Here is a 122,747-nt window from a genome sequence, read left to right as displayed (position 1 = left end):
TCATGCATGACATGGCGCAAACATAGTGTAAGGTAGTCATTTAACGACCTCGCAAATTCATGGTCAAAAATTATGTCAACAACAATAAACGCGCAATTGAGATCGTTTTAACAAACAATGCGATCAAAACTACCATACGATAATTAGCAAAGGTTCAAGTAGCCTGCAGCGCACAGATAAGTACCAATTCTATACGATGTGCAAATGTTTGCGATTGCGAGATGTTTGTCTTGGGACACCGTAACAAAATCCAATGCGGAAGCTAATGAAGCGTAAATTAGGTGACGTAAAGTCCGGTCACACAGGCCCCGATAACGAGAACGAAAACGATAACGATAAAAATGCACGCTCACGATTGGTAGAATTGCTCTTAGCAGAAAACGACCACGTCATTCAACCATCGTTACAATGCGTGTGTGGCAGTCGCACGTGGTTTTGTTGCGCAGTCCTTGAAAATAATAACAACATTATTGACAGAAGTCATTAGAGCGTGCGTGCGTACCTGGGGAAGTTTAACAGAGGGCGCCCTACATCATTGTGAACACTTGTTCTCGACATAAAAAATAACAAAGCCCTTGAAGTTGTGTGCCGTTGTCATGACACATGTTATGTTTATTTCGCAAGTTTCTCAGAATTGTGTGTTTGTTTAGGTCAGAAAAAATGTTTGGCATCAATGATTTAGTGCATGATCCCATGTCAAAAAAGTCTTCTCAACTTAAACCTGCTCAGTATCAAAAGTAGAGCGCATTATAATAATTAGAGTCCCCAGCATCACACACCTGCAACCTACACATCAATCAATCAATCAATCAATCAACATTTATTTCGATACAAACACAATATACAAATACAAACAATAGGATGTTACAAGACTGAAAACTGTATGGAGGCATGGCCCATTAAAGCAAAGCTTGTAAGCTGGGATGTCTTTTACAAAACAAAGGAAGGTAATAAGATCATTTAAATTATAAAACAATGCGTATAGTAACAACAATAACATCAAAACGAGACGGATAAACAAACGCAAAAACAAAACACCCAACCAGACAAACAAACACCTCAAACTAACACCTCAAACAAAACCAAACAAACAAACAATACAAATACCACAAGACGGTAGAACTAAACCAAAATAATGGCAGAATCACAACTATGTTACATAATGGGAGACAATGTGTTTTTTGAAGGATGCTTTGAATACATCCCTACATTGGGAGATTCATTGCAGTATTGATCCAGATCCAGATCTAAACACTGAGGTGTGCATCCACCTGTTCTTACTAATTAAAACCTATCTACTTAAAGGGACACACCGGCCGAATTGGGCTATTTGGGCTACAAAATAGACTAAGAAATGTATTCAACGGGGTTCCAGGAATGAAGAAGAACAGTCCTTAAAAAAAAATCATCAAATTTGGCCGTTTTTGAGCATTTTAAAACAAAAACGAAGGTCGCGTGATTGTTCTAACCAAAAAGTGGCACAAACAATCACGTGACCTTCCGGGCTAGTTTTACTTCCAGCCGTCTAAAAGTAACTTACCAAACCAACTTTTTTGTTTTTCATGGCCGAATGGTTGAGAGCATCAGAGTGTGGGTTCGAACCCAGTCATGACACTTGTGTCCTTGGGTAATAACTGCTTCAGGGATATACATGGATAGGCCTATACCTGTGGTAGGTTTATATGGTGTATGAAAAAGCCACTAAAACACCACAGCAGCTCAGGGATGTATACTCCCAAGGGAGCTGAGAAAGATTTAAGGAATGTTATTGGCCCAATGACTAGGGCACTTAAATGTAAAGCACATTGAGACGTTATCGAGAAAGTCACTGTATAAGAACTAGTTAACATCGTTAACTAGTAATAACAACATTATTGACAGAAGTCATTAGAGCGTGCGTGCGTACCTGGGGAAGTTTAACAGAGGGCGCCCTACATCATCGGAACACTTGTTCTCGACATAAAAAAAAACAAAGCCCTTGAAGTTGTGTGCCGTTGTCATGACACATGTTATGCTTATTTCGCAAGTTTCTCAGAATTGTGTGTTTGTTTAGGTCAGAAAAAATGTTTGGCATCAATGATTTAGTGCATGATCCCATGTCAAAAAAGTCTTCTCAACTTAAACCTGCTCAGTATCAAAAGTAGAGCGCATTATAATAATTAGAGTCCCCAGCATCACACACCTGCAACCTACACATCAATCAATCAATCAACATTTATTTCGATACAAACACAATATACAAATACAAACAATAGGATGTTACAAGACTGAAAACTGTATGGAGGCATGGCCCATTAAAGCAAAGCTTGTAAGCTGGGATGTCTTTTACAAAACAAAGGAAGGTAATAAGATCATTTAAATTATAAAACAATGCGTATAGTAACAACAATAACATCAAAACGAGACGGATAAACAAACGCAAAAACAAAACACCCAACTAGACAAACAAACACCTCAAACTAACACCTCAAACAAAACCAAACAAACAAACAATACAAATACCACAAGACGGTAGAACTAAACCAAAATAATGACAGAATCACAACTATGTTACATAATGGGAGACAATGTGTTAATTGAAGGATGCTTTGAATACATCCCTACATTGGGAGATTCATTGCAGTATTGATCCAGATCCAGATCTAAACACTGAGGTGTGCATCCACCTGTTCTTACTAATTAAAACCTATCTACTTAAAGGGACACACCGGCCGAATTGGGCTATTTGGGCTACAAAATATACTAAGAAATGTATTCAACGGGGTTCCAGGAATGAAGAAGAACAGTCCTTAAAAAAAATCATCAAATTTGGCCGTTTTTGAGCATTTTAAAACAAAAACGAAGGTCGCGCGATTGTTCTAACCAAAAAGTGGCACAAACAATCACGTGACCTTCTGGGCTAGTTTTACTTCCAGCCGTCTAAAAGTAACTTACCAAACCAATTTTTTTTTTTTTTCATGGCCGAATGGTTGAGAGCATCAGAGTGTGGGTTCGAACCCAGTCATGACACTTGTGTCCTTGGGTAATAACTGCTTCAGGGATATACATGGATAGGCCTATACCTGTGGTAGGTTTATATGGTGTATGAAAAAGCCACTAAAACACCACAGCAGCTCAGGGATGTATACTCCCAAGGGAGCTGAGAAAGATTTAAGGAATGTTATTGGCCCAATGACTAGGGCACTTTAATGTAAAGCACATTGAGACGTTATCGAGAAAGTCACTGTATAAGAACTAGTTAACATCGTTAATATACAAATGATATAGACAAGGAAAAACAATACTGTGAAGTTTTTTTTTTAAAGTACTGCTGAAATTTATTTGTAAAAAAACACAAAAACAATTTAAAACATTTGATATAAAAATACTTCGTTAAGAAAGTACAATAACTCACAAGTTTATAATTTGGGAGAAAATACACAGCTATAGTACTGCTGGTCATAATTAACATCAATTAAGTACTTAAATAGAAATTTATAGTATATTTATCATGTAAAGATAAAAATTTACCATATTGGAAATTGATAAGTTTATGAAATTGTATTTTAAAAATTTAGAAGTCACATTATTATTTGGAAGACAGAAGAGCTGTTTTACCAAGGTTTAGGCTTGAAATTATTATTATTTTTCTGCTTACTCATCGACTTTTATGCAGGACAGCTGTAACAACTTGGAACAGATCCTGTTCAAGATCACAACATTTCAGTGTAACCCAGAAACCCTTCTAAATGGCCACTTTTGGGGCTAAGGTCGTCAATTATTTTTAAAAACATTTTTAAAATATGCACTTTCCATAATACTACTAATAATAATAATGAAAACTTAAAAAGCGCACAAATTCATCAAAGTGCTCAAGGCAATAAGTACAAACAAAAAATACACATATATAAAACAAAAAATACACATATATATAAACAATAACTAAAATTAAAGCGTAAGCCTAAGCTGAGAAAAAATTCTAGAACATGCGGTATAGAAATAATTATACTACAATTTGTGGCGGTTCATGCCTACTTGCAAATAGAAATGTGAATTAAAACTTGGATATTTAATGTAAGAAAATATAATAAAAATCATGATGAAAATGTTTACACAATTAGGTAAAAAAAGAAGACGTGCCACCGTACAATGTGTAATCATTGGGTGCATTCATTTAGCTTCCCTGGGACATCCCCGGTCTGCCCCGGTGCGTTCGAATAGCTTTTGACGTCATTCCAGGGGCTCACCCGGGTCAGCACCAAGTGCCCTGCTTGTGGAGTGGGTCACTCGGGGGCTGGCCCCAAGTGCATGACGTCACTACGAGAGCGGTGAGTGGTCGTTCGTTTAGCTCTTGTCAGGGGCTCACCCGAGCGAGCACCGTGGGGTAGACCCAGGGAAGCTAAACGAACGCACCCATAATAACATCTGTGATGGTGTCTTTCCAGGCTTAGTGCTTCAGACTATTTTACCTAAATAGATTAGGCGCAACATGAATGTATCATTATGTGGTGGAATGTTTGTCTGACATTGGGGTGTCGTGGCCGAGCGGATAAGAGCACCGAATTCAAGCTCTGATGCTTCTGTTCAGCAGAGTGTGGGTTCGAATCCCGGTCGTGACACTTGTGTCCCTGAGCAAGACACTTAACTATAGTTGCTTCTCTCCACCCAGGGGTAAATGGGTACCTGTGAGGGCAGAGATGGTTCTTGTGATTGATTTAGCCGATTAGCGCATATTAATGTTGCACAGGCTGCATACTCCCGACCAGGGAGCTGAGATGGTTTAAGGAGTGAATTAAGGCCCAGTGACCAGGGGTAATAATGTGAAGCGCTTTGGGACTCCCCCGGGTGTGAAAAGCGCTAAATAAAAACGGGTTATTATTATTATTATTACATTATGTGTATTTTGAGCAAAAATTGCACCATTAGTGTGGAGTGCTTTTGCCAGTTACGACCAGCAAATGCTTAACCGAACACTAGACCCAGTGACATGGGGCTCTTTACTCATTAAAAAAAAATGTGACGTTTTGCAAGTGTAAACATTAAAGGCAGTGGACACTATCAATAATTTTTAGCATAAAACCTTACTTGGTAACAAGTAATGGGGAGCTGTTGATAGTATAAAACATTATGAGAAACGGCTCCCTCTGAAGAAACCTGTTTTTGAGAAAGAAGTAATTTTCCACAAATTTGACGTAGAGACCTCAGAATTAGAATTCGAGGTCTCGAAATCAAGGGGTGTTTTTTCTTTCATTATTATCTCAAAACTTCGATGACCGTTTGAACTCAAACGTTCACAGGTTTGTTATTTTCATGTATGTTGAGATACACCAAGTGAGAAGACTGGTCTTTGACAATTACCAATAGTGTCCTGTGTCTTTAAGAAAAGAAAAAAGTTAGCACAGAGCCCCAGTTACTGGGTCTAACCTACATGTAATACAGTTTACAATCCCATCTCAATAAGCATAACACAATAAATGTAATAAAAAATAAAAAGATATAGTCTTGATGACTCGCATCAGTTTTGTACAGAGTGGATAAAACCGGCAGAGAGTATTTTTTTTTTTTAACTTGTCTTGTTTCACACAACATTAGGAATTTCAAATGCATAGAGATTAGAGTAAATATTTACATTGAGTTCAAAACTCACACACTGAGAACATATTTTACAAAACCGAATGACACTACAACTCTCGTTATTTTTTCCCGTTGATCAGGTTTTCACCGCCTCCTCTTTCCTCAGCTAAATGTCCCTACCCACATCTAATGTGGCTATGTGAATCATATTATGCAATTTTACTCACTTATAGGCACTGGACACTATTGGTAATTACTCAACATAATGTTAGCATAAAAACTCACTTGGGAACGAGCAGTGGAGAGATGTTGATAGCATAAAACATTGGGAGAAACGGCTCCCTCTGAAGTGACCTAGTCTATGAGAAAGAGGTAATTTCTCACTCACATATTATTATAAAAGACTTAACAGGCCTGAACCCTTTTTTATGAGGCATCTGAAAGCCCACAGCAACTTCAAAGACCAAATTAGACAAAATTTAGTCAAAATGTTGGGATACACCAAGTCTGGAATTCTTTTGACAATAACCAATGGTGTCCAGTTCCTTTAGAGCAAAATATATACAAGTAACTAAGAGTATTCGTCATTTAAAAACAAAAGTTTTTTTTTCTTTTTTGAATCCCAACCAAGGCATATGCCTGTGATTTTGTTCACAGGACTCTGGAAAGTATGGAGTATACAGTGCTATTACACACATCGGTGTATATGGATAAAAACCAAAAATGAATATTTTTTAAAAGCAACTTTTTAAAACTGCATAAAGTACAAAGTCTACGACATATAAAGTAAGTGAAAAAACACAATCATAAGTTGCCAAAAATATATACACATAAAAAAAAAAAAAATACACCACTGTAGCATTTTGTAACCATTACTGCCTTCTATCTTATATTATACATGTATATCACCCGAGCAGATCCTTGCCATTTGATTGGAGGATTGTCCGTCACAAGATGGCAAATAATCGTACTTTTGCGCGCTACGGCATTCACCGTAAATTTTTTGTTCCATTCACTGGCATCTTTGGACCATCCGATTTGTTCTATTGCACGGTGAGTACCACATCATAGCGTGATAATGCAGCAGTACAGACCGCAAGGCATGTACTACCTAACGACGTGTCTCAAAATACACAGCAGTTTTACAGAATGTACTTAGTCATTGAAACTCCTAACAAGCCAAACCAAAAGAAATGGGTGTAGCCAGCCTAATGTCACAGTTGATAATGTATGCTTGGTTTATTTTGAAAGTTGTATCCTCCAATCAGAATGACTAAGATCTACTTGGAAGATATATAAAACAAATATTGAATGTTTTTTAATCTCAATAGTGAGAATATTTTCATTCTAATACTCCATTCAACTCGGCTCCACCTCATTGAGCAAAACATTCCATCTCCCAAATTTTTATGAAAATATTTGCACCATTACACTCATAAACATTCATTATTTGTATACTAAAGCAACCACAGATGGAATGAGTTGCATCTACCTATTTAGATTTTCTGTCCCCTCCTGGTTGGTCTGCTGACCATTACAACCATCCGAATGACCATTCGCAGCCGTTTTATCTCCAGCCTGCATTCAAGAGAAAAAAACAAACAAAACAAAAAACAATTATGGAAAAGTTGGCACTGTCAAGTTGGGTGACTAGTCACACCTAAAATAGTCGCAAGATACATCGCGGGAAATTGCGACATATATGGATTGAAGCATTGAGTCACTGCTGATTATGCTTTCGTAAGTAAATTAAGTTGTCGTGAATAGTTGTGAGTGACACAATTGGTTCACCAAGCAGGTAGTCGGGACTATTTTTGTTGTCATAGTTGATAGTCGCCTAAGCAATCAATAGAACACACGTATGCAAGTTGTTTTCAGTCAGCTCTTTAAAGGCAGTGGACACTATTGGTAATTACTCAAAATAGTTATCATCATAGAACCTTTCTTGATCACGAGTAAAGGGAAGAAGTTGATAGTATACAAATATTGACTGCTTTTACTCATGCAATGGTTAAAACTATGACTCCCGAGGTGATCCCCGGAGCGTACTATTTTCCCGAGGCGAAGCCGAGGGAAAATGGAATGCTACGGGTGCTAACCATTGCACGAGTAAAAGCAGTCAATATTTGTTTTATGACACCCCAAACATTTCTAAATACTGTACTATTATTATTAAGTTACAGACCTGAATGCTACAATCAACGGATGACGCGAATACAGATTGCAAAAACTTTTACTGTGCTGCATGTTGTGTCGTGCAATCCGAAATGGTTACAGACTATTAATTTATAATCCTCGTATACGCAAAGGACGTCTGGGTACTGCACGAAAGGAGTAATTGAAAGGAGTAATTGAAAGGAGTAATTGAAAGGAGTAATTTTCCACGAATTTGATTTCGAGACCTCAGATTTAGGATTTGAGGTCTCGTAATCAAGCATCTGAATGAGCACAACTTTGTGTGACAAGGGTATTTTTTATTTTATTGAGCTCAAATTTTCACATGTTTGTTACTTTATGCATATGTTGAGCTACAATGAGAAGACTGGTCTTTGACAATTACCAATAGTGTCCAGTTTCTTTAAACCATCACTACAAAAAAATCTGTCTTATTTGTTTCATAAATGTGAAAGTTTACCTCAATGCTCAACAGAATTGAAAGAAACTCATTAGACTGATAGTCAACATTTTTCACAAAAATATGCATACGTTGAGATACACCAAGTGAGAAGAAGACAGGTCTTTGACAATTTCCATAAAGTGTCCATTGTCTTTAACAAAAATGGCCTCTCTGGGGGAATCGTTTGAGGGCGCACTGGTTTCCAAATTGCAAGCATTCAAGCCAGAGTTTCGAAACCCTGATTATGAGCCTACCTCTATCTCATGAATTAGTTCTTGTTGCTCCTTGTATAGCTTATTATCCAGGAATTGGGGTAATCCACGGTGGGTGAAGAGAGGCTTGGCGCTAGGCTGGATCGGCCGCGCCAGACCGACTGGCTTCAACAGCTCTCGTCGTAACATCTCTTTTCTCTCCTTCAACTTTTCCGCCTTGTCGATCTTCTCCAGTGCGACCTGTTTCAGAAGATAATAGTAATAGTAATAGTAATAGTAATAGTAATAGTAATAGTAATAGTAATTAGTAATAGTAATAGTAATAGTAATAGTAAAAGTAATAGTAATAGTAATAGTAATAGTAATAGTAATAGTAATTAGTTGTAGTAGTAATAGTAATTAGTAATTAGTTATAGTAGTAATAGTAATTAGTAATTAGTTATAGTAGTAATAGTAATAGTAATAGTAATAGTAATTAGTTATAGTAGTAATAGTAATAGTAATTAGTTATAGTAGTAATAGTAATAGTAATTAGTTATAGTAGTAACAGTAACAGTAACAGTAACAGTAGTAATAATAATAATAATAATAATAATAATAATAATAATAATAATAATAATAATAATAATAATAATAATAATAATAATAATAATAATAATAATAATAATAATAATAATAATAATAATAATAATAATAATAATAATAATAATAATAATAATAATAATAATAATAATAATAATAATAATAATAATAATAATAATAATAATAATAATAATAATAATAATAATAATAATAATAATAATAATAATAATAATAATAATAATAATAATAATAATAATAATAATAATAATAATAATAATAATAATAATAATAATAATAATAATAATAATAATAATAATAATAATAATAATAATAATAATAATAATAATAATAATAATAATAATAATAATAATAATAATAATAATAATAATAATAATAATAATAATAATAATAATAATAATAATAATAATAATAATAATAATAATAATAATAATAATAATAATAATAATAATAATAATAATAATAATAATAATAATAATAATAATAATAATAATAATAATAATAATAATAATAATAATAATAATAATAATAATAATAATAATAATAATAATAATAATAATAATAATAATAATAATAATAATAATAATAATAATAATAATAATAATAATAATAATAATAATAATAATAATAATAATAATAATAATAATAATAATAATAATAATAATAATAATAATAATAATAATAATAATAATAATAATAATAATAATAATAATAATAATAATAATAATAATAATAATAATAATAATAATAATAATAATAATAATAATAATAATAATAATAATAATAATAATAATAATAATAATAATAATAATAATAATAATAATAATAATAATAATAATAATAATAATAATAATAATAATAATAATAATAATAATAATAATAATAATAATAATAATAATAATAATAATAATAATAATAATAATAATAATAATAATAATAATAATAATAATAATAATAATAATAATAATAATAATAATAATAATAATAATAATAATAATAATAATAATAATAATAATAATAATAATAATAATAATAATAATAATAATAATAATAATAATAATAATAATAATAATAATAATAATAATAATAATAATAATAATAATAATAATAATAATAATAATAATAATAATAATAATAATAATAATAATAATAATAATAATAATAATAATAATAATAATAATAATAATAATAATAATAATAATAATAATAATAATAATAATAATAATAATAATAATAATAATAATAATAATAATAATAATAATAATAATAATAATAATAATAATAATAATAATAATAATAATAATAATAATAATAATAATAATAATAATAATAATAATAATAATAATAATAATAATAATAATAATAATAATAATAATAATAATAATAATAATAATAATAATAATAATAATAATAATAATAATAATAATAATAATAATAATAATAATAATAATAATAATAATAATAATAATAATAATAATAATAATAATAATAATAATAATAATAATAATAATAATAATAATAATAATAATAATAATAATAATAATAATAATAATAATAATAATAATAATAATAATAATAATAATAATAATAATAATAATAATAATAATAATAATAATAATAATAATAATAATAATAATAATAATAATAATAATAATAATAATAATAATAATAATAATAATAATAATAATAATAATAATAATAATAATAATAATAATAATAATAATAATAATAATAATAATAATAATAATAATAATAATAATAATAATAATAATAATAATAATAATAATAATAATAATAATAATAATAATAATAATAATAATAATAATAATAATAATAATAATAATAATAATAATAATAATAATAATAATAATAATAATAATAATAATAATAATAATAATAATAATAATAATAATAATAATAATAATAATAATAATAATAATAATAATAATAATAATAATAATAATAATAATAATAATAATAATAATAATAATAATAATAATAATAATAATAATAATAATAATAATAATAATAATAATAATAATAATAATAATAATAATAATAATAATAATAATAATAATAATAATAATAATAATAATAATAATAATAATAATAATAATAATAATAATAATAATAATAATAATAATAATAATAATAATAATAATAATAATAATAATAATAATAATAATAATAATAATAATAATAATAATAATAATAATAATAATAATAATAATAATAATAATAATAATAATAATAATAATAATAATAATAATAATAATAATAATAATAATAATAATAATAATAATAATAATAATAATAATAATAATAATAATAATAATAATAATAATAATAATAATAATAATAATAATAATAATAATAATAATAATAATAATAATAATAATAATAATAATAATAATAATAATAATAATAATAATAATAATTTATTTCTCACAATGTTTTATACTATCAATAGCTCCCCATTACTCGTTACAAAGTAAGACTTTGTGCTAATAATTGTTTTGTGTAATTACCAAAGGTTTCCACTGCCTTTAAGATAAAAATGAAGTTTGACTCGAGCTCTTGTGGGAGAAAAGTTTCAGGCAAAGTAAACCTTTTGGTTAAGACCAGGACTCGAACCTACCCTCTACTGATCAGATACAATAAAGCGACTGTTGCAGTAGTCCAGTCTAGATGGAACTAGTGTGTGCACAGCTAACTTTGTGGTCTTGACAGTCAGCAGCTTTCGCACTCTACCTATGTTGACCAGATGGAAGTTGGCAGACTTGACAATACTGAACTCACTCGGCCACGACACTTCCATCCCTAATAACATTCTTACATCCACTCACCTTAAGTTGTTGATCGGCTGCCATCCTCTCGTTCTCCAACTCCTTGAAGCGAGCTCTCTCAATCTCCAAGAGCGCCTCCTTCTCCTCTCGCTGCTTGCTCAACACCTCGCTCTTAAGCTCCAGATCTTCTCGTCTTTGCTGTTCTTCTCTGAAGATGCGGTCTTGTTTCTCTTTGAATCTCTCCCGCTCTAGAGCCTCCTGCTCCAAGAGTCTGTCGAATTTATAGTTTCAACTCAATTATTTTTTAAGTAGGATTTTAAAATTTGTATGGTGGAAGTATATAACTAAAAGAGGTTTGCTGTAACACCTTGTGAATATCTCCATTGCTTGTACCAAGTAAAATGTTCAATAATCGGGAGAACACCAATATCATGGCTCTACTACTGAAATCAGCGCTTACGATCACCATACTCCGCTTACGTGCAAGCACAGAATTTCTGCATTAGTTGTGTCTACGTAGAATGCCTAGTAATGTGGAGTATGCACGTGCATTGCTAATGGTAAGCAGAGCCATAAAAAATGCCATTTGCAGGTTAGATACGATCACCATACTCCGCTTACGTGCAAGCACAGAATTTCTGCATTAGTTGTGTCTACGTAGAATGCCTAGTAATGTGGAGTATGCACGTGCATTGCTAATGGTAAGCAGAGCCATAAAAAATGCCATTTGCAGGTTAGATTTTTAAATTGACAAGTACAATGCCGTGCTCGGTCGCAAGTTTCTGGAGTTGCAGACTCACATAATTAGGGGCAAGCTTTTGCTTAGTTACGTAAGAGACGGTGAACACCCATGCACCATTCTGAATGGCACAATGGTACCAGGGTTTGCTCCTCTGAAGGGTTGCTACGCAAAGGCTTGCCCAAAACAATTTGACATATAGAGCAACTGTCTCTATAGTCTGAGGAATTCAAATGTACGCGATACATTGTGACAAAACCAGTCAGTGTACCAGACATTATTCAAATGAAAATCGCAAATAGTTTATTGGGCCAAGTCCTGTAAGTCAGTGTACCAGACATTATTCAAATGAAAATCGCAAATAGTTTATTGGGCCAAGTCCTGTAAGCGCCTCTCACCTTTGATGTAGTGCCCTGGCCTCTTCAGCGTCTGTCCTGGCTTTCCTCTCTTCTTCTAAGGCAATCCTCATGTGCTCCATGAGGGCTTCAAGCTCAGCCTTACGTTTCTTCTCTGCCTCCTTCAGGGCCTCTTCAAGCTTAGCTTGTTTACTTGCATCAGCACAGGCCTGTTTAATAATAATAATGAATCTTATTTAGAACTATTCACTGCCCTAAACAACTTTTAATTGGCAAGCCTAGTCCGTGTTCCAAGCATCCTCAATGCAATCACCGACACCGCGTTTACACTAGATTAAGCAAGGTGGATTGAGATCCAACATTTTTTATGTATGACCGCAGATCAAGATACCGAATCGCATTTACACCAGTGCTTAATCCGGATTTGATCCCACTTTTAAATCGGATGTATATTGGCAGTGGCATCACCACTCCTCACAAAGAGCTCACGCAGATTACGTGGCAAAGATGACGGGTCACGATTCTGAGCGTGCCATATTTTCCTTGAGGTACATCAACAAACATAACAATGGAACGATCTGTTTGGTTATTGATATCATGATATTATTGGCGAAGAAGACAGGTTTAATGGATCTACATGGAGCGCTGAGTTAATCAGTCTGGTATCAACAATTAAAGCAATAGATCATACTATTTTTGTAAAGTTGTTGAGGGAACCCCCAAAACCTAGTTTTCTGATCCGTAAATTTTGCGTTTACAATGGTAAACAGAAAACAAGGAATAATAATAATACAAAATTCTTATGTAGTGCATTTCACAATAACCATATCAATGCGATTTACATGAGTACCCTGCTCATAGGGCAAACAAAAACATCCCTTTAATCTTTCTCAGCTCTCCATGCTCTCTAGGGAGTATACAGCCCTGAGCTGCTCTGGCACTCTAGTGGCTTTTTCATTCAAATTATCAACATCTAACCCTCGCAGGTACCAGTTTATACCCATGGGTAAAGAGAAGCAATTAAAGTGAAGTATCTTGCTCAAGAAAACAAGTGTCATGACTAGGATTTGAACCCTCACTCCAGTGACTTAGGTGCACAAGAACTTGAATTTGATGCTCTTAAAACTACTCGGCCATGACACCCTACAGGAAAGGTTAAGAAGGAAAGTGACTGACCATCCTGAGCTCCTCAAGTTGCTGCGCTTGTCTGGCTCTCTCTTCCTCCTCAAGAAGACGCCTCTTCTCCTCTTCCTCTTCCTTGGCTTTTCTCAGCTTGGCTTCTTCCTCTGCTTTCTTCTCTGCAGCCAGTCGAGCCTACAACCAAACACACAAACCATTGCACCGTGTAATTAAACGCTTTAAAGCATTAAGGGGTCAAGCTACAACCTACCTATCTGTGATTCTACAAACAAAAAAACCTGGACGCTCTGGTCTTCGCTCTTCTGACACTCATGAAAGGGTTTCTGAGACCAGATTGAGACGGTCGTGGGGAGACAGGTCATGCTGTGTAGCTGCTCTTCGAGTTTGGAACACTCTCCCAAAAGATCTGTGTAAATCGGTATCCCTTCAGTGCTTCAAGTCCGTTTTAAAGACATTTGTGAAAAACGTTCTTTCTAATTCAGTATCAAGTTTTCTGTTCAATGGTCCATTAATTTCCTCTTTGTGCGCGCCTTGGGTGTCTTTATTGATAGATATGTGCGCCGTATAAGTATACAATAATTATTATAACTACAAGAAGCGGAATCCAAACAGTAATTTTGTTGTTTCTCTGTACCAAAGTGAGATATGAAATCTATACTTGCCTTGCCTCAAATCCTTTGAATTTTTTTTTTTTTTACAAAGGCATACTTTTTTAACCACAATTATTTTAGCATGTATAACTGATTCACGCGATTTCCCTCAAAAAAACGTTGCTCTGTGATTTTTCACTTTTTTTTTCTTCAAAAAAAACTAATTTTTTTTTCAACTAATGAAACTGAAAACTTCTACAGGTAAATTATAATACATACATGTACATGTACACCTTTATTCATGGTGAGTAGGGATCCATGGCATGGCTACAAACTGGATCTACAAAAGGTATCACTGCTTTAAAGACACTGGATACTATTGAAAATTGTCAAAGACAGTCATCTCACTTGGTGTATCTCATCTTATGCATTAAATAACAAACCTGTGAAAATTTGAGCTTGATTGGTCGTCGGAGTTGCGAGATAACTATGAAGAAAAAAAAACCTTGTCACACAAAGTTGTGTGCTTTCAGATGCTTGATTTCAAGACCTCAAATTCTAAATCTGAGTTCTCGACATCAGATTTGTGGAAAATTTCTCCTTTTTCGACAACTACGCACTTCAGAGGGAGCCGTTTCTCACAATGTTTTATTCTATCAACCTCTCCCCATTACTCATACCAAGTGAAGTATTATTTTGAGAAACCAGTAGTGTTTACTGCCTTTTAAAGTAGCTTCATGAAACTGGGCTGATCCATCTGAAAAAAACCTGGTCGATCCGCATGCAAAGAAACAAAATTTGATAAATGATATCTGTTTTTGAATCATTTCCAATCAGCCTCCTTACCGCTTTGACTTCTTCCAGTTCCTTGGCTTGCTGCGCTCTCTCTTGGTAGTCCAAGCGTCTTCTCTCTTTCTCTTCCTTCTCCTTAAGCTTTCTCAATCTAGCCTCTTCATTGGCACGGTGAACTGCCTCAAGGCGGGCCTGAGTATGGGACCAAAAGTAACACAAATTGATATTGTTTTTTAATTGGTTGAACTAGGTGTATAACATCTGTTTCAGACAAGCGCGCCAGAGTCGCGTCAAACCAAATAGATTAGGAGCGACTCTAAGTTGACCCAAATAACTTTTTGGTTCAGACAGGCGAACTTAATATAACATGTACATTGGCTCGGCTTATGACACGTTCGAAGTCTGAAACCAAGGCGCTCCAGAGTCGTTCCAAACGACTGCAACAGTCAATCTTTAGACTTCTAGCATGTCCAGTCACTCCTAATTGACGTCCTTTCAGATGTTAAACTTTTCATGTACTAAATTCAGAATTTGGTTCGGCGCGACTCTGGAGCGCCTGTCTGAAACAGGGGTTAGAGCGAAATGTAGTTTTCAATTATGGTAGCTAACACTCGGCTGTGAGTGAAGGGATAAGAAGCAGATGAGAACGGTTGCGTTTTGGAGCTTATTTTCTGTGTCATTTCAAGAGATTTTTGAGTTGAACTTGGACATCGTTGATTTTACAGGCAATTTAAATGCAAGGGCAAACATGATTTTAACAATCGTTCCTACACGAAGTTTGGAAGCAATAAAATAATTCAATAAAACAACATGTGTTTTCGTCCCTACAGACCCTCTAATATTTTTTGGCCAGTGTAATAGGAAACACACATATTATTTTGTTTGGCCTAACAAACAAATACAAATCATTTCCTTCTATTTTAGTAAGATAATGCTACGTTCCCATAATACTTTTTAAAGCAAACGTCTAAAAAAAGGCAATAAACAAATACACGATTTGAACGGATAGTGTAACAATAATATAAAACTCTTGTTCTACCAAAGATGACAGTTAAAGCCATTGGACCCTTTTGGTAAACAGTGTTATCCAAATCCCACACTTTGTGTACCACAACTTGTATATCAAATAACAAACCTGTGAAAATTTAGGCTCAATCGGTCATCGGAGTCGGGAGAAAACAACGGAAACCCCACCCTTGTTTCCGCGTGTTTCGTCGTGTCATGACATGTGTTTACAATAAATCTGTAATTCTCGTTAACAAGAATTTATATTGTTTTGCTGTTTTCTCAAAAAGTAAAGCATTTTATGGAATAATATTTCAAGAGAATTCTTTCACCATTGCCTTCTGTAAACCCTGTAAGTTATTTGTAAATCTGTGAATTTTGTTTTTCTGAACCGAAAGGGTCCAATGGCTGTAAGTTCCCGCAGTACTTATCAATCACAAAGGTCTAAAAAGAGACAGATACAAAAATAAACTATTACCCCCTCCTTTTTATACGTTAAGCCTAAAGCACACTTCAGAGATTATTATTCTCTACAATAATATTCTTATGCAAGTCGCCAGACACACAAGGCCTGAAGGCCACTTCAAGGTGTGGGCTACAATGTGTTTTTGCCAGGGGCCGTTGCCACCTACTCCTAGGGCTGAAACAGCTGTAGGCTTGGGTATCATCCATCAGAAGCCTGGCAGGTAGGGCATAAAGAACTACCCCCCAAACTTTACGAAGCAATCGTGGTTAAGTGTCTTGCTTAAGGACACAAGTGTCATGATTGGGACTCGAACCCACACTCAAGTGATCAAACACCAGAGCTTGAATCCGGTGTTCTCAACCGCTAGGCCACGCCACAAAAAAGGTCAAGATGTTGAAGAATCAAAAAGCTGTTTTGACTTACAGCATTGACAGCCTCCAGTTCCTTTGTCTGTCGTTCTCTCTCCTGTAACTCTAACCATCTCCTCTTTTCCTCCTCCTCCTCCTTGGCTATCCTCCGTGCTGCCTCCTCTTCAGCTCTCCGCTCTGCCTCTAACTTGGCCTAAAAAAAAAAAAAAAGAACCCACAGTCCACCATAAGTCTTATCTTAGAAGAAACCTATCAAGCAATACATGTATATTCTTATTAAGCAGCTTCCCTGAAAGTGGGTTGTGATACTTCACACTAGCAAAGGAGGCAGTGGGAGACTTTTGATCTGCTTGCGTCAGCAAACATAACAGTCTTTTTTGTGGCGCCAACATGCTGAGTATTGCACGTGTAGGTTTGAGCATGAGCACTACTAGTGAGAATTCTATAAAAGAACCATCCCAAAGTCTCACATTGCCTAAGTACCAAGTTTGGGCCCTCTTAACCTCTTAATCTCACCACGCCATTTTTCCCCAGCATTGTAGCTCGATCATAACCCCTGGAAAGTGTTCATTAAATTGTGCTAAAATCTAGCACATTTAAATGAGCGCCTGTAATCAATCCTTTCTACGCACGCATGTATGTCTTTTGTCTTAAAGATTGTTCTTGTTTTTCTTTTAAAAAATCGTGTTGGTGCCACAAAAACGCGGGCGTTTTCAACATGCAAAAATCTTAAGACTACGCGCATGCGAATTTTACGTCTAATGCATAGCCAATTTCATGAGCCAATCAGCGTTGTTTCTCAGTACATCACTTCCAGGGGTTAGTGACGAGAGGAATCGATACAGCGCGCTGCGCATGGTAGCAAGGCTGGGGTCCTCTTATAACCTACCGCATTAATACTCTTCATCTTCCGTTCTGCTTGTTCTCTTTCTTCCTTCTCTAGGTTTGAGCATGAGCACTACTAGTGAGAATTCTATAAAAGAACCATCCCAAAGTCTCACATTGCCTAAGTACCAAGTTTGGGCCCTCTTAACCTCTTAATCTCACCACACCATTTTTCCCCAGCATTGTAGCTCGATCATAACCCCTGGAAAGTGTTCATTAAATTGTGCTAAAATCTAGCACATTTAAATGAGCGCCTGTAATCAATCCTTTCTACGCACGCATGTATGTCTTTTGTCTTAAAGATTGTTCTTGTTTTTCTTTTAAAAAATCGTGTTGGTGCCACAAAAACATGCAAAAATCTTAAGACTACGCGCATGCGAATTTTACGTCTAATGCATAGCCAATTTCATGAGCCAATCAGCGTTGTTTCTCAGTACATCACTTCCAGGGGTTAGTGACGAGAGGAATCGATACAGCGCGCTGCGCATGGTAGCAAGGCTGGGGTCCTCTTATAACCTACCGCATTAATACTCTTCATCTTCCGTTCTGCTTGTTCTCTTTCTTCCTTCTCTAGCTGTCGTTGTCTCCTCTCCCCCTCCTCATTGAGGAGTCTTAAGGCAAGCTCCTCGGCAGCCTTCTTCTGAGCTGCTTCTTGGGCCTTTCAAATAATAGTAAGATATTTTAAAAAAAAACCCAACTTATTGAAAGTATTTCCAGAGATGCCCATCCATGTCAATCATGCCTGGCTATGCACTCCAGATGTTAAGCCCGGTTAATATCTATGTTAAAGGAACATTACAGAATTGGTTTTGCAACAAAACAGTTGCTGGCAGTGTAAGCACTTCATGTAATCCACCATTTACATATACTGACAAACATGTAGAAGTTTGAGATCGATCGCCCATCTGGGTCACGAGAAAATAGTGAAAAACCGATAACACATTTTGCATGACATCGATAAAAAAAAAGAAAAAAAGATAAACTGCTCATTTAGCGATAAACTCAAAACAGGAAATTAGATTTTTATTTCTCATCAAATATGACTTTTCAGACAGAAGTATTGATTGAACAACCGATTACACATTTTGCATAACATTGATGCAAAAAAATAAAAAATGAATAAAACGCTCACTGAGCGATAAACTGCAAACGCAACGTTAAATTGTTTATTTCTCATCAAATATTGCATTTCAGGCAGAAATATTTCAAGGGATGTTTTCTACTATCATCATCATTAGATTTTGTAAGTTTGATGTAAATCTGTGATCTTCACGACTTTGTTTTCTTTCCAATTCTGTAACGTTCCTTTAAGCCCGGTTGTGGAAGTGTCATGGCCAAGCCGTCAAAGAGCATCAAATTCAAACTCTGGTGTTTCTGATCAGCAGAGTGTGGGTTCGAGTCCTAGTCATGACACTTGGGTCCTTAAGCAAGACACTTAACCATTGCTTTGTCCTGTGGATGGGACTTTAAGCCATGTTGGTCCCGTGTGTTGTGTAACGCATGTAAAAGAACCCAGTGCACTTAACTTAAAGAGAAGGGGTATTCCTGGCTGTGGCTGCTGAATGCGCCGTAGATAAATGGGTCTCAAAATTCATAACTTCAATTAACCTTTATTTCTGTAGTTGGTAGATACGTGCGCTATATAAGACTTTGATATTAAACTTCCAGCAAATGCAAATGCAAATCAAGTTTGATTATGAGAAATCGCTAGGCTGCAACCCTTTGAATTACAGTCAACTTGGAGGCAACCAACAGCAGTGCATGCTACAGGACCAATCAGGTAGCACCCAAGTCATTTTTCGAACACTGTCTGACGGTCCACAAAGAAAAGTAGATGACCATTGAAAAGTGGTCAGCCTTTTTTCTTGGTGATTGCCTGGAACTGGTTGCCTGTAAATTGCCTCGTGTGACATGACCTTGAGATGTCGATTCAGCAAGTACCTTTTGGAGGTCTTCAATCTCTCTCTCCTTACTCTTCTTCTCCAAGAATTCAGCTTCTCTCCATTTCCTCTCCTCTTCCAGCTTTATATTCTGCAGCCTCCTCTTCTCTCGTCTCTTCAGAAGCTCCCCGTATTGACCTTTTCCTTTTGTCTGCTCTCTCTGGACGATGGCCCTTACAGCTACAGAAGAAAGACGAACAATAAGCCATTTGCGCGTTAGATTTGAATATAAGCGAGGTTTAGCTGCGCATTACGCAAGCAAATACGTAAGCGTGAACATCAAAAAAGTTATGTTGTTTCTGGGTGACCTCGCCATTTTGGGCTTATTGCTTCCTCACATATGATGTCTGCGCGCACGTATGTACCTGATGTGAAAAATGGAAACTTTACGTATGCTAAAAACGTGAGATTTTAACGACACCTTTTATTGTACCAGACATTATTCAAGTCCAACTCGCAAATGGCTTATTTTAAGGCACTGGATGACTATTAATCATTACTCAAAATAGCTGTTAGCATAACAACTTACTTGGTAACTACAATGAAGAGCTGTTGATAGTATAAAACACTGTCAGAAACGGCTCTCTCTGAGATAACGCTCCATGGGACAGGACAACGGGACAGGGCAACGGGACAGGGCAACGGGAAAAGGCAATGGGTCAGGGCAATGCGACGGGCCACCTTGATGTTAACTGTCACTTTGAGGTCAGAGGTTATCTGCTCCTTACCTATTAGCCAGGCCTGTCTAGTGCGTGGATCAGGGGCACTCAACTCATATCTCGTCTTCTCTTGCTGTTTACATTCTTTGGTCCAAATGGCAAACACATTCTTGTAGCTCTTCTGGTCTGGAATATTCTTCAAGTGAGACAAACAAAATGAGTGGCGTGAGTTTCATAATAATGTTATTTTAATGTGGGGGGGCCATGTCTGCTAAGCAAGAACTTTCAGAGCTTAGCAATTTGTTGTGCTTTTAATACAGGCTTTATGAAATTAAACCCTGTTCTGTGGTGTTTGTTCCATAGTGTTTCAAGTCTCTTCGCTATAAATGTGGACCTTTTTGTCTCCCCACTTCCTATGTAATGCAGGAACAGGTTTCATACAATTACATGCAAGTCAATATCAGATAACATACATATGTACATAAAGGTTAGATGAATCCATGATAAATGAAATAATGTAAATAACAACAGCGAGGTGACAGAGCAAATATCTAAAGTTCAAATACACCAGATTGCATGAACGCTGGTAAAAGTTCACAACATGACACACAGATCTATGTGCATTCATCCCGTCATAAGACAAATAAAATAAAAAACAAGTTTAGCATCCTTTTTTCTTCTTCAAAATGGCTGCCCAACACATTCTTAAAGACAAACTGCTGGGCTATTTTTTCCAATTTTATTTTTTCGTCTGAGATCCTTCATTTCCTTTTTTTTTATTTAAACAATTTTGTTCATAAACAAAGGAAAAAGAAAGCAAGTGGCCTCTCTAAAGACGAAGTAGGCAGTGACGCCAAACATGTATTGTTTTTATTTGGCCTAAGTGTACTCTAGATCTGGCTACTCATGCAACAAACATACCAGCTTCCTACTTCCATGTTTACTCAGAACTGGCAGAATATTCTATCAGAGTGCAACTTCAACATGATTCCTGCTTCTATGAACAAACACTCACATTCTAAACACTGCCACATACACACATAATCCACCTCATAGTGGGTGCGTTTGATTAGCTTCCCCGTGTCGACCGAGCGATGCTCATTCGGGTGAGCCCCTGACATGAGCTAATCTAATAGTCACACTCACCCTCTCGTGGTGACGTCATGCACCTGGGGCCAGCCCCGATTGACCCGCTCCACAAGCAGGGCACTGGGGGCTGTCCCGGGTGAGCCCCTGGAATGACATCAAAGCTATTCAAATGTACCGGGGGCATACCGAGGTCGACCCGGGAAAGCTAATCGAATGCACCCTATGTACAAATACTCACATTCTAAGTACTGCCACATACAAACAAAAATCCACCTCATAAAATAAGAGATTTATTTCGGACTAATTTTATACAATCCTTTTTTACTTGACAGGGTGCTATGTGGGTGCACTTAATAGTGCCCAATTTCTGCATTTTTCATTTCGCCTGTGTTGCACTTTGATGTATTTAGCAGGGTGTCCAGAAAACAACTGACAGGGCCCAATATTATAGAGAGGATTTCTCAACTTCTGAATTCCAACTGAATGAAAACAGCGCCTATTTTTACGGCTCTGCTTACTGCCGAACTCTGCGCTTACGATCACCATTCGCACCAAATTTCTGCGATAGGTTTGTAAGCGGAGAATGTCTAGTAATGTGGAGTATGCACGTGCACAAGCCAAGATTTCTCTGTTAACCCATGAAATACACCTGAGGTAAATGCAAAATTCCCTGCTTCCGCAAGTGCCAATTCTCTGGGCCCTGATAGGTTCTCATGTCCCTTAACTCACTTGATAATAATACGCTTTAGCTTTTCGTTTTAGAAGTCAAGCCCCGTGACAAGCCTCTTTGCCCTGTGACAAGTCAATTTTTCTACATTGTTCCTGCTGTTGTGTTTTTTTTAATAACATGATACCATCAATATTTATTATCTTACTTCATCAAAAAGAAAACATCACAGAGAGAAGTTAATTTGTTTTATAAAATCTTTGTTCGAAAATGTATATAGGGTTGAAATTTTACACTCGACCGCAGCCCCCAGGTCAGTAGTTTTTAAAGCATCACCTGTCGATTTCACCAAACTCTTCCTTAATAAGGATTAATCTACGGACTTAGGACGGGTTTAGTTCCATATCAAATACGTAGGACGCATTGAACTCATCCTAAGTTAGGACGGGTTACTCGTCCTAACTCGAGTTAGGATTGATCCTAGCGTTTCGTGAAATCGGCTGCTGGCCAGTAAACTTGTGAGTACACAAGTCCGGCAGTCTTTTGTGTTTATGTTGTATAATAATACCTCACTGTGTAAAATCTTGAATGGAACCAAACTAAATGTGGACTTTAATCTAATAATTGTTCAATTACACTGAGTAATGAAGACTAATTTTTACCCCAAAAGAATAAAATCAAATAATCAAATAAAATAATAAAATCAAATAAATGCATGTTAAAGTGGACACTATTGGTAATTGTTAAAGACCAGTCTTCTCACTGTGTGTATCTCAAAATATGCATAAAATAAACCTGTGAAAATTTGAGCTCAATCGGTTGTAGAAGTTGCGAGATAATAATGAAAGAAAAAAACACCCTTGTAACACAAGGTTGTGTGCTTTCTGATGCTTGATTTCGAGACCTCAATTTCTAAACTTGAGGTTTTGTAATCAAATTTGTGGAAAATTACTTCTTTCTCAAAAACTATGGCACTTCAGAGGGAGCTGTTTCTCACAACGTTTTATACTATCAACCTCTCCCCATTACTGGTAATAAAGAAAGGTTTTGTGATGATAATTATTTTGAGTAATTACCAATAGTGTCCACTGCCTTTAATTTAAATGCGTGTTAAATTGTGGTAGTTTTTTTCACATTTGATTCTGGTCAGCGGGTCTGGTATAAATATTTCTGGCGACAGTAAACATTTTGAGATACAAGTCCTGTGGTCTTGTAAATTTTCCCTATAACTTTGAGCAATGGAACCATGTTTTAATAAGCTAAAAGCTGTAAGCTGAATGGCCCCCATGAAGCTGTTTTGCACAAAATAGTGCTTGACAAATTTCTTTGCTAAGCAAAAGTTGAGCGGGGACACCAGCCACAACAATGTACATTTACACTTAGCTGGTAACCTGTTTATGGTAAGCAGTACTTTTTTGTCCTTAGCAAGGTAATGAATCCAGGCCCAGAGGGCGATTCCATAAAGCCTGTCAGCACAAAAACTTGCTTAGCAAAAATAGGTTACCAGCCAAAACACCAAACAGATTTGTTAAGCAGTATTGTCTCTTGACGATGACTAGAGCAAGCTAGTCGAAACATTGAGGCAGATTTCAAGAGTTAACTCGCAGTTATTACGTTCCTATAAGCTAAAGTAGTACCCAGCCAATTTTCTATACATGTTTCGCCCCGGTAGTAGCTAAAAAGTAGGTAAGTTCTTTTCAGAACTGAGAAGCCTCCCGAACATCCAACAAATCGACTCAACGGTAGTAGAGTAAAGAAAGACAGTTCTCTACTGGCAAGTAGATACACACATGGTGTTACTGCAAAGCAGGTTATACAATATTTTCTGCTTCTAAAACAGCTTTATAAAATCAGGCCTTGATCATAAAGAAGAAACTTACTTCTGCCTCCCAGCAGGATGTGATGAAGACGTCTCCTTTCTTCTCCTTCTCGTTGCGGTTAGTGTAGTAGGACAAACAGCCAGGCTTCAAGACAAACCAACGCTCCTTCCAACTCTTAATCTTGTGACCCCTCTTAAAAAGTAGTCCCTTTAAATATCGAATTATGACAAAAACAAGAAGATTAATAATACAGATTGTTGTTCACAAGTTGGGACTGGTCCTACCTACATACGGGTATAAGATTCTCGAGTTGGGAGGGCACATGCAGACAGGGTCCAATTTCATAGTCACTGCTTACTGTAGCAGAAAAATTTGCTAAGACTGTAAGCGTATTTCACAGGTAAGCCAAGAAAATTAGGTGGCCATCTTGCGCATTGGATTTGCATTGTGACATACGTAATTACTCTTTGTGCAGTAAGCACTGGAAGGTAAGCATGCCTTTTTGTGTGTTTATGGTTAGTAGCTCTAATGGGAACTGACAGTAAGCACAACATTGGCCGCTAAGCAGAGCTATGAAATTGGATCCTGGTCATGCCTGTACATGCAGTCATACAATGCTACTGCATGTACAGTGCTAGTGTCTGGATTTCGCAGAATGCCAACAACGATATTGGACGCTACCAAAATATTTACCCCCCCCCCTCCTCCCCCCAAAAAGGAAAATATAGTTGATGGCCACTAAATATTTCTTGCATTATGTACACGTGTACATGTAGGTCCTTATTTGGTTGGTAAGCAGTTTGCAACAGAAAAATCTATTTTCTCAACAGCAAAAAACACCCAAAACGGTGAAATCCATTTCCAAATTTCCTTTAAGACACTGGACAGTAATTGTCAAAGACCAGTCTTCTCACTTGGTGTATCTCAACATATGCATAAAATAACAAGCCTGTGAAAATTTGAGCTCAATTGGTGGTCGAAGTTGCAAGATAATAAGGAAAGAAAAAAAACACTTGTCACACGAAGTTATGTGGTTTTAGATGGTTGATTTCGAGACCTAAAATTCTGAGGTCTCGAAATCAAATTCGTAGAAAGTTACTTCTGTGACAAAAACTATGTCACTTCAGAAGGAGCTGTTTCTCACGATTTTTTATACTATCAACCTCTCCCCATTACTCGTCACCAAGTAAGGTTTTATGCTAATTATTTTGAGTAATTACCAATAGTGTCCGTTGCCTTTAACATACATGTATCTCAAAAAAAGAGACCACCATGAAATTTTCACAGGTTTATATTATTAACCACATGTAATAGTTCTGACTAAAACAAATGAATGGTTCCAAAAACCAAAAATTCACTTTGAGAACTCTGAAATATTTTTAGTTAAATACCTTTTTCTCTACTTCTTCAATGATCTCATCATAGACTTCCAACACCGCCTCCGCAATGGACACCTTGTCCATCCCCTTAGCAAATGTCGACTCGTAACAACACAGCATCTTATTGAAGGTGAACGTCTTCAGGTCCTTGGTGACGTACTCAAAGTGGGTCATGTCCCACTTCATCCCGAGCGCCAGCACAAGCTTCTCCATCAAGAGGGCCATCTCCTCCCGGTCGATAGTGACGGGGTACGTCTCAGGCTCCGCTAAGAAGTTAAAGATCTGCCAGAGTTTCTTGAGTTCCGGATTCGCGACGATCTTGTTGTCCCGGGTCTCGTACTTCTTGAAGCTCAGCATCCAGCAGGTGTCTTCGAGCTTCTTGTTGTCGATGTTCTCATTCTGGAGGAAGTTCTGCTCCTTGAGGAAGTCTAGGTAAGATTGGAAGCAGATGGAACCCGTACTGTTGCACTTGAACTTCTCGCTTACTTTACCGGCAATGCTGCCTGTGTTGTGAGCACCTAGTGAGGCTCCAACGTGGGCCGTCAAAACCTGTTCACAAGAGAAAATGTGCACAAAGGCGTAACAAAAATGTGCCCACAGCATTCAGAAAAAGTTATGTTACTAAAATTTTGCAAAAAAATAGTTAATGGCCTGACGTTTTGAGTCTGTCTGGAAGGCTAAGTCAAGAAGGTTTTCGAGAAAGACTAATGCTAGGCCATTAACTTTTGTTTGCATAATATACACCACATGTCCTTTTGGTTGGTAAGCAGTTTGCAGCTACATCAATTTCCTCATTACTAAACTTTGATACATCAAGAAAACACTAGCTCAATGATCTAGTGGTGAGTCATCAAAAAATGTGAACACAGCATTCAGAAAAGTTGTTTTACTAAAATTGTGCACAAAATAAATGGCCTGACAAACTATAGTATGCTAAACCAGTAAACAATTTGATTAAATTGGGCACTGGCCATCCGTAACCCAGTCAGAGGAAAGGGCTCAAATGTTGTTACACTGGACCGCAGGCCCAAGGTACAAAAAGGCCTTGGTGTCTTTGCCCTTTTAAGAACGAAGTAGTGGTACAGACAATTGTTTTGGGTCACCATTGGTGACTAAGGAGCGCCATGAGGGTGCACCACCAGGCCGGGATTTTCATCTTTGAGAGGGCAAGACCATACATTTGCAAGGGGGCACTTCCATAAAAAAAATCTGATAGTTTATAGGAAACTTTTGAAGGGGCACCAAGGCCAAGACCAGGGGCAACAGAGGTCATGGCCTTCCCTGCCTCTGTGTAATTAACTATAATAATAATGATAATGATAATGATAATGATAATGATAATGATAATGATAATGATAATGATAATGATAATGATAATGATAATGATGATGATGATGATGATGATGATGATGATGATGATGATGATGATGATGATGATGATGATGATGATGATGATGATGATGATGATGATGATGATGATGATGATGATGATGATGATGATGATGATGATGATGATGATGATGATGATGATGATGATGATGATGATGATGATGATGATGATGATGATGATGATGATGATGATGATGATGATGATGATGATGATGATGATGATGATGATGATGATGATGATGATGATGATGATGATGATGATGATGATGATGATGATGATGATGATGATGATGATGATGATGATGATGATGATGATGATGATGATGATGATGATGATGATGATGATGATGATGATGATGATGATGATGATGATGATGATGATGATGATGATGATGATGATGATGATGATGATGATGATGATGATGATGATGATGATGATGATGATGATGATAATGATAATGATAATGATAATGATAATGATAATGATAATGATAATGATAATGATAATGATAATGATAATGATAATGATAATGATAATGATAATGATAATGATAATGATAATGATAATGACAATGACAATGACAATGACAATGATAATGATAATGATAATAATAATAATAATAACAATAATAATGTATGCGTTTATATAGCGCCTCACAAAGATCAGAGCGCTTTACAATTTACATACAAACAAACAATGCAATGACAAAGATACCAAAAACAGTACAAGCAAATACAAAATGGTCGGATTAAACAAATAAATGAGTTTTGAGTTTATTTTTGAACCGTTCCAGTGTGTTGGTTTCCCGGATGTTACGGGGAGGGAATTCCAGAGCCGGGGAGCAGCGGCTTGAATAGCATGATCTCCTTTGCGTAACTTAGTTTTGGTGATGTGAAGACGTGTTTTGTCGTACGATGAGCGGGTGGCATAAACGGATGCGTTGAGTGCACCCAGCACCCCACTAAATAAACTCCAATAGCATACAGTGTAAAAAGGTAAATACTCAAATTTTACATGTACGCTTAGAAGTCTCACAGCTTTTTCTCAGTAAACATGGTAAAGGGGAAATTATTCATTGACTCTTGAACTTTAAAGTCACCTGGAAGTGGTATTTTTTCAAAATAAAGCTTTTGTCACTAATATATGTGTTTTGATGAGTGGAATGTGAATAAACAGTTAACTAAGGTTTTAAACAACCAGTTCTTATGTTATTTACAAGTTTAAGAGTAGACCCCTACCCGAGAGGGCGCTGTTCGTGACATCAATCGAGGCAGACTTCGCCTGTAATGCATAGAGTAAACACAATAACAAAGTACATGTACGGACCAAGTCGTGAGTTTTTTTTTTCCGGTAATGCCGACCATGTGTATTGCTGCTGAATGCAAAAAAACACTTTTTGAAATGTACCAACTCACGACTTGGACGTACATGTACTTTGCACGTGTGTTTACTATACGCATTGCAGGCAAAGTCTGCCTCGATTGACGTCACAAAAAGGAGTCAGCCCCCCAAACAACTTTATATATTTTAAACATATAAATCGTGACAAACAATTACTAAAAAAATTGTTTTATTGTTCGTAAGCATATATACTCTTATGTTTGAAAGAAGAAAAAAAATCTATTTCCAGGTGACTTTAATCATCAGCTCAAGTTGATATGGGGAGTCCCAGGGATCCTTGAGTGTATTCCTTCTCCAAGTCAAAACCATCCCACCACCAGTGTAATTTTCCAAACATCTGAGCATCAATTTTGGCTATTATTACAATTTATTTCCGGCCCTATGTCATTGAAGTCAACAGCCCAAAGTCACAATTGTAATATTTTGAACACCAATCCCTTTTCTTGGGCTCTCAAATCTGTCTTGAATAGAATGTTTTGAGGCTCTGTTTTTCTCCCATTTAGTGGGGTGCACCCACGCCTCCACACACTAAAAAGGGAAATTCCCTTTTGCCTAAATCCCCTTAATTTATGCACAGGTCTAGTATACACGCCTCCATAGTGATCAAATACAGAAGTTTACTCCTTTCTGTCCATGGTGCACAAATATTTACACTCTGTTCACAAAGGTCAGGGTCCCAATTGTAATTTGCCTTTACAACAACCAGGGAAATACTTAAAAAGGCTTTTATTACACTGTGCTACGTACCATTCAGAATTGTGTTTGCGATCACATGATGAAAGAGGAAGTAAAATGGCACAAAACAATTCTGAATTCGCATGAATTAAATATACTCTGCAGACAGTCTTCTATTTAAAGACAGTCTTGTGACCTTCTTGATGTTGCAATTGTACACCAAACAGAGTAATTGTTAGGCATAGATGCTTTCAATTCTTACAAACCCTGCAATGAACAACTTTTCTTGGTATTTTTTTAACAAGTTTTGAAAACTACCAAAACGCATTATTTTAACTCTATTTTTGTAACAATCGAAAATTCATACCTCTTCATTGGAGTTGGATTGGGAAGGTAGTTGTCAAAGACCAGTATTCTCACTTGGAGTATCCCAACATGAATAAAATAACAAATCTGGAAAAATCAGTGGACTCAAAGGCCTGAAGTCGTTCTCTGATTCATATATTTTGATAAGAATTTACATCTTTTCTCAAAAACTACAATACTTCAGAGGGAGGGAGCCGTTTCTCACAATGTTTTATACTATCAACAGGTCTCCATTATTGCTTGTATACCAAGGAAATTTTTTATGCTAACAATTATTTTGAGTAATAACCAATAGTGTCCAGTGCCTTTAAGCTTTGTATATAAAGTATCCCATGGGATATGTGGCTAGTTGACTGTGCATTTTACTCGCCCAAGTGAATGCGATCAAAACCATTAATGGTCAAACGAAATACATTCACACACAAAATCAAAGATTTTAAAAACGATTTATTCACAACCGGAAAAATAAATGAAGAATTATGAGCATTTTTAAACAAGTACATTTATGAGAGTGGAAAAAGAAAATTTGTAGAGCCAACGTCCTGCAGGATACGGTGCAAGATTGATTGACATTTATGTTGCAAAGTTTTCAGTAGCCTATCTACAGGGTAAGTTGAGATTTTCCCATAGGAAGTTCAACATGTTCAAGGATAAGTCATCTTTCTGTGACTCAGCCTATGGGGTCCTTAGAAAGAGGAAGAGGATCAAGTTTAATTAAGGGAAGTAATTAAAGACAGTGGACACTATTGGTAATTACTCAAAATAATGATTAGCATTAAACCTTCCTTGGTGACGAGTAATGGGGAGAGGTTGATGGTATAAAACATTGTGAGAAACAGCTCCCTCTGAAGTGATGTAGTTTTCGAGAACGAAGTAATTTTCCATAAATTTGATTTCGAGACCTCAGATTTAGATCTTGAGGTCTCAAAATCAACCATCTAAACGCACACAACTGCGTGTGACAAGGGTGTTTTCTTCTTTCATTATTATCCCGCAACTTTGATGACCGATTGAGCTCAAATTTTCACAGGTTAGTTATTTTATGCAATGTTGAGATACACTAACTGTGAAGGCAAGTCTTTGACAATTACCAACAGTGTCCATTGCCTTTAAACAAACTTTCACAGACCACACAAGTCTCAATTTCAAAAGAAAGCAGAGGACACACAATGTGGTTAAAAACTTGCAAAATGATGTCCAGATTTAGAAGAGTGTGTTACTGTAATAACTACATGTAGCACCTTTTACTTTCACTATAGTAGCAGTGCTTGCCCTAACAACTAGCCTGGCTTTATACATTGTCTACAGGCTGATTGTCTAGTTAAAACTGCTACGAGCTAGTAAACACCACTTCTCAACTTGCCCTTTGGGCTAGTTAAAACTGCTCGTGCTAGTAAACACCACTTCTCAACTTGCCCTTTAGGCTAGTTAAAACTGCTACGAGCTAGTAAACACCACTTCTCAACTTGCCCTTTGGGCTAGTTAAACCTGCTATACAAGCTAGTAAACACCACTTCTCAACTTGCCCTTTGGGCTAGTTAAAACTGCTACGAGCTAGTAAACACCACTTCTCAACTTGCCCTTTGGGGTAGTTAAAACTGCTACGAGCTAATAAACACCACTTCTCAACTTGCCCTTTGGGCTATTTAAAACTGTACCGTATTAACAAAGTTCTTATTTTCAATACCCTTTAAAAATATGTTTATTTATTTTTGAGTGTGTGTATGTGAAGTCTTATTTGGGCCCTATTTGGATTAGATAATTCATTTGGGCAATTCCAAGCAAACAGGGAAATAGACCCAAAAAATCAAATTCATCCATGAACTTCATTTTTTGCTACTTGATGTAAGGATCAGGAACAAATTTTTTGGGTCAAATAGTTATTGTTTTCTATGAAATATGTCACATTTCTTCCTTGTTATGTTTGGCTTAAGAAATAAAATATTTATGTGCATTTTTTTCATTTTTTTGCATTTTCCCTATAAAAAAGCAGTTTTACAAAATTTTCATGCAATTTAGTAGTATGACCTTTATACCTTAAAAAAAAAAAAAAACAATCTGCCCATGACTTTTCTTTAAGATTTATAGGTGCACAGTTGTTGGGTGCAAAGAGAGGTATGAAATGCGAGTGACGAAAAGCTCCCTTTTTATTTTATTTTACAACTGGTTGTGATTGTATTGTTGGCAATTGAAAACTTGCTTCTCCCACCAATACCAAATATAAAAACACCAAGTATTAAAACAAAATACCAACCACATTATAATAGGAGGCCCTTGAAATTTGAAATGCGAGTGACGTGAAATGCGAGTGACGAAATGTAATGCGACTAACGGTACCATTTTCTATTTTAAGAATGTATACATAGATAGTTTTGAGGGAAGTAAGGTGTATAAAAGTATACGACATGTACTAGCATTACTTAAGCTAAGCTTGGGCGATATCGATTTATTTTATTCACGATATATCGCCGACAATATATCGCGATATTCGATATAATCGCGATTAATTAAATTTGACATCATCAGTCTTCAAAGTCCAAGTGAATGTTGTAGAAGAGACAGTCATAGCTTAAGAGAGGTGTTCTAATGACCTATTCTTCTGGTTTTACTCCAAACCTATGGGGTGCAAGATGTCTCAGCTAGCAAATACATAGCGATATATCGTGATTATCGCGATCGATATTTCGATTAAAACCAAATCCATCCGATATCGAAATCGTTTCCAAATTAATATCGCGATATTCGATAATACCGTGATATCGCCCAAGCTTAACTTAAGCCTATTGTTTTAGGCCTATAAAGGGCAGGCATAATTTGTGGTACCAAGGATGCATCCAATCTCCATAGGAACGTCATCTCAAAGCTGCATGTAGCACTAACTAGGACATGCACTTCTGCAGTCTACTGATCCTTGCGCTTTCTACAATTCTCCGCTATCCAGTCTGGTTAAGTATTGAAACAAAAGGTAATTTAAATTGATCATTAATATGTGTAGTATGTAGTAGCTTACTACCAAAGTAAACAAAAATAAATTATTTGTTGTAATTAAAAGATAATATTTGTTGTGTTCAGGGTTGTAACAATTTAAAACGAGGGGCCTTAAAACAGTTTCTCTGATTTATTACAACTATAATTTGATAATTTGGTATTTATGAGATGATTTACACAATTTAGTTGTTTTCTGCATTTATTGTATTAGGCCTAAATTATTGTACTTAATATAATCTTATTACGTCCATCCCATGTATTTCGAAATGGCGTTGACTGGCAAAGAGAGGCAGAAGCGTTACATTGAAGAAAAAAAAAAGCAGCAGGAAAGTATGATGATCACAAGAACACAGGGAAACTTCCAGTAAAAGCAAACAAAAATAATAGGCATTTTGTTTAAAACTAAGACTTGTAACGAAAAACGGTAACACAGTCAGGTAGAAATTAGAAACAACTATGTACAACACAACTTAAGCATTTCACAAAGTCCTGCAATTGAAGTCCGTGGTCTAAGGTTTTTTATCTGAAAATTTAGTACTCCATGCTACATGTATGCTATAATATAGCAAAGTTGAGTTGAGGCCAAAGTCAATAGGCTATGATTTACTTCAAAATATCTTAAATATTCATGAATCAAATATGTATATTTAGCTCACCCAAAGTGTGAGTGCCAACACAGCTCTTTGTTTTGTTTACAAAATGGCTGTACACCATGCTATAATGCAAAGTTGAGTTTAGGACAAGTATAAAGAGTCTACGATTTACTCCCAACCCAGAGGACGAGTTGATAAACCAGGAACAGGAAATGACAGAAACAGGAAGGCAGTTCCAGAAAACAGCATTTTAATCAGGATATCAAGTGTCAACAGATTTGTGTGACAAATGTATATACTGCACGTACCTACATCATACTACCGAGTAAAGAATACAGTTCTACAATATAATACTTTTTTTCCATTAAAAGGGAATCAATGTGTAGTGAAGAGGTTTTCAACTAGTGGTTTAGGCCTAATCCCAACGAGACCTGGTTCTTGATAATTTTACCGAGACGAGACGGGTTTAAACACTAGTTGAAAACCGATTCAACACACTTTGATTCCCATTCATATACCTTTTCGGTCAAAAACGTCATCACTTTTTGGTCAAAAAGTAAAATCAATTCAAAAATGTTAATTGTTAAATGATTTCTTTCAACACAACACCCCTCCAGCTATGAAATGGTAACGCCCTCCGCTGCCCTTGGGTAAACAACTCCTTATAAGGGAATGCTGTGCGCGTCGCGCGTTTCGCGTGATGTGGCACAACTGTTTCAGCCGTTGCTCTCGACCAATAGGAATGAAGAAACTGTGTTATAAGAACAGGTGCAAGGTCGCGTGTCACGCCCATGAATTAACACTTTTCACCAGTCATAAACAAAGGTTTATACACACCCACGTGACGCGCTCTCCACCAATAGGAATAGCGAAACTGTCTGAGGTATTTATGAATCTAGGTTTACAGGCAGTTAAGCAATTTTACCAAGGTAATGTATCTGTCCCCTGTCATTCTTCTTTGATCTTGAAACTCTGTATTGCAATTTAGGGTGACCATTTAATTCACTTAAAATGGGATCAAGTCAAAACACTGGAATTTTGTATACACGCACATTAGACGTATGATAGAGCATGTACTAAGCGCCCTGCAAGTGCCAAACAAGCACCCAAAAAGTTTTCTAGGCTGTGCGAATCAAAAGCAACCCTGTGGAGGTTTTATGCACATTTTGTTTACACTATGAGTGTACACTTAGCAAATTCTTTGGCAAGTATCAAACTGTAGGTACATGTTTTGTATGTAAAAACAAGTATCAAATTGTGTTTGTATGTAAATCAAACAACCTTCAAGCGCTAAAGTATAATTCAGCTTCAAGGAAAAGGAAAGCCACACCAGTATGAGGTCCCTCACTCATGTGGAAACTGCTGGAATCAATGACCTCTAACGAAGGTCACACCTCTAACCATGGAGGTAGAATTACACCTCTCTGTGAAATTTCATGCCCTCTAAGTTTTTCATCCATTGTTGTTGTCGTTCTTTATCGCCAAGTGGCCACTTTTTTTACACTTTGATTTCTTGTTGTCCCATTCGCCTGTGACGTTATCAACGTCCAGCCAAGCAGAATAACTGATTTTAAAGACAGGCCATACTTGTAACCTTCATGAGTAGGCCTATGTCACCATTCAAGACTCAACACCACACAAGACAACTTATTTCAAGGGAAAGAAAATTAGAAATTACCATGGACTATGACCCCTGTTGGTGTAGCAGAGACCAAGTCAAATATCATAAAGACAGTCAGTCAAGACAAGTCAAATGTTACAAACTTTGCTTTTCTGTCTGAAGAGTCATGATGGTTTCAATATCACTTTTTTATCTTAATAGAACCATGGAGTCTGATCAAACTATCACTGCCTGTCTGTTTATACTGGCCTCTATACCAGCAACAAAGAAACTTAAGATAGCTTGTTGTGAAACCAATGGGAAGTTATTAAAAACACCTCAAACTTTCAAATTGCCAAGCACATTCAATGTATGGGTATTTAATAACAATTTACAAAAGAATTTATATTAGAAAAGAAATTGAAGAAAAAACTCAATAAAGTGTTCAGCTTTTATTTGTTACTGTTTGTTTATTGTACGTTGTACAAGAAAATAAAACTTGAATAAATCAAAATTTGTTGCTGTATCAAAGTGCCATTTTTCCAATAATAAAAGACATCCTAAACTGTAGTACTACCACTACTTCTAGTTAGAATAAGAAGTAGATGTAATAATAACAGATAAATACTATTCCATATTTCGACATTTTTAGTCAAAAAAATGCATACGTTCAGTATCTTTTTCAAGGAATTTTGCAAAACAAAAGCAACTTAAATTTAAAAACTAGCCTTAGTAAGATTAGGCCACGGCCACATAAATGAATTGCATTCTACTTCTAGTAAATCCGTCACCGTGGTCAAGTGGTTAGACTGCAGGACTTGCAATCACAAGGTTGTGGGTTCGAATCCCCCAGCAAACCACTGATTTCACAACGACTAGAATAATTATTGTCGTCTAGTTACTGAATCACAATTTCTTGATTTGTGCAACTCATAATCTGATCATAGACGTTAAACCAATGTTTGTGAGAGCTCTTGGTTGTTGCCAGCTTAGTGTTTATATCCCCTTGTGGGAGTTTGCCGAGTTCCCTTGATGGGAAGATCATCTAAACAAACAAACAAACAAACAAACTTGGTACTTGGCATCCTTCGATCAGGATGTAAACGCCAAGGGTAGTTCTGTTTGTGGCTATCAGAGTCCATGGCCTCCGATGCCCATGGACTTGGACTTAGTGCCCCTCAAAAGTGTCCCATTGATTTTAAAACTTTACAATGGAAGTGCCCTCTAGTGCTCTTCAACAAGTGCCCCAAAACAAAAATGGCATTGCCCTTTCATTCAAAAGTGTACTTGCCATAACATTCCTCCATGCGATAACGTAACCCACCTCCCAAAGGGAGGAGGGTTACGTTGTACCCCGTTTCGTTGTACCCAGCCATGGATGCACAAGGGCTGGCTGTGCTTTATGCATGTACGTGTGTACTGTGATGGCTACTGGATAATGTGCTTTACAGGGTGCCCTAAGCAAAGGATACACCATGGTAACAATAGCCACTGTGTTTTGGTACCAAAGGGAGAAGGGTTACATTATCGCAACTATCAAAAGAGTGATATAGACTAGACTACAATTCAAAACAAACAACAAAGGCCTTCGAGTATACTGAGTGATACTGATAGTATAGGCTACCTCCATGGTGATAGTTATAACTTTTATAGCTTTTATTAACCTTTATAACTATCTATGATATCACTCAGCATGCTCAGGCCTTCGTGTCTTTCGGGACTAAAGGTTGGAAAACTCTAAGGTAATTTGGATCCGAGTCCGACTTTTAATTATATAAATAGGCTTGATTTTATTCATAATCAAGTCTATATATATAACTAAAGTCAGATCCAAATCACCTTTTCCAACCTTAAGACCCTAAAAAAGATTGAACAGTTCGGTTGAGTTTTTTTGAAGGACTTTTTTATTTCCTTACCTTGAGTTCAGTGGGGTCAATAGCGCCAGTGTTCCTGTCGATGCCGTGAAAAGCGTGCCACAACCACCTCTTAACTTTCTCCGTTTTGTCCATTGTTTATTCCACTGTATTTGCACACTTGACTGACGAATGAATGGTTGACTACAGAAACCTTTCCAATTTATATTCAGTTTTTCCTCCACTCTTCAGTTTATAGTAAAGGTTTGTGAGTATAACAATTGTGTGAGTTTCCGAAATTTCCGCAAACTTTTTATTGGAAAGTTCTCCAACAATTCATCTGTTGTAACTTTACGACACTGACAATGACCCAAAAGAAAAAGTAGAGCTGATTTAAGTTGGGTCATTCAACAAAGTTTGAAGGGGTGCATAAATGTTGTAAACAAGATAATAACTTACATATGTGAAGAATTGTAGCTAAGGAAGACATCAAACATAATTGAACATAATTTCATCAGAAATCTTGGAAAAAAAGTACAGTAATGACGCTGTTTTATTTCAATGCGTAATTTTTTTATTTGTTTACTAAACACTAGGGTTTTTACACACCCCTAACAAATAATGAAACAAACCTTAGAATCTAAAGTCTTTTTTAAGCATGTGTGTTTAGTTTGTGGTGAAGAAAGGCACCAGTCTACGAAATGACTTCCGGGTTTATGACAAGTTTAAAGCGCGCTACATAAATAAACATCAGATTCAGAAAGACAGCCGAGGAGCGAGTAGTCGAACTTTTGTAGTTTGTTTCAAATTCATGTTAAGCAATTTGAAAGTAATGTAAATTATCTTTCAATAAAGTTGGTGAATCATGACACACCATAGCCATCGCTACACTTCACTGATGGGTAAACTACTGCTGTACTTTCGGGGGAAAACAAATGGCGTACGGTGTCTTCACTCATCATGCAGCAGGCATGGCAGGAGGAAGAACATGGCAGTGGCACCCCAAAACAACAACTTAGTCGAGGATGTTTATCATGGGTTTCATGCCAACCAAATGTCATTTGTGTCAGCTTTAACATCTGTAAAATTTAGGTTGAACAGCCAACAACCAGTGTTCAAAGCGGGATGTTTACACAATCACAAACGAAACGGAAAGTCATTTGCGCAAATTCATTATGAAAAATGCAGTTCAGACTGGAGTAACATAAACATGATGAGACGAGGAATGTCAACGAGCTCAGGCTCAGCTGAGCAGTTTATCCTCGACAACAGCGAGATCAGCAGAGATCATCTGACTCCGGAGATTGCGCTGCATCTGATGTCACCCTCTTCAAGTGGTCTTTGGGATGCCTCCATCGAAGAAAGTTCTGCTGTCTTAATGGAAAACGGGATATCGGATCCATTCTGGGCTTTCTACTGGCCAGGAGGGCAGACCCTGACAAGGTGCACCAACAAGGGCTTGGCAGGGGACGGGGTACTCCACAAACTTTGAGGTTCATTCCGCTATCGTCTCCACGTTCATGGAGACGGAACGTAGCTACGATAGCGGAACGAACCTCACATCATAGTTCTAGGAGTAGGGCCGGATCAAGGGGTTGACCTAGTCTACTTTTAGAAATTATAAGGCTTCTCCTGTGAGGCTCACGGGGGAGCCTTATACATGTAGTTTAAGTAGACCTAGTTGCGATAACGCAACCCTCCTGCCGACGGCGGAGCCGGAGGGTTACGAGTCGCTTCAATCGAAAAACGGCGAAATGGTCAAACACGTACAATTTCAACAGCTAGTCAACAGATTTGCTCAATTTTTTCCCCTTTCGAAAATCATGACTTAAATTCTAAGAACACGACCTTAATCCTCAATATCTAATGAATAACATTCAACACACTATTGAGAAAGTATTTTGAACTAAAGTACAAAAACTTACCAGATCCCGGAGCGAAACAGTCCCAGGTTCTATTTTGAACCTGTCGCTTCGCCATTTTGTGACTTTCCGATGTTCATTGCTGTTAGACTAAACCATTCTGTAAAAGGGGTGTTATAAGGCAGCGCGGCAGTGCGTGTGCGTTGTCCGTTTACTATGCCCGCTGTTCACTCACTTAAAGCACTGCCGCACTGCAGCACCCCTTGTAACACCCCTTTTACAGAATGATTTAGTCAAACTCGGCTGCGGCTCGGTCGGCTGGTACTTGCGGTTGGGTTCAGCGCTTGGGGCTGCGCATGGTAACCAGCGACAGGTTCAACAATAGAACCTGGGAAATTTGTGACTGTTTCGCTCCCGGAATCTGGTAAGTTTTTGTCCTTTTTTTTCAAAATATTTTCTCAATTGTGTTTTTGAATCTTATTCATTAGACATTGAGGATTACGTTCGTGTTCATAGAATTTGTGTCATTATTTTTTAAAGTGGTAAAAAAATGAGCAAATCTGTTGACTAAAATATTTCGCCGTTTTTCGATTGAAGCGACTCGTAACCCTCCGGCTCCGCCGTCGGCAGGAGGGTTACGTTATCGCAACTAAAGTAGACCTAGCCCTGGTAGGATGTCATGTCAGTGTCTGTTGCACTGCACTGACACGTTGTATACAACAGAAGAGTCCAACCTGATCTCCTACTACATGCATAGAACTAGTTGTGATGATGATCCGATCATCGCCAACTAACCTAGAACTAGAGGTTCTCAATGAAATTCATAGTGAGGAGTAGGCTAGGATAGACCCAGTAACTGGGGAGCTGTACTCCTTTGATTTTTGATTGGACATCTTTGGTCGTTCTAGTACGACCAAAAGATGTAAAAAATTATTTTAATGAGTGCAGGGCCTAAGTTTCTGGGCTAGGCAAGGAGTTAGTTTAGACCCAGTAACTGGGGCTCTGTACTCATTTAAAAAAAAATGGACATTTGCATTTCGTACTAGAATGAAAATGCATACAGAGCTTCTAGGTCTAGGGGTAGTTTGAGTATGGTTTTTGTTCCCCTTCACATTGTCAATAACTGTTCAAGATGGAAATAAGTGGAACTGACTGTGGCATGTATAAACATGGAGCAATGAATAGAGGGTGGAAGCAACACTGGTTCCATCAACTGAATGAGAATTTGTTCTCTTCCTTCTTAATGTATGCAGGTATCTTCTTGACCATCCAGCTGTTGTTCAAGGCAAACGTATCTTAGATGTTGGTAGCGGGTGTGGTGCGAGTGCCATCGCTTCGGCCAAGTGTGGCGCCAAATCAGTCCTAGCCAATGACATTGATCCAGGTATAAAATGCAGTAGGGGAATGATGGTCTTAGTCAGAGTGACCAAGGGGATCAGGTTTGCTCAGTGGTTTCTTTCCCCACCTTTCACCTCTGTGGACCCCGGTTCAAATCCCACCTTGAACCGAAGCCTTGCATGTGGATTGGGTTTTCAATCAGTCCCTACCTGATTGCATGTGTTTTTCCTCTTGGGGTTTTTCTCTCACAAAACTGAACGTTTCTTGTTTCCTATCCGGGCGTCCTGTTATTCGCGCTAATTGTGCTGTTGGGTGTGTAATAAATAAATAAATAATTAGAAACAGGAAAACAAAATCGGGTGGCAAAAGAAAGATTTTGTGATCACTGGCTCTGACAAAACCCTAAACAAATTAATTTGTCACAAGTTAGCCAAAAATAGGTCTGGAATTTCAACCTTGAGAGGGCAAGGCCATTTTACACTTTTCAAAGGGCACTTTTATTCGATAATCTTTCAGTCTAAGGGGATTTTTTTAAAGGGCTTTTTTTTTGGGGGGGGGCACAAATTCGAACAAGTTTTTTACTGAAAGTCCTCATGAAGTATGTTTGATATATTTATTTCCAGTTGCAGTACAAGCTATCCAACTAAACGCCACTCTGAACAACGTCACCATAGCAACAACAACGAGTAACCTAATTGGCAGCTTGGACAACCAATGGGATGTCGTGTTCCTTGGGGACATGTTTTATGACCGAGAGTTCACCAACATTGTTGTTGATTGGTTGAAATATCTAGCAGCCAATGGTGCAGACGTTTTGATTGGTGATCCAGGCAGGTTGTACCTGCAGGAACATCCAATCACAAGGCTCCTTACAAATGTATATAAAGTGGATTTATCGGACAGCTGCAAGATGGAGAACAGTGGAATGACGCAGGGCTTTGTTTGGAAGTTATGTAATTCTAGGGTTAGGTGATAAAATTGTATCATGAACTGATTCTGAATATGTTACAACCATCAACTCATCGCAGTGCTTAAATCATGGTAACATTTGAAGAGAGCACAACACTGGACCCCTTTGGTAGTTGTAAAAGACCAGTCTTCTCACTTGGTGTATCTCAACATATGCACAAAATAACTAACCTGTGAAAATTTGAGCTCAATCGGTCGTTGAAGTTGCGAGATAATAATGAAAGAAAGAAAAAAACCTTGGTTACTTTTTGTCGAATATTTACATGTACATTAAACTTACACAGTTTGAAGATAAGATTGTGAAAGCTTCCCTGAAAATTTTACTTGCCGAGGTGCTGTATTTTTTGAGAAATGAGTAAAACCTCGGCAGCTACAATTTGAAGGTACGCTTTCTACTATCATTATCTTCAAACGGTGTAAGTTTAAAGAAAATATGTATACATTGTGTTTTTTAGTTACAAAAAGATTCCAGATCCTTTTTTATAATTAAAGGAACACGTTGCCTTGGATCGGACGAGTTGGTCAAAACAAAAGGGTTTGTAACTGTTTTTTATAAAATGCATATGGTTGGAAAGATGTTTTAAAAGTAGAATACAATGATCCACACAAGTTTGCCTCGAAATTGCGTGGTTTTCCTTCTACTGTGCGAACTAACATGGTCGGCCATTTATGGGGGTCAAAATTTTGACCCCCATAAATGGCCGACGTGTTAGTCGACGAGGTAAAAGGAAAACCACACAGTTTCGAGGCATGTTTGTGTGGATCATTGTATTCTACTTTTACAACATCTTTCCAACCATATGCATTTTATAAAAAACGGTTACAAACGCTTTTCAAAGACCAACTCGACCGATCCAAGGCAACGTGTTCCTTTAACAAAAAAGTCACTTCAATAAAAACGCCCTCTCGTGTTTGGGACAAACTACAAAAGGCCGTCCTTTTCCTTATTTTGTTGTGCAAAGAAAACGGATCCTACACGGACAAGTTTTTTTTTAAATGAATAACCTAGACCCACGATAATTACTTTAATAAACATGCTACTTAAAGACAGTGAACACTATTGGTAACTGTCAAAGACTAGCCTTCACAGTTAGTGTATCTCAACATATGCATAAAATAACAAACCTGTGAAAATTTGAGCTCAATCGGTCATCGAACTTGCGAGATAATGACAGAAAAAACACCCTTGTCACACGGAGTTGTGTGCATTTAGATCCCTCAAGTTCTAAACTTTAGGTCTCGAAATCAAATTCCTGGAAAATTACTTCATCCTCAAATAATATGGCACTTCACAGGGAGCCCATTACTCGTCACCAAGAAATGTTGTATGCTAATAAATGTTTTGAGTAATTACCAATAGTGTCCACTGCCTTTAAAGGAACACGTTGCCTTGGATCGGACGAGTTGGTCTATAAAATAGCGTTTGAAACCGTTTGTTATGTATAGTATATGGTTCGAAATTAACACGGTCGGCCATTTATGGGAGTCAACCTTTTGACTCCCATAAATGGCCGATCGTGTTAGTCGACGAGGTAAAACGAAAACCACGCAATTTTGAGGCATATTTGTGTAGATCATTGTATTCTACTTTTACAACATCTTTCTAAGACACTCGTTTGGCAATAACTTGGATCAGGGAAGAAAACGCAAACTATTGATCTACACACACAACCCAGTCCAAGCTCAACAAAATGAAGGACAGGACTGCGAAGTTATGTACGGAGTATTTGTCGTGTGTGGAGTGTTGCCGAACACATTCCACCTGGGGAGGGGCCTACAGTGGGTACCCACACCCACACATGATGCTCTTTTTAGTCTACGCTGTGGTGTTGAAATTGACACTCTGACCTTCCCTTCGACCGCTCCACGTGTCTTCAACTTCAAGAACTAACTACTCAGTGTGCTGAGTGTGTGGTCATATTGAAGAGAGAAACTCCGAGAACATTTCTTGCTACGATGTTTCAGTGGTATGTACCAATCGTTGTTGGCTCTGCCGCCGGCTATCGGTGTTTAAACTCGGCGTTGGATGTGCTACCGATACCCGCACCTCCCGGGAAGTATTCAGGGAAAGAACGGCACAGATGGAGGAATGCCATCACGTCGTTATTCAACTCTGCACTGATGTCTGTAATCGTATTGTACTGGTAGGTGAAATTCATGCAAGGGGCCTGTTCAGGGTATTTTGTGGCATTTTAGTTTCCTTACAAAGATTGGGGGGGGGGGGGGGGGGGTAGGTAGAAAGTTTAACTTACACACAACCTTTTCCCTATAATGTGTATATTTTTTTTCTAAATTCACATTATCTTATACTTTTACGTTGATTTCAATGCTGCCACAAATAACAGAATAATACAACATGTTATGTAATCAAAATTGACAGTGCATGTGTATGATGGAGGACGGAATACATCCATGGTGTAATAATAAACACGCTAAATCAATTGGTATCAAAGTGATCTTTACAAAAATGGTTTCATCTAGGTCCGGAATGAGCAACGGCCTTTTAAATTAGGTCCAAATTCACAGACCACCTACATTGGGATATAAAAATATAAAAAAAACATATTAATATATTTTTGTGTGTAAAATCATGGAGCGATAAACTAGATTTATTGCTCCATGGTAAAATATACTTTTCGCGGTTTTGCATGATCAGCCAGTCAATCGGTGCACAATGTACCGGCGCCAATACGCAATATAATGACCAGCCCTTTTATTCTGAATATTGTTATTGAAGTTTTATTCAACACGCTGTCTGCTGCAGTGTAACAAATGTTGTTAATTTTTGTCATCAAAAATAAATACTGGCTCCGAATTTGTTACGAAAACTGTAGTCTGTGACTTGTTGTAAGTGTGACTTTTCGAGGGCGTGACGAGATAATGAAGTCGAGATTATTTTGGTAACACTGGACAAAAAATTACAAACCTGTGAATATTTGAATTCAATTGTTCGTTGAAGTTGCGAAAACATAATGGAAGAAAAAACCCATTGTCACACGAGTTGTGTGCTATCGGATGCTTGAATTTTAGACCTCAGCTGAGGTCTCGAATTCAATTCAAATATTTTAGTGAGAAATTACTTCTTTCTCAAAAACTACGTTACTTCAGAGAGAGAGAGAGAGCCGTTTCTCACAATGTGTTATATCAAGAGCTCTCCAACTCGTTACAAAGTAAGTTTTTTGCTAACAATGATTTTGAGTCATTTACCCAAAGTATCCATTGCTTTTAGGATACAAAGTAACGTGAAAAGGCAATGTTGTATTTTTTTCCCCCAAACTTTTCTTGTGCTTACTAGTGGAATAGCGAAACTTAAATTAATGTTTTATCGACTGAAACTTATGCGAAAATGTTGACATAGATGTGTACAAACACCAATTTGCTTCGTATGATTCGTTGAGAATACCTTTCGAGAAAACAGTGACGCAATGCGTGTGGTGACGTAATCTGTGTTTATTTTCCTAAAATGCACAATGTGATTACACAATGGTTCATGGCACAACTAAAAAAAAAACACCCTTGTCACACGAAGTTGTGTGCTTTCAGATGCTTGATTTCGAGACCTTAAAATCTAATTCTGGAGGTCTCGAAATCAAATTCGTGGAAAATTACTTCTTTCTCGAAAACTACGTTACTTCAGATGGAGCCGTTTCTCACAATGTTTTATACTATACAAACATGTATATCAACAGTGTCCACAATAGTGTCCACTGCCTTAAAGGTACATATTAAAACTGTTTGTTATTGACTTGTTTGAGGCCTTTTGTCAATTGCAAACACAAAGTTTACTTAAATGCAACGGCTATGTATCGTGTACTCTGTGTGATGACTTAGGAAGCATAAACCAATCGATACTACTGTTCGATTTTGCTCCCAATATCCATAGGACAGACTCTATTGGACATGCTTGGTTTGCTCTTCGGAGAAGTTCTTTGTTCACAAAGTCAATAAAGTTCCCACATAGGTCTTTTTGTAGAACTTTGCATTGCAACAGGCGAAATGTCACATGCTGAAAATTATCCCCTCGCTGAGGTCAATGAACAGGGCCTAGTTTCATAGAGCTGCCCAAGCAGTTGACTACTGCTTATTAGCATTTAAGCGTAGCCGATCACAACAACATTATCCAAAGCACGTAACTGATATCCTGCTTATTGTTGCTCAGCATAATGTTAATATAATAATGTACAGTGGGCACTATTGGTAATTGTCAAAGACTAGTCTTCACAGTTGGCGTATCTCAACATATTATGCATAAAATAACATACCTGTGCAAATTTGAGCACAATCGGTCGTCGAATTTGAAAAATAATGAAAGAAAGAAACACCCTTGTCACACGAAGTTGTGTGCTTTCTGATGCTTTATTTCGAGACCTCAAATTCTAAACTTGAGGTCTCGAAACCAAATTTATGGACTTCTTTCTCGAAAACTATTCACTTCAGAGGGAGCCGTTTCTCACAATGTTTTATACCATCAACCTCTCCCCATTACTCGTTACCAATTAAGGTTTTACGCTAATAATTATTTTGAGTAATTACCAATAGTGTCCACTGCCTTTAAACGTAGGCGATCACAACAAAATTATTCAAAGCACAATCTGTAACTGGTACCCTAACTGTTGTTGCTCAGCATAAATGTTAATATAATAATGTCTAGTTAAGGAGCTCTATGAAATTGATCCCATGACTAAATTTTATAGAGCAGCTTAAAGGCACTGACTACTATTGGTAAAAAAAATAAAATAATTGTAAGCATACAAACTTAGTAACAAGCAACGGAGAGCTGTTCATAATATAAAACATTGTGAGGAACGGCTCTGAAGTAACTTAGTTTTCGAGAAAGAAGTAATTTTCAACTGGAATGTTTGAATTTGATTCCGAAATCAAGCCTCTGAAAGCACACAACTTCGTGTGACAAGGGTGACTTTTCTGTCTTTATTATCTCGCAACTTCGACGACCAATTGAGCTCAAATTTCCACAGGTTTGTTATTTTATGCATAATGTTGAGATACATCAAGTGAGAAGACTGGTGTTTGACAATTACCAATAGTGTCTAGTGTCTTTAAAAAGTAATAGAGCATAACAAAATTGTGCTTAGCAGAATAAGGTTACCAGCTAAAATACCATGTCACATGTACAATCTGTAACTGGTATCCTGCTTATTGTTGCTCAGCATATAAGTATATTATTGTCTACTTAAGGAGCTCTATCAAATTGGCCCCAGGGTTCAATTTTATAGAGTTGCTTAACGGCCGATTTGGTGCTTACTGTACGAGTACCATAACGCTGCTAACGTGAGTACATAACGAAAATGCACGAAAACGAATGACATCTCAATGCAAATCCATGGTGAACGCGCAAAATGGGTGCCTATTTTTCTTGCTATAACAATGTGAAATACGTTTACACCGCAGCAATGTCTTTCTGCCTGAGTAAGGACAAAATTTGCTTACCGTTAAGCAGCAATATGAAATTAGGCCCAGCTATCATTGACTGTTGAGAGTCGTGCGCAGAGCTAACACGCGTGCGCGTTTCCATTGTTTGATATAAAAATGGCGGCCGATCAAGGGCAATATTAAGTTTTCACTTTAGCCCAATATTACATCGTAACCACTATTTGACATGACACCCTTTTTTTCTTTTCTTTTTTCCCAGTTTGTTTAGCCATCCACAGATATGGACGGACCCAATCGGTTATTACTCGGTTGTTGCTGACGCTGGTTTTGCTGTAATGTCTGGTGAGTTTGCGCAACTTCGCAAAGCCGTGGGTAGGGCGTGGCTTCAAACTGGCGTTTACTTTCTCCAAGGAGACTGTTTAAAACTCGTGGCGAGCTATAGGGAGCCAACCTTTGCACTCAGCCGCCTATAGTTAAAGGCACTGGACACGTTTGGTTATTGTCAAAGACCAATTCTCACTAACTTTGAGTATCTCAACATCATGTGTAACATTTGAAAAAAACTGTGAAAATTTGAACTCCTGGTCGCCGAAGTTGCGAGAGAATAATGGAAAAAAGCTTTTCTGCACAAGTTGTGTGTTTGCAGATGCCTTGAATTTGATACCTCAGCTGAGGTCTCAAATTCAGTTCATATATCTTAGTGAGAAATACTACCTCTTTCTCGAAATCTACGTCACTTCAGAGGCGTTTCTCAAAATGTTGTGTACTATCAACAGCTCTCTATTGAACGTCAATAGCAAGTATGTTTTTCTGCTAAAAATTATTTGGAGTAGTTAAAAAACTGTGAAACAATTATCTTGTGATTTTGGTATTGAACATATAGTTATCTTTCACTGCACATGATGAACAAAGGACAATAAAGGCATCTGCACGATCGCGATAGGGGACTTTTGGGACGCTTGGTGGGAGCAGACTTACCAGATTGTTCTCGGTAATGTGCGCATGCTCAGAACTACATAAACAGTGGACATTTACCTGGTAAAAGTCTGCTGCCACCTAGCGTTCCAAAGTCTCCTATTGAAAGTTCTCAAACCGGGTACGGAGTGCAGTATCATTTTACCTAGTGTTTTTTTTAGGTTCGAGTGATATCGGCTCCTAGATTTTCATGCATGTACTGTGTTCTATTCCCCAGGGTATGTGTTGTACGATACCTACGACATTCTGATGTACACTGATCTATCCAAGGTGTTTGCAGTTATTACACATCACATTATTGTAAGTATGAAGGGAAGGTTTTTCTTAAAGGCAGTGGACACTATTGGTAATTTTCAAAGACTAGCCTTCACAGTTGGTGAACCTCAACATATGCATAAAATAACAAACCTGTGAAAATTTGAGCTCAATCGGTCGTCGAAGTTGCAAGATAATAATGAAAGAAAAATAAACTTGTCACACGAAGTTGTGTGCGTTTAGATGATTGATTTCGAGACCTCGAGTTTTAAATCTGAAGTCTCGAAACCAAATTCGTTGAAAATTACTTCTTTCTCGAAAACTATGGCACTTCAGAGGGAGCCGTTTCTCACAATGTTTCATACCATCAATCTCTCCTCATTACTCGTCACCAAGAAAGGTTTTATGCCAATAATTATTTTGAGTAATTACCAATAGTGTCCACTGCCTTAAAATTAAAGTAAGAAAAAATGGACACCCAGCAAATCGAGGTGACATGCATGTGTACCTTTCTTTCGTTGTAAAAAAACCGCCTTGAGTAGCATGGTCGTCCGAATGCTATAGTAAAACACTCAGTCGTATAACAGATGTTCTGCAAGCTTCATTCCAATGAAATAAAATATCTTTTCATAAATAGTTGTTTTGTTTTCAACAAAATCAACACAATTTTTGAATAATATTTGGTACTATTGTTACAGTAGCGAACGTTTTTTGATTTGCATTTATGGCTTTCCATATAGTTTTCCGATGGGTTGGCAAAAACTCGGGCTGTGACGTTGCAAAAGAAAAGCCTGTAGACCAACCAAAGTGGACGAACAACATCCCTTTAAAGAGAAACTGACCGTTAGTTTAAAATGTAAACCACAGTTAACGTGCAAGAATGCGTGTAAAATAATATTGCATAACATCCATTTAAAAAAATGTGGCTCTTCTGTGTGGATAAACTTAATGAGGCGTTTGTTTACTTTTGCAGTCGTTGTTGTCCCAAATGCTTAGAAGGAATATTTGTATTACTATAAGCTTTGAATGGATGAACTGATAAGGGACCCATCCTTTGGTAACTGTCAAAGACCAGTATTCTCACTTGATGTATCAATAGACAACTCGTCCATCGGACAACTCGACCGTCGGACAACTCTGTGGTTCGGACAACTCAACAGATGGCCAATACAAATCGACGGTTTGCCGTGGTACACCGGTGTGCAATTGACCGCCGCACCGTCGAGTCAGTACGCCGGACGAGTTGTCTAAACTTCTGTACTGTGAGTCCCTGGTCCTCACCGACTGAATTGAATGTAACATTCACAAATATTGCCTCTGTCTCTTGTTACAGATTGCTATTTCACTGTTTATGTTGAGCTACGAGACAATAGGTATTGGCGTTTTATACATCGGCCTCTTGACTGAAGTACACGCTATCTTCCTTCACTCACGTCAGCTCCTCATCATGTACGGTATCTCCAAAAGCTCCACTCTGTACAGCGTCCATAAATCCACAAACCTCGTCACGTTTGTGGTGTTACGTCTCGTGCCGTTACTCTTCGCTCTGTACTGTTCCTGTACGATGATAAGTCGTAACTTCTTCGCATTGTATTATATTCTACCATGTTTTACGGCGGTGATGTGTATGATTAACTTCGTGTTGCTGTGGAGGCTACTCCGCAGCGATTTCTTAGTTACGAACGGCAAAGACGGAAACATTCTTGAAGACTGAGGGTGATAAGCACGTACCGAACTTGGGTGTTTTTTTTTAACGAATGATCGTCCAGATAATGTAAACAGCTGTTTGGATTGACCATGGAGGAAAGAAATACATCGACCATCTCCATGAACAACACCGAGGGTTAACTGCATGTTAATTCCCTGTCTTACATTATGACAATTTTGTGTCTCCCTTTTTGGATTTGAATCCGAGTTTCGGCAACGCCAACAAACGTGTCTAAGCCTCAGTCATAATTGGTTATGCCCTGATTTGGTTCGGTTCTGCCGTACCTACTGTGGGAACGCTCTGACCGAAGTGTAACTTTGTTGACTCGTTTAGGTTTGGTGTCAATATGGTGTATTTTACAAACTAACGAAAGGTTTTCTCCTAAATTGTTTTAACTGCTTAAGTTGCATACAATCCAATAGTGGCAATAAAGTTATATTGTTTTGAAAATAAAATAAAAACTGTATATTTTGTGAGCATTTATTTCAGAAGATTTACCTCTAAGTCACATCGAGAACAGCACGATTGAAAGTTGGCTGACCTTGGGACCGATTTCACAAAGTGCTATAAGTTAACTGAGCATTAGTCGTTTGCAAAGTATGATGTCACAATCAATTTAAGATAACCTCAGCTTTTTCCGATTCTTAACACAGAACCTGGGAAACATTTGGTTTGAATTTATTCAGACAAACCCTGTACTTTTGTTACTGATGGTTCTAGAGAGCCACCTTTTTTCTCTCCAAAAATACCGTTCGAATTTTCTGGACAGCGTTCAATACCGGAAAAGAATTCCATGATTTAAGGATTTTTAAACTTAATAAACAAAGTGAACCGCAACATAGAGACTTTATGGTCGCGTTTTGAACTACATTTACACCATCGGAGAACCCTTGATAGTTTAAGCAAAACAAATCTGCTGTAGACCCAATTGGTAAAAACCGGAAGCTGATATAAAAAATATATAAATGAGCATAGTTTGGGGGCGAAAGGAAATTTTGACAAAACCTCTAAGTGTATATTAAAGACTCGAAACCGGAACAATGACTTCATGGTGGCGTTTTTGTTATTCCTTTGCAACAAAACCCACAAGACACCAGAAAGGTGTTTAAACACCCCCACGTGACGCGCTCTCCACCATTAGGAATAGCGAAACTATCTGAGGTATTTATGAATGTATTTCAAAAGTATAACATTATGAAAAATCACACAAATTACTGACAACGAAAAATCATATAGCGCCGCGTAGCGGCAACAATGCACAAATCGGATCACAACCTTTTGCACACAGGTGCTCCTTTGTTTGAGCAGCGGCGCGGCGGCGCTGTACTGCTCAAAAACATTGGGTACAAGGATGATCCTAACTGTTGAATGGGAAATGCTATTCCCCATGGGCGAATAGGTCTTTTTGATCGCCGGTGCGGATGGGAGTAATAGTGAATGTCACGTGAAGTAAGTTCCACCAATCAAATGACAAGGATCTGCATGTCAGTTCTATAAATTTTGTTTGACGGCGAGCGCACACTGCTTTATATACGGCTTGTTTGCTAATCGGGCGTGACTACACGACAACGGGATTTGAATGAAGTAGGATATGAAACTTGGACCTCTCCCACGTGTCTTCAAGAACAAACTGTAGTGTGTCAGTGTGTGTGGTATTGAAGAGAGAAACTTCAAGAACATTTCTTGCTACGATGTTTCAGTGGTATGTACCAATCGTTGTCTGCTCTGCCGCCGGATATCGGTGTTTCAACTCGGCGTTGGATGTGGTACCGATACCCGCACCTCCGGGGAAGTATTCGGGGAAAGAACGGCACAGATGGAGGAATGCCATCACATCAATATTCAACTCTGCATTGATGTCTGTAATCACACTGTACTGGTAGGTCAACTCAATCACGTTCACGTAAGGGGCCTGGGCCAATTTCATAGAGCTGCTTAAGCAAAAAATTTGCTTAAGCACGAAAATAGCTCCCTTGTTTTACACATGTTACTGGCCAAAATTTCATACCATATACATTGCTTGTGATTGGTATTTAGCTGTTGTTTACTTAACATAACAATTGAATGGAGTCTTGGCCGGTAATCTGATTTTACTAAGCAAGGATTTTTTGGCTTAAGCAAAATTTTGTGCTTAAGCAGCTCTATGAAATTGGGCCCTGTTTAGAATATTTTGTGGCACTTGAATTTCCATGCAAAGATGGGCGGGGTTGGATAGCAAGTCTACTCACACAATTTTATTTTGTTTTACTCTTTCCCTCCATAATATGTATATTCTATTCAGAATTTAGAAATTGAGGTCTCGAGATCATGCATCTGAAAGCACAAAACTTCGTGTGACAAATTTGTTTTTTCTTTCTTTATTAACTTCGACGACCAATTTAGCTAAAATTTTCACAGGTTTGTTATTTTATGCACATAAAAAGTTTTAAGCTTGTAAAGCTTTTTAATAACTAATGTCATATTTTTAATTATTGTAAATTATGCCGCAATTCAGCGGTATGCTGCGATGGCATTTTTAAATAAATAAACAAATTAACTATATATTGAGATACACCAAGTGAGAAGACTGGTCATAGACAATTACCAATAGTGTCCAGTGTCTTAGGCCTACTTCCAACTGAAATGCTGACATTTTAAAAGAAGTGCACGCCGCAATTCCCCGTTTCTTATTAAAATATAATAAAAATACTCAGTGTGTTCCATTCCTTGTATTTTCTCATATTTTTGTTAAAGCATGCAATTTTTGGTGCAATAATTTTGAATAAAATGGTTAAGAAAACCCTTTCTGGGACAATACTTTTTTTGGGGCAAACAGGTAGAAAACCTCCTTTATAAGGTTAATACAGGCTTCGTATAGCTGCACACCATTTTGGCAAAATGGTAGAAAACCTATAAAAGGCCAAAAATGGTTTTGGCCTTTTATAGATATTAAAGTAAATGCATGCAAGTTAAATAAATAAAAAAGGAGAAACGAAAAAAATTAATTACTAAACCGACTTGATGAAGAAATTACATGCAAGTTTGAACCTGATGGTACCGGCATTTTGAGAAACCGAATACTATTAATTTATTTTATTGTTGTGCTAAAATGTATACCTCCTTTATTTTTGGTTTAATTTATGTATTCATTTCTGCTGTACTTGTTTTTATGGATAACTACACTGTATTGTAATCATTTTTTTGTATTATCGCAAAGTAATTTTGTTTAAAGACAGTAGACATAATTGATAAATTTCAAAGACTAGGCTTCTCACTTGAATTGGAGCTCAATCGGTCGTCGAAATTGCAAGATAATAATGAAAGAAAAAAACATCCTTGTCACACGAAGTTGTGTGCTTTCAGATGCTTGATTTCGAGACCTCAAGTTCTAAATCTGAGGTTTCGAAATCAAATACGTGGAAAATTACTTCTTTCTCGAAAACTACATTACTTCAGAGGGAGTCGTTTCTCACGATGTTTTACACCATCAACCTCTCCCCATTACTCGTCACCAAGAAAGGTTTTATGATAATAATTATTTTGAGTAATTACCAATAGTGTCCGCTGCCTTTAAATTTCGTTTAAATTTATATGATATATTTAAATTGCCTTTAAATTTCGTTTAAATTTATATTATATATTTTTTGCATTTTTATTGTATTAATCAAAATTGACGACTTAAAATGATGGTTGAATTTTCGTCTGATAAAACACTGTTTTTCTGGCGCCACACCATTTGGCAAAAATGGTATAGACAACTTTTTTCTTGGCCAATACTGGTTTTGTAACGGCGCACCATTGGGCCGGCATTGAACCAATGTTGGTCACAATATGCAAATTCCAAGGCAGGGTGTCAAAGCTGTGCCACAAGGTGGCTTAAGATTGTGAAAGTGTTCTAAAAATTGACAAAGTTATGTGATTTGTTGTGATTTTTTTATTTGATGTTTTGCTAATGCACCCCTGTGAAACATCAAATGGGTCACTCTGGAATGCAGTAGTCAAATTGGAAGTCCGCGGTTGCCACCCACTTCCAACCTGAAGTGATGGCTCTGTGTGCAGCCTACGGCGACCTCTTTCGACCAAGCAACAGGTAGCCCGTCTCAAAACCAGACAACTACACCACTCACAATACAATGACCAGAATGTTAGAAGATATCGCTCGGCCTCTGACCAAACCAGAGGGCTCGTCTCAATGGTCTCAGCCAGCAAACCAGACGAGTCGTAAGAGTGAGTTCGGAGGAGGCTTTTTGCACAAAGAGAAGCTGAGCACAACAATTATGCTATTCAGAATAAGGTTATCAGCCAAATGCACAACATGTACAATATATAACTGGTACCCTGCTTATGAAATTGGGCCAGTGGCTAAATTTAATAGAGTTGCCTAATGGCCGGTTTGGTGCTTACTGTACGAGTACAATATTAACGCTGCTAATCGTGAGTACATAACGAAAGTGCATGCGAACCTTCCGGTGCTTTCTGCACGAAAACGAATGACGTCACAATGCAAATCCATGGTGACGTGCAAGATGGCTGGCCGTTTAATTGTCTTGCTATCATGTGAAATACTCTTATATCTTAGTATTTGTTCTGCTACAGTAAGCACGAAAATTCGCTTACCGTTAGGCAGCGTTATGGATTGGGCCGAGCTATCATTGACTGTTCAGAGTCGTGCGCGTTTTCCATTCTTTGATATCAAAGATGGCGGCCAATGTAAGGAGTATGAAGTTTTCACTTATAGCCCAATATTTGCATCGTAAGCGTTATTATTTGACATGTCAATATTTTTATTATATTTTTGTAGTTGGTTTAGCCATCCACAAATATGGACGGACCCAATTGGTTATAACTCGGTTGTTGCTGACGCTGGCTTGGCTGTAATGTCTGGTGAGTACGCACAGGTGTGGGCGGGGCTTCAAACTGCATTAAGTTTGACTTTCTCCAATTATAAGAAAACCAAATAAAGTTAAAAAGGGCACGTGAAATTTTTAAAGTACATTGTCTATATATGTAATATATGTAACCACAATATCTATATGTCTAACATTTTGTAAATACTTCGATTTGATTATAGCTTTTATGAAGCATTATCACGTATAGAATACATGAATAAAGGTAGCATATTATTCTATGCACACTCATCTGCCGTTCGTTACTAAACATCATTCAAATAATTGTGTCACAACTAACATCTAGTGATCTGGGCATTGAATGTATCTTTCACTGCACATGAGGAACACCAACAACAAGTTCTCAAAACCGGGTAAAGGTATCCCACCGCTGCCACCATGTTTAAAAGATCGGGCTTCTTCTTGGACCTAGATGGGGTTATGTCTAAAGTAGATACTCATAGCACAGAACTATTAATGGTGAAGCCATGTTTTAATCACACTGTTAACAGCGTTCTCTGTTGGCGAGTAAACACAGATATATTGTTACAGGGCACAACTTGTGCCTCCCAACCTTTCGACCTTCATAATAATTTATTTGTGATGTTTCGAGTCACATTCATTGACTCCTAGAGTTCAATGCATGTACTGTCTTCTATTCCCCAGGGTATGTGTTGTACGATACATACGACATTCTGATGTACACTGATCTATCCAAGGTGTTTGCAATTATTACACATCACGTTACTGTAAGTATGTAGGGAACTTAGGTTTTTCTAATAAGAAACAAATATATGGGACCCAACAGATCTCGCAGTGAATTATAATTAAATAAATAATATCGAAGTCTTATATAGCGCATGTATCTACCAAACAAGGTACCCAAGGCGCTGAGTATATACAAACTTTCAGAAAGATAGGTTATTGCAGTGAGGTGATGAATTTTGATACCCAATTATTTAGCACATTATAAGGGTTGACAATGTGCTATGGCGCATACAGCAGCCACAGCCAGGAACACCGGGGTGAACCCCTTCTTTTTTCGATAAGTGCACTGGGTTCATTTACATGCGTTACACAATACATGGGACCAACGGCTTTACGTCCCATCCGAATGACGAAGCAATGGTTGAGTGTCTTGCTTAAGGACACAAGTGTCACGGCTGGGGATTCGAACCCATTATGTGCTGATCAGAAAGACCAGAGTTTGAATTCGGCCAGGACACTTCCACAAGCGGCCAAACAACATCCCTTATATAACCGTTATTGTAGTTATTCAGAGACTCTCTCTTCAGTTAACGTGCAAGAATATTACGGTGTCAAATATTACGCGAGAATAGCCACTTCAAAAATGTCGCTCTTCTGTGTGTGATAAACTTAATGAAGCGTTTGTTTACTTTTAAGTTTTTAGTACTACGCAGTCATAGTTGTCCCAAATGCTAACATGGAATAATTGTATAAGCTTTATATATATATATATTATTATTATTTGTATAAGCTTTAAAGGCAGTGGACACTAGATTGGTAATTTACTCATAATAATTGTTAATATAAAAACTTACTTTGTAACAAGCAATGGAGAGCTGTTGATAGTTGAAAACATTGTGAGAAACGGCTCCCTCTGAAGTAACGTAGTTTTCGAGAAAGAAGTAATTTTCCACGAATTTGATTTCGAGACCTCATAATTGAGGGCCCGAAATCAAGCATCTGAAAAGCACACAATTTCGTGTAACAAGGGTGTTTGTTCTTCCATTATCATCTCGCCACTTCGACGACCAATTGAGTTCAAATTAATGTTTACACGTTTTTATTTTGTGCATAGTTGAGATACACCAAAGTGAGAATACTGGTCTTCAACAATTACCAATGGTGTTCAGTCAAAGACCAGTATTCTGACTTTGATGAATCAACATTGAATCTGTTTTACAATTTTGGCTCAATTGGTCATCAAAGTTGCAAGGAAATAATGAAAGAAAACAAACCTTGTTGCACGTAACTTGTGTGCTATACCTATCCTTAAAAAAAATCTTCGCCAGACATATAGGTTTTAAATATTTGGGACAGATTACCTCTTCTCAAGAACCACATAAGTGTTTATGCTAACAATTATTAATTGAGTAATTTATTGTAATAATTTCCTGTGCCTTAACGCAAAAGACATTGCTTAAAAAGCTTTGCTTAGCACTTACCAGTCACGAAATGTACATGTGACATGATAGTTTGGCTGGTAACCTTAATCCGGTAAGCATAATTTTGTTGTGCTTGAAATGGGCCCATTGTGTGGTAGTTGAAGAAAGGGCCTAGTACGGTTAGTCCCTGATCCTAAACACTGCAGAAAATATTGCTTAACATTTGTTTGCTTAGCACAAATGAGCAGGATACCAGTCACAAATTATACATATTATGACACGGTAGTTTGACTGGTAACCTTATTCTGGTAAGCAAAGTTTGGTTGTGCTTGAAACTGGGCCCTTTTTGTCTGGTGTCCCAGTGCAGACTGGTCCTTGTACGGTGAATGTCAGACAATTCGTCCATCGGACAACTCGACCGTCCCACAACTCGACGGTTGAGACAACTCGTCCGTCGGAAAACTCGATGGTTCGGACAACTCGACAGATGCCCAATACAAGTCGACGGATTGCCGTGGTACACCGGGTGTGCAATTGACCGCCGAACCGTCGAGTTGTCCGCCGGACGAGTTGTCTAAACTTCTGCACTGTGAGTCCCTGGTCCTCATCGACTAAATAGTAACATTCACAAATATTGTCTCTATCTCTTGTTTTAGGTTGCTGTTGCAACATTTATGGTGAGCTACGAAACAATAGGGATCGGCGTTTTATACATCGGCCTCTTGGCTGAAGTACACGCTATCTTCCTTCACTCACGTCAGCTCCTCATCATGTATGGTATCTCAAAGAGCTCCACTCTGTATAGCGTCCATAAATCCATAAACCTCGTCACGTTTGTGGTGTTACGTCTCGTGCCGTTTCTGTTCGCTTTGTACTGTTTTTGCACGATGATAAATCGCAACTTCTTCGCACTGTATTATATTCTACCGTGTTCTACGGCGGTGGTGTGTACGCTTAACTTCGTGTTGCTGTGGCGGCTACTCCGCAGCGATTTCTTAGTTACGAACGGCAAAGACGGAAACATTCTTGAAGACTGAGGTTTTTTTTAAGCCATTGGACACTTTCGGTAAACAGTATTGTCCAAGGCCCACACTTCGTGTATCACAGCTTATATATAAAATAACAAACCTGTGAAAATTTAGGCTCAATCGGTCATCGGAGTCGGGAGAAAATAACGGGAAAACCCACCCCTGTTTCCGCACGTTTCGCCGTGTTATGACATGTGTTTAAAATAAATCCGTAATTCTCGCTATCGAGAATTGATAATTGTTTAAATGTTTTCTCAAAAAGTAAAGCATTTCATGGAATAATATTTCAAGAGAAATCTTTCACCATTACCTTCTGTAAACCCTGTATGTTATTTGTAAATCTGTGAACTTTTATTTTTTTCTGTTCCGAAAGGGAGTGTATAATGGCTTTAACGGGTCTATGTAACTTTTGTAGGACAAAAACCACAATGTCCACAGATTTACACTTAACTTGCACAGTTTGAAGATAATGATAGTAGAAAGCTTCCCTAAAAATATTAAAGGAACACGTTGCCTTGGAACGGTCGAGTTGGTCTTTGAAAAGCGTTATGTAACCGTTTGTTGTAACATGTATCTGGTTAGAAAGATATTGTAAAAGTAGAATACAATGATCTACACAAATATGCCTTGAAATTGCGTGGTTTTCTTTTTACCCTGTCGACTAACACGGTCGGCCATTTATGGGAGTCAACATTTTGACTCCCATAAATGGCCGACCGTGATAGTTCGCGACGTAAAAGGAAAACCGCGCAATTTCGAGTGATACTTGTGTGGATCATTATAGTCTACTTTTAAAACATCTTTCTAACCATATGCATTTCATAACAGATTTCAAACGCTTTTAATAGACCAACTCGTCCGATCCAAGGCAACGTGTTCCTGTAAGTGCTTAGGTGCTGTAGTTTTTGGGAAATGAGTAAAACAATGTCATGAAAATAATTTTCGTCGTATGAGACGAAAATTATTTCAATCATTTACAAACGTATTTTCATGACATTGTTTTACTCATTTTTCAAAAGCTACAGCACCTCAGTAAGTAATATTTGAAGGGAAGCTTTCTACTATCATTATCTTCAAACCCTGTAAGTTTAATGTAAATCTATGGCATTTTGAAAAGGTACCCAAACCCTTTAACAATGGACCGATCCGGCCTGTCAATCAAACTGTGCGCGTTCACCCATTTGACCAATCACAGCAATGAATGTGGTCAGACAAACTCGGTCATGCGTGCGCGTATATTTGGCACGCGCGGCAGAATCGTGCAGAATGTCATTGGGAGTGCTTGTACACGTGTCTTGCTCATGTGCGCGGTGGGCGGAGCTTAGTGGAAAGCCGGAACGGTCCATTAATGGTCGTCCAGATAATGTGAACAGCTGATTGGATTGACCATGGAGGAAAGAAATCGACCAACTTCATGAACAATAACGAGGGTTAACTGCATGTTAATTCCCTGTCTTACATTATGACAATTTTGTGTCCCCCTTTTTGGATTTGAATCCGAGTTTCGGCAACGCCAACAAACGTGTCTGAGCCTCAGTCGTAATTGGTTATGCCCTAATTTGGTTCGGTTCTGCCGTACCCCTTGAACACCCAGCAGGGTGGATATGTGCGCATTACAAGTCTTATTATTATTAGGTGTTCGGGCAACAGCCCGAACAACTCTTTGTTATTGTTCGGTTTTTTTTAGGTGTTCGGTTGCGAAGCGTGCTGAAACTTCGCATGCAGGTAGACAATGATCAGTAGATGATACACAATTTGTTACGTCACGATGACGTCATCGGTTGTCGAGATACACCAACTCAAAGTTTATTATTTCAAAAAATCATATCTTTTGATCTACAGAAGGGATTTTTACAATAAATACATCATCAGACAGATCATTAAAAACTGCGTAAATGCTTCACAGACATGACCCCACTTTGACCTTGTCTTCCGGTTCAAATCAGAAGTTGAAAATAAAACAAATCAAATTTAAAGCATTACGCCAATCCCCCAATTGTTCGTGCACAAAGATTTAAACACGTAGAACACGTGTATAGTGTCACGCTCCGCATCTCTAGAGCGCCCTTGTATAGTCTGCGTTCAAGGCGTTTGAAAAATACATTTCCCCATTCGATTAGTAGTCTCTTCTACAGTCGTCAGTATTTCATAAGTTCATATTTCCTCAACCACATAAGCTATTTTGTCAATCTTTACATCATACGAAAGAGCTTTACGTACTTCATAAAAATGGAGATGTTGGTGACCTTCTCTTGACCTTTTGACTTGTCTTAAGCAAGGCTATGAAATGAATTTGCTAGGTGTGCCCAGTAAGCACACAATCGACCGTTAAGCTCTATGAAATCGGACCATGCTCTAGCAGCGGTAAGAGATCTGCTCCAGCAGTGCAAACCTTGTAGGTTCGAATCCCACCAATTTTATAAAACACATTGTGTTAGGATTAAAGGGGTTAAGTTTTGAGTTAAAAAATTAGATGTGTACACAGAACAAGTGTTTGTAAATATACAACCACTACATGTAAAGTTTTTCTTTATGAATCTTTTTCGAAAGAGCCATATACCTGAAGATACTCGTGAAGTGGTTAAGAAATTACAGTTTTAGATGTGGTAGGCAACCATTATAGAGGGAAACCCCAAACAATCACGTAGGGTCTCAACAATCAATCCACACGATTCAACCCTTCGTCCCTAGATTTTAACTGGGGTGCACTAAAAGTTCACATGCTAAAATTGTCACTTTAGTTTGTATTTGTGAATTATTCATGTTTGGAGCATTGTTAAGGTTCCAACAGCCGGTGTGGACGTTTTTTCAACACAGATCCTACAAGGCTGTCGGCCTGACGGCCTCCGCATGCGGATAGTGTACGGGGGCATCGTGTCGTGCGATGTTACGCACAGTGAATACGGGTGGGTTTTACGCACAGTGAATACGGGTGGGTTTTTATACAGCGGCGGTCTTTTTTCGGAGTGAATAATTCGACTGCCTTGAGCAAGGCTAGTGTATTAGCTGAGCGGGAGAGTCACGCTCCAGTGATCATCCATAGAGCGCGAAAAAGCTTCGTGTGGAATAGTCTTCGTTCAGGGCGTTTAACATTTTGACCTTGTCTTCTGGTTCAAATCGGATTTATTGTCTATTTACGACCGTACTGCGTTGATAACACCGGTTCCCGTCCGATCACTGAAGTTAAGCAAAATAGGGCTTGGTCAGTACTTGTATGGGAAACCAATTGGCGACCAAATTTTGTATAATTAATTTTTTCTTCTCTTATAAATAGCTTCGGTTTTAGTATATTTTCAAGGCGTTTTCAACCAACATTTCTTTTCCGGTTAGTTAGTCTTTTCTTCAGTCGTTATTATGCATAAGGCTCCAACCACAAAAGCTATTTTGACAATCTATACATCATATGAAAGGACTTTAAGTACGTTGCCTGTCTTCAAAGCGTTTTCAACAAACATTTCCCTTCCGGTTAGTTAGTCTCTTCTCCAGTCGTCATTGTTCATCAGTTCACATTTCCTCGACCACATCAGCTATTTTGAACAATCTATACATCATATGAAAGGGCCTCACGCACTTCGCAAAAATGGGTATGTTGGTGACCTTCTCTTGACCTTTTAAAACCGGAAGTGCCTGTAAAATGCTTTGAAAAGGCATTAAAGGAACACTTTGCCTTGGATCGGTCGAGTTGATCTTTAAAAAGCGTTTGTAACCGTTTGTCATAAAATGCACATGGTTGGAAAGAAGTTTTAAAAGTAGAATACAATGATCCACACAGACACGCCTCGAAATTGCAAGGTTTTCCTTTTACCTCGTCGGCCATTTATTGGAGTTTTATTTTTGACACGCAAAGTAAAATGAAAACCATGCAATTTCGAGGCAAATTTGTGTGGATCATTGTATTCTACTTTTAAAACATCTTTCCAACCATGTGTATTTTATAACAAACGGTTACAGACGCTATTGAAAGACTAACTCGTCCGATTCAAGACAACACATCTGTAAAAATGTTGGCTCAATGGTCAAAGTTGCAAGAGACGACAGAGAAAACCCCCTTGTTGTAATTTTTTAAATTTTATTTGTATGCTTTCAGAAAAAAACGACTTCAGACCCGAAGTATTATAAATTCACCTGGAAATATATATTTTTTTCTTCAAACATTTTGAACAATAAAATAATCTATTTTCTTTTAACGATTTATAATTATGTGAAAAAAAAAATAAAATAAAAACAAGTTGTGTGACTCCGCCCACCCCTTTTGTGACGTCAATCGAGGCAGACTTTGCCTCGATCGAACATCGAACACACGTACGTGCACGTACATTCAAGACCTAGTCGTGAGTTATGTACGTTTCGAAAAAGTTGTTTTCTTGCAATGTCGACCAGGTTTTGATGCAGCAAAACATGGGGTCCAGTCCGACGTCTTTTTCAGCTCTGTGCAGCAAACACTTGGAGCCGTCGTGCTTCGAGAATCTGGATACACTACACATTTTGACATGAAGAGAAAATTTCTTTTCTAAAACATGACGCCATCCCAACAATTTGTCCAGCTAGTGGGGAAGTCGAAGACGGTACCTGAAAGACGTAACGAACCTAAAGGAGCATCTGCCTAACGTGAAAAAAATCAGGTATTGTTTAACTTTGAGGGCATGTTTTTAACTTGTGCCAAGCGTCACTATCTTGTGTTGGCACTGCATGCGATTCATCACGCCTAGATTGACGTCACGAACAGCGCCCTCTTGGGACGGGCTTATTTTCAAATTTGTAAATAACATGGAAACTAATTTTTTTTAAACCTTAGTTAATTGTTTATTCATATTCCAATCATCAAAACACATATTTAGTGACTAAAGCTTTATTTTGACACAATACCACTTACAGGTGACTTTAATATTATTGAGTGATAATTACCTCTTCCTCAAAAACTACGTTACTTCAGAGGGAGCCGTTTCTCCACAAAGTTTTATACTATATCAACAGCTCTCCATTGTTCGTTACCAAGTAAGTTTTTATGCTAACAAAATATATTCTAAGTGCATAACCAATTGTGTCCAGTGCCTTTAAGTTTACCAAACTTTATTGGGTCAAACCAGCAAAACGTCTATAGTATTTCAGTAAAGGTAATTGATTGGTTGCGCCCGTTTATACCTCAAATAATTTTGAGTATTAATACCAAAAGTGTCCAGGGGTGTATTTCACAAAGAGTTAGGACTAGTCTTATCTCGAGTTGGGACGAGTTACTAGTCCTAACTTAGGACTAGCTGTACATTTTCGATATCTCTTAGGACTAGTCCTAAGTTACGACTAGTCCTAACTCTTTGTGAAATCGACCCCAGTACCTTTAAGTTACCAATCTTGAAGCAAACCAGCAAAGGTTGAAACTCTTAATGGGGTGCGCCTGTGTGCTGAACGTTCCACTTTAACTGTTGAAAACAAAACAACCCCTCGACCTCGAGTCTGGATGGCGCAACTCTCTGACCTGACTATGAATGAAGAACTGGCACATAATATACACACAATGCACACCACAGACACGTTACTATAGTATACATGTAGTTTGTTATGGAAGTCTAGTCGTTTGGCCTTCACGAGTGTGCTATTCCAGTACAATAATTTGTGATGAAATTGACACTGTGACCTCCATGCACATGTCATCCGGAACGACTCACACATAGACTCCCATAGATGGTAAATGCCTGCCGCCTAAATTGAATGTACATATCGAACACAACAATTTAACGTAACTGGTGCTACGTGTGTTATGTGTGGCTGGTTTGCTTTGGTGCTTCTATAGAGAAAGTTTGTGATTTGTATCTACGATGTTTCCGTGGTTCGTCCCGATCGCTATCGGCTCTGCCGCCGGTTTTCAGTGTTTCAACTCGGCGTTGGATGTGTTGCCAATCTCCCCACCCCCGGGGAAGTACTCGGGAAAAGATCGGCACCGGTGGAGAAATGCTGCGACGTCGTTCTTCAACTCACTGTTCATGTCTCCAATCGTCGTGTACTGGTAAGTAGGTCGAGTTTGACCCGAGTTAACTGCTTGGGGGCGTCCCGTGCAACACGTTTTGAGGTGTGGCCGGGTACGTGGATGTAACCATGGAGCAATTTTCCATGATGTAACTAAGAGCTGTGGGTTAGTAACCATGTACGAAGGAATTTCCTTCCTTCATGGTGTAACCAGTGAGAATTATGAGTTGCACTTGCAGTAATGTCCAATAAGTAAATACCAATACAGAAACGGCAAATAACACGTAACACACAGTGCACATTGCACAATACAATTTCACACCCATAGTTATTAAACAACTTGGGCCAAGAAAGAGGGTGTGCTGCGAAAATGGAAATGTATGTTGTTTGACTATCATATCCAGGGAGTATCTACATTGCCATCAACGTAATATATTCGTGTTGTGACTAGCATTTTTCGTATACTGATAGACCTATGTGTTCATTCGAAACCGACATAATTGTTTCACCAGAAGTCATAGAATAATAAGTAGGCCCCCTACATCAATGCATAACTATTTAGTACCTAATTTTTACAAGTATTTATTCAAAACATTATTATTATTATTACCATTACAATGTTTTTTTTCCTCGTTTTTTTTATTCGTTTGTTAATTTATTATTTATTGCATTTAGTTTGTTATTTTTTGTAATTTATTTATTGGGCACCGGTCGGGCGATATTTTGTTTATGTAGGTCTGCATCAAAATGCCACTGTCATCGTGCTTTTCAATGGGGAACTTATTTTCTCTAAATCGTTTTAAAAAAATGAAATCCTTAACACAAAAATCAATACAATTTTTGAGGATGGCAATTCTCTCTATAAATGTATAAAAGAGTGAAAAACAGCACTGTTTATATTTCGAGTTGTCCCACATATGGCTCTTTAAAAAGAGTGGTGGTTATTTTACTCTTTTAGAGGGGTTTCACTCCATGACAGAGTGAAAAAACACTCAAAAAGATGCAAACTTCAATCCAAAAGAGTTATAGAGTTGTCCCTCATATGGCCCTTCAAAGAGTGCTTTTCACTCGTTTGCATTTAGAGAGACAAAACAACAAAATGCGTTGTGGGCTTGGGCTCCCGATGACTTTGGGTCCTTTGTAAATTTCGGAACAGCAGTGTACATTTTTGCACGTGTTTCCAATAACATCAAACGGAGCCCGTAGCTAAAGACAAACCTCACAGTCTCATAGGGCCCAATTTCAATTTCATTGAGCTGCTTTGAGCACAAAATTTTGCTTAAGCAAAACAATCCTTGCTTAGTAAAATCAGATTACCGGCGAAGACACCACTCAATTGTTTATGTTACGTAAACAGCAGCTAAAATACCAGTCATATGCCATGTATATGGTATGACATTTTTGCCAGGGTAACAATGTGTCAAACAAGCAAGCTTTTTTCGTGCGTAAGCATTTTTTGCACACGTTTGGTAATAATTATTGTCAAAGCCCAGTCTTCTCTCTTGGTGTATCTCTTGGTGTATCTCAACATATGCATAAAATAAAAAAAACTGTGAGAATTTGAGCTCTTTTGGTCGTCGGAATTGCGAAATAATGATGCGAAAAAAAAAATTTGTTGGACGAATTTGTGTGCTCTGAGATCGGAATAAAAGACTTCTAGGTAGAAAATCTTTTATTATTTTAGTGAGAAATAACCTCTTTCTCGAAATCTATGCAACTGCAGAGAGACCCGTTTCTTACAATGTTTTATACTATCAACAACTCTCCAATGCTCGTTACCAAGTCAGTGTTTAAGTTAATATATGTTTAGGGTAATTACCAAACAGGTACCTTCCCTTTAAGCAGCTCCATGAAATAGGCCCACCAAGTAAGACCATAGCATAAAACGACCTTCCCCCATTGCATAAAAACGGATCATGCATACAAAACGGGAGTCCCAGATTCGTCATGCTTGGCTGGCTTTATTTCTAGGTCTTTTGTCTGCCATGTCAATATAAAAGAGAAAGTTCCCACACGGAGATGTTTGTTGTTAAGGCACTGGACACTATTGGTATGTACGCAGAATAATTTGAAGCTTAACAACATGTACTTGGTAACGATCGAGCAGCGGAGAGCTGTTGATAGTATACAAAATGTTGTGAGAAACGACGCCCTCTGAAGTAATGTAGTTTTCGAGAAAGAGTTAATTTCTCGCTCAAATATTAAAAGACTTCAGGCCTGAAGGCTTTGATTATGCATCTGAAAGCACGTGCACCAGAGGTGTTTTTGTCATTCATTATTCTGTTGCAACTTCGATGACCAATCTAGTCCAAATTTTCACAAATTGTTTATTTTGTGCATTTTGTTGAGATACACCAAGTGAGAAGACTGGTCTTTGACATTTACCAATAGTGTCCACTGCCTCTAAAAAAAAGCCACGCTGCAACAGAAAATCGGATTGGCTTGATGTGTATACACTACACGGTCCAGCAAACAATTAAGTATTATTCAGTCTCAACCTTACTCAATATTTGCATCATAATAATTATTCTTTGTCGGTTGAACACTTCTCTCTTTGCAGTTTGATCAACCATCCCAGAGTATGGACCGATCCGATTGGTTATTACTCGACGTTTGCTGACGCTGGCTTTGCTATTCTTGCTGGTGAGTTAAGCTTTCATGCACTGTAATATAATTAGCTGTTGCAAACTGCTAGGCAACAAATTGGCCCCACGGTATACAATTTAAAAAAAAAAAGAAAAAAAGAAAAAAAAAAGAACATTACAGATTTATTTTTTGGCTAACAAAGCTTGCAGTTAAGTGTAAATGTTAGCACATCAAAACACTGGTACGCTGGTTGTTAAAATGTCTTTCCCTCACATTAAGACTAAAAAAATCATAAAGGCATCAGCACAGTGAAAAGTTCCCTCGACCGAGTACGGAGTGCGAACTTTGTGCCCACAACACTTTTAAGACATACGACATAAGACATATACTAAACTTGATTATTTTTCAAAAAGAAGCAATTTCATTACTCGCCGAATTTAAAAGCACCACAAATATCAACACAAGTTAAAAAGGTATATTATACAAAGGGCAGATACAAATATTGCACGATAACAATTCACATGTTGACTCCACAAAATGGCCGACCGTGTTGGTTCGCGACTTTAAAGGAAAACCGTGCAATTTCGAGGCAAGTGTGTGTGTGCATTATATTCTTCTTTCAAATTATCTATCTAACCATTATGCATTTCATAACAAACGGTTTCAAACGCTTTTAAAAGACCAACTCGACCGATCCAAGGCAACGTGTTCCTTTTAAAATAAAATTCATGCTTACCCAGCCTGGCCATGTATACAACAAGATTAGTAATATTATGATAATTGTTATTATTTAAAGTATGCAAAGTATAAATGAAAATGCACTCATCTTGTACTTTACTACCAATGGTTGGTTTATTTTCTATTATAGGGACTTTTCGTTTTCGACGACGGATGGTTCTGCGACGGTTGTTCAGCTAAACGTTGTCGTTTTCAGCACAACGAAGATTCATCCCAAGTACTGTCGTAGACATTGAGGGACGACCGTCCTCAAAGCCGACGCATGCGCAGATGACGCCAAATGTCATCTTTACCGTCTCAGAACCATCCGTCGTCGAAAACGAAAAGTCCCTAGTATGGTTGCCGAAGACACCATGATTATCTGTATTTGTTGTTGTAAATAATAGTGTGATGTTTGTATTGACATGAACTTAATGTTCATCCATTTTGTTTTTCATTCCCCCAGGCTACATGGTGTACGATACATATGACATACTGGTGCATACTAATATCAATAAGGTGTATGGACTGATCACACACCATTTTATTGTAAGTATAGAAGGCTAGAGAGTGAAGGCAACACAGTTAAATAAAGGCACTGCAGCCGATTTCACGAAACTCAGGAGTAATCCTATCTCAAGTTAGGACGAGTATAATCGTTCTAACTTATGATGGGTTTAATGCGTCCTAACGTATATATGGATACAGAACTTAACTCACACAAAGTCATAAGATCATTCCTAAGTTAGGAAGAGTTTTGTGAAATCGACGGCTGGACACTTTTGATGTTAAAGACCAGTATTCTCACATGGTGTATCTCAACATCGAAATTTTCACAGATTTCTTATTATGATTTTTGGGGTTGAACAAAGAATATTGACTAGAGTGGGATTCAAACCAACGACCTCCGGATTAACGTGCCGGCGCTCTACCAACTGAGCTATCTAGCCCTGTATTGGCGGTGTCCCTATTTTGTCAATATCTTTGTTCGGGGGTGCCAGTCAGAAGCCATACAACCGTAAACTGCCGTGTAGCCAGGGATCACACCCAAATTACGATACAACCTGGGAAGCGGCAGCCAGGGGATCACCTGAAGGGGATGAGATTTCTTTTAATATGTACAACGTATATTATGTTGGGATACACCAAATGAGAATACTGGTCTATGACAATTTTTTTACCAAAGGTGTCCAGTCATTTTAACCTAGAAAACATTAGGCACAGTAGATATAAGAAACAATATAGGAGTACAATATGAGTTAACCACGCGTGTCAGGTCCGCATGTGCCAATTGTGGAAATCTGCCATTCAATGATATCCTCATTGTTTTCTTACACTACAGATTGGTTCTTCCATGTGTATACTGAGTTATGAGAAGCTAGCGATGGGTGTTATATACATCGGCCTCTTGACTGAAGTACACGCTATCTTCCTTCACTCACGTCAGCTCCTCATCATGTATGGTATCTCAAAGAGCTCCACTCTGTATAGCGTCCATAAATCCGTAAACCTCGTCACGTTTGTGACATTCCGGCTAGCACCATTACTGTTCTGTTGTTATGGTTCCTATACGATGATAAACAAATCCTTCGTCATTCTCTACTACGTCCTACCGTGTTTCACATCGGCGATCTTCTTCATTAATGTGGTGTTGCTGTGGCGGTTAGTTTGTAGTGACGTATTGGTAAAAGGCGGTAAAGAACAACACATTCTGGACGGCTGATGAGTGGCCAACAGCGGGACTGGCAGGTTTTTTTTCTTCTTGAGGTTATTGTGGAAATTTGTCTGAAATGACTTTTCCTTCCCGAATACATGTATTGTTTTTATACTGAGAGGTTACATCTGAAATTGAAGATGGAGTTATAAGTCCGCACGCTTCCCCTTAACTGTGACCCGAAGGTACACAACGCGCCGTGGTCGCGGTCTAAGGATTTTTGTACACATAAAATTGTTGGAACTACAAATGTTGCACCCTATGTTTGGCCCTATATATTCAGAGAAATGATTAAAGGAAAGAGGAGACGGAGAAATTTGACAAAGGAAAACAGAGATTGAAGTTTCAATTGACTCGTTTAAACAGGGTTATGACGCCGATGGCTGATCCCAAAAAAGACAAATATTTTAAGCGGGAGTTCTTCTTCAAACTGTCTTTTTCGTTGGATCTGATGAACAGTACGCGCTGTAGGAACCAAAACCCCGGATGTTTACTACAAAGTCAAGCTGTTTGGACTCAGTAAACATGACTTTTAATGCCCGGGCCTTATTATTCGCTTTATCAGCTGCCATGTTTTTGACAATTATTTTCTGTCTACGCATCGGCAATGATAGAACCACGTTACCCAATTTCAAAGAGCTGCTTAAGCGCAAAAAGTAGTCGAGCTGCCCAACAAAATAATCTTACCAGAATAAGGTTACCAGCCAAACTACCACGTCAAATTTACAACTTGTGACTGGTATCCTGCTCATGTCTGCTAAGCAGACAATTGTTAAGGACAATTATTGTTTGCTTAATAAAGTAGCTCTATGAACATGAAATTGAACCCTGACTAATGTGATTTGAGGCATTGCATGGAGGCATTGCATTTGGTTTGCGATAACACTAGTGCCCAATTTCATGGAGCATGTTTTAAAGCACACCAACTCGTTAAGCATAAAAAAAGTATTGCTTAACAGAAACAGGTCACACGCCAAGGATGGATTACGTTTTGTGAATGGTACCCCAATTTTTTTTTGCTCAGCAAAGACATTTGCCAAGCATTTTCTGCTTAAAGGAACACGTTGCCTTGGATCGGTCGAGTTGGTCTTTGAAAAGCGTTTGTAACCGTTTTTTATAAAATGCATATTGGTAGAAAGATGTTGTAAAAGTAGAATACAATGATCCACACAAACATGCCTCGAAATTGCGTGGTTTTCCTTTTACCTCGTCGACTAACACGTCGGCCATTTATGGGGGTCAAAATTTTGACTCCCATAAATGGCCGACCATGTTAGTTCGCACAGTAGAAGGAAAACCACGCAATTTCGAGGCAAACTTGTGTGGATCATTGTATTCTACTTTTAAAACATCATTCCAACCATATGCATTTTATAAAAAACGGTTACAAACGCTTTTGTTTTGACCAACTCGTCCGATCCAAGGCAACGTGTTCCTTTAAAGGCAGTGGACACTATTGGTAATTGTCAAAGACTAGCCTTCACAGTTGTTGTATCTCAACATATGCATAAAATAACAAACCTGTGAAAATTTGAGCTCAATCGGTCATGGAACTTGCGAGATAATAATGAAAGAAAAAATACCCTTGTCACACGAAGTTGTGTGCGTTTAGATAGTTGATTTCGAGACCTCAAGTTCTAAACTTGAGGTCTCGAAATCAAATTCGTGGAAAATTACTTCTTTCTCGAAAACTTTGGTACTTCAGAGGGAGCCATTTTTCACAATGTGTTATACCATCAACCTCTCCCCATTACTCGTCACCAAGAAAGGTTTTACGCTAATAATTATTTTGAGTAATTACCAATAGTGTCCACTGCCTTTAACAGCTTTATCAAATTAATTTGGTCCAGGTGTGAATCTGCTTGCCTGGTAGATTTTTATTTTTTTATGTTTTTATTTTAAGAGAACTGTCTTCTGCTGACGATGACTAGAGTAAGCTAGTTGAGTTGAAACGTTGAGACCAATTCAAGAACTGTCTCCGCGGTAGCAGTTAATTACGATCATAAAAGCTAAAGTAGTAGTCACAACCTATTTCTATACCCTCCGCCCAGGTAATAGTTAATAAGCAGGACAGTTCTTTGTTACCGCAAACCAATTGATACCTCACTATGAAATGCCTCAAATCCTATATATAAAGAACTGTATTGCTTTATATATTCTACTACCGCGGTATATAGATTTTCGGACTACTGCATATTTATTATTAATTAGTTAGAAACTGCTTTGAACCGGAATACAAGATACTGGTACCCTGAGCAGTATTGGAAAACAATAAATTATAATCGTCTATGGTAATTAAACCTTAGATCACCAGTGAACCGAATCCGGCTAATCCGGCATACCGCGTCAATCACACATGCAGGGCTCAACTTTTCATAAAACATGTAAAGCAGCCTTTTTTCCCCGTTTTTTAGCTTAAGGGATATTCCTTAGCAGAATTGCTATATTTTCATAAAGCTGTTTACGTAAGTGTAAACGCTAATTGCTAACCCGCGGTTAGCACACGAGTGACGTAAACAACGCAAATCCACGGTGAATGTGAAATATGGTGAAATATACGTTATGCTTACTCACATTTTTCCAGTTGACTTAGCAGTCTACAACACTGCAACCTACACATACCCGGAAGACGGTTATGATTCAAGGTGATAATACCGTGTGCGAAGCTTCGGCACTGCGTGTTAAACACATATTCCGGTCATTTAAATGGGTACTTTTTCAAAATGTCCACAGATTTACATTAAACTTACAGGGTTTGAAGATAATGATAGTGGAAAGCTTCCCTTCAAATATTACTAACTATGGTTGTGTAGTTTTTTAGTCACAAATAATTTTGGTCCCATGAGGCCAAAATTATTTTAGCATGTAAAATCCCCTTAACCAGTTATGATACTATACCAAAACCACAGCATAACTGGTTAATACGTTTTTACATGCTAAAACTGAGACGAAGATTATTACTTTTACTCATTTCTCAAAAACTACTGCACCTCAGTAAGTAAAATTTCAAGGGAAGCTTTCTACTATCATAATCTTCAAACTGTAAGTTTAATGTAAATCTGTGGCGGTGGGTTTTTTTGTTAGGAAAAAGTACATAGACCCTTCGGACCCGAAACGAGTGTTAGAGACTGACCCAAAGCATGGGTCAGTTATTTGTCTACATTGCAGTCGGATGCAGGAAAACAATTCTTGTGTATTTTAGATATTAATTTTGTCTTCTGATCCTTGAAGGTTTACCTTCTGTGTTAAAGCAATTTGTTCCATGCAATGTTTAAAACAGCTATTTTTCAATCTAGCAGTAGTGTAGGACACTCGGTGATTTTTAACTAACTTCTATTTTTTTTGACCAGTGTGCCGTCTTTTTAATACAGATTTGAGGGCGTTTTTTGACGAGTTCTGTCATTAAATGCCGATGAAAATTTGTTGTTTGAAACAGCACTCGCAAAAAATGCATTTTGATATTGCTGAGAAAATTTAATAATAATCATGTTAATTATAATAATAACAACCATGTTTGGGCATAATTATTCTGAAATTGATTGTATAATTAATTCACAACGTTTTGTTGTTTAAAAAAACTACACGCCAAAATGCATTTTGACATTGCTTAGAAAATGTAATAATCATGTTTATACTATGTTTGGGTATATTATTCTGAAATTGATTGTTTATTAAAAAATAAATTCATAGCAGTTAATTTTTTATTGCTCTATTTATACATCTATTTATTTTGGGTTTGGAGGTATTTTGTATCCTTTTTTTAAATTACTATATATCGCATGGCTGACAAGTTTGAACTTGTTTTGTTCGTTTAATAAAAATGCTTATTTTTGTTGTGCTTCTTTAATTCTTGAGGAGGTTGTTTTTCCTGATTACTGTATAAAGGCATTTAAAGCCATTGGACCCTTTCGGTAAACTGTGTTGTCCAAGGCCCACACTTTGTGTACCACAACTTCTATATCAAATAACAAACCTGTGAAAATTTAGGCTCAATCGGTCATCGGAGTCGGGAGAAAACAACGGAAAAACCCACCCTTGTTTCCGCGCGTTTCGCCGTGTCATGACATGTGTTTTAAAATAAATCCGTAATTCTCGTTAACGAGAATTTATATTGTTTTGCTGTTTTCTCAAAAAGTAAAGCATTTCATGGAATAATATTTCAAGAGAAGTCTTTCACCATTGCCTTCTGTAAACCCTGTAAGTTATTTGTAAATCTGTGAACTTTTTTTCTTCTTTTTCTGAACCGAAAGAGTCCAATGGCTTTAAGAGGCAGTGGACACTATTGGTTATTACTCAAAATAATTATTAGCATAAAACGGACTTGGTAACGAGCAATTGGGGGGGGGGGGGGGGTGGATATTATCAAACCATAGAGGAAGGACCAATCGTGAGAAACGGCTTCTTCTGGAGTAACGTACAGTTCTTGAGAAGAAGGTCATTTCGAATTCTTACTCAAGTATTTCAATCTGATACAAGACTTCAGGCCCGAAGCCCCTTTTATTCATCTGAAAGCACACGCAGAAACTTGTGCAACAATAATGTTTTTATATACTTTCATAAAAAATAACCCAAATTTTTTTCACAAAATTATTTGTTATTTTTTTACACGTTGGGTACACTAAATTGACAATACTGGTCTTTGACCTATTAAAAATTTGTCTATCAAGGCAGGATACAATTATTTCACCCATCCATTCTTCCGGGTAGGGTCTTAGATTGTTTTTTTTCTTTCGACGATTGTCAACGACTTGAAGACTGGACACTATTGGTAATTATTCAAAATATTTATTAGCATAAGACGTCACTTGGTATAACGAGTAATGGGGAGAGGTTGAAAGTATAAAACATTGTGAGAAACGGCTCCCTCTGAAGTGAAGTAGTTTTTGAGAAAGAAGTAATTTTCCACGAATTTGATTTCGAGACGATCAAATTTATTTTTTTCTTCCATTGTTATCTAATATCTTGCAACTTCAACGACCAAAAGCTCAATTTTCACAGGTTTGTTATTTTATGCGTATGTCGAGATACACCAAGTGAGAAGACTGGTCTTTGACAATTCCCAATAATGTGTCCAGTAATAGTTGCTTCTCATATAGCGCTCAAATCCGTTACCCAGCGACGCTCATTTCACTTCAGCATTCATATTCTGCAATGACGCGGAGCTACATGCACCATGTAGGCCATAAGAGTTTATCAAGGTGATCATAATATTCAGCCACTTAAACCAGGAGCACCGGGGCTAACCCCTAGTGGACTGTGTTTTTTACGTACATTACACAGCACACGGGATCTACGGCTTTATGTCCCATCCGAAGGGGGACGCGGCATCAATAATAATGATAAGGCCATCTTTTGGGAAGCCAATTTTGTCGGGTAGGGCATGCATTGCTTATAAGTGTAGTCAGGCAGGGGATACAATGTGTAATTTTTTTGAGGGGGTGGGGTGGGGGATGGAGGATGACCCTTTTGGAGATATGGCGAACACTATAGTGCTTAGTGATTTAACAAAGTCAATAACTGACATGTGCTGTATCCACCCTTATTATTGCTTACTGTTAGCGCATGCCCTCCTTCAGGTGCGGAACCAGAAATGTTACGGTCAAACGAGAAAAGAAAAATGTCGAGAGTTGCAGGGGACGATTCTAACTTTTATACGCAATATATCCCCATTAATCCGTTTACTTCACCTATTTTTTATATTTAATAACCCATTAAAATGCAAATTGGAAATGGCGGGCTCAACCGTCTGCTCATGCTAGTGTATCATGCTTTACGAATACACTCAAGTTATTGTGGATCATCAGGCTGTTTTTTTAACACAGACTGTAAACTTTGTAACAATGGAACAAAAACAATCATGTAGGGCCTACTTGAAAATCTCACCTATGCAAATACAGAATCAACAAGTTAACGCTCACAATGCATTTCCATCCCTGGTTTTCTCATCGGGTGGGGATGACTAATTACATATTCGGATTGGCAGAGTTTCAAATAGCCAAATTGGACGGATATTAAATTAATAGAAACGAGGACCAAATACGGTGTCTCCTATATACTAGTATAAAAGGTTGATGTGAAAGGGCAAACAAAACTTCAAGTGTAGACTATTATGTACAAGGATGAACCTTAGCACCAACAACTAGAAGTCGAAGCAGCTGCAGCCTCAGCGATAAAAATCAACACAATTACTCTCAGTTTCACATCACATTGGCGGTAATATAATGACTCCTGATATTTGCTTTTTTGTTTATTTAAATAGGGCCTAAAACTGCAGTGCTTATACGTGTTTGCTAGCGCCCGCATGTGAGCTACCTGCTACTTAAGACACTTCCAAGTCAAATAACGGCTGATTTGCGGCAACGCAATACAGAGGTCACCAAAGTTGACATGTCACTATTGAAACAAGACTAGCCTTGTTTGTGCGGTGTGTGCGGATATTGGACGAGGAAGTATTGACATTGTATTTTACATGTTAAACTAGTGTCCATGTTTCTCCATGATAGAGGAAGGGTTCTCTAATTCTCAAAGTGAACTCCAGAGTCTCTTTAGCCAACAAGGACACCCTTTCTTGCTCAGTCATCGGTGAGGAACAAGATGGCGTTGGTCATGGAGAAGGAGAGGTTGGCTGAATCGGACCAGCGGGTGAAGAACTGGAAGCGATGGGGCCCGTACCTCTCGGAGCGGCAGTGGGGCACCGTCAGGGAAGACTACTCAGCCGATGGAAGCTGGTAAATATCGGTGGTTGAATTTGAACTTTATCTCACGACAAACTTTCCAAACAATATAGTTGTATTTGTTGATTACGATAGCTACGTTATCACAGCCGTAGCTGCTACTAGGTAGAATGCTAGTGCTAGTGCTACAACAATACAAATAAACAAACATTATGAATGATGGTTGATTTTTTTTTTTTTTTTTTGGGGGGGGGGGAATTTTAAAAGTGATACTGCTAGAGTGGGAGTAGGCTAGTGCTAAGTCATTTGGGCGTAAAAATTAGTTAAAATAATAAAATCGTGGTAAAATTGAGAAAACCCATTTTACTAGACTCCATCTCAGTACAAAACATTTGTAGCAACATTGTTAGGCTTAATACTATTGATTAGCAGGTGTGATATTCTTCAATTCAAACTGTAGTCTGATTTCTGTAGTTTTTTTTACCCTCAAAAACATTATTCTAGATAGCCTAAAAAATGTCTAACCAACCCCAAACCCAAAGTAGTTATTAGAAAGTTATAGGCCCTATTGACCCCTTGCACGCACGTCACACGCTGCGACTCTGCCACGCTCACCATTTTGGTGGGCAATAGGGCAAACGCAGCGTTGCCTAAAATGCGCACTTCACTGAATAACGCACGTTGACATAGCCCACCAGTATGGCGCATCCAAGATTATTCTGATGATGAAGTCAGGTGAATTGGGTCAATACTTTGTTTTGAGCATTTCAACCAAGAACCGAGAACCAAAAACCAAACCCTATGTTACTGTAATGTATTTTTTACAGTACTGCCAGTCTACTGGTTAGTTATAAAGTGCTAAATAATATTCATATGTTTTTCCCCAAGGACCAAAAAATCATGCCTGTATTTAGTAATGGCTTGATTCTACTTGTCAAAACATCATTGGAATCGATAAGAAGATAAGGTTAAGACTTAAGAGTAGATTAACACTTTATGAATTGTCTAGCCAAGATAAGATCACCACTAGGCTAACAAAACATTACAGTTAGAATTAAGATAGGATAATAACAAAACATTACAGTTATAATTTAAAGGGTGTATATTTTTTGTAGGACAGATAACACAAAGTCCACAGATTTACACTAAACTTACACTGTTTGAAGATAATGATAGTAGAAAGCTTCCTTGAATATTACGTGCTGAGGTGCTGTAGTTTTTGGGAAATGAGAAAAACAATGTCATGATAATAATTTTCGTCTCATGAGACGAAAATTATTTTAAGCATTTACAAACGTATTTTAATGACATTGTTTTACTAATTTCTCAAAAACTACAGCACCTCAGTAAGTAATAATTGAAGGGAAGCTTTCCACTTTAAACCCTGTAAGTTTAATGTAAATCTATGGACATTTTGAAAAGGTACCCAAATCCTTTAATGGACCAAGGTTCAGCCTAAGTAGCTAGTAAATTGAAGTTCAAGCATGGTCCTAGCTCTGTGGTTCAATAGACAAATCCATTATTATTTTGGGAGTCCTGTATCAATGCTACTAAGCCATTGATAGGCACTACCTAGACATAATTTTATTTTACTCACCACGGGGCATCTCCAGCCATGGTTAAAGACACTGGACACTTTTGATAATTGTCAAAGACCAGTAATGTCACTTTGTTATAAATCTCAACATGTGCATAAAATAACAAACCTGTACAAATTTGAGCTCAGTTGGTCCACGAAGTTGCGAGATAATAAAGAAAGAAAAAACACCCTTGTCACACGAAGTTGTTTTAGTTCAGATGCTTGATTTCGAGACCTCAAAATCTAAATCTGAGGTCTCAAAATCAAATTCCAGGAAGATTACTTCTTTCTCGAAAAGTATGTTACTTCAGAGGGAGCCGTTTCTCACAATGTTTATACTATCAGCAGCTCCCCATTGCTTGTTACCAAGTAAGTTTTTATGTTTTGAGTAATTACCAATAGTGTCCACTGCCTTTAAAGCAACTGTACAAAACGCCGGCGTGATGCAAGTTAAAAAGCTTTGTTTGACATATACGGAATGTAAGAGAGTCCAATGGCAGACATAAAAATGTTTGTTTTCCCAGATTTTTTTTTCAAATACAGGGACAAAGTGTTGATAGTGATAGATAGAACTTATCTTTTGTTTTGACCAACTAACAGTACATGTAGGTAGAACTTTGCAATTTGCATGCCAAGTTTTTAAATGGTAGAGAAATTTTAGTAATTGTTTATAATATTCTCTCTTGAGTTGTTTGTTTGTCACGTTGTTGTTTATTGTTATTTTCTTAGCTGGGATTATTTCCCCCACGACCACGCCCGTTCCCGTGCATTTCGCTGGGGTGAGGACGGACTGCTTGGAATAACAGATCGGCAGTGTAGATTATGTTTCGGTCTGGCACTGTGGAACGGCAAAGATACCATCTTGAAGGAAAGACTGTATGGCCTGACAGGTAAGCTCAATGTTTTGAAGAAAAAGAAAAGGAAATGTGGAAGTGTCGTGGCCGAGTGGTTAAGAGCACCAGACTCAAACTCTGGTATTTCTGATCAGCAGAGTGTGGGTTCGAGTCCCAGTCTAGTCAGTCGTGACACTTGTGTCCTTAAGCAACACATTAAACCATTGCTTCATCCTTCAAATGGGACGTAAAGCTGTAGGTCCCGTGTGTTGTAACAGAATTTATCAGGGCGCATAAAAGACCCCTGTACAAACTTATTGTCCCACTGTGTCTAGCAGTGCGACTATGACCAATTGATTACAGATATTCACAGATTTGTAATTTTATGCAAATATTGGGATACACCAGTGATACACCATTTGAGAACACTGGTCTTTCCATAGAGTTATATATATAAGAACTAGAGGGCGCACGAGTGATGCTTCGTGCACAAACGCCACGGGACCGCAAGATGACAAGCGCGTCATTCTGCACGCGCATTGAATATGAAATACACGTTTGAGTTTTTTTTTATTGAATGCTCACGCGATGCTGTTTGTTCAACTTACAAAATGGCCGCACAAACACACGCTATGAGATGCCAGTTTTGTCAACTTAGAAAATGGCCGCCTGGGTGCATGCCGGGGCGCGTATATAGGCAAGTGCGCTCTCTAGTTCTTATATATAACTCTATGGGTCTTTCACAACTACCAAAGGTGTCCAGTGCCTTTAATATTAAAGGAACACGTTGCCTTGGATCGGTCGAGTTGGTCTTTGAAAAGCGTTTGTAACCGTTTTTTATAAAATGCATATGGTTGGAAAGATGTTTTGAAAGTAGAATACAATGATCCACACAAGTTTGCCTCGAAATTGCGTGGTGTTCCTTCTACTGTGCGAACTAACATGGTCGGCCATTTATGGGAGTCAAAATTTTGACCCCCATAAATGGCCGACGTGTTAGTCGACGAAGTAAAAGGAAAACCACGCAATTTCGAGGCATGTTTGTGTGGATCATTGTATTCTACTTTTACAACATCTTTCTACCCATATGCATTTTATAAAAAACGGTTACAAACGCTTTTCAAAGACCAACTCGACCGATCCAAGGCAACGTGTTCCTTTAACAAAACAAATGTAACCTGTTATGTTTTAGGACCACAGGGTAACCATGGTGAAGACTGTAAAGAGAATTACTACTACCTGGACTCATCTCCCACTCATTCCTACATGAAGGCGCTCTACAAGTACCCCCAGTCGGAGTACCCATACGCCTTGCTGGAGAGCCAGGGTAGAGAGAGGAGCATCACAGAACCGGAATTTGAACTGGAAGATTCGGGTAGGTTCATAAGTTCTATTAAACCACCCATACCCACAAACTCATAGCCTTTTTGAGATTTGGCAGACACAATGCCTCGTCACTATTAGGTTTGGCTAAGTTTGCCTCTATCCACCAAACCAAACATTGTACTCCTACAGTGTCCGCTATACCTCAAAAAGGCTAAATGACAGAGTGCAAATAAAGGGGTAGACATGTAAGAAAAGAAAATAGCATAGCCAGTTGTTAGCAACGGTCTGTGTGCTTTCCTGGACAGAAGTAAAGTGAAGAAAATCACCGGACTTGAATTTGAACTGGAAGATTCGGGTAGGTTCACGGGTTCACCAGCCCACCTGTTCCCACAAACCCCTTAAAAGAGTGCCAACACACCTGTTAGTAATAAGGGTCGACAGGTTAGAGAGGAGTATAGCACAGTCAGTTTGTAGCAGAGGTCTGTGTGGTTTCCTTAACAGAAGCAAAGTGTGGAGAATCACAGACCTTGAATTTGAACTTGAAGATTTCGGGTAGGTTCAAGGTATATAAAAACACCCATACCCACAAACCCATTGACTTAGTGCCAAGGCTCCCCACTATATTTCTGAACTGCTTCAAGTTTACACTCCATCAAGGAATCTTCGATCAAGTTCCATGCTTCTCCTCATTGAACCCTCTCTGTCCTTACTCTATGTTGAACCCAAGTCTCGACACTCATTGGGTGACAGGTCTTTTTCTTCAGCCGCACCACGCATCTGGAACTCTCTACCACTTAATCTTCGATCTTGTCTTTGTACCGCAAAATTCAAGTCTCTTCTCAAAACTTATCTTATGTCACAGGTTTTCAATGACTAATTTTGTTGTGTCTGTTTTTCTTTGTGTTGTGTTTTGTTTTTGTTTTGTTTTTTGGTTTTACTGCGCCTTGAACACCCAGCAGGGTTGATATGTGCGCATTACAAGTCTTATTATTATTATTATTATTATTATTATTATTATTTAATACACTATTTAGTCAAAGGATAGACAGGTTTAGGTATAGCGTAGCCACTACCAATTTGTAGCAAAGGTCTGTGTGCTTTCCTGTGCAGAAAAAAGATGGGGGGATCACAGACCTTGAATTTGAGCTGGAAGATTTTGGGTAGGTTCATGGGTTCATAAACCCACCTGTACTCACAAACATTGAAAGTGTACCCTTACATCTGTTAGTAAGGCAAAGAGAGGAGTGTCATATACCCAGAGTTTGAACCAGGATACCAGGATTATTTTTATTTTTTTTAATTTTTTTTTTCCAATTTTGTCTCCTGTTTTTCAGAAATGGGGTTGATTTACGCCTGACGCTTATTTTTTTGTATTTTATTCCATGTAATATGATTTTTTGTAATGCAATGTTTTTACTAAATTTTTGCTACATTTTTAACTGTTGTGTATTTTTAAAAAAACCATTTGCTATTTTTTCTCATGTTTTTTAATCCTGCATTTTAATGTTTTTCTTGACTGTACAGTGCTTTAAAACAGCACTTTATAAATGCATTTGAGTTAAGTTGAGTTAAGTTATAAAGTCATCTCCTATATATACACCCAGTGAGGGTACACCCTGGAGAGGTAGTAGGCAAAGAGAGGAGTGTCACATATACCTGGAGTTTGAACCAGATGTCTTGAGTAGGGTATGCTTGTGGGTTTATAAAGTCATCTCCTATATATACACCCAGTCAGGGTACACACACTTGAGAGGTTAAGCAAAGCAAGGAGTATTACAGACACAGAGTTTGAATTTGAACTGGTAAGCTTGTAGGCTGATATCCTCTTTCCATGTACCTTGCTGGGGAAACAGTGCCTAAAACTCCTACATTTCAAGAAGGTGGTTCAGCGATCCTTGAGGGATCTCCTGCACACATAATACTGAGAGATAAACCAATTCTTTATTGTTGTTCTTGAACAGGTGTCTTCAAGGAGAGCAAGTACTGGGACGTCTTCGCGGAGTACGCCAAGAATTCACCAAATGATATGCTCTGTCGCATCACTGTGGTAAACCGTGGACCGGACACCGCAACCATTCACGTACTGCCTCAGTACTGGTTCCGTAATACCTGGATATGGGGCTGCGACCACGAGGGATGCGGAATGAAGCCGAGGATGTCTCAAGGAAGAGATGGAAAGATAGCGCTTACACACGAATCGTTGGGTAGGTTGTCAGGAGAAGGGGGCTTGCTCTGTTTTTTTTTTACCCAGTTGGCTGCAGAGTGCACCTAGGAGCCATTTTCATTCCAAGAAACGCTAGGATTAATCCTATGTCGAGTTAGGACGAGTAACTAGTCCTAACTTAGGATGGGTTCAATGCCTACTATAAGCGTCTGCGTATGCGGAACTTAACTTGTTCTAAGTCCTAAGATTAATACTAAGTTAGGAAGAGTTTTGTGAAATTGATGGCTGCACCTTTCTAACCTTTATAAGGTTTTAATAAGTGGATCTCATAATTCAAGAACTTTTTTTTTGTTATGGGATATTGCCTAAGGTCACAAGGCTGGACCACCACCCCTAAGGTGAGGGCTACTTTTACCTGAATTGGGCTGTAGACCCAAATCAACTGCCACCAGGATGTAAACATGGGTATCATCCACTAGGAGCCTGACTGGTAGAGAAAAATGCACTACCTTCCCAACTTGTTACGAAGCAATTATGGTTAAGTGCCTTGCTCAAGGGAACAAGTGTCATGACCGGGATTCGAACCCACACTTTGCTGCTGACAACACCAGAGTTTGGGCTTGGTTAACTTGACCACTCGGCCACGACACACCACTTCGTCTTAACAACATAGTAAGTGCTTTGAGATGTCTGTAGATTAGGCGCAATATGAAAACTGATTATAATTACTTATTATCAACTTCCCCTGCAGACAAGATGACCATCATGTACGATGTTTCACCAGATGGTAGCGAGCCGTCTGTACTCTTCACAGAGAATGAGACCAACTCCCAGAAACTGTATGGGATTGACAACTATACCAAGTATGTTCGGGACGCCTTCCATCGTTACGTCGTAGATGGTAAGCTGGTGCATCCGCACGTTACTTAAAGGCACAGGGGTGGATTTCACAAAGAGTTAAGACTAATCTTATCTCAAGTTAGGACTAGTTACTCTTCCTAACTTAGGACTAGCCTTAAAGGCAGTGGACACTATTGGTAATTGTCAAAGACTAGCCTTCACAGTTGGTTTATCTCAACATATGCATAAAATAACAAACCTGTGAAAATTTGAGCTCAATCGGTCATTGAACTTGCGAGATAATAATGAAAGAAAAAACACCCTTGTCACACGAAGTTGTGTGCGTTTAGATGGTTGATTTCGAGACCTCAAGTTATAAGTCTGAGGTCTCGAAATCAAATTCGTGGAAAAATACTTCTCTCTCGAAAACTATGGCACTTGAGAGGGAGCTGTTTCTCACAATGTTTTATACCATCAACCTCTCCCCATTACTCGTCACCAAGAAAGGTTTTATGCTAGTAAATATTTTGAGTAATTACAATTAGTGTCCACTGCCTTTAAGTTTTTACTATCTCTTTGTGAAATCAACCCCTGGACACTCTTGGTAATTACTCAAAGTATATAATTATTACCATAAAAACTTACTTGGTAAGGAGTAAAGGAGAGCTGTTGATAGTATAAAACATTGTAAGAAAGGACTCCCTCTGGAATTAAGTTAGACTTCAAGCATACTGTTGCAGAAAAATTTGCATGAGCATTTATAAGCGTATTTCACAGGCAGACAAAAAAAATAAGGCGGCCATCTTGCCTGTTCACCATGGATTTGTAATGTGTTATTAATTTTCACGCAGTAAGCACTGGCAGGTTAGCATGCCCTTTTGTGTGCCTACAGTAGGCAGCGCTATGAAATGGAAATCATACAGTAAGCACGAAATTTGTCGCTAAGGAGCTCTATGAAATAGGATACAGTTCTAGATCTACGCAGAGGCCAGAGAGGACATGGCTCTGTTGCCCCAGGGCCCAGTTTCATAGAGCTGCTAAGCACACAAATTTGCTTAGCATGAAATGTTTGCCTTGATAAAAACAGGATCACCAACCCAATTTCCATGTGATTTTCAGGGATAGGCAAACAAGAGCTAAATACCAGTAACAAGCAATTGCCAACAAATGGAAATTTGGTGGGTTATCCTGTTTTTATCAAGGAAGAAATTTCATGCTAAGCAAATTTTTGTGCTTAGCAGCTTTTCGTGTTTGCAGCTTTATGAAATTGGGCCCTGGTCTTTGCCTAGATGTCCTTTCAAAAGTTTCACATGGACTTTAATACGTTTCCAATGGAAGTGCCCTTTGCAAGCCTGCCTGATAGACAACTTATGTAGGGTAAAAGTTCAACCACAACCCTGTTTGCCACTTTTCCAGGTGAGAAAGACGCCATAGATGGCAGGAATCGAGGCACAAAGTGTGCAGCACACTACATCCTGGAGGTGGCTCCTGGTGAGGAGGCGGTGATCAGGACAAGATTCTGCACCAAGGAGGAGGAGCCAGATGGGGAGTGCTTCGGGAAGGAAGCATTCGATGATGTCTTCAAGACGAGGAAACAAGAAACAGATGATTTCTATTCCACGGTTAGTGTAAATTAATTTAAGATCAGAAACATTTTGCAATTAAAAAAACAAATAAGGTTCACCTTGGTCAAGTATTTAGACCGTTGGTTAACCTGTTGAATGTGCTCCACGAGTGGGGACTGGACAGAAGTTGTGAGCTGAGGATTTAGGAAACAATTTTAGCTGGAAATTTATCTGTTTTTTTTTTTTTTTTTACATACATCTGACACAATCGTACCTCCATATTAACCAGCAACATCTTCTGAGTACCTCATGTGAGTTTAAAGTATACTGAAGACGTCTGTGATGCATTTAGGAACACTTTTTTTTGGGGGGGGGGAAGAATTTAATTGCCTAAGTATGGAATTTTTAGACACTTGCCAGACTGTATCAGAATAAAAACAAAGTGTAAAAAAAAAGAAACTTTTTGACCTACAACCATGTACTGACCCTATTTACAAAATGACATGTAACTGGAAAAAAAGTTTGTTGTTTATTTGGTCTCATGGCAAAGAGTGAGGACTTAATCGTCACTAAATCAAATCCTCTCGGACTTAAGCCAGTTAATCTTCTCAATCCCAAAACAGATCATCCCATCCACCTATAATCCAGAGGAGTACAACGTAGCAAGGCAAGCCTACGCGAGTCTACTCTGGAGCAAGCAGTTCTACCATTACATCGTCAAGAGTTGGCTCAAGGGAGACCGGGAGACCCCCAGACCACCAGAGAGTCGCAACCAGGGGCGCAACGTGGAGTGGAAACACCTGCACAACATGGACATCATCTCCATGCCGGATAAATGGGAGTATCCCTGGGTAAGAGGTTGACTGATATTGATAGATCGATTGATCGAGTGTACAGTCAATCAGCTTACTCTACGAGCAAATCTTTAGCGTGTTTTAATTTTGGTTATTACCCATACGCCGATGTGTGCTAGCACTGTATACTCAGTACTTTCCCGAGTCCTGTGAAAAAAATATCACAGGCATGTTACTTGGGTGGGATTCAAAGCCACAACCCTTGCAATATTCTTTATCCTCGATGCAAATTTAACATCTCTTATATGCGTGTTTTATCAAATTCCTCGAACATGATTGGTGGGCGAACCACTTGGCTGTGTAGAAAAGAATCAACTCAGAATCAACTCCGCTCAAAGCCAAAACCCAAGTTGCCCGTAAGATGCTGTCTGTCTGGAACTGTCCACAGATCCTTCTTTGCAAAGTCACAGCCCAAGTTTTCGCCAACTGAAGATGGAAAACTATGGAAAGCCATAAGTGCAAAAAAGAAAAAAAGAAGATGTATTGTTTGTAACATGTTTTATTGTTTTTTTTGTGTAACAGTACGCCTCATGGGATCTGGCATTCCACATGATTCCTTTCGCTAAGCTCGACCCAACCTTCGCTAAGGACCAACTATTGCTCTTCCTTCGAGAATGGTACATGGCCCCAAACGGACAGGTAAGGTTCAATTATTAAACAGCTACTTGAGTGCGTTGGTTTACCATTCAAATGTAATTTGGATATTTTTACACTAATGAACTTTTCGTAACTATCGATTAAAAAATCAGGCCCCAAGTCTCAAGTTTTGAAAACAGAAAAACACTTCTGCCATTGACGGTGCGCGTCAAAATGACAATGATTTGACATCATGCTTGGGAGTTTGCTTTGTTATACCTCTACGCTGCAACAAAGCGGCTATATAAATGGTTTCAAATAATTGAACAACTGTCCTATTATTGAATTTTGTGAATCCGTAGATCCCGGCTTACGAGTTTGCCTTTGGTGACGTGAATCCACCGGTCCATGCTTGGGCCGTATTCAGAGTCTTCAAGATTGGCTTTGCCCGGGGATCAAGGGACAGAATATTCCTCAAGAAATGCTTCCAGAAGCTACTCCTCAACTTCACATGGTTTGTGAATAATGAAAAACTGCTTCATAATAATAATAATAATAATAATAATTACTATGTATTAATAGAATAGAATAATAGAATAATGTTTTATTGTCACTTGTAAAAAACAAATATTAGTACAGTGAAATTCGTATTGGTTTTGCATGTCTAAAAGTATTATGTTATATACAAATTACACTAAAAATTAACCATTTATACAAAAATACATGGAAATATAATATAAACAACTCTGAAAAGTATTACAATATACAGGCCAAAGACAAAAGATAAAAATAGTACGATAGAATTAAAATCAGAAATAGACATTCATGATTAAAACCTGTCATTTTGAACACGGACAGCTGTGGGCTAAAAACTCTGCAAAGTACGGTTGGATCCAGATTTAATTGAACGTAAACGATTCTTAGACCGCATGGGCTGAAAGAGGTCATGTGCCGGGTGAAACTTGTCATGAAAATAATTATAGTAATAGCAATAATGCAATGCGCACATACCCACCCTGCCAGGAGTTCAAGGTGTAGTTAAACCAAGATCAAAACGAAAGAATACAACAAAATTAGTCCTTGAAAACCTGTGACATAAGATAAGTTTTGAGAAGAGATTTGAACTTTTGTGGTACAAAGCTAAAAACGGATCCGAATTGGCGGCTACGGCCACGGCTACGGCCGGATCGCCGCGTCATCATGCATTGAAGTATAGGACGCCCTTAGCAACACCTCTGGCAACAGTCATAGCCGCGGCCGTAGCCACCAATTCGGACACGGCCTAACTTTGTCTGTTTTGTTTGTCTACCTGTAGGTGGGTCAACAGGAAAGACCCCGATGGGAAGAATCTCTTCTCTGGTGGCTTCCTGGGTCTTGACAACATTGGTGTGTTTGACAGGTCACGACCTTTGCCCACTGGAGGTCATCTGGAACAGGTTGGTAGTGTACTAGAGATTTTAAAAGCATTTATGGGAGTCTGGTTCCTGAATGCCTTAAAGGCAGTGGACACTATTGGTAACTACTCAAAATAATTATTTTCATAAAACCTTTCTTGATTACAGTAATGGGAAGAGGTTGATAGTATAAAACATTTTGAGAAACAGCTCCCTCTGAAGTGAAGTAGTTTTTGACAAAGAAGTAATTTTCCACGAATTTGATTATGAGACCTCAGATTTAGCATTTAAGGTCTCGAAATCAAGCATCTGAAAGCACACAACTTCGTGTGACCATGGTGCGACAGGGGTGTTTTTTCCTTTCATTAATATCTCGCATTTTCGATGACCGATTGAGCTCAAATTTTCACAGGTTTGTTATTTTATGCATATGTTGAGATACACCAACTGTGAAGGCTAGTCTTTGACAAGTACCAATAGTGTCCACTGTCTTTAAGTAGCCTCAACATCTCTCACAGACATAGTGTCCATCAAGGAATCTGTCCAAAGTTGACGTTCTGCTCACAAACTTCAGTCCTTAGTATTCCAAGGACACCTTTCTAACCTAGCTACTATTCTAATCCAAGATCTTGGAAGGGAAATAATTCTCCAAAATGCAGGACATCTGGTCTCATGGGGTGGGTTTAAACCTGTGGCCAATTTCATAGAGCTGCTTAAGCAAAAAAATTTGCTTAAGCACGAAAATAGCTCGCTTATTTTTCACATGTTACTGGCAAAAAATTCATGCCATATACATTGCTTGCGACTGGTATTTAGCTGTTGTTTACTTAGCATAACAATTGAGTGGAGTCTTGGCCGGTAATCTGATTTTACTAAGCAAGGATTTTTTTGCTTAAGCAAAATTTTGTGCTTAAGCAGCTCTATGAATTTGGGCCCAGGTTCCAAGTGGATGAAGTCGGGGCCTACAAGTCAAAGGTGGACAAAGTTGTTAAATTTGTTTACCTGAAATGCAGGTGGTGCTTTTACAGGAATGTTAAAGAATTGGTAACAAAACAAAATCGTGAAGCTCACAGATTTACATCAAACTTACACGGTCTAATGATGATGATAGTAGAAAACATCCTTTGAAATATTTCTGCCTGAAATGCCATATTTGATGAGAATTAAATAGTTTAACTTTGCGTTTGGAGTTTATAAATTATAGCTCAGTGAACGTTTTATTAATTATTTTGCATCAATGTCTGATGCAAAATGTGTAATCGGTTTTTCACTATTTTCGCGTGACCCAGATGGCCGATCGATCTCAAACTTCTACAGGCTTGTCAGTTTATGTGTATGGTGGATTACATAAAGTGCTTACACTGCCAGCAACTGTTTTGTTAGCAAAACCAATTCTGTAACGTTCCTGTAAACTTGTGAGAGCAATGTAATTTCTTCTTTTTGGAGAGTAATAAAGTTTTGATTAAAAAAATGGAAATTGGTAGCAGAGGAAGATTCTGGATTCTCTCGGTGGTCAGTTGGTAAGACACTGCTCTAGAATTGCAAGGGTCGTGGGTTCAAATCCCACCCGAGTAAAATCAGGAAAGTAATGAGTGTACAGTGCTTCACACAACGGTGTATATGGGTAAAAAAAAGTAAAATAATAATAATAATAATATTCTTGATATTGTTTATGACTTGAAGGCAGATGGGACAGCCTGGATGGCCTTCTTCTGCGTAGTCATGCTGGACATTGCTCTGGAGTTGGCCAGAAGTGACGAGAGTTATGAAGACATGGCCAGCAAGTTCTTTGAACATTTCATCGGAATCATTGATGCCATGAACAGTGTGGGAGGAGGTGAGTTATTACAAACTCAAAAACTCAGGCTTGATGCTTCTTGATAAATCTACATTTATATAGGACTAAAACAATCAACGTGTTTTTTATATTAGTTTTCATTAAAATTGTCACCGCTTGATCAATCCATTTCCATGTTGTCTTCCAGGATTATGGGACGAGGAGGATGGGTTTTACTACGACGTCTTAAAGACAGACACCTGTACGTTACCGCTGCGTATCCGCTCCATGGTGGGCCTGGTCCCACTCTTTGCCTCATTGACCCTCGAGGAGGAGGTCATACTGAAACTACCCGGATTCAAGAAGAGATTGGATTGGTTTATGAATCACCGTACGGAGCTGTCTGATCATGTGAGTCACACATCGCACTGGCGACTAGTGCGACTAGTGTCATAATTGCGCTTATTGAGTCGTGACTACTGTTTTTCAACTACTCGGTTAATTATGCCACCATGACTAATACAAAAATAGTCGCGATTACTACAAAAATAGTTGCGACTACCTGTTTGGGGAACCAATTGTGTCACTCAGATCAGTGACTCAATCGTTCAATCCTTTCAGCATGAATTTTTACCTTTTGTGCCTGCGACAAACATTATGACACAATGCATCTTGGGGTCATTACTAGTTGAGACTCGACTAGTTCAGTTGTAAATTTCATTTGTCGCCTAGGCCTAACACACACACACACCCCAGGGCCTCTGATCATTATTATTATTATTTTTATTATTTATTTGACCTAAACAAATACAAGTACATCAAAAAGTACAGCAAAAGTTAAACAAAAAGCAACGAACCAAACAAAATAATAACGAATGGACTGGTAGGGTCTCTAATGTTTTACACATACAGGCAACGTTTTTTTGACAGAATTTCAGTTTTCACTTTCTGTATAGTAAGAATATTGTACATAACTCTGTTATAAACCTTAATCACGCTGTCACCATCTTAGTCATGTTCCCTGTTTTCAATAACAGTAATGAATGCTAAGGTTCATTGCGCATGGCACCAGACTATTATTTTGTCCAGCCTCAGTTTGGTTACAATGAGTTGGAATGGAGTAAAATCAAGATGACCACACGGTCATAAAGGTCTATACTGTCCTGTCAGGGAAAGTGTGTAAATCAACGATTTTCCCATGTCTGTGTGTACAAAACAGAACGCTTCATCAGCAACCCAGCGATGCCAGCGCATCCACAGGTAGCATGCAGCACCTGCGCACTTGGAACAGTCTATTTGAACCAAGACTATTAAGAATTCTGAATGCATCTTGTGGCTTTGTGTACAGATTGCCTACAAGACGATGGCAGACGGCATTCATGGACGTCATCTTCTCGGCATCCCACAGAGGAAGCAACTGAAACGAGTTCTGAAATACATGCTGGATGAAGAGGAGTTTCTGGCTCCATATGGAATCCGCTCATTGTCTAAGGTCAGTAGTAAGTGTGTCGTGGCCGAGCGGTTAAGAGCACCGAATTCAAAATCTGGTGTTTCTGATCAGCAGAGTGTGGGTTCGAATCCCCAGCTGTGACACTTGTGTCCTTAAGCAAGACACTTAACTGTAATTCATACTTCGGATGGGACTTAAAGCCGTTGGTCCCATGTGTTTTGTAACGCATGTAAAAGAACCCAGTGCACTTATCAAAAAGAGAAGGGGTTCGCCCCTGTTGGCCTGTTTTGGCTTGTTTCTTCATACTGGTATTTCCAACATATGACTCATTTAGCTTGATCGCATCACATACACTTGAAGGCATGAGCACATCATCAGTAATTACTGAGGATACATTGTCATTAGTTTTAATAGATTGTTGCAGTACCCGCTGCCAAAACATAGGATTCAAACTGCCTCTAACTAACCGGCAATCTCAGTAGTCTAGCTGGTATAACATTGCTCTAGAATTCTAGAGGACCTAGGTTCCAATCCCGCCAGAGTAATATACCTGTGATTTTTTTTTACAAAACTCAGGGAAAGAATCGAGTATACAGTGCTAACACACATCGGTGCAAGGGTAAAAACCAAAATAAATAATCTCATTCATGTTATTTTGTCTTTGTATTGCGTGTCTAGGTCCATAAAGATAAGCCGTTTGTAGTGAACGTAGGCGGAGAGGAATATAAGGTCAGCTACGTCCCCGGAGAGTCAGACACCTATCTCTTTGGAGGGAATAGTAATTGGCGTGGACCCATATGGCTCTGTGGTAAGACCAGTCATACCAAATGGCGTTATTAATTTCCATAGTTATCGTAAAGGTTTAAAAAAAAAATTATCACATTTTATGTGTTGTGTTTTAAAGGATTTGGGCACTTTTTCAAAATGTTCATAGATTTACATTAAACTTACAGGGTTTGAAGATAATGATAGTGGAAAGCTTCCCTTCAAATATTATTTACTAAGGTGTTGTAGTTTTTGAGAAAGGAGTAAAACTATGTCATGAAAATACGTTTGTAATTGCCTATAATTTTTGTCTCATGAGCCCTACATGATTTTCATGACATTCTCGTACTCATTTCCCAAAAACCACAGCACCTCAGCACGTAATTTTTTCAGGGAAGCTTTCTACCATCATTATCTTCAAACTGTCTAAGTTTAATGCAAATCTGTGGACATTGTGTTTTTTGGCCTACAAAAAGTAAATACACCCTTTAAAGGTATATAGTGTCATGGTAAGTTCTCCTGACGATGACTAGAGCTAGCTAGTCGAAACCTTGAGACCAATTAGAATTCACTCCGCGGCAGTGAAGTTTATAACGCTCCAGTAAAAGCTAAAGCAGGAAGGTTCTTTTCAGAACGGAGAAGTCTCCCGAATTCAAAAAATCTACTTCGCAGTAGTAGAATATAAAGCAAGAGAAAGTTCTCAAAAGAACATAATCTACCTGGCAAGTAGATACACAGGTGGTGTTACCGCAAACCAAATATATATTCTCCAACAAAATTTCCATAAAAATCTATAGTACCCGCATTGTGACACTGTCTGGAAAATCCTGTTCTATCACCCACATTCTGAAACAACTTCACTGGCTCCCTATCTCTCAACGAATCATCTTCAAGCTGATGCTCATTGTCCACAAAGCTCTTAATGGCAAGGCTCCCCACTATATTTCTGAACTGCTTCAAGTTTACGCTCCATCAAGGAATCTTCGATCAAGATCTATGCTTCTCCTCATTGAACCCAAGTCTCGACACTAATGGGGTGACAGGTTTTTTCTTCAGCTGCGCCACGCATCTGGAACTCTCTACCACTTAATCTTCGATCTTGTCTTTGTACCGCAAAATTCAAGTCTCTTCTCAAAACTTATGTCACAGGTTTTCAATGACTAATTTTTCTGTTTTTCTTTGTGTTGTGTTTTGTTTTTGTTTTTGGTTTTACTGCGCCTTGAACACCCAGCAGGGTGGATATGTGTGCATTACAAGTCTTATTATTATTATTATTATTTTATGGCACTATATAAACATTACAATTGATTGACTGATTGATTGACTGATGATTCTGAGAAGACAATCAACTGAAACGTTTCCTGTTTTTTTCTCTCCCAGTAAACTACTTGATTATTGAGGCTCTGGAACGCTATGACTTCTTCTTCGGACCCAACTTCAAAGTAGAATGCCCAACGGGATCAGGAAACATGATGAGACTGAAGGACTGCGCTAAGGAAATATCTACGAGACTCGCTAGCATCTTCCTCCCCGATGAGAACGGGGTCCGGCCGTGCCACGCTGATAACCTCCTCTACAAGGACGACCCTGCCTTTAAGGACCTGGTCTTATTCTACGAGTATTTTCATGGGGACACTGGACGTGGATGCGGAGCTAGGTATGTACAACCAAATATTTTACCGCATGTCATTTGCATATGAAGACATTTATTTCCATTCCAACAGAGAATCAAAATAACAGTTACAAAGGACAGTAAGAGGAGAATTGGAAGTGGGGGCATATTCAGAAAAGCCAAAGCTTGTGGTCGACATGCACAGACAAACAAAAACAAAAGGACTAACATGAACATTAAAGGAACACGTTGCCTAGGATCAGTCGCGTTGGTCTTTGAAAAGTGTTTGTAACCGTTTGTTATAAAATGCATATGATTAGATAAATATTTTAAAAGTAGAATATAATGATCCACACTAGTATCACTCGAATTTCCGTGGTTTTCCTTTTACCTCGCTGACAAACACGGTCGGCCATTTATAAATTGCGACCGTGTTAGTTCGCAAAGTAAAATGAAAACCACGCGATTGCGAGGCTTAATTGTGTGGATCATTGTATTCTACTTTTAAAACATGTTTCCAACCATGCTTTTTATAACAAACGGTTACAGAACGCTTTTCAAAGACCAACTCGACCGATCCAAGGCAACCTGTTCCTTTAACAAATAGTTTAACAAATAACTAAATATGATATTCAACTAGTACAGATTGGACTCTAGTGAACATACATGTAAGTTGCTTCAGATGGGTGCAACATAACAATACACAGGACTTAAGTGAATAGGGGTTCCATTAACAATAACACATGTCCTTTTAAGTAGTATATTCTATCCCTTGTAGTATTTGTAAGAGAACACGGAACACTTGCCATGGAAGAATAGGGAATAACCAAAGTGTTTCTGGTTCTGATGAAGTATTGGAGGTTTCCTCAGACTTGTGAGCTACAGTGGAAAAGTTCACTTTTGAGGAGATAACTCCCCTCTGCGCCGCACATTTAATATTGAGCGATAGCTGGCTCTATTGGGAAAACTTTCAGATCCTGGCCGCATGACAATTGCCGGTGGATTAATGGCGTCGTACTGTGTAGTTTTGAGTGCACCATACTCTATGATGCGTGTACGTACCGGTACTTGTTTTACCAACTAAACAAGACTGTCTTGCACCAAGACTATGTAATTTTAAAGCCATTATACACTTTCGGTACAGACAAAAACAAAAAAGTTCATAGATTTACAAATAATTGACAGGGTTTACAGAAGGTAATGGTGAAAGACTTCTCTTGAAATATTACTCAATGAAATGCTTTACTTTTTGAGAAAACATTAAAACAATATAAATTCTCGACAACAAAAATTACAGATTTATAGTAAACACATGTCATGACACGGCGAATTGTGCAGAAACAAGAGTGGGTTTTCCCGTTATTTTCTCCCTACTCCGATGACCGATTGAGCCTAAATTTTCACAGGTTTGTTATTTTATATATAAGTCGTGATACACGAAGTGTGGGCCTTGGACAATACTGTTTACCAAAAGTGTCCAATGGCTTTAAAGGAACACGTTGCCTTGGATCGGAGGAGTTGGTCAAAACAAAAGCGTTTGTAACCGTTTTTTATAAAATGCATATGGTTGGAAAGATGTTTTAAAAGTAGAATACAATGATCCACACAAGTTTGCCTCGAAATTGGGTGGTTTTCCTTCTACTGTGCGAACTAACATGGTCGGCCATTTATGGGAGTCAAAATTTTGACCCCCATAAATGGCCGACGTGTTAGACGACGAGGTAAAAGGAAAACCACGCAATTTCGAGGCATGTTTGTGTGAATCATTGTATTCTACTTTTACAACATCTTTCTACCCATATGCATTTTATAAAAAAACGGTTACAAACGCTTTTCAAAGACCAACTCGACCGATCCAAGGCAACGTGTTCCTTTAAGGAGAAGAGAGAAATAAATGATGAGACTAATTTCTGGTTTACCTCACAGTCACCAGACCGGCTGGACAGCGATCGTTACTGCATGCCTAGAAAGAAGTGCTGCCAAGTAGATAGAGATCACCGGTGATATAACAAGACAATACTACTGCTGCATTATTCTTGGACGCCGCACAGGTCTACGACTTCTTCTTTGTGCAGAACTCAAGTTTACGTGTCAAGTCAAAGAATGCTGGTAAAACAAGTTTATACACATTTAACTTGTTAACTTTTAATGTTTAACACAACTAACTTATGTCAGATTTCCGACCGGTTTTCTGCTATAAAAGGCATATTCTTTTGCTCGGCAGTGCTCTATAATAATTATGCCTTCATCTCGGCTGATTTGAAAATGCTGTCTGTGATAGCAGTAACCTCTATTTTTAGCAAATTGTTGAAATTACACAAAAGCTGGAAATTATAACAATCAACTCAATATCCATGACAGCATTAACTCTTAAGCCTGGTTCATACAAGTACTTCCTGTGAATGCGAAAGGAAAGCGGTTTTGACATCATATCGCTGTTGAACACAGCTCAACTGTTGCGAATTATTCGTTGCAAATTTGTGATGTCAACATTTGTAGCGCATTCGCAGCACGTATGAACCAGGGGTTCACAGAGGCTGCAAATTTTGCCCAAACAACTTATTTTTTTTTATTAGGCATTTGATTGAATGGTGTAACAAAGTACTGTTTTTATTTCTTTTTTGTACTTTTAATTTTCTAAGTTTTTCAATTTAAAACTATTAAGCCAACAAAGTTTAGTATTTTTTTCAGATTTATGTCTTCGCACAAATGGCACATTCGAAGGATTTAAAAAAATTTCAATATTTTAACAGCTGCTACAGTTTTACAAGTGGATTCTGATTATTCATTGGTTATAAACAGACCACACAAAACTAATCTACATGCTTTCCATAGTTCTATGGACTCAATTATGTGCACTTTTAGTTGACCATAAAATAGTAATAAACTAAATTTAAAAACTTGTAAAGAGGGGTGTTGAAATTGAGAACCTCTAGTGACGATGTTCCATGACTTTTTGTGTACAAAGTAGATACACATCTAATATTTTCACCAGAAAGGTGTGATTTTTTTATTCCTTTCTTCTCCTTAAAGACACTGGACACTATTGGTTACTGTCAAAGACAAGTCTTCCCATTTGGTGTATCTCAACATATGCATCAAATAACAAACCTGTGAAAATTTGAGGTTAATTGGTCGTCAAAGTTTTGAGATATGAATGAAATAAAAAACACCCTTGTTACACAAAGTTGTGTGCTTGATTTTGAGGTCTCAAAATAAAATTTGTGGAAAATGACTTCTTTTTCAATTTTTTTGTTGAGTAATTACCAATAGTGTCCACTGCCTTTAAACAAACTCCAAGTTATTCCTTGGTGAAACTCTAATTAGGCCTAAATTTGTAGACTATACTTTTTCTCTTTGAGTAAATATGAACTGGAAGGTTCACCACGTCTCAATTTTTACAATATTTCATTTAATAAGTAGATATTATCTATTTCATATTTCATATTTCCTATTTTTTATCTTTATTTAGAATAGACAAGGTCTTTGTTTCTATATTTTTGTGAGTAGACAAAAACCCTATCACTCGCCATCATAGGATTTATTAAGATTTTAATACTAATATAATAAGACAAAAAAATAGCTATTTTTGTACTGTTGTTGCAATATTGGTTTTTATATTGAGCATCACTTAAAAGAAAGTTTGTATATTTAGTTTTTTTTGCAGAGAGTGTTACATAAATGCTTCAATACCAGCAAGTTACAGTGTTTATTTCCATAATGGATTTTGTTATAAAGATGTTCTTGTTTTTAAAGGAATTTTTAAAAGGTCCAAAATCTTTTCTAGTAATGCTAACGAGGCTCCTGACGATGACTAGAGTCGAAACGTTGAGACCAATTAAGAACTGACTCCGCGGTAGTACAGTTAATCACGATCCTGTAAGCTAAAGTAGTATTCCTGGCCAATTTTCTATCTTTCGCCCAGTACAGGTAGTAGTTAAAAAGCAGAACAGTTCTTTTCAGAACTGAGATGTTTCCCAAAAGTCTACTTTGCGGTAGTAGAATGTATAGCAAGACAGTTCTCTAACGAACAAAGACTACCTGGCAAGTAGATACACACACATGGTGTTACCGCAAATCAAATATATAAAGACACTATTGGTCTTGCAAATCTGCTTCCCCCTTGTCGAGTGTTTGTCAAGCTACCAAATCTTTTAACTCAATTTTGTCTTGACCGTACAGTCCTCAATGGCTGGAAGAAAACTCATGAACAAGGTTTTAAAAAGGTTCCCAGTTCAACTACATGTACATACTAGATTTGCACAGTCAATCACCAATGCTTAAAAAATGCTTAGCAGATTATAGTGCAACTCTATTCTGCCACCAGGGCCCAGTTTCATACAGCTGTTAGGCAAAAAATTCTGCTTAGCAAATTTCTTGGCTAAGCAAGAAATAACCTGGGTACCAGTCTTAGCAATGGTAACTGTATGATATTCTGGTTGGTAACCTATTTTTGATAAGCAATAGTTTTTTGTGCTTAGCAAACTTTTTGAGCTTCCACTAGGTCTCTAATTACTTGGCCCTACTTTTGCTAATAATTTTCTTGGTATTGTACTTAATCCCAATAAATTAAATAAATTTGAAAGAATTTACATACTTTTGGATGCGTTTATTTGATGTGCATTGTGTGAGAATGTCATTAACCTCGAGTGTTCAAATTGCGCAGCTAAGGTAATTTTTAGTGCCAGGAAATGATTCATGCCACCCCTTCGCTGAAGCAAACTGCTTCTAATCAAGCAGCGTATACATAGAATATTCAAAATTCTGACTTGTAGGCCTACATGTACTAAGTGCCTTCAAAGCAAAGCCACCAATCAATCTTGGCTCACTCATCATACCACATCACAACACCAGGAATGAGGGTCATTGCTCACAAACAGGTCTGAAACTACACTTGTAGGATACAAACTATGCTGAAGTGTATTTTATTTTAGTCTTGAATTTTTGTTAATGCAAGTTGCCAGACACACGAGGCCTGAAGGAACCTTCAAGGTGTGAGCTACAATCATTTTTTTCCAGAGGCCGTCGCCACCTACTCCTAGGGCTGAAACAGGGTTACCCCTTTTACAGTCCATACGGATGTAGGCTTGGGTATCATCAGCCCGAAGCCTGGCTGGTAGAGCAGAGAAAGCACTACCTCCCCAATCTTATGTAGCAAGTGTCACGACCGGGATTCGAACCCACACTCTGCTGATCAAACACCAGAGCTTGAATCCGGTGCTCTTTACCGCTCAGCCATGATATTATGGCTTTTCCACCTGTGCGATAACCCCTGGAGTTAAAGATTTCAAGGAGCTTCTAGGAACAGTGTTCTCAGCACTAGAGAAGTAGATCAAAGAGCAGGATTTTGTTATATTATGGAAAAAGTAACGGCTAGTTTTCTTCACCAGGTCGACTTAAAAAGTCTGAATTCAGATAAAAGTCTGACATCTCATCCCTGCAAAACAAAGTCCATTGCACTTGGTACTCCAAAAAACCTTAAGAAACTGCCAAAGATATCTTTGCATATGGGTGATACATCGATTGACCCTACTAATTCTGTCCACAACTTCGGAATAAAATTTAAATCACATGTTTACAATTAGCAAGCAAGTTTCTAGCCTCCGCTGCCAATCAATAATTTTGTAATTACGTAAACATAAAGAGAATCAAATGGTACCTGGATAAGGATACTCTCCATCACAAGTAGGATTTGAAACTTGTGGAAATACGATATGGAAAGGTCTGCGGTAACACCAATGACTATCTCCAGAAGACGATCAGAGAATACTGATCAAAACGTCAAGTTGAAACCAATGGTTCTTTTCAGAACCACCCCAACTCATTTATAGTCATTACATGGTGTTACCACAAACCTTTCAACTCTCCATCATGTAGTTCTCTCTCGTATTGACTATGGTAATCTCCTTTTATTTGGTGCCACGTCTTGTGAATTAGACAGAGTTCAAAGATTACAAAACACTGCAGCTCATTTAAAATATGTTCCACACCAGTGAGAGAACATATCACCCCCATCAATAGGGAACTTCATTGGCAATAAAACACAATCAAAACACACAAGTTATCTTCTCACATCTAAAGAAATATTTAATTGCAATAGCATCCGATTAACAGATTAATACTTATAGTAGAAAATATTTTCAGGTAAAAGGCAAATTTCAAAATATAAAAAGGTGACATTTTTTGTTGACATAGAGCTCTCAGTAAACAAAACAAAAATATAAACAGCCTAGATTTCACTTATATTAGATTCATAACAAAAATAGACATCAGTTTCAAAAAGATGAAATACAGAGTAAACATGTGAAACAGTGATTGTTTCTAAAATACATTCTTTCATTTAAAAAGATAATTCATTTGGAAAAGGTGGGTGAAGGGCAAATTCAAAGAATAGCAAACTTTGCCGAATATTATGTGTGTTTGGTACTGGTGCTTAACTCAAAGATTAACTTGCACAAAATCACTCAAATTAATTTGACTATTAATCCATGTATTATTTGATCATAATTATGTTTGAATTCCCACTCGGTTATTTTGTGGAAACTTCAATCTACATGTAGGTATTTTGACCAACATGTTGCTGGTCAATTAATTATTTTTGTACATTATGATTTTTTTTTAGTTCTACCTCCTTTTTTGGTTTTTATTTATAACACCATCATTTACCTTTCAATAGCCCAAAACCAATTTTAGTTTTGTTCAAGTTGATCTTTAAACACCGAGTTTGAAATACTGTTTGATAATTTTGTAAAAGTTGTTCACAAATGCTGTAATCTCAAAGATTACCCGTTTTCTCTTTCACTTCTCAAAACTCAGACTTTAAGAGTGGGATTAGTGAACCTGCGACCTTCGAAATACTGTGTTGGCACTCCACCAACAGAGAGGTCTCCCTGTGTTGGCGGACGCTAGTTTAATTATCCATGCATGATATTTGGTCTTTGAAAAACAAAGTAGGAACATTTTTATTCAGTACAAGGGATGATCTACATGTACACATGTTGTAGTCTCTAATAGACATTTCAAGCTTTTTGTTAACATTTTTCCAGATTTATTTCAAGGGCCAAAAAAATTGAAAAACAGACTTGAAGCCATTGGACACTTTTGGTAAACAGTATTGTCCAAGGCCCACACTTCATGTATCACAACTTATATATAAAATAACAAACCTGTGAAAATTTAGGCTCAATCGGTCATCGGTTTCGGGAGAAAATAACGGGAAAACCCACCCTTGTTTCTGCACGTTTCGCCGTGTCATGACATGTGTTTACTATAAATCTGTAACTCTCGATGTCGAGAATTGATAATTGTTTTAATGTTTCCTCATAGAGTAAAGCATTTCATGGAATAATATTTCAAGAGAAGTTTTTTACCATTGCATTCTGTAAACCCTGTAAGTTGTTTGTAAATCTGTGATTTTTTTTCCCTGTTCCGAAAGTGTATAATGGCTTTAAGTAGGAAGAATATCATGCCAGAATCCTAATTGATTAACCCCAACAGTTTGCATGTGTGATCCTTTTCGTCGTGATTTTATAAAGTAAGCCCAAGAGTGGTTACAACAAAGACCACTGGAATTTTAAGTATTTGGTCTGTTTTGTTTGGTACAACACAAAACAATATTACACAAAAAAAACTGATGAGGATAATAACACATAATAAGATATGTAAAACCATATCTACTATTTAATTTTAAAGGGACTGTATACGATTGGCAATGAATCTGAACATTTTGGCAATAAAAACAAATTCACTTTGAAGTACAACTGAGAAGCATTACTGTTCTCAGATTGTGTATAGACCTTATGCACATGACGTCATTTCAGTAGGGCGCCCTCACCTAGAGGTCAAAAGGAGGTTGTTCATTGGCCAATACTGTGCGCCGTGCGTACAAATCCGTGCGTCTCGATTGTTTCGTCATCGTTTTTCTTTTAAGATGGCGGCTGAATGACGTCAATGCATAAGGTCCATTCCAATTTCAGATTATCCTTCCTGCATAACCCCTCTAGATTTTTGCCAATTTCAAAAATTCTACCACCTTTTGAATTGAAAATGTCACTGGTTAGTATTTTATGGTATTTTTTTTAATGCCATCAGACAGAACAACCTGGAGAGCCTACACCAGGAAAGCCTGCAACAATTAAGACGCGGGGCAGAGACTGAAGGACCTTGAGAGGAGAGCTTGTAGCTACTTCAAGATTTGGCGATGAATGCCCATGTGGGGCAATGACCCCTACTACTACTAGTATTTTATGGTATACATGTACAACTTTATAGGATTGGAACAAACAGTGGGTTCCATTACCAAAAGTATACAGTCCTTTTAAGCCAGAAATTAAAGGAACACGTTGCCTTGGATCGGTCGAGTTGGTCTTTGAAAAACGTTTGTAACCGTTTTTTATAAAATGCGTATGGGTAGAAAGATGTTGTAAAAGTAGAATACAATGATCCACACAAACATGCCTCGAAATTGCGTGGTTTTCCTTTTACCTCGTCGAATAACACGTCGGCCATTTATGGGGGTCAAAATTTTGACTCCCATAAATGGCCGACGGTGATAGTTCGCACGGTAGAAGGAAAACCACGCAATTTCGAGGCAAACGTGTGTGGATCATTGTATGCTACTTTTAAAACATCTTTCCAACCATATGCATTATATAAAAAACGGTTACAAACGCTTTTGTTTTGACCAACTCGTCCGATCCAAGGCAACGTGTTCCTTTAAGCTTCAAGAAAAGAAAAAGAAAAAATACAAAAACTAATTTTGTACAGAAACACAAACACGAGTGGCTCAAAAGATTTTACTATAAGCTATATCTAGATACATGTATAAAATACCTTTCTATTAATACTGCTATATAATGATAGAATAGTAATATTACTACCCTGACAGAGCTTTTTTCTTTATGTGCGTGCAGAACATGATAAAATGCTGTAAGGCGATTACATTGTAGCATATTGCTTGCTGATGCGTTTTGAGGTAAAAAACAAGAAATTATCACCTGAATATAAAAATAATATGATAATTGCCACATCCTATAATGTAAGTAAGGTTTCCATTGACATCGTGTAAAAATCTGAAGAGCTGGTCACTGTGTTCGGACTGTCTCGCCCGAGTTTGCTGAAAACTAATATATCAAGATTCTTGCAGTTAATTACTGGAATCGTAGTCCAAATTTTAAAAGATAGCCACAGCTTAACTTTTATGCACAATTTGAACCTTGATATTTGTATAAAAGTACAAGTTCGCATGAGAACAATGAATGTCTCTCGTTAAACGCCTACGGTAATTTTTATGGCGAATAATATTTGTTTGTAAGGATAAAATGGACACAATAGCTTTTCAAGGCTTTTATCTGACTCAATTATTATACTGATTAAATGCGAAGGCGTGAGTTTTCGACAAAATTATCATGAATGATGAATAAATACAGTTTCCTTTGTGTTTACTAATGAGCGTTTTGTTGGGGTAAGAGCTAAATTATTTCATCATCATTAGCTTCATTAGCTTAATAATGACTATCGAGGATTCTTTTGATGTTCCTTTTTTTCTACAAACACAAGCTAGCAAGGTTTCCTCCTACCACATACAGTATATCGATAGGCGGCTGGGCGGTCCAGTGGCTAAATGGTTAAGGTCTTATCTTCCTATAATGTGTTACCAACTCCATTAAATTTGCTATCTGGGCCCAATTTCGTGAAGCTGTTTAAGCTCAAAAACTACGCTTACCAGAAAGGTTACCAGTCAAAAGACCATGCCACATGTACCATCCGTAATTGGTACCCGGCTGCTCATTTATTCCTGACATGCAACTGTCTAATTGCAAAAAAAGAGGAAATGTCTGATCGACTATACTTCAGTAGTGTTTTTCAGTTTTCTATGGCACTGTTTTAAAAAGAAAAAGGGAAAATTAGCTGAAAAGTTGCATGCCTGTCAGTTAAGGTACACCACAATAGAGAAAAAGGCTGGCGTGTTGCCATCAATAGAGGGCCCCAGTGGGTATATAGAGACGCCTATTAACGCAGCTTGGATGTCTCAATTTTGCCGTCGATGTACTTGTTGATGAGCGTCTTCAGCGAGTCGGCAGTATGGGTCTTGGTATCAAAATCTTTGTAGATGGCTTGTGACGAGACGTCAACGATGACCAGGAACGGGATTTTGCTCTTGTCGAGTTTGCAGAACTCCATCAGACCCTCCATGATATCATCCTGCGAAAAAAAAAAGCAAAAAATAACCATTTCAGGGTGAACCTACCCATACCTTCCCTAAGGTTAAATTTCATACTTTAAAGCAGGAGTTTGAGCTTTCTCCAACATGTCCGATGCGGGCCAAGTGTGGCAGGAGATTCTGTCCCCCCTGGAAATTCGTCAAAGTTGCGAGATAATAATGAAAGAGAAAACACCCTTGTCACACAGAGTTGTGTGCTTTCACATGCTTGATTTTGGGACCTCAAAATCTAATTCTGAGGTCTTGAAATCAAGTTAAAATATTTTAGTGGAAAATTACTTCTTTCTCGAAAACTACATTACTTTAGAGGGAGCTGTTTCTCACAGTGTTTTATACGTTCAACAGCTTTCCATTGGTCGTTAACAAGTAAGTTAACAATTATCTTGAGTAATTACCGGTGCCTTTAAGAAACTGCTAAAGACCCACTTGTTTGGTTGTCAGCGATTTTTTTTAAGGCCATCTTTGTTTAAGAATGTTGTATCTGCTTTGACACATCCTAGCACTTTGCCACGTATGGAAAAGAGGCTCTTTAAATGCCAACTTATTAAATTATAATTTGATAGAAGGCGGGGGGGGGGGGGTGGCTCTGAAGGAAAGGTGTTTACTTCATCTTCCTCTTCGCATGTCACAAAGAAGTCCATGGGTGAGGCATCATCCTTGGCCTTGGCTGATTGGATGATTTCATCAGCGACTGGGAATAACATCTCCTTGAAGGACGCTGCACCAGCTGGATCAGCTGAAAGCAACCAAGGAAAAAACAAATACATTTAAAAAAAAAAATATTTTAAGTGCCACTACCTATTCTCCTTTAAGTGAAATATTAAATACTTAAAAACCTAGCTTTTCAAATTGAGGTATAAGGGGAAACAATTTAATCTTTAACTATATTGATAAATGTTTAAGCCTTTGTTTCAGCAAAACTAACTTAAGCTATTACCATACCATACTAAATACCAATATTATATGAGATATAATTAATGAACTAATTAATACGTGTATGCATGTGATATTTTTTCACAGCACTCGGGAAAGTACTGAGTATACACACATCCGTGTAAGGGTAAAACCAAAATAAATTTAATATCCATGCAAAGTGATACAATATACAAGAAAATATAGAATAAAATAGACCGTCTCGTTATGCCATGAAAAGTATAACAAAATGAAACGCTGTGGTGGCCAAGTTGATAATACAGACTTGGGGTGATCAGCCTGTGGACAGACAGACAAGACAATCGGAAAAACATAAGCATACAGAAATGAACAAAATAACAATGCGTATTTAACTAGAATGAAATGAAAACTATTATATACTTCCACCCTCAATACATTTACAATAAGAACTGAATTCTCAATGAATATCAATTATATTATAAAAGTTCATGCAATAGCAATAAAATAATATATACAGAGCATTTTTCTAAAATGTCAATGCACAGAAAGGGAAAAACAATGTAAATTTGAAGACAAGTGCACAACGTAAGTTAATATAGTCCTCGTTACAAGAAATGCTACAAAGCAAACACGTATATAAGGGGTGTTTGGGAAGATAATATAGGAAGCTGAAAATGTTAAGGCTCAAGAAAAATTAAATTTCATTTCAATCTTGTTTGTAAGAAAAGAGATGATGCCACATACAATTATGGTATTGTATGTCAGTACAAAGGTAAAATAATGGCAATGAAAGACAGGCAGCTAGAACAAATGAAATGTATGAAGCAACTTGTTACAAAAGTGAAGATTCAAACAAGTGAGTCAAACAAATGTAATAATAATAATATTTAAAATTTATATTGCGCCCCTTACATACAAAATGATCAGAGGCGCATGTATATAATGGATAAGGAAAGTTTACGACAAAAAAAGGGTTTGGGTAAGAACTGGGAATACAGTGCTTTTAAGCACCGTGTTAAAACACACACCATTGTGGGGGTAAAAAATTGTTTTCACTGAATCTCATCTATAGAACTTATCATTAAACAAACCGAGCTGTTGGCATGAACCACCGAATGTTAATAAAACACTCAATCGTGTAAACTGATGTTTACTATTGTCTACAAACTTGCAACTAAATACATGTACTTCGCATAATTGCTTGCTTAAAAAAAAAAAAAAAAAATCAACACGATGTTTGAATTTTGTTTTGACATTGTTGCAAACATAAGCCATCTGATTTTGTTTTTGCATATGGCTCTCCATAGTTTTCTAACCTCGGTTGCAGAAACACTGACCATGACGCTGCAATAGAAAGGTCTATAGAGCATGAAGAAACCATGAAGGCTTATTTAACCTTGGGTATGTATTTCCTGGTAGGACTAGTAGGTGAGATATTGCACTTTGTTGATTAAAGACACTGGACACTATTGGTAATCACTCAAAATAATTATTAGCATAAAACCTTTCTTGTGACCAGTAATGGGGAGAGGTTGATGGTATAAAACATTGTGAGAAATGGCTCCCTCTGAAGTGACGTAGTTTTCGAGAGAGAAGTAATTTTCCACGAATAAAATCAACTATCTAAACGCACACAACTTTGTGTGACAAGGGTGTTTTTTCTTTCATTATTATCTCGAAAGTTCGATGACTGATTGAGCTCAAATTTTCACAGGTTTGTTATTTTAGGCATATGTTGAGATAAACCAAGTGAAAAGACTGATCTTTGACAATTACCAATAGTGTACACTGCCTTTAAATACACTGGACACTTTTGGTAATTGTCAAAGACCAGTCTTCTCACTTGGTTTATCTCAACATATGCACAAGTTAACAAACCTGTGAAAATTTGAACTCAATTGGTCAACAAGGTTGCGCGAGAATAATGGAAGAAATAAATGTCCTTATTGCACAAGTTGTGTGCTTTTAGATGCTTGATTTTGAGACCTAAAATTTAATTCTGAGGTTTTGAAATTAAATTCAAATATTTTAGTGGAAAATTACTTCTCAAAAACTACATTACTCCAGAGGGAGCCGTTTTATACTAACAACAGCTCTCTATTACTCGTCCTATTACGGGTTTTATGCCAATTACTATTTTGAGTAATTACCAATAGTGTCCAGTGCCTTTAATGTTTGTGGTCAGGAAGTTGAACATTCTGACTAGTCATTTCCACATAAAAATCAGGTGTCACACAAACACCAGCATAACAAGTTTTGATTGACATGTTGCTACCCTGTTCATATTAAAGGTTGATAAAAAATTATACATTTTGTCTTGAACAAGTGCCAGGGTATGGTTGTTCTTCCAGTAAGCTTTACACTTTGTGCAGGGTGGATTTCCTCCGAGACTTGTTTGCATACATGAGAGTTCACAATTCAAATCAAGAGTGCTCAAACTAGTCATAATATTTAAAGGATTTGGGTACTTTTTCAAAATGTCCATAGATTTACATTAAACTTACAGAGTTTGAAGATAATGATAGTGGAAAGCTTCCCATAAAATAATTATTACTTACTGAGGTGCTGAAGTTTTCGAGAAATGAGTAAAACAATGTCATGAAAAAACGTTTGTAAAAGATTAAAATAATTTTTGACTCATGAGACGAAAATTATTTTCATTTCCCAAAAAGTACAGCACCTCAGCACGTAATATTTTCAGGGAAGCTTTCTACTATCATTATCTTCAAACTGTGTATGTTTAGTGCAAATCTGTGGTCTTTGTGTCTTTTGTCCTACACAAGTTACATAGACCCTTTAAGTAACTGCTCAATGATATCTTTTTCAACAAGTGTACCAAATTGATTTCGTGTAACTGTCTTTAGCGCCTTTGAAATTTTGGTGTTGGTTTTGGCGCTTTATATAAATGATTTCTGATTGATTGATTGATTGTCTATTACAAATGGTAATAATTTGTCTTATAACACCCCTTGCAAAGATTCTGCCTGCTCATTGGTTTAGAGCGCGTCACATGACATGTCTTAGTTTTGCTACACGACGGCCGTCGGTTTGCCATGCGCTAGTCCGAAGACTAGCACATGGCGCCCTGCGCTAGTCCGACAGACTAGCACACGGCTTGCAGTACCCAGACGTCCGTTGGGTGTACGAGTATGATAAATTAATAGTCTGTAACCATTTCGGATTGCACGACACGACATGCAACACATTCAGCAAAAGTGTTTGCAATCTGTATTCGCGTCGTCCGTGGATTGTAGCATTCAGGTCTGTAACTTAATAATAATAGTACAGTATTTAGAAATGTTTGGGGTGTTATAAAACAAATATTGACTGCTTTTACTCGTGCAATGGTTAAAAACTATGACTCCCTCGGTGATCCCCGGAGCGTTCTATTTTCCCTCGGCTTCGCCTCGGGAAAACAGAACGCTACGGGGATCACCTCGGGAGTCATAGTTTTAACCATAGCACTCGAAGCAGTCAATATTTGTATACTATCACATACCTGCAAACCAGATGAGTGAGACATTTTCATTGATGGTTCCTGCTGCAGCTCCGGTCAGCATATTCACCGGCTTGGGATGAAACGGAAATTCCTGAAAAAGAAAAAAAACCAAACCACCAAAAAACAAATCAAAGAAGGTTCACAACATTTGTAAGGTTGAAAAAACAAGTGCTCACAGATTTGTGCATGTGTGTGACTTACATAAAATAAAGATGGTGATAGGACAATAAAATGTATCACTTTAATGACTAATGTTTTTGTTTTTGTATGTTGTTGCGGTCGGTTAAACATTTCCTTTTTAATATATAGACGGATGGTGATGCGCGTCGTTGGCCGCCATCTTTGATGTAACGATGGATTTTGAAGTGTGTCCGTGCTGCGACGACTCTAAGCCATTAATGGCTTTTTCACACATTTCACATTCATCAGGGATGGCGACCGATGACGCATATTGCAATTCGTCTTTTGTGCATTCCCTAATGTTTATTTTAAAAATACTTTACTGTTTAAAACGTGTATATTGACGCAATTTAGCCATTGGCTACAACTTCAATTTTAATAAACCATCAATAATAACAGTAACAGTAACAGTAACAGTAGCAGTAGCAGTAGCAGTAGCAGTAGCAGTAGCAGTAGCAGTAGCAGTAGCAGTAACAGTAACAGTAACAGTAACAGTAACAGTAACAGTAACAGTAACAGTAACAGTAACAGTAACAGTAACAGTAACAGTAACAGTAACAGTAACAGTAACAGTAACAGTAACAGTAACAGAAACAGTAACAGTAACAGTAACAGTAACAGTAACAGTAACAGTAACAGTAACAGTAACAGTAACAGTAACAGTAATAGTAATAGTAATAATAATAATAATAACAATAATAATAATAACTGGTACTAAATAAATGTCTGCATCAGCTTCTGTGGCAAAAACTGGAATTTAACAACCTCAATTTTGCTCCGCTCTTTTCAAAAATACACCTTGAGAAGATCAGACAACTTTTCTTCAAGAGGAGTCTCATAGATACAATCAAAAGACCCACCTTTCCTTCCGGGTCAGTGTCTATTGCTGATCTTCCATTGGTTGTTATCAGCTTCAAGTTCTCATCAATAAACACCAAGGTGGGAATGCCTGAAGGTCACAAGTCAAAGGTCAAAGGTCAAAAGTCAAAAGTCACCTACAAAAATATCTTTATACTTGATACTGATTGAAGATGATCGGTAAGATATCTGCAACATGATAGGTAAGATCTCTACGCAAGATTTTGATAATATATGGAATGCACAAAGCATCATCGGCTGACATATTTGTTGATAAACAATGGAAAAGTGTCTGCGCGTATGCGATGTGCACAACTCTCAGCTATTGATAGCCTTTTAAGAGTGCACGTTTCATCAATGGTGGTGGTCAATGACGTCATGTGTAATCCAGCTATAGGACTCACACAGACAGCATTAAGCATGGTCAAACTGTGATGCTTAAAAACCTCTAAGTTTAAGAAAGAAAAACTTATAGAAAGAGTGGGGTTTAACAGTCAGACACAGAGTTTGAAAGTTTATCAACTGGCTTTATATAATAAAATAGCGGCTTCTTATACAGCCCCATACTCTATTTATGACATTTATGTTTACTGTAACTAAATGTTATTTTTACTCTAAACTCCTAAGTAATTTTCGATATTCTTCATGGAAGCATGAAAATAAATGTGTATTTGACAGTTCGAATTGAATTGAATTGAATTGAATTTTTTGAGGCGCTGTCTTAACACGCTTACCCTGGACACTGAACATCCTAGAGAGTGCTGTCTTGCGTTTATCCCCAAACGGTAGCGCGAGCCACGGCATCTCCTTGAAGTACTCCATGAAGCTTGCCTCGTCCCGGTCGCTAGAGCAGAAGACCATCTCAAGATTCTTCCCGTCTTCCTTCATCTTGTTGTAAGATTTGACGAGCTGAGGGGTGAAGCCTCTGCATGGACCACACTACGAAGGGATTGTGGGGTCGAGGAAGGGATAATTAGTATTGTGAGAACAAGGAAAGGAACTGAGAAAGGAACCTTTGTTTTTCTTGATTAAATATGTCGTAAATGTCTTCAAAAAGTATGCGGCAGGGTACGCCTTTTACTTTTTCAATGACCAACCAGAAGCAACTAATTAGCTTCTCTTTTCACTAGTCAGTCCGACCCAGTAAAAATTAAGAGTAAAAAGTGCCTGGTTGAGTACTTATATGAGTTGAGGAGTGTTAGACCCAGTAAAAAGTAAAATAGTAAAAATGGGCCTGGTTAAGTACTTTTAAGGAGGGATGTCAGGGGTGTAATATCGATCTAAAATCTAAGTCTAGTTCCTGTACTCACCCAATGAGCTGAGAAGTACAGACCGAGCACTTTGCCTTTGAGTTCCTCAGTCTTCTTCTCTTCTTTGCTGTTGTTGATGACAACGCCACTGAATACCTCTGCAAAAACAAACAAAATACACCACAGCTTTGTCTTACAGGATTCTCAAATGCAACATCGAACCAACTCTCATTACAATAACAGCAATGAGTTAAAAGTAAATCACTCTGACAATCTGGATAGGAATTGAATGAATTAAAACTATTTCAGCATCTTCATCTGCATCTGTCAGTTACTGTACAAACGCCTGTTGTGGCTATCCCGTAAGCAGGCCATGCAATTAAGCTTTCCGTAAAGTGACCCCGTACTATTCTATTTCCCCTCGGCTTCGCCTTGGGAAAACAGAAGTCTGAAGATCACCTCGAGAGTCAAAGTATGAACCACAGCACTTGGTGCAGTCAATATTTGTGTACTAAACATGAGGAAGCTTTGAAAATGACCAGGGCCCAATTTCATAAAGCTGTAAGCACAAAAAAGTTAGTTGCTAAGCACAGAAAAGTATTGCTTAACAGAAATAGGTTACCAGCCCAAACTACATTAATTTTACAAAGTTGTGACTGGTTGTGACTGGTGCCCCACTCAACATTTGCTTAGCAAACAAATTTGTCAAAAATTATTTTCTGCCTTTCAGCTTTATGAAATTGGGCCCTGGGTTTACAACGTGGGGGTTCTCAGCAGAGCGTTTTTAGCAAACAGCAAGGACTACGGATCATGTACCTTCAAATGATTTTGGAGTCCAGGGGAAGTTTGCCCCCGTCTTATCCTCCATGACAACACTCCGACCGTCAGCTTCATTCACTTTGCCCGAGGCTCCATCCAGGAAGACTAGGGTCGGGATACCAGATACTTTAAACTGCTTGCTTAGTTTATCCTGTATGGGGAGAGGAAATCGTTGGAATTTATCAATCTCAGCCTGGCAAACACACAGATTATTGCAAATTAAAGGTAGAGTCGATGGCCATGTTCAGACAATGTACTAATGTTAGACCCAATCCATTTTAACTTTACGAGCACCGAGGACAGTGGCAGTCGTAAAAAAAACTTGCACTCAGACAGCAAAAAAATAAACCTGATGCGATTTATCTTCAGTTTTAACAACACTGTGACCCGACACAACATCCGCTCACCTGTGAGGAACTAAAAACCAGCAGCCCATTTCACGAAACTTTACGCAACTGCGCAAGTCCACTTGCGCAACGATTATGGCGTAAGTTGCGCCATAAACGTTGCGCATGTAGACTTACGCAGTTGCGCAAAGTTTCGTGAAATCGGCTGCTGATGTGGTTATTTTTATTTGTCAAAAAATCATGTTAAAACCAAAGTGGTGTAGTGTTAAACTACCCTCACCAACAGATTTAACTAATACGATTTTAACTTGATTCTTCTTAGTTTTAAGAGTGTTCAGACACACAAAGTTAAAACTGAATGAGTTAAAACTGCTTTTAAAACCGACTTAAGTACTGTGTCTGAACGTCCTCATAGACAAGTTTTGTCAGCGAAATACTGATTTACACTAAACTGTCAATAAAAAGAAAACAATACAGTATGTGATGGGCTCTGCAAAAATGAGTCACAAAAACAAAATTAACTTATTGAGTTTTATACACAGCTAAAAAAAGCAAACAACAAGCTTCAGTTTGACATATCTTACACACTTGTGTGGTGTTTGATTCAAAAGTTATGACCTTTTGAAAAATAGATTATGTCACAATCTGAAAATGACCCATACTTGGGAAACAGCCGTTTAATAAAAACATCACCTATTGATGACTAGGGGATGAACAACAAGTGTACATGTTTTATTCACCTTCATCGATCAACAACAACGATTTTTTGTTCCACAAATCGCGAAAATATAGACCCTAAAGAATCATAAAACCACATTAAAAATTAGTTTTGTTTGTTTGTTCACCCTCCCATTACTCAACAGCCCTGTACTGGAAAGAGGGTTGTGCGACAAGCGTCACACCTCATTTTTGTAGAGCCTGTCACATATGAGTTACCTTTGACAGTTTCAGCTGAATACAGTGTCTACTTGATGAGAAAACTGTCACAGTATTTTTAAATTAAGAAGATTGAACCCATTCATGTATAATGAGGTGACACGGATACCAAAAAGCTAAGTAGCAAAACATGATGGCAGAGACTCACTAGGCTTACAGATACAGTGATAATTGTATTTTTTTTTTAAATGCGAGCAAACTGAGTAAAAACAAGTTTCAATGAGCGAGAACGAGGTACCCGTAATCACCCTCAACCACCCGCTCCCACACCCAATTGCTACGAGCATTTTTGATTCAATACGGGTGGTCCTGTATTCCTCGTTTGAATACTACCTTTAATCATCAATGTGACCCTCCTACTGTCTGACTATTCAAATCATCCACTATTTCTTTGATTGATTGATAAACTATTTTGCAAGCCTGCAACCTGGTATATTTTGGTGAATCCATCTGCACAATACCCACAATAAGCCCCTTTTTCACACGACATGAGCAAATTCCAAGGAATCAAACACCAAAATATTTCTTGAGAATGTAAACACACTGCCACACCCATATATTCATTTCACACTTGATGCAATTTCATCCTGGGAAGAATGAACACTCCAGGGAAGAATAAGCTTCCTGCCTGTCAGAGAGAAGCAATCTCCTTGCCTGTAATCAAACATCTCCTTAAGACATTGGACACTACTGGTAATTATCAAAGACCAGTCTTCTCACTTGCTGTATCTCAACATATATGCATAAAATAACAATCCTGTGAAAATTTGAGCTCAATCGATCCTCAAAGTTGCGAGATAATAATGAAAGAAAAAACACCGATGTTGTCACAGGAAGATGTGTGGTTTCAGGTGTTTGATTTTGAGACCTCAAATTTTAAATCTGAGGTCTCGAAATCAAATTAGTGGAAAATTACTTCTTTCTCGAAAACTACATTACTTCAGAGGGAGCCGTTTCTCACAATGTTTTATACTATCAACCTCTCCCCATTACTCGTTACCAAGTACTAAGGTTTTATGCTAATAAATATTTTGAGTAATTACCAATAGTGTCCAGAATCTTTAAGACAATCCTAAGTCTTTGTATGGTGGTTTTGTTTTTGTTCTTGTCTCCTGTAAAGCGCTCTTTTTTTCGTATAATGCTCCGTATAATTATTATTATTAAAATATTACCAAGGTCAGAGTTAGGAAGATTATTTACATTCCATCTGTCTCAAACACATACCTTGGCATCTCGTTTAGCGTAGTCCAGAGCCAGCCACGGCATCTCATTAAAATACTCCTGAAATGACTTCTCATCTCTGTCCGAGCTGACGAACACCACCTCTAAGTTTGCTCCGTTCGCCGTCTTCTTGAACGCTTGGTACCACTCAGCGAACTGAGGGGTGAAGGCACGGCACGGAGGGCACCAGTGAGCCGAGAAATAAAGTCCAACTACTTTGCCGGGACCTGTGATGTCACTGACTTGGACGGTGGTTTTGTCTTTCTTGACAAGTGTGTCTCCGAGAATTGATGCTAGGGCCATGGTAGGTGAGGTGGTCGCTGGAAGACAAATTGAGAAGTAGTGATTACTGAGCGATAATTAATAAAAAAAATAATACCAATTATTCTTAACAGACATTGAGCTCTAAACAAATTTTTAGCTTAGACTTTAACCACTCCAGGTTGGATGACATCTGTAGATGCAAATCGTTTTAGTGGACAGGCGTACAGCGGATGTTTTTTAACCCCCTGCAACAACTTCGGATTTTCCTTCATTGCTTGCTTTAAAAGGTTTGGTGTAAGAAATTGATGCAAGTGGTGTAACACAAAATTGGTGTATACAAACTGGGAAAGACACTTTTGTTTCAAAATTCCATCCTCATTTCTACAAACAATTTTGTTTTTAAATTCATAGTTTCATAACCAGGGAAAGGACTTTCTTAATTTTGGCTTGCAACCCAGGTCAGTAGAATCGGCATCTGGACAACACTGGGCCATCAATTTACTTTAGTACAATATTCTACCAAATGATGACAAAAATGTCTGTCCTTGATACACATATCTTGAAGATTGTACTCCTCCTACAGTTTCTTAAATATTTAGGCCAACTCTTTTTTTCATCCCTAATCCCCATGTGATGTTCTTAGACAAAAGTACATTGATAACATTCATTTCCCCACCTATGATATGTACCTACATGACCTACATGTATAAATTTGAAATTGCCCACACTTGTCTAGGACATCCACACTATAAAACTAAAACCTCACTGTCGAGCATGTTTTGGCATGAACACACATTTATAGAGGAATTTCCTCCTTGGTCATGATGATTGGACCTGACGGTTTACTGCGAATGGAGGAAGTCCGTTTTTTTCCTCCCTGGTAGAATGTAGCATGGAGGTAGAAATGTAGGAACTGACACACATGGCCATCACAGATTGACTCATAAATAACCTGATAACTTCACAAGCAGATGGGAAACTATGACTACATCTGCAATGTGAACTTACTAAACTTACTGTGGATATACAGGTGTTCACACGGCCACCTTTTAGGCTATCTCTTCCTGGTTAGTCTCCGTACAAACCGTTATTACTGAGGCCTATCATTTGTTCATGGATAAAAGGCTTGTACCAGGCTTTCTATACAAATAAAACTAGTTTCAAGAGAGATTCAAGAGCTTTTTTTTTAAATACTGTTTATTTAGATTGAAAATGCCCTTCTGTTGCCAGAAATAAATTTACTGCTTTTTTTTCGCAATGAGGGAACTGGCTGGCTACAAAATTTTTGACTGGGAATCTATTGCAGTTTGTGTTAAAAAGAACAGATTTTAATCATTTGGGATAGCACATCACATCAGCCATGCACTACATGCTGCAACTAATTTTGCCATTCAAACTACGGTATATATATAGTTTACAGTTTATTTTGAGCATTTAATTGGCATACTATATGTGTGAAAGTTTAATGTTTCTCATACGATTGATGTGCATACATGTAGTGCACCATGATGAAAAGCCACTCCTGAGGTATTAATGATCAATTTTAAACACAACTGCTCATAGATCCCGGTTCCATAATGTTCAATAATGACGCTACCCAGACTGTTAGGCCAGATAAAAAAAAATACAAGTTGATCGTCCTCGCCCAACACCCTTTTTTTTACTATTCTTGATTTCTGATTTAAAAAAAAAAAAATTATTTCTTTATAAATATTTTTTAATTTAATTTTTAAATCCATCCTTTCAAAAAGACAACCCTAGGGACTTTTCCTGAATCTAACGTGATGCTCTAGAACCTGTGTAACTCTCTGTTTCATAAAACAAAATTGGTGAATGCCTACCAGCGAATCTTTTTAGTGTAATAATCTGACCCTGTTAACCCGGGTCCTCATGCAACAGTTTGCCGTGGATGCAAACTGACGAATTGGTGGCCTGTTGGATTTGAAATACTTTGCGGCTATCTTGGAAAAACATAAAAAATAAAAAAATAATAAAAAGGCCCTCATCCTCCTCTTTTTGGAAAAATCCGGACGAACACTGGTATTTTTTTTTATTTGGCCTATATTTTGCATTCACATCCACGCACAGTGAATTTTAATTAGCAGCAGCAACATCAAACTGAATGCCCTACATAAATAAACAAAGCTAATGAGACAGGCGATCTATGGCAGCCACTAGTGACACATGACAACGATGGCAATATACAGAGCTTGTCCTTGTTTAAAACAAATGATCCTTTAGTAAACAATCACAATATTAATGAAGCTTTTCTACTACACGAATGTGTACTCTTGATTGTAAAATGAAAAATAACCAATTCACATAAATCATTTTAAAAAGGATCTATTGTACTTTTTGTAGGACAAAAAACACATTGTCCACAGATTAACATTAAACTTACACAGTTTGAAGATAATGATAGTAGAAATCTTCCCTGAAAATATTACTTGCAGAGGTGCTGTAATTTTTGAGGAATGAGTAAAACAATGTCATGAAAATAATTTTCGTCTCAGTGATCATGAGACGAAAATTATTTTAAGCATGTAAAAACGTATTTCCATGACATTGTTTTACTCATTTCTCGAAAACTACAGCACCTCAGCAACTAATTATTTTAAGGTACGCTTTCTACTATCATTATCTTCAAATGGAGTAAGTTTAATGTAAATCTGTGGACATTGTGTTTTATGTTACAAAAAGTACCCAGTAGCTATGGACAGCTTTTTGAAAAAGGTGGCACACTGTGTATCATGCAACGACAGCCAATGACCACACAGCCAGCCAAAACCGATCTCGCTTGATTTAGGTCACTTTTAAACAAAATTTATTCACAGCAGATACGCACCAAATTTCAACATGTATGACAAATTATCTGCCATGGCATTAAAGGCACTGGAACTGCCTTAATTCTTAGTGAACTATTCTTAGTCTTTAGAACTTTGTTTTGAGGTTTGTTCCTCTTTTCTATCGATAGCGGTACAAGTCTTGAGCGTCATAGTTCTCAATGAGTAGTTTAAATTTTGCTCAAGAATCAAACACATTCATTGCACAAATGTCACATCATTGTTTGTAGTATCTTAATCTATGTTTTGTTCCGTTAAAACTACATGCAGCTGAAACTTCTTGGTGAATTTCACTACTTTGTCATGTTTGTGGCAAACTACCCCCTGAAATAGTTCTACAGCTCAATCCAGCTTAGTTGCGATGACGTAACCCTCCTTCTTTTGTTTGTGTACAAAACATGTCCATGCGTCTGGGAACCAGGCGAAGCACGTCACGACAGGCAATGCGCATGCAGCGGGGTCATCAGCATAGTTGCATGTTATAGACTAATAGTACTTAGCAATAAAATGGAGTAGATGGGGACTGAATTAGTAAGAATTTAATTTTTAACAATTTTTGAGATTGCGGAGTGATTTTCTGGACCACTTCCTGGCATGCAAAAAACACGCACAGCCCAATTTTGGTGAGATTTGATTAAAAAAAAAAGCAAGATTTTACCTCATATCGAAAAGCCAGCCCCCCCCCCCCCCCCCCCCCCCCCCCGCTCCCCTGTTTTATTTTCCGGGCCATACTTTATATGGCCCGGAAACTAATTAACTTTACAACTAATTAACTTTATTACAGAATCAAGCTTTCATTGAGATTATAGTTGGACTGCACTACAACAATGAAGCCTACCACGAATGGTGAAAATTAAACTTTTTAAATTGGCTGCCGAGTTTGTAGTTGTACATGTGCCGAGTTTGTGGGTGCCGAGTTTGCAAGTTGCCGAGTTTGCAGGTGCCACGTTTGCAAGGTGCCGAAGTGACCGGTACCCGATAACGCGGGAGTTAAGCCCTACCTAGCTATGTCATAATTAGTTGCAGAACCCTCCTGCTCGATTATCGCAACTATGTGATAATTTGAGTAAATTTAGACAGTTAGATAAACAAAAGAAAAATCAGAATACTTCTAGATAAAATAAGGCTCCTGGGATCATTAAAGACAGAGGACACTATTGGTAATTGTCAAAGACTAGTCTTCACAGTTAGTGTATCTCAACATTATGCATGAAATAACAAACCACGTCACTTCAGTCCAGAGACAGAGGGAGCTGTTTCTCACAATGTTTTATACTATCAACCTCTCCCCATTTATTACTCGTAATCAAGCAAGGTTTAATGCTCATAATTGTTTTGAGTAATTACCAATAGTGTCCACTGCCTCAAAAAATCTAGTTAAGGTAGACCATGGAGGTAGAATTGGATAACTTTCCGTATGGCGCCACCACATTTTCACTCGTTTTTACAAAAAGGGATATATCAATCAGGTAAATTAGATACTATATTATTTTATTTCGAATGAAAAAGTGGTGGCGCCATACGGAAACTTTTCCGTAGAATTAGAAGGAGTTGGAACATGGAGGTAGAATTTACCGGGGCTGTAGATAGAAGTAGTTACAGAATACAATTTTTTTAAAATATTTTTACTATTTATTTCCTTCCTCACACATCACATCCATGACATCATGCACGTCGTCTTCGTCACCGACGACCCGTCAGGTATAAACTTTTCTAGCCCACCTTGTTGAGCTGTAGTAATGGCTTCGCTTTTAACTTCGGTATCGTTACTGTGGTGACAGTGATGAGACCGATGTTAAAAGCGGAGCCATTAACAGCTCAACAAGGTGGGCTACAGCTTTCCTGCAAACTGGTTCCAACTCAAAACTGAAAGTTAAACTTTACTTAAAGTAAAACTTACCTCTTTTTCTAAATCCCTTTAATATTGCAGCTGGTATTATAGATGAGGGTACCTAGATGAGTGAGGGAGGAAACAATTTACGCGCTGTTTTTGTCGTCTGCTAAAAAAAAACCATGAGTTTCCGCCGGTATTTAGGTGTGTGTGACTCCAGGTGAAGCAGAAATGTCAGTATAAGTATTGAACGTGTAGGTGGTGTTACGTATTCATTTGGATTACCGGAAAACCGGGTGCGCAACCGAAGGTGCAAAACTAAACTTTGAGGGCGCAGCTCAAAACATGAACTACTTGTTTAATACAAAAACAGATAAAAATGCTGAGTTGTTGCATCCCCTTCCTTGTTGTTGCACTATGATGTTGCAATGCAGTCTCTTTCAAGATGTCATGGCTATAATTGGCGATGAGTTCCCCCTCACCCAAACAAATGATCAATAGTGTATTGTTAAGGTTTGAGACACCCAAATCTTTGAGTCGAGCAGATGGGCTCAGAATCAGATGTTGCACATTCCAAAAGTGTCAATTATCAATTCTCCACAAACAAGCCGACTCCTTGGCCGTCACTGGTCACGCAGTGTAAACTTAACCCCTTAAATGTAGTTTTGGCTGCGAACCCGTTTCTTTTTAAAGACACTTGACTCTGTTGGTAATTATTAAAGACCAGTCTTTCACTTGGTGTATCTCAACAATGCATAACAACCTGTGAAAATTTGAGCTTATTTGGTCATGGAAGTTGCAACAGCAAGATAATAATGAAAGTAAAAACACCCTTGTCACACAAAATTGTGTGCTTTCAGATGCTTGATTTTACGACCTCGAAATCTAAATCTGAGGTCTTGGAATCAAAGTTGTGGAAATGTCGCTTATGGTTATAAATGTAAAATATTCTAAGATTAGATTTTTGAAAAGATACTATCTGGGCGGGACAGCATTATTCGACAGAAACAAATTTATCCATGCAGTTGAATAAAAAACCTGAAATGACAAGTGACAAATGGACCTTAATTATTTTTACCCAAAATAACTGACCCTAGGTTAAAGGCATTGGACACTACTGGTAATTACTAAAAATTAATTATTAGCATAAAACCTTTCAGTGACGAGTAACGGGGAGCCTTTAAAAAAAGCAAACATGACACAAAGGTTTTGATATCACCTTGATAAAATCAACAACTTCTATTTTATTGATATCTATGCAAATGAATAAATTCAATTCTCCCAAATGATTTGGTAATTTGATTCAGATTGATATGTTTTCATAATATACAGTATAAGGCACATCGTGCATTGTTGAAAATATTCAGCTCTGACTCTGAGCTCTTTAAAAAACCATTATTTCTATGAGGAAAAAATTGTGCAAAAATATAACCTGACCCTTTGACCATAAAAATGCAATGTCCCTCAAAAAGGGAGAGTAAATCTTAAAGGGACATGTTGCTTTGGATTGGGCGAGTTGGTCTATGAAAAGCAATTTAAACCGTTTGTTATGAAATGCAATATGGTTAGAATAAAGGAAATAAAGGGTAGCGACAAGGTCTTAAACTGCCGTTTAAAGAGTCTATTGTACAATGTCCACAGATTTACATTAAACTTACACAGTTTGAACATCTTCCTCAGGTGAAGCAGTTTTTGAGAACTTTTTAAAACAATGTCTCAGTGATCAGTAGACAACAATTATTTAATAGCATGTAAAAACAGATTTTCATGACATTGTTTTATACATCTCAAAAACTACAGCACCTCAGCACCTATTATTTTAAGGTACGCTTTTTACTATCATTATCTTCAAATGGTATAAGTTTAATGTAAATCTGTGGCCATTGTGATTTCACGACTCTGCAAAGTATGAGTTTTCTGTACTAAGACAGTTTTTCAGATACAGACTATGGAATTGGGCACTTCCTTTATCACGTAAAACTGTGTACTTTCAGGGGCAGTTGTAATGTATTAGGAATAACACCGAAAAGTTATATGGACAAATTTGGCTGGGTCTGAATCAAGCGGCTTTGACTACACCTACTAGCTGCAGTGTATAACACTGAAAACTTTGCCTTCGGTAGCCACTGCTAGCCACAGCCATTAATTCTTCCTTGACTAAAGCTGGGTTCATACTTCCTATGGATGCGAATGCAAAGGACATTTTGATGTCACATGGCTGTTTTTCGCAGCGAGTGTTTCACATGAGTTGAACAAAATTATTATTTGTTGCAATAGTTCGTATAACATTCGCAGGAAGTTTGAACCGGCTTTAGGCATTCAGTTATTACTTTATGAGGAAAAAAGCTGGCTGTTTGAAGGATTTAATTCCAAGGAATTTAAATCCTTTGAAGCTACATCCAAGTAATAATCTTGTCCGTAAAGGTGCAGGTGTCGGAAGTTATCAACAGAATCTGGAAAAAAAAGCATGTCAAAATTTAATGGTAATATTGACAGGATTGGTCGAGTTGGTCCATGAAAAGCGTTTGAACCCCTTTTTTTTATAAAATGCATGGTTGGAAAGATCTTTTAATAGTAGAATATAATGACCCACACAAACATGGCTCGAAATTGCTTGGTTTTCCTTTAATTTTGCGAACTAACCCCGTAAGCCTTTTTGAGGTATGACGGACGTGATACGCGCGCGTCAAGCGTGCGTCACACGCCGTGACTGACGCCAGGCTCACCATGTTGGTGATCATTAGGTTGATGTGTAAACGCTGCGTCGCCTAAAATGAGCACTCCACTGAATAACATACGTTCTATTTCTGTGGTCAATACGCACAAATTTAACACAACTTTACAGTGTTGTAGCATTGTGTCCGCCATACCTCAAAAAGCCTTATCGGCCATTTTATGGAGCAAAAACTTAACTCCACAACTGGACAGTTTTGTGCACAACGAATGCAAATGTTGAGAAGAAAATGATGGTTTCGGAGTAGCAACTGAGACATTTTGCGAAGCATATTCTCCGCTATACAACATGTGCAAGGGAAATTGTTCACTGTGCTATAATTAAAGGTCAGTACACACATTCTTTAGTTTACGCACCTCCAATTTAAGTTTATTTCCAGGGAAACTTTGCCCCCTCAGCGTCAGAGGTTACGACTGTCCGTCCGTCTCTGGTATTAACTTCTCCTGTTTTCGCATCCACAAAGATCAGACACGGGATTCCGGACACCTTGAATTCCTTCTGGACATCGGACTAAATGAAAAGAAGGGTCACAAGTATGAAAATTATAACAAAAGCTTGTGATGAGATGAATGTGTAGTTTGGTAAGTAACAAATGTTGTCTGTTTTTTGATGGACCCATAAGTTTCAAGTAACAGGCCTGGCACCAATCAAAAGACTCTGCTCACCAAGGTTAACAAAATATGCTGTAAATTAAAAAACTGGGTGTCCAAATTGTTCACTTATGTCCCAAGTTCACTTTTGTCTCAATAAATATGTAAATGACAGATAAAGCAGGGTGTCAAATTTTAAAATAGGGTGTCCAAAAGACAACCTGACACCCCTCTGGTAAATGCTTACCATGGTTATGTGTTTATGGCGTTCTGTCAAGCAGATATTTCTATTTCACAGTGAGCACTGAGCAGAGCCATGAATTTAGGCTCTGATGTTTCTCAGAAGCATTAATGACACAAGTGTCACGACCGGGACCCGAATCCACACTCTGCTGATCAGAAACACCAGAGCTAGATTTTGGTGATCTTATCTGCTTCGCCACGACATTTTCTACAACATGTATTTAGATAACTCATGGATTAAACTTACTGGTGCCTTGTCGTCATTGTCGTACTCCACTGCCAGCCAAGGCATCGTCTTAAAGTAATCCAGAAAGGAATCTTCGTCTCTGTCTGCGCTGACGAAGACGAGCTCCAAGTTGGCACCGTTGCTGGACTTCGCCTTGAAGTTGTTGTACCACTTGACTAAATCGGGTGTGAATGCGCGACATGGCGGACACCAATGGGCAGAGAAGTAGAGGCCGACCACCTTGTCGCTGCTTCCCTCGGCCAAGGAGCTGACCTGGACTTTGGTCTCATCGTTCTTAACGAGGGTCTTGCCGAGGATTGCTTCCAGACTCATGGTGATGTAGAGGATTAGGCTAGCTGGTTCTTACCAAAGACTGTGAATGGGATCAAATTGAAGGGGAAAAAGTGTTGGTGAGTTATTGCGGCGGCGATCGAAGCGACTTGGGTTGGGCATGAAGTCACCCACATCAAAAAATTGCTTAGCACAGAAAGAAAAATCTTAAAAGAAATGGGTTTCCAGCCAACAAGAACAATAAAATTAAGCTTACATTAGTTGTGACTGCAGGGCTCTATTTCGAGCTGCTTAACGATAAGCAAATTGTTGTACTTACTGTTGCAGACAAATTTGCTAAGGTGCAAGCGTATTTCACAGATTAGCAAGAAAGTTAGGTGGCCATCTTGCACGTTCCAATGGATTTGTATTGTTACATAATTTACTTTTGTGCAATAAGCATCGGAAAGTTAACACGCCTTTCCGTGTGTTTACGGTAAGCAGCGCTATGGTATGAAATAGAAATCACACAGTAAGCACAAAATCGGATGCTAAACTAAGCTAGGCAAGGCAGCTCTATGAAACTGGGCCCGACCCCTGGTATGCCTGGTGTCCACTGCCGGCCTGCCCCCCACTCAATGGGTGCATCTGTTTAGCTTCTCTGGGTCTACCCCGCGGTGCTCACTCGGGTGTGCCCCTGACAAGAGCTAATCAAACGATCACTCACCCTCACGTGGTGATGTCATGCACCTGGGGCCAGCCCCCAAGAGACCCACTCCACAAGCAGGGCACTGCACAGGCACTGGTGGGCTGACCCAGGTGAGCCCCTGGAATGACGTCTAACTCAAAGTCAGGCCTGACACCTCACAGAGGCAACGGATGCGATTGCCTTGGTGCCCCCTGTTCATTGCCTTGGTGCCCTTGAAATGCTCCACTAGAATTTTACAATTTCCTCATAGGGTGCCCTATGCCTTTACCAAGGAGAAAATGCCTTGGTGCCCTTGCCCTTACAAAAACAAAGCATACAGGCGAGGCCTGCAAAGCTATTCGAACGTACCGGGTGCAGACCGAGGTCGACCCAGGGAAGCTAAACAAACGCACCCAATGTTTGCTTTTAGAATTGTTTCAGACCTAGTAATAATAATATTTTTTAGTTAGCAAAGAAATTTGCCATGCAGTATTTTCTGCTTTACAATACAAGTTTATAACATCCATGATCATGATGTATCGATATAAAAATATAATTATTTAACAAAATTACAGCTTTAAATTTTAATTGAAAAGTTTATGGACTTGGGCCACTGATGGCTGATCATGATCAAGCAAATTGCAATCAAATAGGATGTACAATAACAATGACATCGACGATGACTGTGCTCTTTTATGGCACGTTACACTCATGGATGTAGAATTCTACAAATGACACGACACGGCAACACTGCTCACCAGTAGACGCGCTGGCCAGTTGCCATGCATGCAACAAAAATGCAATGTACTTAGCGCAAAAAGGGTAAGATTGCGCCTAACAGTTTACCTACCTAGCAGACTAAAATTCATACAAAAGACACTTTTGCTAACACCACACCAATCTAACTACCAAACCCAAAACATGATAATAGATGGACTTTTCAGCCATCCTCATTTTCCTTCAGAATGATAACTCACATGACTTACCTTCTCGCGATGTTCAGTACCTCGTGTGCCCGGCGTGTGTTGTGTGCATGTGCATTATGCAGTGCAAATGAATGCGAAACGAAGAAACACACTCATTATGCTTCCCACACTCACTCTTCGATTAGCCTTTAATCAAGGCGCATGCGGCACCCCAAGATGCAACCCCAGGTATTAAGCACGAAAAAAACGTTCTCGCTGGTCTTTTTTGTGTTTGACATCGCGTGCGCCTTGATTGAAGGCTAGTCTTCGACCGGCGCTTGCTGATGGGCTCGGTTGCTATGGAACGCCAACGAGGCAATTATACCGACGGATTACTAATGCGCAATAACGGGCAATCAATTCTATAGGTCCCTATAACGTATTAGTTTGTTTTAACGGAATGTTTCATAATCATTAATCCACAAATATTT

The 122,747-nt window shown here is 37.8% G+C and overlaps 8 protein-coding genes across 10 annotated transcripts; 5 read left to right on the top strand and 3 right to left on the bottom strand.

The window, feature by feature from the left end:
• Positions 1–5,243: 5,243 nt before the first annotated feature.
• On the bottom strand, positions 5,244–36,884 carry LOC139938523 (uncharacterized). The gene is made up of 13 exons (XM_071934092.1): positions 36,593–36,884; positions 25,676–26,212; positions 24,345–24,491; positions 20,778–20,904; positions 20,051–20,229; positions 18,630–18,767; positions 17,280–17,417; positions 15,440–15,577; positions 14,040–14,177; positions 12,906–13,072; positions 11,829–12,039; positions 8,425–8,622; positions 5,244–7,131 (listed from the first exon to the last, which is right to left on the bottom strand). The coding sequence occupies exons 1-13, from the start codon at positions 36,683–36,685 to the stop codon at positions 7,042–7,044; spliced, it is 2,301 nt and encodes a 766-aa protein (XP_071790193.1). The 5' UTR covers positions 36,686–36,884; the 3' UTR covers positions 5,244–7,041.
• A 408-nt stretch (positions 36,885–37,292) lies between these two features.
• On the top strand, positions 37,293–41,182 carry LOC139938592 (electron transfer flavoprotein beta subunit lysine methyltransferase-like). The gene is made up of 3 exons (XM_071934176.1): positions 37,293–37,972; positions 39,645–39,775; positions 40,353–41,182. The coding sequence occupies exons 1-3, from the start codon at positions 37,395–37,397 to the stop codon at positions 40,700–40,702; spliced, it is 1,059 nt and encodes a 352-aa protein (XP_071790277.1). The 5' UTR covers positions 37,293–37,394; the 3' UTR covers positions 40,703–41,182.
• Positions 41,183–42,351: 1,169 nt separating this feature from the next.
• Positions 42,352–49,448, top strand: LOC139938689 (TLC domain-containing protein 2-like). Its single transcript, XM_071934304.1, has 4 exons — positions 42,352–42,842; positions 46,349–46,431; positions 47,282–47,364; positions 48,653–49,448. The coding sequence occupies exons 1-4, from the start codon at positions 42,655–42,657 to the stop codon at positions 49,031–49,033; spliced, it is 735 nt and encodes a 244-aa protein (XP_071790405.1). The 5' UTR covers positions 42,352–42,654; the 3' UTR covers positions 49,034–49,448.
• A 1,241-nt stretch (positions 49,449–50,689) lies between these two features.
• LOC139939196 (TLC domain-containing protein 2-like) lies at positions 50,690–57,058 on the top strand. Its single transcript, XM_071934981.1, has 4 exons — positions 50,690–50,906; positions 53,808–53,890; positions 54,559–54,641; positions 56,678–57,058. The coding sequence occupies exons 1-4, from the start codon at positions 50,719–50,721 to the stop codon at positions 57,056–57,058; spliced, it is 735 nt and encodes a 244-aa protein (XP_071791082.1). The 5' UTR covers positions 50,690–50,718.
• A 4,004-nt stretch (positions 57,059–61,062) lies between these two features.
• On the top strand, positions 61,063–69,122 carry LOC139939117 (TLC domain-containing protein 2-like). The gene is made up of 4 exons (XM_071934856.1): positions 61,063–63,050; positions 65,571–65,653; positions 66,780–66,862; positions 67,656–69,122. Exons 1-4 carry the CDS (start codon positions 62,863–62,865, stop codon positions 68,034–68,036), a joined length of 735 nt encoding a protein of 244 aa, XP_071790957.1. The 5' UTR covers positions 61,063–62,862; the 3' UTR covers positions 68,037–69,122.
• Positions 69,123–74,479: 5,357 nt separating this feature from the next.
• LOC139938801 (uncharacterized) lies at positions 74,480–95,485 on the top strand. The gene is made up of 16 exons (XM_071934437.1): positions 74,480–74,755; positions 77,010–77,170; positions 78,306–78,488; positions 80,401–80,643; positions 81,355–81,504; positions 82,860–83,065; positions 83,632–83,859; positions 84,385–84,501; positions 84,801–84,952; positions 85,754–85,874; positions 87,516–87,669; positions 87,818–88,020; positions 88,958–89,101; positions 89,738–89,867; positions 91,205–91,481; positions 93,363–95,485. Exons 1-16 carry the CDS (start codon positions 74,622–74,624, stop codon positions 93,421–93,423), a joined length of 2,664 nt encoding a protein of 887 aa, XP_071790538.1. The 5' UTR covers positions 74,480–74,621; the 3' UTR covers positions 93,424–95,485.
• A 2,906-nt stretch (positions 95,486–98,391) lies between these two features.
• On the bottom strand, positions 98,392–116,851 carry LOC139938560 (nucleoredoxin-like). The gene is made up of 9 exons (XM_071934132.1): positions 116,670–116,851; positions 111,666–111,982; positions 109,156–109,309; positions 108,400–108,497; positions 107,824–108,028; positions 107,092–107,180; positions 106,052–106,142; positions 102,264–102,394; positions 98,392–101,639 (listed from the first exon to the last, which is right to left on the bottom strand). Exons 2-9 carry the CDS (start codon positions 111,963–111,965, stop codon positions 101,448–101,450), a joined length of 1,260 nt encoding a protein of 419 aa, XP_071790233.1. The 5' UTR covers positions 111,966–111,982; positions 116,670–116,851; the 3' UTR covers positions 98,392–101,447.
• A 956-nt stretch (positions 116,852–117,807) lies between these two features.
• On the bottom strand, positions 117,808–122,442 carry LOC139938413 (nucleoredoxin-like). Of its 3 annotated transcripts, none has more exons than XM_071933918.1 (4): positions 122,338–122,442; positions 120,415–120,766; positions 119,691–119,844; positions 117,808–119,053 (listed from the first exon to the last, which is right to left on the bottom strand). In XM_071933918.1, the coding sequence occupies exons 2-3, from the start codon at positions 120,724–120,726 to the stop codon at positions 119,704–119,706; spliced, it is 453 nt and encodes a 150-aa protein (XP_071790019.1). In that variant the 5' UTR covers positions 120,727–120,766; positions 122,338–122,442; the 3' UTR covers positions 117,808–119,053; positions 119,691–119,703. The 3 variants fall into 3 exon arrangements, with proteins under 3 accessions (XP_071790019.1, XP_071790020.1, XP_071790021.1); XM_071933919.1 differs by having other exon boundaries at positions 122,329–122,370; XM_071933920.1 differs by lacking the exon at positions 122,338–122,442 and adding an exon at positions 122,202–122,223.
• Between the last annotated feature and the right edge of the window lie 305 nt (positions 122,443–122,747).

Source organism: Asterias amurensis, chromosome 6 (assembly GCF_032118995.1).
Source record: "Asterias amurensis chromosome 6, ASM3211899v1".
Classification (NCBI taxonomy): Eukaryota; Metazoa; Echinodermata; class Asteroidea; order Forcipulatida; family Asteriidae; genus Asterias; species Asterias amurensis.
Note: the sequence above shows the minus strand (reverse complement) of the source record. Positions and strands in the feature narration are given on the sequence as shown.

What these genes read in the sequence shown, in the direction of transcription:
- LOC139938523 (XM_071934092.1), bottom strand. Translation starts at nt 36,685, where the DNA reads ATGGACAAAACGGAGAAAGTTAAGAGGTGGTTGTGGCACGCTTTTCAC. An exon ending in TTGACCCCACTGAACTCAAG is followed by an intron (nt 26,213 to 36,592) that starts GTAAGGAAATAA and finishes TCTTGTGAACAG; the next exon opens with GTTTTGACGGCCCACGTTGG. An exon ending in AACTTGAGGAGCTCAGGATG is followed by an intron (nt 13,073 to 14,039) that starts GTCAGTCACTTT and finishes ATTATTAAACAG; the next exon opens with GCCTGTGCTGATGCAAGTAA.
- LOC139938592 (XM_071934176.1), top strand. Translation starts at nt 37,395, where the DNA reads ATGACACACCATAGCCATCGCTACACTTCACTGATGGGTAAACTACTG. An exon ending in GGAGGGCAGACCCTGACAAG is followed by an intron (nt 37,973 to 39,644) that starts GTGCACCAACAA and finishes TAATGTATGCAG; the next exon opens with GTATCTTCTTGACCATCCAG. An exon ending in AGCCAATGACATTGATCCAG is followed by an intron (nt 39,776 to 40,352) that starts GTATAAAATGCA and finishes ATTTATTTCCAG; the next exon opens with TTGCAGTACAAGCTATCCAA.
- LOC139938689 (XM_071934304.1), top strand. Translation starts at nt 42,655, where the DNA reads ATGTTTCAGTGGTATGTACCAATCGTTGTTGGCTCTGCCGCCGGCTAT. An exon ending in TCTGTAATCGTATTGTACTG is followed by an intron (nt 42,843 to 46,348) that starts GTAGGTGAAATT and finishes CTTTTTTCCCAG; the next exon opens with TTTGTTTAGCCATCCACAGA. An exon ending in TGGTTTTGCTGTAATGTCTG is followed by an intron (nt 46,432 to 47,281) that starts GTGAGTTTGCGC and finishes TCTATTCCCCAG; the next exon opens with GGTATGTGTTGTACGATACC.
- LOC139939196 (XM_071934981.1), top strand. Translation starts at nt 50,719, where the DNA reads ATGTTTCAGTGGTATGTACCAATCGTTGTCTGCTCTGCCGCCGGATAT. An exon ending in TGGCTTGGCTGTAATGTCTG is followed by an intron (nt 53,891 to 54,558) that starts GTGAGTACGCAC and finishes TCTATTCCCCAG; the next exon opens with GGTATGTGTTGTACGATACA. An exon ending in TTATTACACATCACGTTACT is followed by an intron (nt 54,642 to 56,677) that starts GTAAGTATGTAG and finishes CTCTTGTTTTAG; the next exon opens with GTTGCTGTTGCAACATTTAT.
- LOC139939117 (XM_071934856.1), top strand. Translation starts at nt 62,863, where the DNA reads ATGTTTCCGTGGTTCGTCCCGATCGCTATCGGCTCTGCCGCCGGTTTT. An exon ending in TGGCTTTGCTATTCTTGCTG is followed by an intron (nt 65,654 to 66,779) that starts GTGAGTTAAGCT and finishes TCATTCCCCCAG; the next exon opens with GCTACATGGTGTACGATACA. An exon ending in TGATCACACACCATTTTATT is followed by an intron (nt 66,863 to 67,655) that starts GTAAGTATAGAA and finishes CTTACACTACAG; the next exon opens with ATTGGTTCTTCCATGTGTAT.
- LOC139938801 (XM_071934437.1), top strand. Translation starts at nt 74,622, where the DNA reads ATGGCGTTGGTCATGGAGAAGGAGAGGTTGGCTGAATCGGACCAGCGG. An exon ending in GTACGGAGCTGTCTGATCAT is followed by an intron (nt 88,021 to 88,957) that starts GTGAGTCACACA and finishes CTTTGTGTACAG; the next exon opens with ATTGCCTACAAGACGATGGC. An exon ending in TGGACCCATATGGCTCTGTG is followed by an intron (nt 89,868 to 91,204) that starts GTAAGACCAGTC and finishes TTTCTCTCCCAG; the next exon opens with TAAACTACTTGATTATTGAG.
- LOC139938560 (XM_071934132.1), bottom strand. Translation starts at nt 111,965, where the DNA reads ATGGCCCTAGCATCAATTCTCGGAGACACACTTGTCAAGAAAGACAAA. An exon ending in GACTCCAAAATCATTTGAAG is followed by an intron (nt 108,498 to 109,155) that starts GTACATGATCCG and finishes TTGTTTTTGCAG; the next exon opens with AGGTATTCAGTGGCGTTGTC. An exon ending in CATGCGAAGAGGAAGATGAA is followed by an intron (nt 101,640 to 102,263) that starts GTAAACACCTTT and finishes TTTTTTTCGCAG; the next exon opens with GATGATATCATGGAGGGTCT.
- LOC139938413 (XM_071933918.1), bottom strand. Translation starts at nt 120,726, where the DNA reads ATGAGTCTGGAAGCAATCCTCGGCAAGACCCTCGTTAAGAACGATGAG. An exon ending in ACAATGACGACAAGGCACCA is followed by an intron (nt 119,845 to 120,414) that starts GTAAGTTTAATC and finishes CTTTTCATTTAG; the next exon opens with TCCGATGTCCAGAAGGAATT.